The sequence below is a fragment of the Vigna umbellata genome, chromosome 4, assembly GCF_029865625.1.
Source record: "Vigna umbellata cultivar VRB3 chromosome 4, Vumbellata_1.0, whole genome shotgun sequence".
NCBI lineage: Eukaryota > Viridiplantae > Streptophyta > Magnoliopsida > Fabales > Fabaceae > Vigna > Vigna umbellata.
This window is the reverse complement of record NC_142168.1, coordinates 50,280,820-50,424,998: the sequence shown is the minus strand read 5'-3', so window position 1 is coordinate 50,424,998 and position 144,179 is coordinate 50,280,820. Positions and strand designations below refer to the sequence as shown.

At 33.9% G+C, this 144,179-nt stretch overlaps 3 protein-coding genes, 1 long non-coding RNA gene, 1 other non-coding gene and 4 pseudogenes across 8 annotated transcripts in view; 3 read left to right on the top strand and 6 right to left on the bottom strand.

Moving 5' to 3' along the window:
* The window catches only part of LOC148200497 (uncharacterized), a 3,679-nt gene extending 2,388 nt beyond the window's left edge, over window positions 1-1,291 (bottom strand). Inside the window, exons 1-3 of one of the 4 annotated variants that reach the window (XR_015785686.1) lie at window positions 970-1,291; window positions 598-704; window positions 182-525 (exon numbers count right to left, since the gene is read on the bottom strand). This is a non-coding gene — a long non-coding RNA (uncharacterized LOC148200497). The remainder of the gene's footprint in view (window positions 1-181; window positions 526-597; window positions 705-969) is intronic. The other 3 variants (XR_015785688.1, XR_015785689.1, XR_015785687.1) reach the window with 3 other exon arrangements.
* Window positions 1,292-4,532: 3,241 nt separating this feature from the next.
* On the bottom strand, window positions 4,533-6,042 carry LOC148200496 (uncharacterized; annotated as a pseudogene).
* Window positions 6,043-6,758: 716 nt separating this feature from the next.
* LOC148200495 (UDP-glycosyltransferase 83A1-like) lies at window positions 6,759-7,561 on the bottom strand (annotated as a pseudogene).
* Window positions 7,562-8,392: 831 nt separating this feature from the next.
* Window positions 8,393-16,658, top strand: LOC124831488 (uncharacterized). The gene is made up of 4 exons (XM_088112966.1): window positions 8,393-8,411; window positions 9,765-9,856; window positions 15,751-15,855; window positions 15,943-16,658. Exons 1-4 carry the CDS (start codon window positions 8,393-8,395, stop codon window positions 16,492-16,494), a joined length of 768 nt encoding a protein of 255 aa, XP_087969092.1. The 3' UTR covers window positions 16,495-16,658.
* Window positions 16,659-45,680: 29,022 nt separating this feature from the next.
* Window positions 45,681-45,787, bottom strand: LOC124828488 (small nucleolar RNA R71). The gene has a single exon (XR_007028024.1). It is a non-coding gene; the product is annotated as a small nucleolar RNA R71 (small nucleolar RNA).
* A 17,256-nt stretch (window positions 45,788-63,043) lies between these two features.
* On the top strand, window positions 63,044-63,649 carry LOC148200494 (uncharacterized). Its single transcript, XM_088112965.1, has 2 exons — window positions 63,044-63,324; window positions 63,436-63,649. The coding sequence occupies exons 1-2, from the start codon at window positions 63,044-63,046 to the stop codon at window positions 63,647-63,649; spliced, it is 495 nt and encodes a 164-aa protein (XP_087969091.1).
* A 3,183-nt stretch (window positions 63,650-66,832) lies between these two features.
* LOC124820702 (casparian strip membrane protein 2 pseudogene) lies at window positions 66,833-67,377 on the top strand (annotated as a pseudogene).
* A 5,548-nt stretch (window positions 67,378-72,925) lies between these two features.
* On the bottom strand, window positions 72,926-119,778 carry LOC148200492 (uncharacterized). The gene is made up of 5 exons (XM_088112964.1): window positions 119,736-119,778; window positions 112,396-112,594; window positions 75,439-75,508; window positions 75,066-75,350; window positions 72,926-73,488 (listed from the first exon to the last, which is right to left on the bottom strand). Exons 1-5 carry the CDS (start codon window positions 119,776-119,778, stop codon window positions 73,108-73,110), a joined length of 978 nt encoding a protein of 325 aa, XP_087969090.1. The 3' UTR covers window positions 72,926-73,107.
* Window positions 73,660-74,981, bottom strand: LOC148200493 (uncharacterized; annotated as a pseudogene).
* Window positions 119,779-144,179: the final 24,401 nt, after the last annotated feature.

The following is a 144,179-nucleotide window of genomic DNA, read 5'->3' as shown; positions in this document are numbered from 1 at the left end:
CAACAACTATCAATATCTTATGGCATAAAGGTGTTAAGAAACTTTGCAATAACTTGTAAGTTAGTATTAGTAAATTAACCTAATCATTGTGGCTGCTACGAGTTCAATGTAATGAATTAAGGATAAAATGAGTTAAAGAAATAATGACTATTTATCTATTATAGAGGGTTATCAGTGAGACCTGAAATCCCTGAAGTGGAGTGTCAGGATACAGAGGATGATCGATTCTCTCCTTGATTATTTCTCGTAGGTGTATTGCATAAGTGCTCATAAAATCAACTTTTGTTGGAATGACACTAAGCAAAGTAGAGACTTTGGCCATCCTATATTTGCATATTTTCGAGCAGCTTTATCACATATTTCCTCCACCTCTGTTGAAGTCAATCCACCTCTCTTGGTAAAAAATTTGTGTTAGGCTCTGATTATGACAGAATCATCACATCCATATTATAAGCTTCTCAGTACTAGTCTTCAAGTCTAGTGTCATAAGCAGCATTCATTTGAGTTCATGGATTGTAGAAAATCCTAATCAAGAGTTAAAACAAAAAAGCATTAACCAACTACAAATTGTTGCTGTTACAAATTTTGGTAACCTACCATGATTGAACCACCATAGGCAAATGGAGACAATATTGTGCTCATGAAACAAGCTGGTGTGGTAGCTAGTCCCATGTCAAACACCATGCAACCTGCACGAGAAAGACCTGCAAAAACTACAACACTCAGTTTTGACCCTGTAATTCTAGGGTCACGTCCAAGAGACACTCTCACATTCTCTACAAGGCAAAATGCCTAATGGTAGTCAACTTTGCCTACTTTCAAGATCTACCACTCCACAAGTTTAGGTTTGAAGAATGATAAGGTTTACCAGTTTTCATAAATTACAGCAAACACGAATTTTCAAAACCTCCTTCGAAACCCTAACCCCCAAATCACAAGAATAAAAAAAGAAAAGAACACGATTCGAACCCTATCTGGCGAAGCTCATCCCCGCGCCGCGAAGAAATCACCGCCGTGGTACCCACCGCGCGGTGAGGATGGAGGTCGCGCCTGGCCGCCGAAACTTGCGTTTCCTCTCTGCCAAAAACGAACCCAAACCTCCTCCTTTGCCATGCTCCTTGCGTGAGAACTCTACACCTTGTTTGAAGTCCAGAAAACGTGAAGAACAACGTTCGAGACGCGAACTGAAATCCAAGAAACGTAGATGAACGACGCGGGAAAGAAGTAGGGTTGAGTAAAATGAGTTCAGAGACTGATAGACGTAAAGAAGGCTCACGAAAAAGAAAGAAAGAGGATTGAGAAAATATTCATAAAAAAATTAAATTAAATAAAAAAAATAGCTGCGGTTTTCAACATCAACCGCGGGAAATTACTGGGGGTTTTCAAACCTCCGAAAAATAACCTCCCCTAAAATATATTATTTTTGTAGTGTGGTCTACATATAAGGGCAAATCATTAAAAGAAATTAATAAATACACTAATGCTCATGCATAGGTAAAAAACTAAAGTTAAAATATTTATTTTAGAAGGTAAAGTTGAAAAACATTAATGGAACTAAAAAGTAAATGATAAATGTTAATAACATATAAGTTATGTAGATCTATTTTTCAACCAAAAATGTTCCTGATAAAAAAAAAAGTTGATACCACCTTATAATATTATGCGGTTTCAAAGTTTCCTATGATAACTATAATATTACAATTTAATTTGAAATGTGGTAAGACTGAACTTAGTTAGAAAGAAGTGTAGGATTGTTATTTCAATTTAATTATTAAACAGGTTCAACTTTTTAAAATAAAATATTCTTTCTGAAAAAGGTATTATAATGTTAAACTATAAAAATTAAATATAATATATATAAATATTTTTTCTGTTTCGCATTATTCATGTATTATAATGTTAAACTATAAAAGAATTATTATATAATTAATAAAATAGAACCATCAACAAAATAAAGAAAATAAAAGTTTTCATAATAGTTATACAAAAATAATTATAAATAAAATAAGTTTGTGGCTTTATTATAAGACGGTGATAGAAAATTTCATTTTTCTACTAGCTAACTTAATTTAATTTTTGTATTGATACTATTTCTTTATTACAGCACCCTTGCATAATAGCTTAATAAATTATATATTAGAGTTTTAATTTAAAATAATTTTATTCAATTTTCTATGTGTATATGTATTCAGTTTTAAAAAATTGATATAAATACATACGTCTAACTAGACAATATCTAACTCAAATCTGCCGTTTCTGCCGTTTCTAAGTTTCCTATGATAACTATAATACTACAATTATTAAAAGAGATATTGTATATAAAAGAAGGAAATAAGAGACAACTAAAATCAACTATCAATATTATCTTAAATATAATTATAATATTAACTATATACACACAAAGTTTTATATTTCTAAAAGTGATATTACACTAGATAAAAACATAATATTTTCAGCTATACTGAATTCATATGAACATCCTTATCCCTAACTTCGTAAAAATAATAATTATAAATAAGAAAAGCAACATACAAATACACATATAAAAGAAGATTCAATCTAAAGCCAGACTCTCCTCCATAAAAAAACAAATATACCACTTTTATCATTTTTATGTAAATAAGTAAGTTTAAATATAAGCAAGTTTAATAAAATATGTTTCTTCTGTTAGAAAATTATCATATACTTCACTTTTTAATATATTTATAGATTTATAAACTTTAGGGACATTAAAAATTTTATTTAGAGTACTGTACCTAAGAATATTAATCATCTATTTGAATTATATAAGAAGACATCATTCCAACTCAGCAGCTGTTGCTTGATATGTGTATATTTGCAAAATAATTATTGACAACGCATCAGGTTATTTGGCTTTTCAATGAATATTGAGTTTTTTGAAAACTTTTTTTTCCTCTTCTATAAACCAATGAGCTGCTGGGACATAAATGACTAAATAAGGTAAATGACTAACGTATCCTTTAATCCATTATGAGAAATGTTTTTCACTATATGATGACAAATTATTATAAAAATTAATATGAGAATTAAATATAATATATATAAATACTTTTTGCTATTTCGCATTATTTATGTATTATAATGTTAAACTATAAAATAATTGTTATATAATTAATAAAATAAAACCATCAACAAAATAAAGAAAATAAAAGTTTTCATAATAGTTATACAAAAATAATTATAAATAAAATAAGTTTGTGGTTTTATTATAAGACGCTGATAAAAAATTTAATTTTTCTACTTGCTAAATTTAATTTTTCTATTGATACTATTTCTTTATTACAGCAACCTTGCATAATATATTAATTAAATTAATATATTAGAGTTTTAATTTAAAATGATTTTATTCAATTTTCTATGTGTATATGTATTCACTTTTAAACAATTGATATAAGTACATACGTCTAACCAGACAATATCTACTTCTCCAAACAAGACACCTTCACGTCTCTCACCCATGCAAAACACAACCCCCGAGACTCTCCACTATAACCAGCCCACACAATTTATGTATTATGATTTTTCAAAATGAAAAGTTTAAAACATTATAAATAATTAAATTTAATATATATAATTTAATTAAATTAATTGATTACCTAAGAAAAAAAAAGATAATTATACATAAATATTCTCTACAAATTGTTAAATATTCACTACTGAAGAAGCGCGATTTACAAACGGCAATTTACCGAAGGTTTTGAAGCCCTCGGTATTGAGATAATTACCGAAGGCTTGTAAGCCGTCGGTATCGTCCTGGCTAATTTAAGTCTGAAATTGGGTTTTTTATTTCCCCAATTTAATTTTCTTCAGCTTCGTCGCTTTCGTCCATCTCATCCCTTTCTTCACACACTTCCCTCCCTTTCTTCAAGCTCTGTCAGTTTCTCGGTTAGTCACCGGTGGTGGTCCGTCACGGTGGTGAGTGGTGCGTTGATCGGTCTTTGTTGACGGTGCGTGGTGGTTTTGGGAGTGTTGGGCTAGGGTTCGTCGTCGGTCCGCTGCTTCGTTGAGGGTTGGTAGTGTGGAGGTTGAGGGACTTTGTTGGAGGGGCAGTTGTGGGCTTCTGTCGCTGTCGTGCTCGTGAAGCGGTATCTTGGTAGCGGTAAGTTCCACAGAATTTCATTCACACTGTCATGTTCATATTGCTGAACCCTAGAGTGTTGCTGCCTTCATCTACTTTTCATTCACTTGTTAGTATATGATTGAAGGAACTTGGTTGAGGGACTTGGCTGGAGTGGCTGTTGTGGGGTTGTGTCGCTGTCGTGGTGTACAAAGGTTGCCATCGTCAAGGGCTATCTCGGTTGAGGTATGTTGTGCGTTTAAAAATTCATTATGAGTTACAATGTTCTTCAATCTGTTTGATGTTAGTGTATGATGTTGTTTGATTGAGAAAGATTGGTTTTCAATTGGAATGAGGGGCTTCTCATTGGCATGCCAGTGAGAAGGTTTAAATAACCTTAATCGTAGTTTAGGGAAAATAAAAGCAAACGAGGTGGTGAAGATTGAGTTGCGTTTGCTTCTAATGCCTGCAAGTGTGTGCTCTAAGTACGCCAAACTTCAACTATGAACCTTTCAACCTCTAACTTCCCCTTGATTTGTTTCCAATCAACGTACAGATACTTAGCTTCTCCCTTGTGATTCTGCACAAGATTTTGTGTATCAAAGTACCAATATGTCTCCCAATTGTGATGAACATGATCTCTGAGATGAGGATATCCTTGGTACAAGTATTTCAATGGATTGAAAATAGGAACTTCTCTCTCAACTTTATGCAAAAATCTGCTTCCATGTCTGTAATCTGCAGGATTGTACAGTGGAGACTATTTCTTTGACATCAAATTTGCTCGGAGACACTTGTCTATAACCTTAGCCTCCTCCTTCAACATTTCTCTCATCTCTTTAATATTTCTCCGAACTTTGTAAGATCGTGTCGACCCATTGGAATTGCCAGGGACAGGGACTTTTTTATATGTATATGGAATTCTATTGCTCTCAAAGCATAAATTTGTAGTTGTTTTTGAGTCAAAACCTTTCCTTTTTTCAGCATCAGACAGACACATATATGCCTACAACAAAAATCCAATTAGCGTTTAATTAACTTCTTTACTCAAGAACACTGTGTGTCAGAAACTCACCTCAGATATAAGTTTGAAAGCAATTTCAGCCTTTGGATGTTTGTTCTTGTCCGGATGAAGTTGCAGGGCTGAATCAAAAGCAACAGTTCTTGTTATACAAAAGAAAGAAACCATGAAAAAAATGAAGAAAACAAAGGAGTTAAGCCTACCAAGTTTACGGTATTGCTGGCGGATGGTGAGCAACCCTGCATTTTCTTCCACCTATGAGAACCCAATATGGAGAGATTAATTAGCATGATCATATAAAAGAAGAGAGAAAAGTGGTAGTATAGTATGTATGAAATACTCACTCCAAGAATGCAATACCAATCTATGAAAGGTGGCTTAGCAGGGTTTGAGAGAAGTGTATGAATACAGCCAAGTGACCTCAACAGTATGAATAGTAGGGTTAAAGTTTTAATTTTACAAAATTAGGTCAAAGGCTAAGTTTAGAAGAGACCTCAACAGCTAAAGCATAAGAACCGTGGTGAAAACTTAGAAACCCATATTAGCAATATAGCTATGATGAAAATATATATAGGTCCCTACCCTTATATGAAACTTCTGGTTGTAGGTAGATGTCTATATTGCTTTTTACTGTTTGATTAATTTGAGAAATGAGACTTACTAAATGATAAATAAAAACCCTATTGAAGAGATTTATAAATTTTTAAATTTTTAACTTAAACTAGCAACAACAAAAGTTTATAAAAGTAGCACCTTTATAAAAATTTACAAAAATTGTGGTGGACCTTACTCATATTTTTGAATTTCTTTGGAATGTGAACTCGATTACTAGGTCCTAAGATAAGATAAAAGTAAATGTTGTTCGTTGTAATTTGATCTAATATCACAGAAATAGGAGGCAATTGCCTGCTGAAGAGTAGCTATAGTAATTGTAGCTGACCATGCGTTTCACCTTCTCAATCTGAGGTTGAGGCCTCCTGTCTTAGACCCTTCCCTTTAGGTTCAGTCACTTTCGTGTGATTTTCGCCAGGGGTGTAGTGACAATGTGTAGGTGATTGGGTAGAGTTGTTGGATTAGAGGCCAGGAATATTGCCTCCCGAGAATAATGAGAGAAAAGAGAGTGGAAAGAGAGAAAAAGTATAAAAAAAATGCTACATAAAAGACTAACCAGGTGGCTTGATTTGAGGCTCATCCTCGCGTTCCTTGGGAGGTGTTTGCTCCTGTTGTTGTGCAGCAGATGCCTTCAGCTATTCCTCTGTAATTTTAAGATATTCCTCAGAGCTATATGCATTCTTAGGATCTGGCGTTCATCAAAGATATAAATGGGAAATCATGACAAACCAATGTCATCACAATAGGCACAAATAGTCACCAAAACCACTTAGCTTTCTGACTTGGCAGCTGATAATTGCAAAAAGAAAAAGAAAAGCAAGTAAAAGTAATTTGGAGAAATGACTACTATGTATATTAAGACAATGCTTTATGAAATAAGAAAAAAGTCCCCTTATATATATATATATATATATAATACATAAATGTTTACATAAAAAGTTTAACATTTTTAATAACCAGCACATATCCGTAATTGACAAAGTCAGTAAAAAGTAACATTTTGAATACTGGTATGATAACTCTTCAGCGAGGTTAATTCAAGTATTTAACACATGGGAGAAGCAATTACAATACATAATTAAAAATTCAAAGGAAGGGAATAAGTACCATGAGAATCAATAATGCCATCTTCAATAAGGTTTGGGATGCAGGCAACACAAGCCAAAGAAGTTGCAGATGATGGACAGAGAAGAGCCCCTTTGGTTCCCATTTTATTTCCTACTTCCAAACCCCAACCCATATTTATGGTAACAATTATACATGTTATCTTGTTCCCAACATCGGAGGCATCAATGTCTTGTATGAGCTTTAGAAGCAGAGCAGGCATGGTGCTTTTCATTGAAACAAAAAGTTTGGCCACATCGCTTCTGTCATCCTGAGGGTCCAAACCATCAGGAAGAGTCACCATCTTTACCAGTGCCTCCTCCTTGTTGTCACAACCAGCAGTATTGGCTCGTTTGTGGCTGAACTCTGTGTGGACAAAAGTGACCTTGCAACCATGTTTGGCCAAAAGAAGAGAAAACTACATGAGGGGGTTCACATGTCCTTGAATAGGCAATGGTAAACAAAGAAAGTGAGGGATGTCCATTTTGGTGAATCAATAGGTAGAAACAATAGAACAATTGGGAAGACTCGAATCAATTGTAGGAACGAAATGTGTGTTTGTGTTGTTTGTGTGTATGATGCTTTTGCCTTATATATATAGTTATTAAAGTCCATACAGGCAACTGATGTATCTCGTACAATTCAAAGTTGATGGGTTTGGTCAACTGAATTTCTGGAATTAGAATAATAATCTTCCTCATGGTTTCTATACAAGAGAGAGAATGACTAAAATAAATAATATGTAAGAAGAAGAGATTAAAATAATAATGTTATTGAAAATATTGTAAACAAATTAATGAGAACAATGTAACTTATGTTTTAAAAAAAGTCCAGGTTAAATTTATCATTTAAATAAATCAGTTAAATTGTTGAATTTAATTGAGAAATAGAAAATTGAAATTAAAATTTTCTTTCGTTATGAGAAAAGGAACATTTTCAGAAAAAAGGAATGAAAATCAAATATAATCATTTAAACTTTTGAATTCTTATTTTAAATATGTTTAAATGAATATTTTTCATAATCTTAACTAATATTGTTTTGTTATTTACTTTAATTTTAAAATGAATTCGTTTGTGTATACTTTTATACATGATGTTAGTAAAAGATATAATTACATAGATTAAAATGTCAACATTGTATTCAAGGACTTGATATATTCAAGGACTTATATTCAAGGACTTACATAGATATAATTACATAGATTAATATTTCATTTAACATGCCAACAGAATTATATTCAAGGAGTTATTTACATAAAAAGTTTACACAGTAACTTATCAGTCAGCTGCTCAATCTTTTATTTTCTTTGCACAATTTAGTTATATCCCTAATAGAGTCTTTGCTTCGAGTGAGAAAACGGAACAAAAATAATCATTCTCCATCTTCTCTCTGTTTCTTTTCCTTTGAACCTTCCTCTCTTATTTCTGAAACCTAACATTTATTTAGAGTTATCATTGTAATTTTCATTTCTGTTCTTCTATTTTAAGAAAACTCCAAAATATGCAGAAACAGGTTCTCTGATTTTTTTTGGCATCTGTATCAGTTCTATTTTTTGGTTATCAACTCAATAACTGATATGGTTGATAAAGATCATTGTAGTTGTAATGTGAACTTAATTGTTTGCAAGCGTAACATGGTACTTGTATGAGGAGACCAATCATACACACTATATAAGGAAAAAAAAAATTGTCCAGATTATACTTCTAAATTCAATAGCAAATAAGTTTAAAAAAACAATCTTTTTTAATTGTATAGAAATTGTAATAATAAAATAATCTTATTATCCATAAATCATGATAAGTTTATCAATGTTACTATAATTATTTGAAAGTATTATTTGATTAAAGGGGAAAACAGAGAGAAATGAATTAATTTCTCCACTTCAGTTCCCTCGTCTTCTTTCCCTTTTTTCTCCATCACTTCTTCACCTATATACTACACTCAATTTTTAATCTTTTTCTGTATTGCTGGTTCATTCATTCAATTACCTTTTTGTGTTGTTTTCTTTTCCGAAAACAAAAGTGAAAGTTTTGCTTTAAATATGAAACTTTGCACGTGGCTCCAACTTAATCTAACTTCCTCGGACGAAATAAGATTGTTTGAGAATTGAAGTTTCCTTTTTTTCTATTTATGTTGTTGGAGTATTTTTTATGTCCTTGGAAGTGCTCACCGTGCTTTGTGCCAACTGTTGTAAATAGGTTGTTTCTTGCTTGTCTTGTTCACTATCTTGGTTTTGTCTCCACTATATGTGAAAGTTGTTCTGTTGTTCATAATTGAGCTTTAATTGCTTGTCTGCATCTGATTTAGAGTTGATCTTCAGGAGTTAGTCTGTTGTGTTGCTCATTACCTTTCTCTAAGTTGTATGTCTGCAAATATATTTTTTTGCAGAATTTTTCTATCAAATGTGTGTAGCCCACCAGCCATTGGTCTCCTGATTGTGATTTTGGAGTTGCTTCTTGACCAAATTTGATTTGTTAGTAGATAATTAAATAACTATTGTTATTGTGTATATTTATTGTATACTTGACTGTTTGAACTAAGTTCACTTTGAAATGATGGGATGACACTACTTAAAATGACACTAGTTAAAACCTTAAACTATGTACTAAAAAGTACCTAATTGTGGAATTTGGCCTAATGTAGGCTAAGAATATGTGCTTTTGATATCCTATTCAAAAGTAAACAACTACCTAATACTCAAAATAGGTGTAAGTATTATGGTAGTACCTAATAACTCCTTTGAGAGTTTAAACACAATTAAAATAATCAAATCAAGTTGTTTGAACCTTTAGTCGAGTGTTTAAAACATTTGCATACGTTTTTGGGTGTCAAACCACCAAATGAAGAACTTTTTCTCGTGCATTATTCATTTTAAGCTACTGTTTGATTATAATATGTAAGATTATTATATGTTGGTATTTAAAGATTATTATATGTTGCAAATGTAGGTTTTTGGAGGAAGACCCAGTGTTCAATTATTAGAAGTTGGAGTCAAATTTTGAGGTGTTGCAAATTACGAGAAGTTAAGCATCTGAAAAAAGTATGTAGTCAATGATATTTAATTATATTTTTCAAAGTCCTGTTATTGTTGCCTGAATGTGCATTTATTGTAAACATTGTTGGATATGTGCTTATTTTAGCATTGTAGATAACCTTATTGGAATATTTTGAACTGTGGACTTCTATTTGATTTAAATTATGATTTGTATGGTAAAAGGGCAGTGAATCAGAGTCATTCCCCTGTCACAACGTGTTGCCAATTTTCCAGTGCTGGTCCATCAATGTTTTGTCATATTTACGTTAAATATTATACTACTTTAATCCCTCAAGCATTAAAATATAGATTAAAGTTATGTATTATTGTTTATCTCACATATTATATACATTATTTTCCAGTGCTGGTCCATCCAAACTGTTACTAAAAAACACCTTGCCAGTTCCCAGTTTTGATTGAATTTTGATGGTTTAGTATACTATTATGCACTTACACCATTATATCAATAATTGAACTCTGCTCCAACTTTTAAAGATCACTTTAGACTTGCTCAAACTGTGACACAACATACAAATGGTAGACTTCGAAATCTGACTTTGTTATGGCCAAAACTGTAGAATAATCACTCCCTCACACCACCAAAAGTGAGTTTATAACATTCAATTAACTAGGCAATGTTTAAAGTGACTATAGAATGTGTAAGTGCACAAGACCAACCCAGAAAACAGCAACAAGGTGGAGTTAAACAGAAATTAGATGAAATAACTAAAAATCACTACTTAAAACTGAAAAATATTGTACTAATTTTGCAAACTGCACTAAACTAGGAAAATATACTACAAATAAACTATCCCAACAAGTTAAGAATGGTAGAACGTAGCTATTTAAGCACTCACACTACATAAAATACCTAAAACTCAAAATTTGTCAACTTAGAAACCTAAAAGTAGTACCTAAAATACACTACAAGTCCAAAGACCGAAAAGTATATTAAAGTTGTCACGAAAACAGTAAAGTAACTATCTACACCACTTTTAAAAGATAAAAGAAAGATAAAATTGAAGTGTCAATTGAAAAATAAAAAGAAAAATAGAATTTGACTATCGAACACTATAAATAGACTAAAGTAGGTGAGAATTTTATTTCCTTGGACAAATTTGTTATCAAACCTGCATTTAGACCACCAGTGAATGTTCATCTATATGTTGTATGTTGATGTATATATTGTATGCTCCTGTATATTGTATGTTCATTTATTAGGCTACTCCTTGATTAAGTTAAGTAGTCATTTAAAGTCCTATGTTACTAAAAACATTCTCAATAGAATGAGAAGGGTAATAGTACCTTAAACACTTACAATATACAAAATACGTGAAAGTACTCTATAAAAGAGAACTTTAGTAATGTCAGATTATTGACTCCCCCAAATTGTATACACAACCACTTAGGATGTCAAAGGCATTTCAATACTGAGGACTTCTCTTTGGATGCCCTTATTGAATGCCTATGACAATAGTGTTGAAATTGCCTTCCATGTTTGACTTGATTAGTAATAAGTTTATTACTTATGTCACATGGAGTGTTGCTGTTTTGGCTAAATTTTTATATGTTTGGCTTGTCACAGAACATGGCCCATTTTCTCACTCAACCATCGTGGATGGGTGTACAACCGTTGTTATAGTGGAAGGAGAGGTTTGAAGGAATCTTTTGTCATTGGAGTTGAAGAGTTTGTGGAGACGGCTCGACGATATCAATATTATGTTGTTGATGGAGGGATTCGATGTCCATGCATCAAGTGCGAATGTACAAGGATTTTGAAAGATGAAGTCGTCAAACTTCACCTATACCAAAAAGGGTTCATGCCTAATTACACGGTTTGGACATTTCAAAGGGAAGAAACTCCTTCGAACTCCACTGCAGCTGAAAAACGGCTTGCATCAGGTTCGAATACTATTGTACATACATCTGAGATAGATCAATTTGCCGATATGCAAGAGATGGTCGACAATGCTCTTCGTTGCCATGCTGAACAAGAAACAAACAATAGTCATTATGAAGAGCCTCCAAATGAAACCACTCAGAGGTTTTACAATTTACTGACAAAGGCAAATCTACCTGTATTTGAAGGTTCAACTGAGTCAAAATTATCAGTGTGCATTAGACTCATGGCTGGCAAATCTAATTGGAACGTGCCCATTCAAGCAGTGGACTTTTATACAAAATTGATGTTAGATTTGACACCACCAAACAATTTTCTGCCGAAGAATTATTACCAAGCCAAAAAATGTGTCTCAAAGTTGGGATTGGAAGCCAAGAAGATTGATTGTTGTGTTAATGGATGTATGTTATTCTACGACAATGATAGTGGCAAAAATGATGCATTATTGGTTGAATGCAAGTTTTGTGGCTCACAAAGATATCATACGATGCATGCTGGCCGGAGGCAAAAAAAACCTATTCCCTTAAAGTTCATGTTCTACTTGCCTATAATTCCAAGATTACAAAGAATGTTTACTTCAATGCAAACATCAGAACACATGACATGGCATGATGGTAACAAAACTGAAGGATTTTTGCGTCATCCTTCTGATGGTGAAGCTTGGAAGCACTTCAATCGTAAACATCCTTCCTTTGCTAGTGAACCGCGTAACGTCAGACTTGGTCTATGCTCTGATGGGTTTACCCCGTACATTCAGGCCTCTGCATCACCATATTCATGTTGGCTCGTGATAGTTACCCCATACAATCTACCACCTGAGATGTGTATATGACAAAGCCTTACATGTTTTTATCGTGTATAATACCAGGTCCATCTAATCCCAAATCATTGATTGATGTTTATTTGGAGCCTTTGATTGATGATTTGAAGAAGTTATGGAATAGTGTTTGGACGTATGACGTTTCAAGGAAGCAAAATTTCCTTATGAGGGAAGCCTTGATGTGGACTATTAATGACTTCCTAGCGTACGACATGTTATCTGGTTGGAGCACGCATGGTCGATTAGCTTGTCCGCATTGCATGGAACATACAAAGTCATTCCAATTGAGTTATGGTCGAAAAAGTAGTTGGTTTGACTGTCATCGATGGTTCTTGCCCAATGATCACCCCTTTAGAAGAAACAAAAAGGCTTTTCGCAAAGGGTAAGTTGAAACGGATTTGCCCCCGCCGAAGTTGACTGGATCACACGTTTGGAGAAGAGTTAAAGACTATCCAAAAGTCACTGAATCTGGTCACAATAGGATAGAAGGGTTTGGAGAATGGCATAATTGGACTAAAAGAAGCATATTCTGGGAACTTCCCTATTGGAAAGACAACTTGCTAAGACACAACCTCGATGTCCTGCACACAGAAAAAACTTCTTTGACAATGTGTTCAACACAGTTATGAATGTTATAGGTAAGACAAAAGATAATGAGAAAGCAAGAAAAGATTTACCTTTGTATTGTGGACAAAAAGACTTAGAGTTGAAGGCGCAAGGTAACGGCCGATTATTTAAACCAAAAGCAAATTACACCATGTCAAAAGACGAGACAAGAATAGTGTGTGGATGGATCAAGGAGCTTAGAATGCCAGATGGATATGCTTCTAACTTGTCCAGATGTGCCAATGTTCAGAACGATACAATTCAAGGGTTGAAGAGTCATGATTGTCATGTATTCATAGAGACTTTCATCCCTCTTGCGTTCAGTTGTTTGCCAATGCACGTGTTAAATCCACTGATAGAAATTAGTAACTTCTTTAAAGATTTGTGTTGCACGACACTAAAGGAGAATTCACTTAAAAAGATGGATGAAAATATCCCAATTATTCTCTACAAATTGGAAAGAATATTCCCTCCTGCATTCTTTGATTCAATGGAGCATATTCCAATTCATCTTGCATATGAATCTTGGCTTGGGGGACCGGTGCAATACAGGTGGATGTATCCATTTGAGAGGTTTATGGGAGAATCCAAACGTTCAGTTAAAAATAAAGCTAGAGTAGAAGGCTCAATTTGTGCAGCCTACTTGCACAGAGAGACAACATACTTTTGTTCACATTAATTCAAAAACTTCATGTTATCCCCCACTCATGTCAGAAATGAAATGCAATGGAAAGTAGAACCACGTGAAGGTGCATTATCAGTTTTTTGACAATCAGGCCGTCACGCAAGGAAAGAATTCACACATTGGTTAACTGATACTGAATTCAACCAGAGATTAAGATATAGACCGTTTGATCCTTTCATTCTACCAACTAATGTCAAACAGGTTTATTATGTGCCATATCCACCATTCCGCAATATTGACAAGCGTGGTTGGGTCGTAGCAATACAAACCAAGCCTAGAGGTCGCATTGACTCAAATGAGGTTGAGGAAGACGTTGCCTACCAACTTGACCAAATTTCACAACCACAACAAATTATTGAAGTTGAACGTATAACCGCATTGGTCGACCCTGATGGTGATGGAGATGAATTAGAAGCACTAATACAAGGCGATGAAGAACAAGAAGAAGAGGAAGAAGAAGAAGAACAAGAAGAAGAAGAAGATGATGATGATGACGACGACGACGAAGAAGAAGATGATGATGATAATGACGATGATGAAGAAGGCGATGAAGATGAAGATAATGATGACGACGATTGAATGTTCGACATCTATTGTAGCAAATTGAACTATCATTTCAATAGAGTTATCTAAAATACTATCTAAAAAGTTGTATGGAATTATTTATACATTGACTTTCAAAACCATTGATCCTTCCTTATTCATTTATTTTTTTCCCTTCATTTGTAACCATTTCAATGCAGTAATGACAGGACAAGGATCAGAACGTCTGGATAAAGGAAAGGGGGTAGCAAGGCCTAAAAAGAGGCAACGGCAGGCACCAAAGTATGTACTTAGGGTGTCTGCTAGAGTACCTACCATTGCTACCCCCGGTACATCATCTGTGGGTCCTCCTCCTACCCCTACAATACAGCCTCTTACTCCTGCAGTAGACCCTACTCCTACCTTTACAATACACCGTGATCCTACCCCTGCAGTACACCCTTCTCCTACTCCTGCAGCACACCCTTCTACTACCCTTGCAGCAGACCCTCTTCCTCCTCCTGTGATTATAACCCTCACTCCTCCCCTGTGGTTATTACCCCCACTCCTCTCCCTGACCCTACTTTTATACCTTCCTCATCTTGTATACCACCTTCTGAGATTGTCACACCATCTGCTGATCCAGATTCAAGTGGTGATGGTGAAGGTCTTGACCCGCCCCTCCATGATCGACCATGGATTGAGCCATATGGTAAAGGGTAAGATTTTAATCTCTTCGTATAATTTCATGTTTATACCTTACTGTAATTGAAATGACTTTTATTATGCAAGTTTATTCCATCTAGGGTTGCTTCCCAGGCCATCACACGGTCAATTAAGCAACAGTTTTTAAGTCCATGGCCTACTTGGGGAGCAATACCTGATGACGACAGAAAGCCATTCTGGGAGCGCTTTCAGGTGAGCAATCCATTAAACTAATTGTCCCTCTTATTTTAGTATGTTCATTAATCAATTTTTGTTCTGTTTAATGTTACAGATGAAGGTGCAGTGGAAACCTGAACATGAAACACAGATACACAGAAATTTCCACATGAAAGCATCTCATCGGCTTCAGAGATGTTTAGGGATGCCCGCAATGCAGGAGAGCGCCCTTACTAGCTGGGCGAACAAATTTGGAACTCTTTACTGGCTCATTGGAATACATTAGAGTTTCGCAATAAGTGTGCCAAGGCGCAGAGAAACAGAGCATCTGAAAAAGGGTGGCACCCTGCATACTGGTGGGTCGATAACCATTCATGAGCATGCCATTCGTATGGTAAAATTTCATTAGATAACTTTTTCTTTCATATATAAGTTATGCATTTTCTATTTCATATGTACACTTCTAATTGTAAATTATCTTACAGGCACAAGCTCTGGGACGGGCGGTCCATGTTGATGAGGTCTTTGCACAGACTCATGTAAGGAAGGGAACTAATCAATTCATTGATGAAAGATCTCGGAAGACTCATGTAAGCAAATTCCACATTATAAGACTTACTAACTTTTCATTTATGTCATTCTATCATTCCCTAACATTGCTTTTAATGTTTCAACAGGAAGAATTTTCTACGAGACTTTCACAGGTTAGATCTGAACATGAGTCAGCTCCTACACCGGATGATGGCAGTAATGCAGAAGATGACATCCGTAGGACACAGTGCTGGGTCGACATCGTTGGTGGGAAGAAAAAGGGACGAGTGTACGGTGCAGGACAACTTGCTGCAAACTATACAACGTCGAGAGGAGGTACTCTGAAGCACCAACCTTCTTCTTCCACCACTGCTCCTGACGAGGTCATTCTCCGCCTCACGCAGGCACTAGAGCAACATGACCAGGAAATCACTGATCTGAGAGCAGAGTTTACAAACTTTAAGGCCATGGTCATGAGAGTGTTGCCTCAAACTTCAGAGGATGAATTCAATATCCCTCCGACCCAGCCACGACCCTCCTTGTCACCCGCTGCCTCTCAACAGCCCACATCAGTCCAACCCTCATCAGTCCAACCTTCATCAGTCCAACCTTCATCAGTCCAACCCACACCAGTCCAGCCATCAATAGAGGAGCAGGATGATGAAGATCATTCTGATGATAACTATGTACATTATTAGTTTCATTTTGTTATTACTTGTTATACAAACATTTCGATATTAGAACATTTGGAGTTTAGATCATTTCTATGTTAGATCAACTGGATGACTTTGGATGTTAGAACATCATTATTCCACATTGTTTTATGTTTTAACCATAAATACATGTTCAGCTAATTAATGGATGTTCTATGGATATTATTGATCAATGATTGCATCTTTGAGATGCACATCATGCAGGTCTGTATGTGCTTGAAAAATGTTATGCAGGTCTGTTGGTGTATGAAAATTGCTATGCAGGTCTATTTATGTTGTTGGTTTCATAATAAATACAAATGTGTCTTATATCTCCCTCGAACTTACCGAAGGCTTTTGCCCTTCGGTAAATAACCACGTTCGCTGATTACCGAAGGCTTCTGCTCTTCGGTAATTACTGAAGGCTTCTGCCCTTCGGTAATTACCGAAGGCTTCTGCCCTTCGGTAATTACCGAAGGGCGGAAGCTCTCGGTAAATGTTAGCGACAAGGGATTTACCGAGGGCCTTTTGGCCATCGATAAGTCATCTGTAAATGCCTTCTACCGACGATTTTGGGCTGTTTCCGAGGGCTTATGGCTTTCGGTAATGCCCTTCTTTTTTGTAGTGATTATAATATAAAACATACATTTTTTTTAATACTTTACATATATTTAGTGTAAAATAATGATTTAAAAAATTTAAAAGCATAAAATATCTCATTTTGGACATCACATGATATGTCATTAAGGAGGCACCCCATTGGAGAGGACATCGGTGCATGGCTGTATAATTATAGAAACACTCTATTGGTATATTGGACGATACATCAGTTATAACATTTCTCTGCAATGGCTGTGTAAAGATGCAAACCTCTTACCAATAATAATAAATTTATGTGTGATTCCTCAGGTCACCGATTCTTTACTCTTCACCATCAACGCGCTCCCAACTCAACACTAAACTCGGTCACTGCTTTTTCATCTAAGGTTCATATTTGTGCTGAATGGTGGTGACAATGGGTTCAGCTTGCTTCCAATGGGTTCAGTAAAGTTCATAAAATGTAAACCATGGTTGTCTTTCTCAACTCAGAATAATTCATAAAATTTGTAAGAATCTGTAGTATTTTTTCCTACATTTTGAGCATGCACACAAGAGTTATAGTTTAATAATGATAATAATAACTAGGCTTAATTACCTACTTAGTCCCCATGTTAGGAGGTAATTTTCTGTTTAGTACCCGGTTTTAAAAATGTAGGCATTTGGTACCTATGTTTTGAAATTTGTATCAATTCAATCCTATCCAGTTAACGGCGTTATAATTGATGCGAGAAATTAAGGACGTTAATGAAGATGCATTCAAACATTTGATAGCTATTCCACCCAGGCTATCATTAACGTCCTTAATTTCTCGCATCAATTATAACGCCGTTAACTGGATAGGATTGAATTGATACAAATTTCAAAACATAGGTACCAAATGCCTACATTTTTAAAACTGGGTACTAAACAGAAAATTACCTCCTAACATGAGGACTAAGTAGGTAATTAAGCCTAATAACTATAATCAAAGGTCTATTGGTCTAACCTAATTGATGTTATTCATAATGTAACCTTCTGAATAGATTTAAACAGTTGTAAATGTGATTTCTTCCAACCTGTCTTGGCACTAATGAAATTAGGTGGTGCATTGTTGAGGTGTTTGTAATGTAACATGTTACTTTGTGCATCGAAGTTTTGATTGAATGGTCCCTGGATTTTTTCTTTTGTTATTTTAGATGTTTGTATTTTTTATAAAAGTGTGATATGCTTAGACCACTCTTAAAGGAAGAAATCTCAACTAGATCTAGTGCTATTGTCCCACTTATAATATGCATCATATCAAAGATATATATATATATATATATATATATATATATATATATATATATATATGAAGATGTGGGAACAGTGGAAGAGCACAAAGGAAAAAATATATTGTTTTGTATCAGGAACTCTGTATCAAAGAACCAAGGGATATAATTTTAAGTTAGTTGCAGTTAAGAAGACTTCAAAAACATTAAAAAAGGTATGTTATTTTTCTAACTTGTGATAAGGTAATGACGATGTGAGTGAAAATGACTTGTAGCTTTTAAACTTTTGCAGAGTATTCAGAAAGCTATGGATTCATGTTAAGAATATTTTCTCATTTCTTTTATTAATTACATTTAATAGTTGACTGATTGAAAAGTTGGCAAATTCCTTTAATGTTACAAAGGATGTTACAAATTTTGGAGCTACTTATTTCTATCAGTATCATATAACTTAAAAGTTAAAATTTAGATTATTTTGCAGCTGGTCATTTAATTGAGTTTTTTCACCGGGAATCATATTGTCTTTTGTTACATTAAATTATCTACTCTACAAAAAAATGGTATTATTATTGAAGCTTAATTCTTGCTTTACACTTATAGTGGCAGCTATTCATAATATATTTATCAAGTGTTTCTTCCATGTTATTCTTGTGTGTGTAAATTTAATCAGGTTCTTTATTTTTAGGGAAGAGAAGTTGAATCAATGTTTAAAGAATTGATCAGTAAAGGAAGTGTAGATGAACATAACTCTTCACTGATTCAATTTCACAATTGCAAAATTGCAAACCAGTCGTCTTGCCTTTGCTACTCCCTTCAATTCATCATTCAAAGAGGGAATTCCTTTCTCCTACTCCAAATTGCAAACCACTCGTCTTCCATTTTGTTTGTAAGACCCGTCACAAATTGAGAAATTGGCATTCCGTCATTAGCCTGTACTGTTAGTATTTTGAGGTTGTGAAAGGAGTAGTTGATGTGGTAGAGAAAATGTAGAGATAGTTGAATGTAGAAGTAGTAGTTGGAAGATGTGTTGTAGTCGTCTTTAGTTGTAGTAGATGTTGGTTCATACAAAATGATAGATGTTGGCTACATATATCAAATGGTAGAGTTCATGGGTATTTATAGACCCATAGATTATTCTAGAACATACTAGCCACAACTTATGTGGAATGTTCTAGATTTTTACCTATGTAGAATATTCTTGATTTTTCTTCCTATCTTAGGTTTTTCTAGAATATTCTAGAACTTGTATTACATTTCAATTCTTCTATCTTAAGGAGCTTCTACATTCTTCTAGAATTTGCATTACACTTTAATACTCCTCCTTAATGCAAATTCGGTAACTCCAAACATTGTGCATAGTAGTTCAAATCTTTGTCTTGGTAACATATCTTCAGTTTGATCTTCTTCCTCCATTTCCTTGACCATACTTCTTGCTTTGATGTTTCTTCATAACAGTTAGGTTCAATCATGGCCATATTGCAAGTTTCATATATGTCTACCAAAGATCTTACTCTTCTTGGACTAGATTCAGGTGAAGAATCTTGTTGTGGAGGTGAAGAAAGCGTACCTAAATTTTCTTCCTCTTCTTGAGTTTCTTCTTGAGATTGTTGCACTGGAAGTAGAATGTTGCTTTTAACAACTTTTTCTTCTTCCCAATTCCAAGAAGCATTTTCATCAACTTCAACATCTCGACTGATGACGAGCTTTTTAGTTTGTAGGTTGTAAACTCGATAGCCTTTTGACTGTGTGCTATATCCCAAAAATATTCCTCGTATAGTTTTGTCTTCAAGCTTGTGCCTCCTTTGATCAGGAACATGTATGTAGCAGATAGATCCAAATACTCGTAGGTGTTTAGCCGATGGCTTTCTCCCACTCCAAGCTTCAATAGGAGTCTTATCTTGGACTGCTTTAGTTGGACATCTGTTTAGAATATAAACTGCAGTGTAAACTGCTTCAGCCCAAAAAGTATTAGGCATACTTTTCTCTTTCAGCATTGATCTTGCCATCTCCATAACTGTGCGATTCTTTCTCTCTGACACGCCATTTTGTTGTGGAGTATATGCGACTGTAAGTTGTCGCTCTATGCCTTCATCTTCACAGAATTTGTCAAACTCGTGAGATGTGTACTCCTTGCCACGATCACTTCTAAGTACTTTTAGCTGTTTTCCATTTTGCTTCTCAACAAGGGCCTTGAATTTCTTGAATACTCCAAAAACTTCTGACTTTGCCTTTAAGAAATAGACCCATGTCATTCTAGAGAAGTCATCAATGAAGAGGATGAAATACCTGTTGTTATGATGTGAAGGTGTTCTCATCGGTCCGCAAACATCGGTATGAATCAACTCCAATAAGTCTTTTGCTCTCCATGCTTTGTCTGTCGAGAATGGTAATCGATGTTGTTTTCCGAGGAGACATCCTTCACATGATTCATTATTCTCCTTCAAGCATGGAAGATCTCTCATCATGTTTTTCGTATATAGAAGTTTTAAGGCATGTGTGTTGAAGTGGCCAAATCTCCTATGCCAAAGCCATGAGTCATCAACTTCTACCTTCATGGCAATATTAGTTCCAGGTTTGAAGCTTATAGGAAAGCTTCTATTTCTCTTCTCCATTTTTACTTGGCCAATTTCTATCATTTTATTGTCATAAATTTTGCATGTATCTTTCTCAAAATGAAGAGAATATCCATTCTCCATCATTTGGCCAATACTTAAAAGATTTTCTTTAAGATTTGGAACTAGTAAAACGTCTTTGATGAATTTAGTACCTTTCTTTGTCTCCACCATGACAGTTCCTTTGCCTCGAGACTCCACTGTGGTGCCATTTCCTAGCCGAACTTTGACATTGACAGATTTATCAATGTCTTTGAAGATGCTTTGATCTTTCGCCATGTGATTGCTGCATCCACTATCCAAGTACCAACTTCCTTCTCTACCAGAAGATTCTTGATTGGCGTAGAATAAGAGTTTCTCTTGATTATCTTCTTCCGCAAAGTTTGCTTGATACTTATTTTTATTACGACAATACTTTTCTACGTGACCAAATTTCTTGCAATAGTGGCATTGAGGTTTTCCATGATGCCAACAATCTTTTTCCAAGTGACTTGTCTTTTTACATATGCCACATGGAGGATATTTTTCTTGACGAGTCTTCGAGAAGCTTCTAGGATTTTCTTTATTTCTAGAAATTTCTTCTCTACTTTTATTTCCTTCATATTCTTTATTCTGAGACCGTAATTTTAGTTTTGATTGAAAGGCATTTTCAACCGAGTCTTCTTCATGCCTTTTCAATCTTTGTTCATAAGCTTCAAGAGAGCCCATTAGTTGTGTGACTGACAATGTAGCCAAATCTTTTGTTTGTTCAATCGCGGTTGCGATTGCATCATACTTTTGGGGAATAGAAATTAAAATTTTCTCAACGATCTTTTTGTCAAGAATATTTTCCCCATAGGCTCTCATCTGACTAACTATTTCTTTTATTCTAGAATAGTAGTCTTTAATGGTCTCAGATTCTTTCATTCTTAATAATTCAAACTCTCGTCTTAGAGAATGAAGTTTAATATTGCGTACCTCGTCACTTCCTTGAAACTCCTCTTGTATTGTGTTCCAAGCTTGTTTTGCACTTGTGGCACCAATTATCCTTGGAAAAATTGTGTCATCAACTGCTTGTTGAAGAACAAATAAAGCCCTTGAATCCTTCTGCTTGTTTTCTTTCAACTCCTTCTTTTGAGCTGCAGTAAGAGTAGAGGTGTCTTCTGGAATAGTGAATCCCTCTTCTATGATATCCCATAAATCTTGAGAGCGGAAGAATGTCTTCATTTTGACACTCCAAAAATCATAACTTTCTCCTTTGAAAATAGGTACTGGAATTGATGATGTTTGATTAGTAGTAGCCATGTGTTGAGAATATATTTGGAAGTAGTAGAATGAGTTATAGTTTTGGTTGAGGTAGTTGAAAATTTTATCTACACCCAGTAGATGACCGAACGTAGCTCTGATACCACTGTTAGTATTTTGAGGTTGTGAAAGGAGTAGTTGATGTGGTAGAGAAAATGTAGAGATAGTTGAATGTAGAAGTAGTAGTTGGAAGATGTGTTGTAGTCGTCTTTAGTTGTAGTAGATGTTGGTTCATACAAAATGATAGATGTTGGCTACATATATCAAATGGTAGAGTTCATGGGTATTTATAGACCCATAGATTATTCTAGAACATACTAGCCACAACTTATGTGGAATGTTCTAGATTTTTACCTATGTAGAATATTCTTGATTTTTCTTCCTATCTTAGGTTTTTCTAGAATATTCTAGAACTTGTATTACATTTCAATTCTTCTATCTTAAGGAGCTTCTACATTCTTCTAGAATTTGCATTACACTTTAATATGTACTTCTCAACTAGTGGGAGAAGATTGGCCAACCTCAGTTTCAAGATGGAACCTACTTCCATCATCTCAAGTCATTACACTTGAATCAAAGATTGCAACATTGATATCTGAACAAGGTTTCATTTCAAGGAAACCAATCTTATAATCCATTTTTTGAAATATGTAGGATTATTTGTAAAAGTTGTTCATCATAAATAGTTTTATTAGGTCACTGTGTATGAATTATTTATTGTGTATATGAATTATTTATAAATTTCAAAGATTAACTGAATATATATAATAATGTTACTAGCTTTATTTTTTTTGTATGTTTTTATACAAATTTTATGATATATATATATATATATATATATATATATATATATATATATATATATATATATATATATATATATATGTAAAAAACTAAAATTAAAATATTTATTTTAGAAGGTACAGTTGAAAAAATGAATTCTTTGAATATGAAAATGTAGGATTAGAATTAAACTTTACCTCATTTCAAGTTTTATTTGAAAAGTTATAAATAAAATTTGTATAAAATGCTGATAAAGAATTTCATTTTTCTACTTGCTAACTTAATTTAATTTTTGTATTGATATTATTTCTTTATTACAGCAACCTTGCATAATAGCTTAATTAAATTAATATATTAGAGTTTTAATTTAAAATAATTTTATTCTAACTTTTTATGCGTATATGTATTCATTACAAACAATTGATATAACTATTGTCCCACTTATAATATGTGTCATATCAAAAGATATATAAATATATATATATATATATATATATATATATATATATATATATATATATATATATATATATATATATATATATATATATATATATATATATGTGTATACATACATATCTGTATACATACATATCTGTATACATATATATATGAGAACAGTGGAAGGACACATAGGAACTCAAGGCCTTTTTTTTAGGTTTAATATCTTATTTTGTTTCAAGTTTTACTTAAAAATGTCAAATTAGTCCATCGTTTAAAAAGTGTCTCAATTATATCTGCATACTTTTCTTCTATTTTAAATACTCTCTCTCCTATTTTTCTTCTACTTTTTTTGCATACTCTTTTTTACTTTTCATTGACCATTATTTTGTATCAAAATGTTGTTTGTTCCTTTCGTACACAAAAATGAATGTGACCTGTTTATTTACCTAGCTTGGATATATTTATTTCTTGTAATGTCTATTGCATTATAAAAATTGTTTTTATATATTTTGGTTTCAAACAGTAAAAAATTATTTTAATTTCCATATAAAATTATTAAAAATAATAAAATTAAATTGTTATTAGTGTGAATTTTAAATTTTAATTTAATTTTATAATACATTTTCTTACTGTAGTTTTTAATATCAAATTACGATTTATTATATTAGACTTAAATTATAAAAGAGTATAAGGCTTATTGTGATTTTTTGGAGTTTTGTTCAAAGAAATAGTTGTATAATATAGTTCTGTTGCATAAAGCCAAAAGAAGAATATGTTAAAGAATTTGAAATGGACCACAATGTGACTGAATAAGGTTTTCACAAACAAACACATAAAACAGTGAGACTTGTGAGTATACAAAATTGAGTAAATTATAGGATTTGATTGTAAAACTATTATTAATATATGTTTCATCTTTACTTTCATCATTTCACTTATTATTTTAATTTTATTTTAAGCCTAAAAACCATGTTTGTAACATTTTCTGAGAAATTGTAATTTTTTTTCCTTCTAATTAGAAGATGAAGAATTTTTTATGACTATAAAATACTAAGATCTGAATTGTAAATAATCATTCCTGCACTGTTTTTTCCTGTTTTACGAATCCATGAGACTACACAAATATATATTAAATGAAATAATATTTAGGAGACGTTTGACTTAAGTTAATTTAATGCTATTAAATGTTTTAAAAGAAAAAATAATTTTTTTAAATAAATATAAGTTGAAGTTAGAATTCATCATTTAATTTCATATTTAAAAAATTGAATTTACATTTAATGAAGACTTAAATAATTAAAATTAATTGTTACAATTAAGAATAACAACCATTAAATTTAAATACATACAAATCGTTATTGAAATATTTATTCACATATTTCATCTAAATGTTACACTTATCCCCCAAAATAATATATAGCAGCACCATTCTAAAATAATAAAAATACATGTTGTAAACACAAGAAAAACAAAAGCTTTAAAATGGATATGGATGAATGGGTATGTTACGTAGATATAAATGATTTGTAAAAGGTAAATAGATGCCATACATTATATCAAAACTATTTTCGTCACTGCTTTCTCCAATTTTCTCCAAGAAAAAAAGAGAATGAATAACTAAACGAAAATATGCATTAAGAAATTAAGGAGGTAATATCACTAGTGCAGAGAAAATACATCGGTTATTTTGATTCATAGACAATGATTCCTAAACTGAAGTATATACAGACGAGGCAAAAAGTCTATCCCTTTTTGTCTCGGTTGTGAACGGAGGTAGTATTGTGGACTCTACTGCCTTGGTTGAGATCTGAACCGAGACAGTAGAGTGTTTTTTTTTCTTTTGCACTAGCCTTTCTCCGTCGCGTCTTCCCTCTCCCGACCACTCTCACTGTAATTCACCTCCCCTTCCTCTGCCTCATACTCAAACCCCAACCCCATCACCTCATTGTCAACACCATCCATAGAAGTCCCAAAATCTCCATCCCCAAAAACGTCCTTCCAACTCCACTGCCAAGGGTACGCCACAGGATCGCGCACTCGCGAGTTTGAATTTTCGCTAGTGAATCGTCCGCGACAAAGAAGACGATGCCAGATTCACTCAAAAACACTTCCTCTCCCTTCGATTTATCTTTCGCAGACTTGATCGCAATGGAGATTATGAAAATGACACCACACTCGATCCACCTACCACGTCATTGAGAAACCCCCTCGACGAAATCAAAGCAACCCTAACTCGCCATTTTGGGGACTAACATCCTTCCTGACTCTACCGTCAATGGATTCTCATTCGCATTCTCTTTCTCTACCTCATACTCAATTTGATCCTTCTTCGTGTATCTGCAATCAATTCAAACATTGCTCCTTTTCTCCGAACGGAGAACTGCAATTGGACGAGGCTACCGTTTCCAATCACTCTAATTCGGCTTCGTCGAGATCTGATTCGGAAGGAGATTGCAATCAAAACAACACGTTGTTGGAATCACGGAGGAGGTCTTGGCCATCGTGATGAACATCGCTATGCATCCCAAGACGTGGTTGGGTTTTCCTATCGTCTGGGTACCCTGTCGCTTGAATCCTCCAACGTGCGGAAGTCGGACTCGTCCATCACCATGGCGCCAATGTTCACCACGCCATGGAAGCTCCCCGACGGTTGTCGGAGCTGAAAGGCGCTATCTGGGGTTGTTCGTGGAGAGGAAGGTGCTGTCTGGGGGTGTTCATGGAGAGGAAGGAAAGTTCGCGTGAAGAGGAAGAAGAAAATTGTTCGTATGAAAAGTCTGAGTTGCAGAGGGTTATACGCTTCGGTTCCCCTATTTTTGAAAAGTTTGTCAAATGAAAAATCTGACTTGCATAAGAGAGAGGAGATTTCTACAGGGTTATATACCTCGATTCCCCCTATAACCAAGACAATAACAATGCCACCACGTTTTGATATGCTTCGATCATATAAGACGCGTTAAAATCTTTTTTTTTTTACTAGTGTATATATATAACTTACCCTTAAAAAAGAACACATACGGCAAACAATTATCCCTTGTTCTTCTTCTCTTCCCTAACAAGATATCACTATTTCTTTCTCTCATCAAATGAACAAGTTGAGTTGGGTATTATTAAAGTACGAAACTTGTTCTCACTTATCTGCTATGGTTGAAAAAACAATGCACCGTTACCATGGCCAATACAACTGCCTGACTTACAGTATCACACAGACTATACAAGGTTTTGGCTCTGATTTTGGGTTTTTAAGAAAAAGCAAACCACCGTTCTTACTGCCAATACAAATGCTTGTCACCGTTACCCCAACTAATAAGAGTGTTTTTCTATAGCATACTTTAACAAATCTTTTGGATTTTTCTTTTCATTTTTTAAGAAAAAGTAAAGCACCCTTACTGCCAAGACACACCGTTACCACAACCAATACTATTTTTCTTTTAAAGTATTATCCCTAAAATACAAGTACTTTAACAAGAAAATAAAGGCTATTTAGAGTAACTTTCTACAACAATATGAAAGATTACAAGAAGATTTGCTTCAACTTTCTACAAGAAAATCATATATTAACATATCTCACCATTCAAATCCATGGAAAAGATTATAACATGCAGCCAAAAAGCAGCATCTGTACAGAACAAAAAAGATCAACAGTTAATATATTACATAAAATCAATGACTGAAAAATCAATGAACAAAAACAACAGCACTGGATGTATTACATAAAATCCTATTTATAATTTATTTCAAACATTTATGCAAATGCAAACACTTTCATTATATATATATATATATATATATATATATATATATATATATATATATATATATATATATATATATATATATATATATATTTGTACCAGAAATGAAAACAGTCTTGTATAAGCTGTTTTTACAGTGTCAAATTTAGCAAATTTAAATTGTAAACTATTTTCATAAGTTACACATAAAAGCTATTAGGTTAGACCAATGAAAACAGGAGCAACTACAAAATATTATAACTAGCAAAATCTAAAAAAAATATAATTTTCCTTTGTATTAAGAGTATTTTTAATTAACAAAACAAATTTACTTAACTTTTATGTCGTATTACATGTAACATTTTTATTTTTTTAATGAACAACAATATTATTAAAATTACCTCCAAAATTAAATATATTTTATCTTAGTTCTTTTTATATATGATTTTTTTCAACTCCTATATATCCATTAATTTGTTGAAAACATAATATATTACAAAATAATTAAAAACGCCTTGATTCTCATAAAAACAATGAGTTAACAGAGTAAAAGAGAAACTTAAAAATACTTAAAATTTTAATTAAAATATCCATCAAAGATTTAAAGATAAAATGTAAATAAATGTCTTAGAGAAGAAAATAACGAAAGTTATAATCCATTGAGTATTTAACTTAAAAAAAGATATATTAAAAATGATTATTAAAAAAAATTTAAATCTTTGATTAGGAAGTGTAATGATACTAGTGATGTTAAGGGAAACGGCATCGGTTATTTTAGCTCATAGACAACGGTTCCTGAACCGAGACATATACAGGCGAGACAAAAAGTCTATCCCTTTTTGCCTCGGTTGTGAACAGAGGTAGTATTGTGGAGTCTACTGCCTCGGTTTGGACCTGAACCGAGGCAATAGAGTGTTCTTTTCTTTTGCGCCAGCCTTTCCCCGCCAACCTTTCCCCGCCGCATCTTCCCTCTCCCGACCACTCCCATTCTAATTCACTTCCCCTTCCTTCGCCAGCCAATAAAGTGTTTTCAGAAGTTTTACCGCTTCAGTAGAGTCAGTAGGTGTATCAATTTTTGAAAAACTTTCCTTTACAACTGAGGAAGCTCTTCCCAAATTGTTCGCAACATCTAGTAAACTCTTTTCAAGGTTCTACATCATATTTAAACCACTCAACACTCAGTTGAAGAGGAAATTATTTGGGACAAAAGGTTTCAGACATAAACCTGTACAACAAACTTTTTTGAAACTCAACCCAAAATCATCCATAACAGTCCCAAAATCCCCATCCCCATCCCCAACTCAGCCCAACTCGGTTGCCGTTAGCCTCCGAGCTTCCCATCACCACCGTCAAAACTTGTTTGTACGCGTAGAAGAACCTCTTCATCGCCACCTCAATCGCCTACATCGCTTGTAACAGGAGAACCTTCTCGAACGCGCTCTTCGAGACGTACAACTTGGTCCAAGGAAGCGACCCTGCATCAACCTAACATAAAGCACACAGGTTTTGAGCAAAGGTGGGAACTTTGCGAAGCGGGCATTGAGGAAAAGGAAGAGGGTATAACGGGAAATGAAAAGAGTGATCGAAAACCTAAGGATGTGTTTGTTTTGTGGAGTAGAGAAGGAAGCCAAGTCCATCCCCCACTTGACAACGCGCTTAGCTTCTCGATTCAGCTCGTTCCGGCTCATCTTGGCCTCGAGATCCGCGTCAAAGGTGGATGGTAGTGGAGAGTTGGGTGTTCGAAGTTTCAAACGAGACGAAGCGAGCGTGGCAAACGAGAAGCGGTGAGAGATTGACGATTTTTAGATGTACTGGGTGAGGTGGTGGAGGAGAAAGAAGGTAGTTGTGGTGGTGGTGGAGAAGGGGAAGGGTGACACAAGTGCGATGGTGGTGGAACCATGGGCAACAAGGACGCAAGGGAGACCACTGGCAGCATAGGGGGCGGCACGACGAGCCAAGGAGTGGCAGTCGTGGACGCAAATGAAGAATGGGAGAGCACGAGGAAGAAGAAGCTACACAGAGGAATGGGAGAGCACGAGAGGAAGAAGAAGCTATTGGACGGAAATGAAACATGTGTAGGATTTTCAGAAGATGAATGGAGCTACTACCTCAGTTACTAACGAAACCCGAGGTAATACAACCATATGGCACCGGTTAAAAGTAAAACCCGAGGTATAAAGTACTACTCAACGACCTCGGTTCCTTGAAGAACCAATGCCTTAAGCCCAAAAAGCATAGCTTGCTAGGACTTTCAAGGAAAAATCTGACAGACGCAGGTGTATAGGCATCGGTTGCCTAGCAAACTGATGCAATAACGCTTTTCAAAAAGTTATCAAATAGAAAGGTCTGATTTGCAGTGCTGTGTGCAGAGGTATAGGTCTCGAGTCTTCAACTAACCGAGGCAATATCATCACTCCGTCTCGAATCAAGGTGTAACCGAGGTATATAGCTTTGTACGCTTCGGTTTTTGCGTAACCAAAGCGTATATGGTGCGTCAAAAGTCACTTTTTGTACTAGTGTGAGAAATCTCATTTGTAATAGTTGTTTTTATTTTCAAAATCTATGATATATACAAACAAAAGACAAAAAGACATAAAAGACACAAAAGACAAAAAAAGAGTAAAAAAAAATTTCAATGAAAGACAAAAAAACTCTCATAAAAGACATAAAAGACAAAAAAAACTCTCATTTTCAAATTTTAATATCTTTAATAATTTCAGAATCCTTCTACATGTGATTCCTTGTATACATAAAAGACAAAAAAAAAAAAACTTACTTAAGCCTCAATGAAAAACGATAAACCATTGAAAAAGAGTAAAAGAAACAGTTTTCAATAAAAATAAGATTCATTGAAAAACTAAATCTGCTGTGTCGGAGAAGCCAGTGATTCCACCTTAGATATTGCAGAAGGTTCGCTGATCCTTTGTTTCTTCTTCTGTATTTTGTTTCTTTTTCTTATAAATAAAATTTGTCTTCTACATAATCGAATTGAAACAGGTCTTTATTATTCTTTCGTTATAAGTTTCCAAAGATATCATAAATAGATAAATTGAAGGAAACAAAAAAATAGATACAAAATAAATTGATTATTTTACACTGATTCAGACGTCAGGGATTATGTTTCGTCATAAAGATCTGAATAACAAGATGATTAATTCACATGTACTAGTCAAAAAAATTCCATTTAAAAACATTTTCTTTTATATAGATAAAAGCACACGAATAAAATAAAATAAAAAATTCCTCCATACAACATATCTCGTATATCTTTATCTCTAGAAACACAAAAAATTTCGAAGGAAAAACTTTGATCACTACAAAAATGCATTTATTTAGGAACGAGAAAATAGTGTCGGCAAAAAATTTGAAGCAAAAAAATCTCTCTGCTTAAAACTTTCATTTTTATCTAAGAGCAAATTAGACATTGTTTTTAAAATTTAATTCCAATTCTTATTAGAAAGGAATGTATTTCTATATAGCTTATTTGGATAGTTTATTGTTTTACATTTGGAACAACTATGACATTCAAATTTGTTAAATTTTTACTAAGCCCTTTATTCCTTTAGTTTCAAAATTATTAACAACGAAGACAATAGAAACCATGACATTAGTTTCAACATTCAACATTATTCCTTTAGTTTTTTTCGCATTTGAAACTAATTTTTCTTCCTCTTTTATCAGCCTATGAACTGGATCTTATATCAGACACATCAATGAGTTTGCGAAGTAATTTTTTGTTTATTTCAACTTGGGGTAAAGAATAGTTAACATTCCCGACAGCGCATGAACCTTAGAAAATAAAAACAAATTAAAGGTTCGAGGGAAAGACATGGTTTTTTTAATATAATATATTTATTTTGGTTTTGGAATAATTCAAATTTGGTAGTTTAAGATTTTTATGGACAAATTGAATCAATAAGTAAGAGTCAACGTGTGATAATTATAAGGTTTTACTTCTTAATGATAAATAAATTCATAGAATTATGAGCTTGGTCAGACGATAGAACTTGACCACAAAGCTCTACCAATAACTAGTCAGCTCAACTATAATTTCAAAGAGCGCCGAATAAGCATCTCGCTTAGCTTAAACCGGAAGGACATTAGACTACTCGGGGTATTCTCAAACCAAAGACAAACGACCTAGGCCATGAAGCTCGGGCCACACAAGATGATCTCACCCTCAGAGTTTGGCCCACAAGGATAACCTTGATCTTGGAGCTCAGTCCATAGAGAACAACCTCGGCCTCCACAAATGTTACTCACACAAACAAAAACGCAAGAACCTATTACAATCCTAAAAGTAGCCCGCCGACGAGTTTGGTGTGACAGATTCTCCCAAAATGGAGTCTGTCCCTTAATACAACTCAGAGGCAAGCTCGAATCGCCACAAAAGTTAAAAGCATATTACAGATGGTAACCAAGACGAAAAAAGTAACATCCAAAAGACTTCGAACGAGGCAAAAAAATTAATATATTGTAACCAAGACCATAAACGTAGTATCAGCCCCTGAAGTGAGGAACCCAAAAGAACTCCAATGGAGGTACCCAAAACCCTCCAAATAAGTCATCCAAAGCCCTTCAAGTGAGGCAAACTAAGAACATAAACGTAACACTCAAAGATCCAAGTTACTAAGTTCTAACAAGAATAAAGTGTTGGAGGCATTTATGAAAGATGGGCTAAACTCTTTCTCTTGGGTCATCTTAAGTCATCATGAAGATTTAGTAGAGTAAGAATAATTTTGGGCCTCGTATTTTGGGCCAAGTAATCTAGATTTTATTTGGGCTTTGTATTATGAACCAAGTAGTCTAGATTTTATTTGGGCTTGGTATTATGGGCCTAGTAGTGTAGTATTTCAATTGGGCCTTGTATTTAGGTCAAGTAGAATAGGATTTTGACCAAACAAGTCAACAAAGGGTCAAGGCCCAAAGTTGACTATGCTTGGACCTCCAAAATGGGTGTGTTGACCAAGGGGTCAACATTTTGGCTAAGCTTGGAGAACAAGGGAGAAGAATTTCGTTTTAGACATGTGGAAGCTTCCCATTGGAGACTTTTCCTCCTAGTTAGTGGCCATGTGTCACTCTAGGAATGGAGAGTTTTTCCATAGGTAGTGGCCACATGTCACTCTCTCATTTGAGAGGATTTTTGCCACTTGTCTACCTCCTATTAGAGAGGATTTCTCCTTGCTCTCCAAGACAGCCAAGGTGGATCTTTTAGGTTAAAGTTTCAGCCCATTTTGAGACACCTTAGCCTATAAATAGAGGTGCTCTCCATCAAAATTTACAGTAAAGTTATGCTGCCATTTTTGTGTCATACTACTCTTTTAAGGTCACCCTAAGCTAGAGCAACCGAAGTGGCCTCCTCTAGCCACCTTCCTCCAAGAGTTGGCCCAACCTCTCTTAGAGAACCACCAAACACACCTTCCATCACCATTCAAACACCCAAAACCATGAGCTATCAACACCTTCCACCACCACCAAATTCCGCAATCTTCATCCATGAACTTATGGCTTGATTTTCTTCTAGATTTGGCTTGTCCTAGCTAGAGCATTGCCATCATTTGGTATCAAGAGCCTTGGTTCTTCAAAGAGCTAAGTTTCTTGGTTTTGATCCTTTGTTACTTCCTTGTTGTTTAATGCTTTCCTTACTTGTCTTGTTGTGTTTTTCTTTCCCATCTATCATTTTTTTTTGGCAATAAACTGGGACGATTTTGAAACTTAAATTGCATCTAGCCCAGTTGTCCAAAAAAATACGTAAAAATATCAAAATGAAATCACTTTGAGTCTAGTTTCCAAAAAAGAAGAATCACTTTATTTGGAGTTCTGTGCAGAAAGTTATAAGTAAAACACTCAACAAAGGTCAAAGCTGTCAGAGTGTTGTCATTAGCGTTTTTCAAGTTATGTTTTGTTAGTTTTGGCTACTGTTTTGTGCCTTTTCCTTTTTGAGTCATCCCTTACTGTTTTGTTGGGTCTTTTATTGATTTATATTTGGTGCATTTCATTGTTTGAGTCATTTTAAGTTTTTTAGTCCATCCATGTTTGTCTAGAGTCATGTGTAGTTCTTTTCTTGTCAATTTTCTCTAGTAACTTTGAAAAATCTTAAAAAATATATATATAACTTAGTTTCATATACAACCATTTGAGGGTCTTATCTTTGATGTTTTGGGTTCATACTTGCCATTAGATCATTGGCAAGCTCTTAAAAAAAATTCTCTATTGATGTTTTTAGTTTTTAACTCCATTTGGATTCTAGTAGGATTCTCTTCTATTTTGTGTTTCTTGTCTTTGTGGCTTTTAAAATCCATATATCATCTCTGTTCCAAGTGTGTGGTGGTCTTCTTTTGCACCTTAAAAGAGTGAAAACAAAATGCTAAAAGCTTTTAAGCAAAAGGCCTCAAAAGAGTACTAGAGAGCCTAGAAAAGTGCTGAAAAATATTGTGTGCTTAGACCACTACCATTGTCTTTGTGCAATCTGTTTTGGAACGTGTTTTGCTCACTATTTTGGGTTTTTATCATCACTTTCCAGTGGCTAAAAGTCTTGGCTATGATGTTAAAAGAGTGGCCTTAGTGTCTCATTTGCTCAAAGTTGCCAAAAGACAAGAACCACCCATTTTTCTTCTACTAATTTTTGTTTTTGTGAATCTATTCTAGCACCTTTCATTAGGATTTCTTTTGAGTGCTAACCTTTGTTTCTTAATCTTTAATTTCTTGCTTGTCTTCTTGGATTTCTTAGTTTTGTCATAATTAAATTCTTTTTGCAAAGCCTTTCTTGTTTTTGGACCTTTTTATTGCTTTTATCCCTTGTTTCTTCTTGCACAATTTCGGCTTTGGTTACTTTGTGTGGTGTAGGTTCTCTTTGTGAGGTGATACAATATCTTAGAGGTAGCGTTCTAGGTGGTGGAGACCCAAAGGGAGCTTGAAGTCTAGAGTGGTCGCCAAAAAGAAAGGAGAGAAACACTTTGGGAGGTAGCTTTGATTTGGTTGTAATTTTTTTTTTAGCTTTGTAATCTTTCTTTTTTTTTCTCTTGTAACTAATGGCCTTATTAGGTGTCTTGGGGGAGTCTTTGGTGCTCAATCCCATCTCCTAATAAGAACCTTTATTTCTTAGTAATTTTCGTTTTTTTAGTTGGTTGGTTGGAGGAACCAAAGTTCTTCTAACTTAATCATTAGGCCGCATAACTAGTTTATTTGCTTTCTTTAATTGTGATAACTTAGTGTGCGTCAACTTTAATTTCAACTTTAGTTCCCTTTGAGAAATTTGGTTCAAGAGTACCTAAGGTAAAATTTGGCTAGGAAAGGCTTGGTATTTAAGAAATCCATTGTGATTCACCTCCCTTTCCTGGAAGTGAACTTNAAAAAGACAAATTGAAGACAAAGAAGAGAATCTAAGTAATCTAGATATTGCTGACAACCATCCATTTAAAACGACAATAAATTTGGATGACGACCCTCTAATTGATGATATACAAACAATTCGGGAAGATCACAATGAGGGAATATACATATGACCAATCCATATGATTATGTATGAATTTCATGTTTGTGTAAATATTTATGGCTTTTGTTAAATAATATATGTTATTTTATAAGTGTTTTATTAATCTTTCATATTATTTATTGTGACAGATATATGGCTGAGTCACCTCATTCGTCAGGCGATGAAGTCCCCACCACTTCTAGATGGACGAGAGGAGCGACGAGGTTACGACAACTTATACTTAGAAGAAATTCAAGTGAGAGGACACCTGTCATTATTGACGTGGTCACTAGAGTTGCATCTGGCCCAAATGCAGATGTATTTAGGTCTTACCTTGGAGTACTAGCACGTGATCATATCTCTATACTTACTCCATCCTTTGACCATGTATCTGAGGCTGATCGAAATCTCATCTGGCAAGATCTATTGGTAAGTTAAACAATATTGCTCCAAATTCTAGATTCATTATATTGATAAATTTGTATTGATATAAGGTTATTACTTTCTTTGTTGCAGATGACATTCGATATGCCAAATGTCGAAAGCTTAAGGAATAGGTGTTTATCAGCAATTCTAGAAAGATTTCGAGGGTTGAAGACAAAAATTGACGTCCAGATATATATTTGGACCAAAAAGTAATGAAAATCCATGTTTCAAATATTCAGCAATTGACGAAGAAACATGGCGTCAGTTTGTAGAGCTTCGTTCATCCGAGACGTGGCAAGTTAGTGTAGGTAAAATCATTCAATTTATCATACACTATTCTTTTTTATGACAATTGTTTCATTTTGTCACAGGAAAACAGGTCAAAAGCACAAGGAATAAGTGCTCAGAATAAAAATCCACACCTACTGTCTCGTGGTGGATATAGGAAGCTTGAGGAAAAAATAATGAAGTATAAGTCAGATAGTAGACTTCCACTTTCTAAGGGTGGTGACCCTCCTCCTCCTTCACCACCATCTCAGCATGAGAAGTGGAAGTTAGCCCGTATAAGACCATCGGGCTCCTACACTTCCGACTCTGCCAGAGAGATATCTGAAAGAATTGTAAGATGTCATTTCTCATATTTTTACAACATTTTTGTTATATATATTACATAGATCTTTCAAATGATTATGAAGTTTTGTTATGTTACACAGAGCTCCCAAGGTCAATTCACACAAGAAGGTTGTCAGGATATTCTTGTGATGTAATGCATAATTAATTGTTGGGGATACAAGACATTGTGAACTAGTAATTAAGAGTATACTTTCTTCACCGAGACATCGGGTTTAAGGTAAATTAGAAAGTGTCATTAACATTAATGAAGAAGATGAATTCATAAATACATGAGAGTGGATAGGATAAGTCAGAAACCTCAACAACATAATCATTCCATATTTTATATCAATCACCTGTGCATTCCTCAAGTCAATTGATCAACACTTGCATTCATATTTATTTTGTGCAGTATAAACACCATGAATTTGTTTACAAGTCTAAATTAATCAAGAAACCACAAGAATGTTCAAGCCGTGAGTCTCTAGGGAAACGATACTTGGTCTTACCATTTATTATTACTTGATACGATTCGGTACAGTTGCCGAATTGTTAACAGTCACCTCATCTAACCGTTCGGTCAATAAGAAATCAGACCATTCGGCTCACAATGCTCTGTAGGCTCAGGAACTGATGAGTTGCAGTCTTTATAAGACCGTTCGGTCTTGCACTCCCAGACTGCTCGATCATTCATTCTCAGACAACAGTGGTCTGTCATTCGTTCTCTCACCATTCGGTGCAACACTGCTCAGACCATTCGGTTCTATAGTGCTCGTTCATTTGGTGCAGGCTTACAACAGGTCGTTCGGTATTGAAATTGGCAGACCGTTCGGTCACGACTTCGTCAGATCGCTCGGTCAAGACATTTGTCAGACCGCTCGGTCAAATAGTCTTTAACCATTCGGTTCTGTACAATATGTTCAGACCCTTTTTCTCAACCTTCTAACAGTGACTGTCCTGCAAATAGTAATTGAAATAATAAAGCCCAAATAATTCAAATCAATTAAAATAAGAATTAGTCTTGAAATTAAGCCCAAATAGTGAAAATGAGATAAAAATGGATAATTAAACACACTTCACTAATAAAATATGGTGCGGAAAGCTAAGTGTATAATGAATAATGGTGACTCATCAAAATAAACCACACTTAGTCTTTTGCACTCCTAGGAAAAATCAAGACGCGGAACAAGGAACCATTCTAAACACATCAAGAGTGTGACACAACATCCAGACACAGAAACAAAAAAGACACACAAGACACAAAACAAAATTACACAATCCTCAATGATTTTGGAAAAAGAAAAGGAGTAGACAACATCCTTCAAACAAATAATCAGAGAATGCTACTCATAGAAATCATCCAAGCAAGTCCAGAACATGGAAAAATGATCAATCCGCTCAAGAGGTGAATCAAAAGTAACAAAACCTAACAGATGCACTATCATTGTTTCTCTCAAGTGTCTAATGTAAGCAACGTCAACTCAATGCACTCAAGAAAGCAACCAACAAATAGACTTGGCAAGCCTCTAATATCAACACTTATAAAACATATGCATGTCCAAATCAAAAGGTCTTTTATGGATGAAATTGGGCCAAGGACAAGGGAGAATAAAATATGGATAAGTAGCTACGAACCAAAAAGAATAGAGGAGCAATAGGGAACAAGTGAAAATACAATGAAATCACACCCAAAACCTCTAATTCAATCCTCTTCTTGACTCCATTATTCAAAATTTTTTATTTTTCTCATTGTTTTTTCATTTCTCATCTTGTCTCTTTTCTTTTCTCTTTATTTAGGACACAACTGTAAGAAACAAGATACACAACATATTTACAAGAAAAAAACAAGAAGAGGAACCAACTAGTCAATTCATCAGAATCCCCCGGGAGACCACACTTGTTCCCAAAACACTTCCAAAGCTCCAAAATTCCTTAAGGTTAAGGTGATCATGGTTTTCCACTTAGGGCTAGTGTATGAGCTTCAAAACAAAGGAAAGGGGGAAAGCATAGGCTCAAAGGGGTTATCAAAGGATCAAAACGAGGTAAGCTTATTTGGCTAGAGAGGCTCAAGAACAAAATTTCCTTTATCACTTCTAAACATGCATATCCATCAAGATTTATCAAATTTGATGGGTTCTCGTGGCCCATACAAATTTGATGTGCAATAAGAATGCAGTATAATACTAGGAAGTGATTCCTAGGTCGTCTCTCAAGGACCAAATGTGGTCTGAGACTTAGGTCAAACACGCAGTGGGGGGGGGGGGTTCAAAGTGTTTTTTAATGCAATTTAACTTGAACTTAAAGCACGAAATTAAACATAAATAACAAAACTGAAAGCATGGAAATAAATGTGGAAAACAGTAAAGACTGAACGGTTCTTCACAAGGCCGAACAATTCTATTAACCAGGCTGATCAGCTCTAACAACAAGGGTGTTGAAGACCGATCGGTTCTGGTCACAGATCGAACGGTCCTGGAGAGGAGACCGATCGGTGTTAAAGCAGTAAGCGAATGGAAATGCAAATGGAAAACTAAGTGCTGCCGAACGATATTAAGTAAACAAGCTAAGAACCGATTGGTCTAAATGCACTGACCGATTGGTATCAATGCAGTTGCACTGAAAGTAAACGTGCAGAAACAAAAACGCAACTGGTACGAAGTTGTAGAAACAAAAACGCTGGAACAGTAAACGCGCTGGCAGAAATGAAATTGCAGTGAATTAAAATGCACCAATTGAACTTAAGCGTAGAACGCAAATCCAAAAATAGAAACGCAAAACGTGAATGGAAACAACGATTGAAAACGAGCATGAACAATAAACAAGAAACCAGAACGCATAACAGTAAAAACAAAGAAGATGAACAGTAAAATGCAGTGAACGTAAATGAACAAGAAACTTGAGTGCAACAAAAAATTCAACCATGGAATTGTAAAGAGAATGAGTTCAATACATGAAATGTAAAGAAAGCCAAAACCTAAACCTCCCCTAAGGGGGAGGAAGAAGAAGACGCTCCCAAGAAAAATGTGAGTGGCGACTGGAGACTTGGAAAGTGAAAGTGATTTTAGGGTATATAAACCCCAAATTAAAAAATTGCCTTTCCAATGGGCTTGTCCTACAAAATGACCTAAAATTGGGCCCAAAGTCCTAAGGTTTGACCCATTGACATTCTAAAACGAAATTAAACTCTAACACTGACGTGGCCACCCTCTTGAAGTCCCAGAATGTGCTTCCAACACTACTGCTGAGTTCTTCTGGTCATCTCATCTGACCGATCGGTCTTGAAAGGCTCACACCGTTCGGTCAGCAATGCTCCCCTGGTTTGCTCACTGGTGTGCGGTGTAGTCTCTACGAGATCGTTCGGTCATGCAACACTGTTGAGACCGTTCGGTTCTGTCATTGTGCTCAGCCATTAAGTGCAAGCTTTCATAGACTGTTCGGTGTGGGCTTTAACAGACTGTTCGATCAAGTCTTCAACAAACCGTTCGTTCAAGTCTTCAGCAGACCATTCGATCAAGGCTTCAACAGGCCGTTCAGTTCTGTATAATATGTTCAGACCCTTTTCTCAACCTTCTAACAGTGACTATCCTACAAATAGTATTTGAAATAATTAAGCCCAAATAATTCAAATTAATTAAAATAATAATTAGTCTTGAAATTAAGCCCAAATAGTGAAAATGCAACAATAAATTAGAATTAAGCACAATTCACTAACAAAGTATGATGTAGAAAGCTAAGTGTATAGTGAAAAATTGCTTTCAAAATCTTCATATAACGCTCAATATGATACATCCATCTTAAGTGTACTGATCCGCACACTAACCAAATGAACAAGTAAATGTACCATCATGTCAAAAGAAGATGGAGGGAAAAACATCTCTAGTTGACACAAGATGATAACAATCTCGCCTTGAAGTTCATCTAACTTTGTAGGATCGATGACTTTACAACAAATTGACGAGAAAAATGAACACAACTTATTTATGGTCTGCCTAACCTTTTTGGGCAAAATTCCACGAATAGCCACCGATAACAACTGTTGCATTAAGACGTGACAATCGTGAGACTTCATGCCAACAAGCTTTAAGTCTTGCATCGACACTAAACTCTTGATATTTGAAGAGTATCCTTGTGGTACCTTGGTACTCTTTAAACAAAGGCAAAAACTTATCTTCTCTTGTCTGGAAAAATTGTAACATACAGAGCGCAAATAAGTATGTTTACCAATCTTCCTGGGTGCCAACTCTTCTCGGATTTTCATGTCAACCAGATCCAAACGAGCATTCACTCCATCTTTTGTCTTTTCCTAAATGTTGAGCAGTGTACCAATCAAGCTATCACACACATTCTTCTCTACATGCATCCCATTTATGCAATGTCTAACATCTAACTTTGACTAGTATGGAAGATCAAAGAATATTGTTTGCTTCTTCCAAGGGGTCGTTAGAGATGACTTCTTGGAAATTTTCCCAAATACATGATGTATTTTATTAACTTTTTCAAGGATTTGAAGACCAATAAGTGGATTTGGTTCTTCGTCCCTCTCTTGATATCCATTGAATGCTTTTTTTAACCTTTGATATGGATGATTACATTTTAAAAATCTCCGATGACGTAGATATATCGTCTTCCTTCCGTGTTTCAATTGCTCAGTTGTAGTGTTTTCTTCACATATAGGACATGCTTTATGACCCTTGACACTGTATCTTGAAAAATTACCATAAGCTGGGAAGTCAATAATGGTGCAAAATAACATTACACGCACCACAAAAGTTTCAGAAGCGAAGGCATCAAATATTTCAACCCCATCAACCCACAACAACTTCAAGTCTTCAACTAATGGGCTTAGATAAACATCTATGTCATTTCTAGACTACTTTGGGCCAGATATCATCTTAGACAACATCATGTATTTCCTCTTCATGCACAATGCAGGAGATAAGTTGTAAATTATCAAAATAACTGACCAACAACTGTGATTGGTACTTAAATTACCAAATGGGTTCATTCCATCAATGACTAAACCAAGCCTAAGATTTCTACATTCTTGACCCAATTGGGGGAATTGTTGATCAATATTATTCCATTACTTTGAATCAGCTGGATGACGAAGCAGCCCGTCAATTTTTCTCTCATCTGCATGCCATCTATGATTTTTAGCATCTTTTGGATTCGCAAACAAACGCTTAAGCTTGGGCACAATTGGAAGGTACCAAACTACTTTTAAAGCAGATCCATTTTTCTCTATCTGACCATTATCTTCACTATTATTTTTTGAGATGTATCGTGATAACCATATTTTGGACACTTTTTCAAAAGTTCAAACTCTTTCCTATATAAAATGCAGTCATTGGGACAAATATGTATCCTTTTATACTCCATACCCATCGGACAAAGAATTTTCTTCGCATCATGATTACGATTCGGTAGTATATTTCCATCTAGCAGCATTTCATTCAACAACGTCAACAATTTTGTGAAACTCTTATCAGTCCATCTATTGGTCGCCTTCAAATTCATGAGCCTTAACTCCACTGACAACCGTGTGATCTTATCTGAACCGACATACAAATGTGTTTCTGCATCAGTCGACATTGTCTCACACACATGAGCTTTGGCAAAATTTTCTACGCCAACATCACGGATCATGTCCTCTAATTTGTCTTCATCTAGTCGATGTTCTTCCATGGTGGAATCAATAACATTCTCAGTTTAGGAGAAAGTCAGAAAATGTATTTCTTCATCGTGCCATATCCATGTTGAATAGCATCGCAGGAAACCATCACAGATAAGATGTCTCCTAATTTGGGTTGCGTTTAACTTTCTCCCATTTAAACAGTTAACACAAGGACATCTAAACTTCACTTCATCATCACTTCTTCCCTCATTACGTTGCGCAAATTGTATAAATTCCTCTACCTCTCTCTCGTACTCAGCACTAATGCGTGGTAAATTAATTCAATTTCAATCCATATACGTAAATATTCTACAAAATTACAATGATACAATCATACAATTATACAACATATTCAACATATAATCAATTCAATCATATAATTAATAAGCATTCATATGATCAATTCAAACATTCAATCATACATAATTATTATATTCAACATACAAAAAATTAAAAGTGAACAAAAGAAAGTTAATAAACACAATAATAGGAACCTAGGACTGTGAAAAACCAAACAATAACCGAGAAGATGCGACAACCTCCGTTATGAAACGGAACAATTTTCAAAGCAAAAACACAATACCTACACAAAAATACAACAAAACGTAAGTTTGATGATCCAAAACAATAAAAAATGCATCAAACCAATCCAAAACCAAAAAAACTCTAGCGACCAAAGTCGAATTTGATCGGATACAAACGTTGACGATGAAAAAAGAGGAAGGAAATCCTTTTACAGTAACGACAGAGGCAAAACAGAGGCGTATGGAAGCAAGAAGAAGGTTCGTGGCGGTGCAAGGAAGAAGAAGAAGTTGCAGAGGTGATCGCTGGAGAAGAAGGAATTGTTTGCTTTTTTGCGAAATTTTAACCCTGGCAGGGGATACTACCTCGGTTCTACAAAAAACATATGCCTAATGTCCATAGAAAAAAAAAAAATTAATTTTAAATGGCATTTTGGAAATTTTCATCAACCATTTTACTTTGATTAAGCGCCAAACCGATGCCAAAATATATATATATATATATATATATATATATATATATATATATATATATATATATATATATATATATATATATATATATATATTTTAATTATTTTACAGGGTCAGTAAATGTAACATTGTAATTGACATACTCTCTGGCCTCAACTCTGCAAACAACTAAGGCCATATACCCATCTGACAAAAGTCTGTCAGTTTAAACGTCAGAGTGTAAGGTGGGAATGTCAGTGGAGCAGAGGGTTTTTGGCCTCGGTTCTGAGAACAATCGAGGTTGAAACCCTTGCACATATTTTTGTCAGGTGAAAAGTCTTATGTTGGCAGGTTTCGCAGACTATATGGCCTCGGTTATATGGGCAACCGATGCCATACACCCCTTATGGCTTCAGTTATTTTAGAACCGAGGCATAAATGTTAGTGAAAATTTCAAAAATGCCACCGCGCCAACTTATGCTTCGATTTCTGATCAATCGAAGCATAATAGACGCGTTAGTATCCTATTTTTTCACTAGTGATTATCATTCCTTGTTCATCTTCAAAGTGTGGAACCTTATTAGATGTTTAAATTTTTCTGCATATTCAAATACAGACATCCCTCCTTGAACTAACTACATGAATTCCACCTCTTTCGCAAATTTCACACTATCAGGAAAGTATTCGACATAACACTTCTTCTTAAATATCTCACAGGTGATACTCTTCACCTTCCTCTAACAACATCTTCATACTACCCCACTAGTGGTTGGCTTCTCTAATAAGCATGAATTGACAGAAAGCTAACTTGTTGTCAACTAGACATCTCCTTGCCTAAAAACTTTATTCCATATTTGTCATCTACTAATCTACCTCATGTGGACTGGTCTTGCTATTAAACTTAGTTGGGCGATGTTTTAGAAAACTCTCTAAATTCCATTCTTGAGTTTGAGTAGTGATAAGTGTGAAAAAGAGTTTTTTTTACACTTATAAATGATCTCAATCTTATAATTATTCATATTATTACTCAGTGAAAAGTTGTAATAGGAAGTAGATTTTTATGTAACTTATTGTACAGGAAAAGGTCTATAATTTGGAGTCTGTCAGCCAATTCACACATAGCGCAAGCTAAAATTCGCACAACCAGAAAAAGGAAATTCGCATAGTGCACCAATACCTGTGCGCCGAGCGAATAACATCAGTTAAAGTGCAATAGTTAAGAAGATTCGCATAGCACACCAGTACATGTGCGCTGAGCGAATTAATGAAGTTAAGTGGCTTTAAAAGACGTGACAGAAAGACAAAAACTATCTTCTAACACACGAACAAAGCCAGAAAAATATTGGAGAACTCAGGAGACGACCAGGAGACCTTTCAAGACATCAAGACTTCACTTTCTGCAAGGAATTGTTGTAAAGAGTACGTTTGAGATGTCTACGATAGGCTAAATTTTTTGTTCATTGGAATTGGTTGTATGACGACACATTAATGTAAATTTCCTATGCAATATATGTTTATGTTCTTGTTCTTTTCTTGATTTGATTTTGATTATATGGAAGTATAATTCTCTTTAAAAGTTCTTTTGTACTGGGAAGTATTTTTAGAACCAGAAACATAAGAAAAGAAACTAAAAGTAACTACACTAGGAATAACTTATGTGCTTTTGGTCATTCTCAACATCTGAATCTAATGCAAAATTATCTGCTGAATTAATTAAGGAATTAATAATTCAATAGATAATTTTAGAACTTGTTTTAAGGAATTAAACCAAGATACTCTTATGTGAATGCTTGAACAGAGAATGTATGTTGTCTAGGATTTTACTGTAATGTTAGTCAAAGACCAATTCCAGTGATCTTTTATCGTATTTTTCAATCTTAATTTTTTACGTATTTAATTTCATGCTAATTTCCAAATTGAAATCACAAATGTTATCATCAGTAATTGATCTTGATAAATAATTTTTAATTGAATAACATAACTCAAATTCCCTTGGGAGAACGATACTCTTGACTTAATTCATTGTATTAATTGAACGATTTGGCATACTTGCCAAAATGTTATCAAGTTTTTGGCGCCGTTGCTGGGGAATTTGTTGTTATTGTTATTTCAATTATTTATTAGGTTTAATCCTTTTTGACGTCCCTATTTGTGTAAGAATGTCTCAGATAGGTCCTCGTTTTCTAAAGTGTATCAAAATGGTCCTTAATTTTGAAAATTGATATCAATTGAGTCCTTTCCGTTAAGTTGGCTGGACGGCGTTAAAAAAATTGATGAGTGGGATGCTGAGATGACGAACGAACACGCGTCCACCACCGAACGAACGCTCGTCCACCAGCGAACGAACGCTCGGCGACCACCGAACGAACGGTCGTCCAGTGTGGAACGAACGGTCGTCCAACGGTAAGAGGTCGACGAGCGTTCGTTCGCTGGTGGACGAGCGTTCGTTCGTCATCTCAGCATCTCACTCATCAATTTTTTTAACGCCGTCCAGCCAACTTAACGGAAAGGACTCAATTGATATAAATTTTCAAAATTAAGGACCATTTTGATACACTTTAGAAAACGAGGACCTATCTGAGACATTCCTACACAAATAGGGACGTCAAAAAGGATTAAACCTATTTATTATTTATCAATTTCAGTTCTGTTTCATTGTCTGTATATCCATTATTTTTAATTTTTGTATATAAATTGTGTTTTGTTTCTATTGTTATTTCTTTGGGTTGATCACTTGAGATTGTTGTTCTGCATGAGAAGCAGAACAAAATCTGAGAATTTATTGTTTGATTCTGAGATTGAGAGAACAACCCCTAGGAATAACAGTAGACGTAGGAGAGAAAATCGAAAAAAAGAAGCTAGAAAAGCTAGCTTGTCTACTACTTCCAACACTTTTTCTTCATCTGATCAAGAAGATAAGGATATGGAGGGACATAATGATAATGAACAACTAAGAGTTAGGCGTACGTTGGAAGATTATGCTTTTGTGTCTATACCTTCATCTTTCAACAATATAGCCCGACCTGTGGTGAATGCTGCTCATATGGAAATGAAGTCAGCATTGATTCACCTTGTTCAAAGTAATCAGTTTACAAGACTGTCACACGAAAATCCCTACGATCATTTGACAACTTTTAATGAGATTTTTTGTAACACTGTAAAAATTTTACATGTGCCAGATGAAGCAATTAGACTAAGTCCTATTCCCTTCTCACTGGTAGGAAATGCCAAGCTTTGGCTAAATTCTTTTCATGAGGGAAGTCTGACTGTTTGGGAGGACGTTGTGTCAAAGTTTTTGCATAAATATTTCCCCCAATCCAAGATAAATAAAGGCAAACAGGAAATATCCTCCTTTCAACAAGAGCCTGAAGAGTCGTTGAGTCAAACATGGGATAGGTTCAAGGGGTTGCTGAGAAAAACTCCAATTCATGGGTTTGACGTTCCTACTCAATTAAACCTTTTCTTAGAGGTTTAAAATCTCACACAAAGCTTATGCTAGATGCCTCAGTTGGAGGTAACATTAGGTGGAAGACACCTGATGAGGCACATGAGATAATTGAGAATATGGCATCTAGTGACAATGATGTTCAAAGTGAGCAAGTTCAAACCCAAAAGAAAGGAATGTTTGAATTGCAATCCCAAGATGCCTTGTTAGCCCAAAATAAAATCATGACCCAACAACTTGAGTCTTTGATGAAAAAGTTCTCACAACTACCAAAGGAACTCCAAACTGTATCACAGGCACAACATCATCAAACTGTGTAAGGTTGTGAACTGTGTGGTGGAGAGCACCAAAATGGACAATGTGTTATTCAGACCAATGAAAAGGAAGAGGTAAATTACATGCAAAATCAAGGTCGTCCAGGCAATTATGGTAATTATAATCAAGGATGGAGACCTCATCCTAGCTTGGGTCAGGCTAGTTCTAGTAGACCACCACAACAACAGTTTCAACAACAACCTAATCTTTATGATAGGACATCCAAACTGGAAGAAACTCTTCAAGAATTCATACAAATGTCCATATCAAATCAAAAGAGCACAGACACTTCTATGAGAAATTTGGAGACACAAATGGGTCAGCTTGCAAAGAAGCTTGAGGAGACATCTGAAAAGAAATTTGTGGCTAATAATGAAGTTCACCCTAGGGAGGAATGTAATGTCATAATAACCAGAAGTGGAAAAGAAGTGGGCTTTGATTCGAAGAAGAAGCCAACAAATAAAGAGATTCAAGCACAAGAAGAGGATGATCAAAATAAGGTAATTGAAGAAGAAGAAAGTAGAGACAAGAAGGAAGGTTGAAGATAAAAAGAGAAAGTGTTGGCGAAACAAATTATCCTAAAAATAATTCACAAAAGGATAAGGAGAGACAAATGGATCGGTTCAAGAAGATATTTAATCAACTTGAGATTACTATGCCCTTGACTGAAGCACTACAACAAATTCCTGCTTATGCAAAATATGTGAAGAAATTCCTCAGTAAAAAGAAAAAGTATTTAGATGAGGAATGACAATGGTGGACGAAACTGCAGAGGAAGAAGGGGAGAGCGCGAGGAAGAAGAAGTTGTTGGGCGACGCAAATGAACAGTCAGTAAGTTAAGTTCAGAACTTAAGAAGAGCTACTACCTCGGTTATTTAAAACCCGAGGCAATATCCCAATATGGCATCGGTTAAAGGAGAAACCGAGGTATAAAGAGCTGGACAGAAAGTATAGAACGTTCAGAAATCATAAATGTCAGGTGGTGCAAGACCAATGACCTCGGTTCCTAGGGCAACCGATGCCTAAGGTTTGACTGATCAGGCATAGCAGGTGTTTGCAGAGAGGATGAACAAGTCTTTCTGCCTCGATACGTTGAATAACTAAGGCAGTATCTCCCTTTAATGATGTTGATAGCCAAAAAGCTTCTGCTTCAAGTGGACAGGTTTACATTTTAGGTTTCAAGTGTCCTGTTAACCGAGGTCATAGCACATTTATGCCTTGGGTCAATGGGAACCGATGCGTATAAGTTCGGCTTATTTACAACATGTCACCACGTTTTGATAGGCTTCGATTTTCTATAAACTGAAGCCTATTGGTCAAGTTAAAAAGCGAATTTTTTACTAGTGTTTGTGACTTTGTTGGCACCTTGCTTTGTAAAAATATGGTTTTTAAAGAGTATGAACTATTGTTTGGTCTTTTGGGTAATTGAGTTGGTCTAAATGCTTTGAATTTATACTCAATTGAGAAAATTGTCCCAATTTAAGTTATAAACAAGTTTATGAATCAAATACAAGGTTAAGGATACCAATTTGGTCTTTTGAATTAGTTTAATTTGCATATTGGCACTAGTACAAAAACATCGTTCAATGTTGAAAATTTTAGGCTTTTAACGACGAATTCGTGATCGATGTCATATCAAGAGACGTAATTCTGATGTGGAATACTATAGGGAGATATTACTGTTTTATATACACGTCACATACTAAAGAAAGTGACGTCTAATATGTGAATAAATAGTTATATTTAAAGGAAGATTTGGCGTCATACAGAAAAGAGGTTGGACGTAAAGTTAATGTCGATACGAAGTACGTAGAACGACGGTACTTGTTGTTTATAGTCAAGTCAAGTAATAAAGAGTTTGAAGTCTATTATTTGAATAAATATTTATATTTAAAGGAAGATTTGGCGTCAAGTGTAAGGGGATTTGACGTAAAGTTGACGTCCAACAGAAAAAGGATGGACATAACGTTAATGTCAAAGTCCATAGAACGACGTTACTTGTTGTTTATTTGCACATCACGTAGTAAAGAGTTTGACGTCTAATATTTAAATAAATAACTTATATTTAAAGGAAGATTTGACGTTAAACAGAAGGAGGCTGGACATAAGGTTAACGTCGACCGTAATGATGTATGACGTTACCCTCGCCCAGCGATGCATTTTTATGGTAATCCATTGTATTATATGAACGTCGATCGGTGTACACGGTAACGTTAACATATATGAACGTCGAACAATGGGGACTAAAAACAAATTCGCTTGATAGTTTAAGGACTAAAAACATATTTAAGCATTTTTTTAATATGGTAAAATCATTAATACTTTTATTACCATATTCTAAAATAATTTAAATAAAATAGATAACTTATTGGCATAAATTAATGAAAACTATGTCATAGGTTTTTTCGCTTTTATACATGTAACACGTCATAAAAGATAATAAAATATGTTATATTCTTATGCAGTTTTTAATGGTCAAAAATATGATAAAATATTATATTATTAGAGGAATTTTTGTAATGGTTTTTAACCATCAGTGACATTATAGTCTTTTCATATAATAACTAATTTTACAGACAAAATTAATTAGTTACATGACTAATTTAAAAACTAATTTACAAATTAAAATTTATTGGTATATTAATTTAGACACTAAATCATTTTAGACAATAAGTTTTTTGATAACCAAAATATTGATAGTTAATGTTATAATACTAATTTAATATCTAATGTACAAACAAATTATAGTTTTTTATTCACAAAATAAGCTACTTTAAATACTATTAATTTTTAATTTATAAATTAGTTTCTAAATTAGTAATTATAGTAATTAATTATTCTTGATCTCTAAAATTAGTTGTTATTTATGGATGGTTTTATACTGTAAACTATTTTCGTTTCTAATAATACCAACATTTTAAATTTTGCTTTTACAAATTATTTTTATATATCTAATTCTAATGGTTATTTTAATTATCATAAATTTTATTTGTAACAATTTTTTATCGTTAAAATATATAATTTTAATCATTTTATAAGTAGTTTCTTAGTGGGTAGTGTAAGAACCAAGAAAATAGAGTATTAGAGTTGATAAGTGTTTTAAAATAATGAGACCAAGTTTTTAAAAGTTAAAATAATTCAATAAAATAAATAAAATTTCTTAAACTCGTCTCATTACTTAAAACACAAACCATCTCTCTAAAACTTTTCCCCTAGTTCTCTCTCATTTCTCTCTAAGATATTTGGCTCCTCGATCATCTGTTTGACAATCAGGAAGTTCCTAGGAGATTAGGACTAAGTAATCTCCATTTTTAAGTGATTAGTTTCTGGTATAGAACAAGTAAGTTTTGTTAGCAAAAATCAAAGATGAAGTTTTGATGATGAACAGATTTGCACAAGTCAAGATCCATAAAGACAAATTGAAGATCTCTGTATTTTATAAAGCTTTTATAATAATCAAAGTTGATGTAATAATGCTCAAATATGTATTAGGGTTGATTCTTGTAATTTATATTTGATTTATTTACTGTTGAGAATCATCCACAAGCTGCTTTAATCGATTAAACCCAGTTTTAATCGATTAGAATGAGGCTGGCACTGAAAACCCAATTGCCCCTGTAATAATCGATTAAAGCTAATAATAATCGATTAGTTAATCGATTATTCCTGAGAATAATCTATTAACACTAGCCGTTGGTGATGGTATCGGAGGGGGTATTTTTCGAAGAGTATAGCGCAGCGGAATTAAAACTCAGAGAGCGGGAAGCGTATTCGATCACAATTAAAATTAATTTTGTCCTTTTAGTAAAAATAATTTTCTTTCAGAAAATTAATCAAACAGTTGATATACGTAAAATAATATGAGTGTAGGGAATAAGAAGATCAACACATAATTTTTATCCTGGTTCGAATCAAAAGATTCTACGTCCAGTCGTTAATCACTATAAATAGTGATTAACCTTTTTCACTAAAAATGGTTTAACAGATTACAAGATAATGAACAGAAATAAAATGAAAAGAATCACTCTACCAACTTAAAGAGAACCGCTCCAGCAATCGACCAACGATTCACAAGCTTCTCCTTTCACAAGACCAGGCAGAGCACCTTGCTAACTTGAAGAGAGTCTGCTCCGACTATCAACACACGATACGCGAGCCTCTCCTTTCACAAGACCAAGCAAGGGAACAATGAACAAAAAGCTCTCTAAGAACGTTCCTCTGACACACAATGTTCTAAGCTTTCTCAGTTCAAAAAACGTTACCTTCTGATTTCTCCAAATCAAATTATATAGCCAAGTACACTGAGTGCCAAAGGTCAGCTCTCAACTGCCATGAATAATCGATTATTGTAAGTGATAATCGATTATTCAAGTCCGTTACAGGATTTCAAAAATGTGATAATCGATTATATGAAGTGATAATCGATTATTCAAGTATGACTTGTGATAATCGATTATTGCTTAACCATAATCGATTATACTAGTAAAAAATACAATGTTTAACATTTTCCTACTACATTCAAAATCTACAAGTTGCTTTTTTAAATATTTTCCTACTACATCCAAAATCTATAAGTTGCAGCATCATCAAAACACATCTTCAGGTTTTACCAATACTCCTTATTGGTAACAGTTGGGGGTTTCAGGTTTGAAAAACTAGCCGTTGTACTCATTTTAATCGATTAATACTTGTGTTAATCGATTAAAAGCGTTAGATGGCCCGTTTTCGAAGAATGGAAGGGTATTAGGCTGAGTCTATAAGATGGCTCACTCCTGATCTCAAAAACAACTCTTCCCTTGTGCTAAAGATCTCTGAACTCTTTGAGAACTCTGTGAGATTGTTGAAGCTAAGGAAACTCTTGTCTGCAAAGTCCTGAAGTGCTACTGCGGTGACAGAGGAATAGCTTGTTCATCCTTGGTGTATCCGAGGAAGTGCCTGGAAGAGAATCGTCCTTCGTGAAGCATTCGAAGGAGGTGGTCATCCTTTGTGAAGATTCAAAGGAAGTGTAAGTTCGTCTCTTGTGGTTTCAAGAGAGGTGGTATTTCTAAACTCTTACAAATTGTTTTTCTTTGTGACTAATATTTATAATTGTTTTGTGTTAGTGAAAAAGGTTTATCTTGTTTGAGATAAGCGAATGGACGTAGGATCCGAGTGATCTGAACCAGGATAAAATCACCTGTGCAATTTTTCTCTTTTCCTTACTCTGTCATTTATATTTAATTATCTGCCCAGTAAGAAAAATTAAGAGAAAAATAATAAAAGGCACAATAAAAGTATATAACCAATTCCCCCCCCCCCCTCTTGGTTTGTTCCACGCTAATAATTCCGTTGCAGCGATTCTAACAATTGGTATCAGAGCTTGCTTTGATAGTCATTCAAATGGCAGGATCACATCAAACCTTTGCAGAGGGTGCATCAATCAATAGACCCCCACTATTCATAGGTGAGAACTATGCATTCTGGAAGGTAAGAATGCAAATATTTATTGAATCTATTGATTGTGAAATTTGGGATGTTATTACGTCTGGCTCTTCTGTTCCTACTAACAATACACAGGAACCAAAGCCCCGTGGTCAATGGACCATTGAAGAAAAGAAAAGATTTCAGAATGACGTAAAAGCCCGGAATATCATTGCATCAGCGTTGACTGTTGATGAGTTCTACAGGGTCTCTGTCTACAAAACTGCTCAAGAAATGTGGGACGTACTCAGAGTGACGCATGAAGGAACAGATGATGTAAAGAGGGCAAGGAAGAACTCCTTAATCCAAGAGTATGAAATGTTCCGGATGAAGCAAGGAGAAACAATTTCAGACGTTCAAAAATGCTTCACCAACATTGTCAATCATCTCATTGGACTGGGTAAGTCATTTGATACCGATGAACTTAACATTAAAATCTTGAAGTCTTTAGACAGGTCGTGGCAACCAAAGGTGACTGCAATCTCGGAGTCACAAAACCTCAACACCATGACTATGGCGGCACTCTTTGGAAATTTGAGAGAACATGAACTAGATCTTGGAAGACTTGATGAAGAAGAAGCAAAAAAAAACAACAAGAAGAGTTTGGCATTAAAGTCGGAGGTTGAAAGAAGCAAAGGTAAATCGGAAGATGAAGACTCAGACGAAGAGGAAAATTTAAGTCTTGTGATCAAAAGATTAAACAGGTTCATGAAGTCTAAAGGTAAGGGAAGATTTAGATACGAAAAGAAAGATAATCAAGTATCTTCCTCAAATTACCGATGCTACGGCTGTGGAGAAAAGGGGCATCTAAAAGCAGACTGCCCAAATCAAAAGAAGGGTGAAGACAAAAAGGAGAAAAGATTCTTCAAGAAAAAGAAGGCCTACATTGCATGGGAAGACGACAATGAGACCATTTCAGATTCAAGCGACTCAGATGAAGAAGCAAACATCTGTTTGATGGCAGATGATGATAATGTCAGCCACATAAGTAATTCACACTATTTTGATAATGATAGTCACATTGATGAAGATGAATTGGATGAAACTTATGTTGCATTATTAATTGAATATGAAAAATTAGATATTTCTCATAAAAAGCTGAAAAAGGATTTTAAAAATTTAAAATATGAATTTGACAACCTTCTTGAAGAAAATGAAAATTTGAAGTTTACTTCTGAAAATCTCTCTAAAATAAATGATGCTTTGAAAACTGAATTTACAAATTTGTCTGAAGAAAACAGAAGTTTGAACAATAAATTTTTATATCAAGCAGAAGAAATCAGAAATTTGAAAAGTAAAGTTTTATATTATGAAAAAAAAAATATATTGCTAATAATGAATGTGAATCTTGCATAAAATTCAAATATTTTTCTGAAAATACAACTACTGGAGAATGTAGTAAAATCTCTGAAAATAAAGCTGCTAAGAAATTTGTTCCTAAAAATAAATATAGAACCCGAAGAGCATGGGTAGAAAAAGGAACGATTAATAGAAACACAAATGTTGTATCCTGTTTTTACTGCATGAGAAAAGGCCATACCTCAAACAAATGCAGAATTAAACATTTTGGTGTTTCTAGTGGAAGATATGCTTGGGTTGCTAAATAATTTGAATCTAACCCAAAAGGACCCATACAAAGAAGTTGGGTACCTAAAATAGCTTGGTTGTTCCTTTTTTTTGCAGGTATTACAGAAATCAAGAAAAGTCATGTGGTGTCTCGATAGTGGTTGCTCAAAACACATGACAGGAGACAAGACGAAGTTCACAAATTTTAAAGAAAAGGAACAAGGTTTTGTTACCTATGGTGACAACAACAAAGGAAGAATTCTTGGAAAAGGGGATATAGGAAGCAAAGACACCTTGATGATCAAAGACGTGCTATATGTAGAAGGACTAAGGCATAACTTAATTAGCATAAGTCAACTGTGCGACAAAGGATTCAAGGTAACCTTTGAGAAGAATTCTTGCACTATTTTTAAGAATGATTCTTCTGAAATTGCATTAAAAGGAGTTAAACATAATAATATTTATTTAATTGATTTAGAAAATGCATCAAATAAAAATATTTCATGTTTAGTTGTTAAAGAGGAAAACCCATGGTTATGGCATAGGCGTGCTGCTCATATACATATGCAACAATTAAACAAACTTATATCTAGAGATCTAGTAATTGGTTTACCTAAATTAAAGTTTGTAAAAGATAAATTGTGTGATGCATGTCAAAAGGGTAAACAAGTTAAAAATTCCTTTCATTCAAAAAATATTGTTTCTACTTTAAAACCTTTAGAACTTTTACATATGGATTTATTTGGTCCTTCAAGGATAAAAAGTTTTGGTGGAAACTATTATGCTTTGGTTATTGTTGATGATTTTTCAAGATATACTTGGACTTTGTTTCTCACTCTTAAAAGTGAAGCTTTTAAAGAATTTAAAAAGTTTGCTGTTTTAATTCAAAATGAAAAGGATCTAAGAATAAAAGCTATTAGAAGTGACCATGGTGGTGAATTTCAAAATGAATTATTTGAAAATTTTTGTGAAGAACATGGTATTTCTCATAACTTTTCTTCACCTAGAACTCCCCAACAAAATGGAGTTGTAGAAAGAAAGAATAGATCCTTAGAGGAACTTGCTCGTACTATGTTAAATGAAAATAATGTTCCTAAACAATTTTGGGCTGATGTTGTGAGTACTGCTTGCTATGTTTTAAACAGAATGATAATTCGACCTATTTTAAAACGTACTCCTTACGAGCTTTTCAAAAATAGAAAACCAAATGTTTCCCATTTAAAAATTTTTGGATGCAAATGCTATGTTTTAAACAATGGAAAAAAAATTTGGGAAAATTTGATTCAAAAGCTGATGAAGGAATTTTTCTTGGATATTCTTTAACAAGCAAAGCATATAGAATTTTTAATAGGAAAACGTTCATAATAGAGGAATCCATACATGTTACTTTTGATGAAATTGTGGACCTTGAGGCAAAACCTCTTGAGTCAGAAGAATCTGATGCAGGAACACGTGAAGATTCATCAAAGGAGACAAATGAAGAGAAGAATCATGACAATCCTCAAGATGAAGATTTAAATAAAATATGGCGACAACCTAGAGGATTATCTTTGGACAACATAATTGGCGATATCACACAAGGGGTAAACACAAGAAGTAATATTGTAAATTATTGTATGAATGTTGCTTTTGTGTCACAGATTGAACCAAAGAATATTCAAGAAGCCCTTCAAGATGAAAAATGGTGTATCGCAATGCAAGAAGAACTCAACCAGTTTGAAAGAAATCAAGTGTGGGAATTAATTCCCAGAAAAGACACTCATCAAGTAATTGGAACAAAGTGGGTGTTCAGAAACAAACTGGATGAAGAAGGAAACATCACCAAGAATAAAGCTAGGCTTGTGGCAAAAGGATATAGTCAAGAAGAAGGTATAGATTATGATGAGACATACGCTCCAGTTGCCAGGTTAGACGCAATACGCCTACTTCTTGCTTATGCATCTATAATGAAATTTAAATTATTTCAAATGGATGTTAAAAGTGCTTTTCTAAATGGTTACATCAAGGAAGATGTATTTGTTGAACAACCACCTGGTTTTGAGGATTTTAAAAACCCAAATCACATCTACAAATTAAAGAAAGCACTATATGGTTTAAAACAAGCACCTAGATCTTGGTATGAACGTCTTAGCAATTTTCTTGTAGAAAATGGTTTCAACAGAGGAAAAATTAATTCAACATTATTTATTAAAAGAATTGGAAAACATTTTCTAATTATTCAAGTATACGTAGATGATATTATTTTTGGTTCATCTAACGCAACTCTTTGCGAGAATTTTGCTAAGTCCATGCAGGGAGAATTTGAGATGTCAATGATGGGAGAACTTACTTTCTTCCTCGGACTTCAAATCAAACAAATGGAGGAAGGAACCTTTATATCTCAAATCAAGTATTGCAGGGAAATCCTTAAAAAGTTTGAGATGGACAATGCTAAAGAAGCATCAACTCCCATGGGAACATCCTGCTACTTAGACAAAGATGAGACAGGTAAAGAGGTAAGTCAGACCAAATACAGAGGTATGATTGGCTCTCTATTATATCTTACTGCTAGTAGACCTGACATCATGCAAAGTGTATGTGTGTGTGCTAGGTATCAGTCAAGCCCTAGAGAGTCTCATCTTACTGTAGTAAAACGCATTTTTAAATACCTTAAGGGGACAACATCCTTTGGTTTATGGTATCCTTCAGGAGCTGAGCCTAGTCTTGTAGGATTTTCTGATGCTGATTATGGAGGTTGTAAGATAGATAGGAAAAGCACTAGTGGAACCTGTCACTTTTTAGGTAGTTCCTTAGTCTCTTGGCACTCTAAGAAACAAGCCTGTGTAGCCTTGTCAACCATTGAAGCTGAATACATTGCTACGGGTAGTTGTTGTGCACAAATCTTATGGATGAAACAGCAATTAGAAGACTATGATATTCATTTAGATCATATTCTGCTTAAGTGTGATAACACAAGTGCTATAAAACTTACCAAAAATCCTATCATGCATTCTAAAACCAAGCATATAGAAATTAGGCATCACTTCATTAGAGACCATGTCCAAAAAGGCGATTGTGAAACGGAATTCATAGATTCTAAGCATCAATTAGCGGACATTTTCACCAAAGCATTGCCTAAGGATAGATTTTTTGAGCTTAGAAGAGATCTAGGCATATTAGAACTAGTAAAATAGGCATTCTTGGACTCAATATTGCATTTTTCGTTGCTTACCGTGTTTAATCTGCATGTAAATCGATTAAAAGCATTACCTATACATTTACGAATGGTTTAATCGATTAATCCAAGTATTAATCGATTATGTAATCGATTAAAATTCATTTTAATCGATTAAATGCGCTCCAGACTGTTTTTTTCGAAAAATTTGTGCAGTTTTCATTAAACTAGCCGTTGCCAACGGCTATTAACGGGCAAAAACCCAAAATCTGAACGTTGGGGAGCATTTTTGAGCCTATTTATACCCCACTTGGTCCCCACTCTCCATACTTAAACCAATCTTGAGCATATCCCTCTTGCTTTCTCTTTTCTTTCACCAAACTCTCTACTTTCCATCCATCTCAATGGCTGAATCTTCAAGAAGAAGGAGAAGAAGAACAAGTGGTGTTTCGGAAAGTAATGTTCGCAGAAGAGATGCTACCATAGAAGGGTGGCTTTCCGATGAGCAAGATCAACAGTCATTCTCCCAATTTTGGAAGGAAAGGAAGCTCATCAAACAAAAATTCATTGATCTCGTTTGGTATACATCCTACAATTTCTCCTTTCCCAATCTCATCATTGAACAAGGAGTTCAACACATAATGGAACTCCGTGGAAGGTACTATCCGGATCTTGTGCGCATCTTCTATTTTAATTTAAGATTCGTGATGGGGTTTTCCAAACAAAGGTGAAAGGTGTGGACATTGTCTTGGACAATGACATTTGGACAAATGTAGCAAAAGTCCCTGTTTTAGAAAATTCTCAAATTATTCTGAATGACTTTGCTCAATTCAACAAGATAGTGGTGTACCAGTCATTTCTTCGCAATCCTCGACAACACAATGCTCGTCTCTTCCTTACCGGTGGACTCAAGATGGAAGCACGCCTCTTGCATTACCTTATTGTGTGGCTTTTGTGCCCTAGAGGGTCAAATCATGCCCAATGCTCTGAGACTGATCTCATCATTATGTATGGAATACTTCAGAGCATTCCACTCAATTAGCCTCACCTGATTCAGACAATAATGTTCAAAGCCAAAAGGTTAGATGCTGCACCTCTTCCATATCCTCTTCTTGTTTCCCAAATTTGTGAGTACAAAGGAGTAGATGTCACAAATGAACATCATGAGACTGTCCTTCCGGGTCATAAGATTGGAGATAACTCCCTGAGGCAAATGGGTTTTATCAAACAAGGACTTTCCTACATCCACCCTGAGGATGCCATTGGTGGGCAAGAAAATGAAGACGAAGCTGCGGATATCCCCATGCCTGACCCCACACATGTTGCTGGCCCATCTCATGTGCACGAGGAATATAGTCTAGAGAGTCTCTCTAGACAAATGACTGAGATGGCTCGCCTCCAAAATGAGATGATGAACATTCAAAACACTCGCCATGAAGAAATATGTACTCATCTCAAGCATCTAGACACTAAGATTTCAGACTTAGAGCGTCACTTTAATAGTGACGCAAGTGATGAGTTCTAGATCCTCTTTGTTGGTTTTGTTGTTTATCTTTATAATTATGCACTTCTTAAAATTCAATAAAAAGTTGTTGTTCCTTTCTTTTTCTTCTATGCATAATTTCTTTTTATTAAGGGGGAGCACATGTTTTTTTTCTTATGATCAAAAAGGGGGAGAAGATAGTTTAAACTCTTTATTTCTTTATTTTTCTATTAATCTCTCCTTTCGTAAGTTGTGGTTGTTTCAGATTATTAAAAAGCTTTAAACTCAGAAGAATTTTTTATCATCATCAAAAAGGGGGAGAATGTTAGCAAAAATCAAAGATGAAGTTTTGATGATGAACAGATTTGCACAAGTCAAGATCCATAAAGACAAATTGAAGATCTCTGTATTTTATAAAGCTTTTATAATAATCAAAGTTGATGTAATAATGCTCAAATATGTATTAGGGTTGATTCTTGTAATTTATATTTGATTTATTTACTGTTGAGAATCATCCACAAGCTGTTTTAATCGATTAAACCCAGTTTTAATCGATTAAAATGAGGCTGGCACTGAAAGTCCAATTGCCCCTGTAATAATCAATTAAAGCTAATAATAATCGATTAGTTAATCGCTTATTCCTGAGAATAATCGATTAACACTAGCCGTTGGGGGTTTCAGATTTGAAAAACTAGCCGTTGTACTCATTTTAATCGATTAATACTTGTGTTAATCGATTAAAAGCGTTAGATGGCCCGTTTTCGAAGAATGGAAGGGTATTAGGCTGAGTCTATAAGATGGCTCACTCCTGATATCAAAAACAACTCTTCCCTTGTGCTAAAGATCTCTGAACTCTTTGAGAACTCTGTGAGATTGTTGAAGCTAAGGAAACTCTTGTCTGCAAAGTCCTGAAGTGCTACTGCGGTGACAGAGGAATAACTTGTTCATCCTTGGTGTATCCGAGGAAGTGCCTGGAGGAGAATCATCCTTCGTGAAGCATTCGAAGGAGGTGGTCATCCTTTGTGAAGATTCAAAGGAAGTGTAAGTTCGTCTCTTGTGGTTTCAAGAGAGGTGGTATTTCTAAACTCTTACAAATTGTTTTTCTTTGTGACTAATATTTGTAATTGTTTTGTGTTAGTGAAAAAGGTTTATCTTGTTTGAGATAAGCAACTGGACGTAGGATCCGAGTGATCTGAACCAGGATAAAATCACCTGTGCAATTTTTCTCTTTTCCTTACTCTGTCATTTATATTTAATTATCTGCCCAGTAAGAAAAATTAAGAGAAAAATAATAAAAGGCACAATAAAAGTATATAACCAAATTCCCCCCCCCCCCTCTTGATTTGTTCCACGCTAATAATTCCGTTGCAGCGATTCTAACAAGTTTCGATTCCTTTTTCCTGCAATTCTTAGTTTGAGATCATGCTTAGTGATTTCTTGACGCATGTGTTTCTTGATCTCCATTCCTAGTTCTTTGTTGGTTAGAGGATCTAAGGACTCTTTGTGATCACAATTTTGTGTCTTGTTGGTGTTTCTAGAGTTCCTTGAACTCTAACTCAGAGTTTCAATGTTAATAAAGCTTAGTAGCTTTGGCTTAATGTAAGGGAAGCTAGTGTTATATTTTGATAATTTAGTGTTTGGAATGTTGATTTTTTATTGAATTATGTTGGTATGCATTGCTAGTTAAGTTTGGAAATGATTTTGGTTTTGAATGTTGTTGTTGAGATGTTGAACGATGTCAACTCTGTTATAGTATTGAGGAGAAGTGGTTGGATTAATTTATAAGTAATTTCTAGGCATAAAATGCAGTGTTGATAGGTGAAAATTTGAAGTATAGGTTGTATGAGTAAAATTCACTTTTTGGTGTTCTTATAAGGTCATTTTAGACTGGTTGAGACCTTGAGATTGGAGAAATCTGATGTAGAACTTATTGGTAGTTGATAAGATGAGTTTTGTATGACTTTTATTCATTTTTGGGGGGTTTTGACTAGTGAAATTCTAAAGTATAGGGTCTGTGATGAAAATGAGGGTTTGAGGTCTATAATTGGGTTCATTGTGACTTGTTCACACCCTTAGGTTACAAAATTCTGAATTAGAGGTGTGAATTTGAGTTTAGGCACTTTTGTGTTAGTTTTGTGCATCTAATTTCTATCCAAATGACCAATGTAATACTCTATTTTCATCTATAAACATGTCTTCGTATTAATCTTTGTGTTACATATCCTAAATTGATCATTTGGATATGTCTACGATGCACCAAAACTAGAAAAATCAGGTTATTGTAAAAAAACTGACAAGAATAATCGATTGTCTCACTTGATAATCGATTATTCCAAAATCGATTATTCTAGCCAGAAGGTAATTATTTCTTCAAAGCTCTCAGAAATAATCAATTATCACATATGATAATCTATTATTGTAGTTCGAAAATCATTTTTACATGATTTCTCTCGGGAATAATCGATTATCAGGTGTGATAATAGATTATCTTTAAAAAACTTAAAATTTTAATTTTGTTGGGGCATTCTGTATGTAGGTTGGTTTCTTTTGTTCTATACTTTTTTTTTGTTTCTTATGGATAAAAATGAAATGATAATGTAAGCCTTGTTTAGTAATATCAATTGAATTTTGTAATGTAGGGAGCTTAGTCTTGGGGTTATCTTGACACTCTAATGATCACTTATTCTCAAGTACAGAGGGGTGAGGCATGTGGTGAAAGTAGTAGGAGGTCCTAGTCTAGGGGCTTTACCTTGGCCTAAGGCGTTGTTTAACGGACTAACCTTCTGTGGTAGCTTGGAGTAGGCCAGTTGTTTCACCATTACAAGTGCATTACCCGCCATAGCTTGGCATTCATACTTTATATAGATGGTGCAACTTTCACTAGTGCAGCGAAGGAAAATGATAACGGTTGTTTCTGACAATACACTTCGGTTTTCAAACCGAGGCCTATACTGGCGAGGTAAAAAGGTGGGGGACTTTTGGTCTCGGTTCCAACCGAGGTAATATCCCAATGGACATTGCTTCGGTTCTTCTACACCAGAAGTAGTAAGGAAGAAAAAAAAAGAGGGGAAGGGGAGGGGTTATTACCTCGGTTCAATCGAGATAATAATGTGGGCCTATGACGGCAGTTCAAGCTAGAACTGATGCCAAAGACCTTTATTTTTTTTAAAAAAATCACGTGCACCCTAGGGCACTGGTTGTGGTTGAACCGGGGTCATAGACAGGCTTTCTACCTCGGTTTTGGCCACAATCGAGGCCTATTTTTCTGGAATTTTTTTTAATAGCAAGTCTGGTTTTATGATATGCACTATCACAAAAACAGACTTGCATGTAAAACACAATATATACAATACAGAATCAACACATAATTTTTAAAGGATAATGTAAAAAATTTAATAACTATAAATCAACATGTGCTAATGTATTCTAAATCCTAATAATTATGAACTATTATATAATCTAATTAAATGTTTTGCAAGTGCCTTCCTTAGGAATGTAAGTGGCTTCTCAGGAAGTGGAGTAGGAGTCTTCAATCTCTGCACAAGACATATGATATTAATTAGTGTATATGAATTCCAAATGATGGATAAAATCAAAATTCATTAAATTTAAATATTACCGTTTTCTTGCCACTTCTAATATGGGCACGAATAGTGTGTGTCATCTGAAACATTACGTAGTATCCACACTCATATGCTCACTTTGTTTGTGACACTACATTAATATATTCACAATTGTAAAAAGTTAGTGAAAATCATTAAAACAAAACAACTATAAGAAAGTATGACTTTAGTATATGTCAAACCTTGAGAGTCAACCATGCAAGCTTTATACTGTTAGCATTTGATCTCTCAGACAAAATCATATGTGTTCCAATGGAACTATTGAAAGCAAAAGGTTTTAGCATTCATTTGTATAACAAAGAAAGTCCAAACATTGAGGTTGTTACCAATCAACTACTTGTCTGATATGTTTGGGAGGACACTTATGCAATGAGCATAACCACACAACATAGCTCTCCGGTATGGAAACAATAAGTATTTGCCAATGGGCGCGTTAGTATCCCATTTTTCTACTAGTGCTTGGTCTTTGGCATGATTATGATGTTTGATTTACTTTGTGTGAAATATGATGCATGATGAATCTTAATATTCTATGTCTGATTCTTTTCTTCATTAGCCTAGCCTTTTTTGTGTGTTTTGTGTTTGGTTGTTGTGTATGTTTGGTTCTTGTTACAATGATCATCTGGTGGGTGTGAGCAAAGGGTGAAAATGTCTCGGTTGAGCAAGCTTTGGATGGTGATGTAACAGAAGTTTAGTTTCACTAGTGTAGTCAAGGAAATGAGAACGATTATTTTTGCCTATAGGTAGCGGTTCCGCAACCGAGACATATAAAGGCGAGGCAAAAAGGGGTAGGCCTTTTGCCTCGATTGTGAACCAAGGCAAAAGGGGTAAGATTTTGGCTTGGTTCATAAATCAGAGACAAACAATTATCCGACGTCGAACTATAAAAATTAGTAAGTTTACTGCGTACAAAATAGGGAAAAGAGTTTGTTTTGGGAGCTAATGGTGTATTGAGATTCAGAGGCAGAGTCTGTGTTCCTGATGATGTTGAACTGAAGAGATTGATCCTTGAAGAAGGACATTAGAGTCATTTTAGCATGCATCCTAGCATGACTAAGATGTATCAGGATCTCAAGGAATCTTTTTGGTGGTTTGGGATGAAAAGAGATGTAGTACAATTTATTTTTGCTTGTTTGACTTGTCAAAGAGAAAAGGTGGAGCATCAACGACTGGGTGGTTTGTTACAGTAGTTGGAGATTTCTAAGTGGAAGTGGGATAGGATAGCCATGGACTTTGTTATCCATTGACCACGGACGATTAGAGGTCATTATGCTATTTGGGTTATAGATGACAGGTTAACTAAGAGTGCTCATTTCTTGGCAGTGAACCTGAGGATGTCTATGACAAAGCTTGCTCAATTATATATAAGAGAAATAGTAAGGCTGCATGGAGTACCGTCGAGCATAGTGTCTAACAGAGATCCACGATTTACATCCAGGTTTTGGCAGACTTTGCAAAGTGAGCTGGGAAGCAGATTGCAGATGAGTTCACGTATCATCCCTAGACAGATGGTCAGTTTGAGAGAATGATCCAATCACTTGAAGATTTGTTGTCGACGTGTGTTTTGGATCATTTGGAAGTCTAGGATGAGGTGTTGTCATTGGTGGAGTTCACCTACAACAACAGTTATCAGTCCAACATTGGTATGGCACCATTTGAAGCACTGTATGGTAGACGTTGTCGGACGCCTCTTTGTTGGTTTCAAGAGGGAGAGTCAGTATTAGTTGGACCGAAGTTGATTCAGCAGACCACTGAGAAATTGAAGCTTATACAGGAAAGGATGAAGGCTTCTCAGAGTAGGCAAAAATCCTATGTTGATAAAAGACGGAGACCGTTAGAGTTTGCGGTTGGGGATCACATTTTCCTTAGAGTGACTCCTATTACTGGTATAAGTAAAGACATTCGTTCTAGGAAGTTGTCTCCAAGGTTCATTGGTTTGTATCATATTCTAAGCTGAGTAGGACCAGTGGCCTATGAGATAGCTATACCTCCTCAACTTATAAATCTACATCTAGTGTTTCATGTCTCACAGCTTAGGAAATATGTGTCAGATCCTTCTTATGTGTTAGAGGTGGACGATATGCATGTCATAGATGATCTCTTAGTGGATGTTCTTCCCATAGGGATTGTGGAGAGCCAGATGAAACAACTTAGAAGAAAGACCATCAGTCTAATCAAAGTTGTCTGGGATAAAAGGACAGGTGACTCTACTTGGGAGTTAGAGGGAGTCATGAGTAAGTCTAATTTTTGAGGTCGAAAATTTTGTTGTTGAGGAGAATGTAAGAACCTAAAAATGGATATTAGAGTAAATAGGTGTTTTAAAATATTGAGACCGACTATTTTATTTTAAAATAGTAAATAAGTCAATATTATAGATAAAAACTTCATACAATTGTCTCATTACTCAAAAATACTTCATCTCTCTAGAACCCGCTCTCTAAACTCTCTCTACCTTCTCTCTACCCTTTCTTCTTTTATAATCATCTATTTGACGATCAGGAAGTTCCTATGTGATCACCGCTAAGTTGTCTTCATTATCCACCGATCAATTTCTACAATAGAGCAAGTAAGTTTCTAACCCTTTTTCTCAGTCTATCTTTGTCTTTGATAATGTGTATCAAATTTGTCCCGCATGTATAAAGTGTTTTTCTTCTTTGATTCTTGGTTAATTATGGGTCCTAAGATTTCATCCCAACTATCATTCTGTCAATTATAGGCGTTTACCTAAAATTCTTCGTGGTGGGAGCGTCGGTCGAGTAATTATTGGACTGTCTTAGCTTTTTCCAAGGTAAGGGAAGCTAATTTACTTTTCATATGTATTGTAAGATGTTTGAAATTTGTGAATTGTGTGTGTTTGGTTATATGGTAATTTATGATGTTAAATTTGGGAAAAATGTTGAATGCGAGTACACTATGTTGTGTTTTAGAATTATGAAGTTTGGTTGTTGTTATGAGTTATGATATGATGAAGTTAATGTGTTGTTGAGATAAAAGGGTATTAATAATGATGGTTGGGAAGGTGTCAAAACTATACTCTAGTTTTGTAGCTTAAATTGATGAAGTGGGTATGTCAAGTTTTGAAATAATGATTATATTTGTGGAATATGCAGTTTGTAATTGGTTTTGGAGTGATTTATGGTTTGTTATCAACATTAGATGGTTAAAGTTTAGGATGTTATGGGAGGAAGATAAAATGAGCACAAATCTTACTTATTTGGGAGGGAAAATTTAGGATTTTGGTAGGTGGATTTTTTAGTAAGCATTGGGTTGGGAAAAGAGGGATATTTAGGGGTTGTTTTGAAGTCTATTTGGACTTGTGAGGGTGATTAAACTAGTAAAATCTGGTTTATTATGCATAAAAGTGTTGATGAGGCTTGATTGAAGTGAATTTAAGTCCTTTAATAGGGTGTGGGTAGTGAATTTAAAAATGGGCAGTTCTGTTGGAGTGAGAGTTGGATTAGAGTCCATTATTGAGTCAATATAAAATTGGTTGCGCAGCAAAATCAGTAACATGTGTGGTATTAGAGGTAGATTTGAGTTGGGTAGCTTATTAGAGTGAATTTGAGTTTTCATAGGTCAATTTGGGTTTGGAGTGGTCAATTCAAGCAAGAGGTATGTTCTTAGATGTTTCTCAGCACCTAAGAGTGTTTAGGAATCATTTAAACTTGTATAGAGGGTCACCAAAGTAAAAATATGTGAATTTTAGAACCTGGTGCAGCGTTGGGCGCCCTCCAAAGGGGCCCTCGGGCGTTTTTGCGAGAATAATTCGCTTGGGCGCCCCTGTTCCAAGGGTCTGGCATCCGGGCACCCCTTTTTCGGGTGCTAGGTGCAACCCAGCAGAATTAGATCTTTTTTCAGTTTTTGGGATTTCAAATTTGGGGTTCTGGTTATCGGTTTTTGACGTTCTTTAGGTCGTTTTGGGGGTTTTGGACCCTTCTGGTGCTAATGGTGAGGGTTTCAAAGTTGTTTTCCTTACCTAAATAATAGTATCAATATGCTATGAATAAATTGTGTTATTGGGTGTTTTTTTATGACTTGTATGATTGTTTCTATTCCTTTATGTATGATCAGTAGTCTTACGTATTGGTGTACTATGTGAATGTGAAGTGATATCAATGCTTACAAAGTTGTGTAGAGAGTTCCAAGGAGGAATTTCTTATTTGGGGTTTCATGTGAAACTAGTATAAATTGTAAGAAGTCGATATGTAGGTTATCCTGACACTCTAATGATCATCCATGCTCAATTAAAGAGTGATGAGTCATGTATTGAGAAGAGCAGGAGGTCCTAGCCTGGGGCCTTTCTTCATGGTGGCAAAGGGCGTTTTTAAGGACTAACCTTATGTGACAGTTTTGAGTGAGTCAACTGTTTCTGCACACAGGTACAAAACTATTCATGGCTCGACATTTATACTAGATAGTAAAGGGTTTGGCCAAGTCTGAGTCAGTATGTGTGAAGAGAAACATTGTTATAATTATGGTGTGCAGTTTTATTACAATATAATGTAACTGATATCATTTATCCTTTTTATTGTAAAATTTTAAACAAACCATTCATCAAACAATCCCATAGTTTGACTCACTAATAATTGATCTCAAAATGCATTTTAAAAATTCTAATTAAGAAGATTTTCAGTGGCAATGATAATAACAATAACACTAATTTTAAAACATTACTAATAATATTCTATAGAAATTGCATTTTAAAAAAATTATAATACAGTTTAGCATTTGTTTTTTATAAGACGACGTTAATATGTTATTAGTATTTCTTTTAGTACCACTAATATAGAAAACAAAAAACTCAAAATCACTATATATAAAAATAATGTTTACTATTTTTATAAAATTCAATTTCTATTTTTATTTCAATGTTTTCAAACAAATGCAAACTAATTGTTTTTTCTAAATTCTTTTAAATAAATAATAGTGTTTTTCAAATAATTGCAATATATATTATATATATATAGATAGATATATGCGCTTGCGTGTATGTATTATTGTACAATCATTCTGACGAATAATTTAAAAAGAAGATTTTTTAAATTTAATTTAGATGCCAGGATCTTTTTATAAATTTCATTTTTAGTTTTGAAAGAAACAATCTGTTATATTTGTAAGGAAGCTCTGTATTTCCGTACTATTATATATTTTATGGTGTGGCCCATTAATAAAACTTTAATTCATTATTAAACTATTTGACAATATATAGTTGACATTTGAAAAGCGGGACAAACTAATCAACAAGAAACGAAAGAAGAGTAAGTATAACTTTGGCTGTTTGCTACTTGCTTCGGTACGAAAAGATGACAAAATATAAATAAGAGTTAATAAAGTTGTCCTTAGGTAGCATTTCTTGCTCTATATATGTTGTTAGCTTCAATCATAATACATTTGCATCACCGTGTCGTGTCTAAGAGCATAAACTGTATTCCGCTGTTCTCACTAAAGCCAAAAATGTCAACCACCATCGATATCCCAGAATCAAGTAAAGTTGTGGTTGCGGCACCACTAAGGCCAGGAGGATGGAAAAAAGGGTTAGCCATAATGGATTTCATTCTAAGGTTAGGTGCCATAGCAGCTGCTCTTGGTGCTGCTGCCACTATGGGAACAAGTGATCAGACACTCCCTTTCTTCACTCAGTTCTTTCAGTTTGAGACTAGTTATGATCGCTTCACTACTTTCCAGCTGCCGGTGCTGCTTCAGCTGCTGCCGTAGTTTACTTAGCACACAACGGTGATCAGGACACGAACTGGTTAGCCATATGCAACCAATTTGGAGACTTTTGTGCGCAGACCAGTGCAGCTGTGGTGTCATCGTTCGTTGCCGTTGTTGTCTTAGTATTGGTTATTGTGATGTCTGCTTTAGCAATTGGCAAGCCTTGAAAATTAACGTATTGGGGCTTTTAAGTTAAATGAACTATTGCAGTTATATATAAATATTTTGCATGTTCTATTTGTTTCCGAAGTATGATGTGCTAATTATAATTAACACCTCGGCTTGTTTTAATTTCCTCCAAGTATGATGTGCTAATTCATTACTTGTATACATCTGGTCATTCTAATATTATATGCACAGTTTCAATTTCAGCCAGTGTGTTTTACTTTGCACTAATTATTCTTTACTTAACTTTCTCTTGCGGTACTTTCCTCAATAAAAAGACCCTGTTCCATTATTTTCCTTCTTGTGATCAACATATTAGAAGAATAATGAGACAATGAAAGATTTAATTATAGGTACTATATGTTATATATCAGACAGGGAAAATTGTAATTTTCACATCATACATATAAAAAAAAATACACTACCTATAAAATTTCATTTAAATAGTATTAATATTATAAAGGAACTATCACATAACAATTATTCAAAAAGGAACCCTAGTAAAAAAATATTTTTTAACACGCAATATACGCCTTGATTTTACTGAAACGGAAGCGTATAAAAGCGCAGTGGCATTTTCATAGTTTTAGCGAAAGTATATGCCTCGGTTGTCAAGCAACCGATGCCTAAAGGGGGATAATGCCTCAGTTCTGTGAACAACCAAAACAGAATACCCTGCCTAAAGCGGATTTTCACCTGCCAGACTTTTTGAAATAGGGTTTACTGCCTCGATATCGAGGCAGAAAACCCTGCTAAATAGTACTTTTAACCTGACAACCTTTTTGATATAGGGTTACTGCCTAAGTTGGTTAGAGAACCGAGGTTGTAGAGGTTGACAAAAGGTATTTGGAACTTCTATGCACTGACAACCCATGATTCAAGACGTTCTATCGCAAGCTTTATGACTTCAGTTGCCCCCTAACCGAGGCAATATGTTGTTTATGCTTTGGTTTTAAAGTTAAACGAGGCATAGAGTTATTAACAATTTTATTTTTAAAATTTTCTAGGGGTTTACGCCTCAGTTGCAATTTTGACTAAGGTAGTAAGGGTGTTATTGCCTCGGTTTAATGGAGAACTGAGGCAATAATCCATATAAATTTCAGAAAATGCGAAACAAAAGCACTCTTTTGTTGTTCATCTTTTTCCTCGCGAAATAGAAATCCTTATCCGTCGCGACCATTGCCACTCTTTCTCCTGTGTTTCCATCGCCGGTGACTGCAATTCTTCTTCCCCAGGCACACAACAACCATCGTTCTTCTTCTTCCATTGCAGCATTGCCTCTTTCGCCATAGTCGCCATCGTCGCAAGACCATTGCCCCGAACTGGCATGCATCCGTAGTCGCCACCGATGCGCGACCACCCCCCAACTATCGTTCGCCATTTTTGCCGACCCTTGCGTCTGACACCATTGCTGCCATGCTCCTAGGTTCATTACTCTTTCCACTTTTTTGCGTTTTACTGTTTGATGATTGTGAAAAAATGTTAATGTGTATGATATGATGTGAAAGATATGTTGGATTTTAGATTTGTGAATGTCAAAGAGTGGGTTATATTGTGATTAGCATAAATTAGTTTAAGTATCTCATTGTCAATCTAATATAAATGATATTAGCATATGTTAGTTTAAGTTTTGATTAGATTAGTTTAGGTAATGACTAAATTACTTTAACATTATGATCATAATCGCTTTTGGGAATAATTTCCTACTAAAATTTATTATCATGGATCACAAAACAGAGACATTGTAAAGATAACATCAAGTATCAACATTTGAAAATTTAAGGTTAGGAATCATGTGATTAATGAATGTGTTGTTTTGTTTTTGTCGAGATATTGTTGTAGCTTCTAATAAGCGGATATTTTCCATAGTTGACCGGTTTTCATGCTTCCAGGTTCCTATTCTTAAAAATTTTGTTTTAATATCAACATATAATTAATTACTTGCTTGAATATATTATATGTTGCATATGTAATTATTTGTTTGTTTGAATATATTCTTGTTTTGAATTAGCCTTAGTTTCCTATTTTGAGATTCAATACCAAAATTATTTATTATCTCAAAATATTTTTTTTTAAGAAATGTACTTTTTACAAATGAATAGAAAGGAGATGGTAATATTAATTTACAAGTATTGAATCTTGAATTGTCCGATTGAACAATTTAAGAAGAGTAATAACTTTTCCATAATTTATTAATACATATAAATTTTAATATACATGTCTTAAATTTCATGAAAAATTTGCAGTTGTGTTTTGTATTAATCTTCGGGTGCATATTTGATTGTGATTTATAATCACTTTCATTTCGTGTAACCTGAAGACGAATGCAAAATGCTCCCATAATTTCGTGAAATTTGTTGAGATTGTTGATAGGGGGACTAAAGGTTTAGCTTAACCCATAATCTCAGTAATATCTGAGTTTTTGATGATGACTCATCACGTATTAAAATTTAAATTATTTTCTATTTATATCATATGAAAATAAAAAAAAGTTATAAAATAAATATTATTTTAATTTTAATAAATAGCATTTTTTAAATAACATTAATACTAATTTAATAAAAAAAATCAAATTAAATATTAAAAGAAAATCAATTAAATACAAAAAATTATAAAGTAATAGTATTATTATGAATATTATTCAAATAATCTATTTATTTTATCAAAACGATATCATATATACTACAAGAAATAAACTTTCATGTATGTGTCTATGTTTATATTATGATAAAAAAAATAAAAACTTAAAATTAAAGTAAATTATAAAAATATTTCATAAGTAAATAATTTTTATGATTTATTGTCATAGTTAACTAAATTTCAAAAGACAATTATAAAATCTAAACGATAAAATGATAAAATTTGTCTAAAAAAAGCAATTAAGAAGATGACTCCCTTAATTAATTTGCTGGTAAAACACACTTGTTTTCATATATTAATATTTTTATTACATTAAAATAATATAATTTTTAAAATACTTATAACTTTATGAATTTATACTTGTATTATTTTTATGAATAATTAATTGAAAATAGTACTAAATAATATATTTAATTTTGTAAAAGTAATATTAAAAGTTTATGCAAAAAATTTTTAAAAGGAAAATTTATTTAATCATTTTAAAATAAAGAAAGATTATTCATTTTTTTATTAAGTGAAATATTTTTTATTAGTTAAAAAGTAAACCTGTCTAATTAAAATATAATATCAAAGAAAATTTTCTCCTTATTTAGTAATGCATATTAATGATATCAATTTTACATAATAATAAATAAAATAAAAAGTATTATTAATTTTATAAAAATATGATCATAAATAATTATTTTTATCATTTTACTGTGGATAGTTTTTACTTTATGGTGAATAGTTTATCAAGTTTTAAAAATAGTTCCAAAACCTAGAAGTTGAAACTAAAGATTTGTCTACACAAAAAAATAGCTAAAAGAAAATAATCTTTATGAATGGTAGACATTAACAACCCCATTTAGATGACAATAAAATAGCAGCCTGTAAGTTTCATTTTAATTGTATCTTACTTTCTATCATTGTTAGCAGGGAAAATGAGCATTGTAATAGTACAGAGGGGATAAAGAAGTTATCTCATGATTTATTTGTTGTGGAGAAATATAGTACAAATTGAAATAAATTATTTATAAAAGGTGATCATTTTAAAATGGTAAAGTTTAAAAATATGAAATGTTATAATTACGTGTTTTCTATTATTTGTGTTAGGTGCTCCATTTTGGACCGTTTCCTAGTTTCAAAACATCAAATTCATCAACTTTAAGGACCTGAAACACAATCTATCAGTTTGAATATGTTTTTGACCATTTTGATGACTCAAACAAGTCAGAACTGACCTACCTAAATTATCCCATCAAACCAATTGGGCCCTTGACATCTAATTCTCATTTCCACTACCTCACTTCCTCTAAAATGACTCTAAACAAACACAATTCACTTCACTTTCTATCTAATCACTACTAAACAGATTACTCACGTTTAATATGTTCAATTACAGCTGCACACACCATCCAATTCAGTTCACAATCATCATTTCACAATGTCATGATTTGGCATTTAAAGAACACATAATTTAATCTACTCAAAACCTAAGATTCAACTCAAACAGCACCATAACACAGAATTTATCACACACATGTCATACTACTAATTAAAACAAAAATCTAGCTTCCCTTACCTTGACTTAACAGTTCACGCCCTCTAAACACTCCGTGGATTACTTGCAGTACAAGGAACTCTTAGAAAACCTACAATTCACCGATTAATAGTTGGAACCCAACCTTAAAATCACTAGAAATTTAGGAATTCAAGAAGATGAACACCCAGTTCATGCAAGAGCAGAATCATCTACAAAAGTTAAGAACCCTAAAGGCCAAGAAAGAGGGTTTTTCACTTACTTGACCAAATCCAGAATTTGATCGATGAAAGAGGTAGCTCTTGATGCCAGGATTGTCTAGGCACATCCTGATCGTCAAACCGACACCCCAAATGAGAGAAGATCTAGAGAGAAGGTAGAGAACTCTAGGTGAATAAGGTTCTAGAGAGAGAAGTGTTTTAGATAATGAACCGAGTTTTAGAAAATTCTATTTATATTATAAGATTATTTTAAAATAACTTGATCGTCTCATTATTTTAATACACATATCTACTCTAATACTCTATTTTCTAGGTTCTTACAGAATCGACGTTGACTTCCTCTTCTTCAAGCACTGCATTGTCATGCTATAGCTTTTTGTATTAAACCACTAACTTACATAACCCACTACAAAACTCTATTGTTTATGTTGTTGCTTGAACGACCACATTTTACTTGGACTAAGAGTTTTCAAAGAAAAGATAATTATTTTGGCATCTCTTGCTCAAACTCTAAGTTATAGATTGAGCAATGAGTGTTTTCTCTCAAGCCATATGTTTTTGGTGTTTTATTGACCTTGTTTTGTACATTCATTGTTATCATTACATAACTGGTGCTCAAATAATCAATTTCATACTAAACCTATATATGGAAAAAAAAAAGCAAACAATACATTTCTTATTTGACATACAAATCAAATTCAATTAATTTTAATTTATTTGCCATGTTAACCAACACATTAAACTTATTTTTCACTTCAACTAATTAATATTCTAACTCAAACTAATTTTGACCACCGAACACTTAAATTAAGTAAAAATGTAGTTGTAACATAAGTAAACAATACTATAAACAATTTTGTTTTTCATATTTATAGAAATACTAATCCAACTTTAAAATGATCGAAATGTATTAGTGAATTTAAAACCTACCAACCCACTTATATGAGATAAAAAGCAACTCTCGCACCTTTTAAAATAGAATAAGGCTTAATTACATTTTTTATTGTTCTAATTAGTTCGAAATTTTAATTTCCCACTAATTCTTATATTTGTGGTTGGAAAATAATATAGGAGGAAGATAAGCTAGATAGTAGGACTCTGGATCTTGTTGAAATGAATTCTTCATATTGTAATTGAAAAGATACACCAATATATATACTTTAGAGAAATAATTACACCAATAACCCATGAAATTCACTACATTTATCCATTTAATCTTGACGTCACATTTGTCATTATCACTGTTTTACTATTTTATGAAGGACGACATTCACTCAATATTATTATTTTCTTGATAATGAGATTTTAAGTTTTCTTTCTAGAACATCAGCTTCCTGCAAATTCAAAAGGAAAAAACTTAAATAAGAAGAACTTATTAGAGCACCACATATTTTCATAAGCCTCTAAAATTTTTGCTAAAGTAGGAAATTAGCATTAATTAGGTCTTGATTAAACAGTGCAGAATATATCTTCAAAGGAAACAATATAATATCTTCGGACCTCCTTCTTTCTGCGTTTTTCTAACAATTTGATTAGGTTAATCAATGCCAACACCTCTAGTTGAGGAAGTATTTCATGAATTTTATGATCAAGATTGTCATCTTCAAAATCAAATACCTCTGTCAATAATTCACATCTGTCCAAAGTTAATTTTCTCAAATTATTGAATCTCGTGATCATGCTTGAGGAGATAGCACTTAACAATTTGTTGTTGTTGGTCAAACTTAGATTTTCAAGTTCACAAAATGATTTAGACGGATAATTCCAGTGCCAAAGCTTCTCTACATTCATATTGATCACATAAAGTATCTTCAATTTTTCCACCAACAACTGTAAGAAACAAGTAGTATTTTAACCTTGCAGATGAATTAGAAACTAAGTAGAAGGAAGTAGATTATGTTGATAGTTTTTCATAATACGATGGCATACACTTATATTACTGAATTCTATATTTGCATTCCATCATCAATACAATAAGTAATTAAAATAAATACTAGTTATCTATATCAAATGACAAGAAGAGGAAAACATGCGATGTCCATGCAGAATACACTTTATAAATAGTTTGTGATTGAAACTTACTGAACTTGGGAATAAGTAATTTGTTGTAGACAATTCGTCAAGAGTTCTGGAATCGTCAATGAAAGATATCACAGTAGAACAATTTGCTATTTTTAATGTTTGTAAGGAAGGAAATTCTGATATGGAAGGAAAGATGATAGAAAGACTCGGTAGATTTTCAAGAGAAACATCTTTCAAGTCATGAAAGCTGAGTTTCTCTTTTATTCCGTCCTCTTCTTCTTCTTTAGAGATAACAATGGTATCCAATGCCTCACAATCACAAATTTCCAGATTTGTTAGTTTTAGAGGAACTTGTAGCATATTAAGAGACTTACTATGCAAGTTAACTGTGGAAGATGAATCAAAGCTAATTCACACAGTTGTTCTAAAAGGTGTGTGGAAAAAGATATTTCTTGACGAATATTAAATACTATTTTCAATCTCTTACAGTGACTCACAACAAGTTTTTTTAAGTTCCTCAACTCTTCTAGTGTCTCAGAATAAATGACACAAACCAAGTTGTCATAACTCTCAAACACAATCTCATCCAATTCAAAGAAAGAATTTCCATCAGTTGTAAGGGTTCCACGTGGATCTGCAAATCCAGAGTTGAATTTTTCCAGGTTTGGACATTTTGATATCATCAAATATTTTAGACTTGGGAATTCTAAATGACAACGGTAGATTTGTCTCAAGTTTGGAAGAGACTTCAACTCCAATTTGCTCAATGATGGAAAGCTAGTTCTTGGACTACCTCCCATAAAATAATAACCACAAACATACTGTAAGGATCTACATTTTTCTATAATTAATTCCTTTAGTTGGTGAAGCTTCCAGGCTGGATAACGATAAAATATTTGACAGAGAGAGGAAACATCTATGATGTGTAAAATTTGTAGGTTTCCAAGGTCAATAACTGTTGGACTATCATCGAGCCAAATATGCTGTAAGTCGAGTTTTATTAATTTTAGTTCCTTTAGCTGTATGAAAATTTTGTCATCTTCAACCCTCGCATTTTGAGTAGAATAATAAGAACAAAAATAATATAGTGAACACTCTTCAATGTTGATAACTTGGAGTTTGTGTGACCTTCTTGATAACATAGTAAGAAAAATCTCCAAAGCTTGTCCACCACAGTTATTTACCCGAAGAATTTGAAGGTTGGTGAAATGGGAATTTTGAAGATTATCGAGTATCTCATCTAACTCTTCATTATTACATAGAGTGTACTTAGTAATGAGTGAGAATTTGTCATCCTGCATTAATTAATTTTTGAGAATTCATCATCAGACTAAAAATATGTTCTATGTCTTATTGTGAAATATAACGGTTGAGAGAGAACTAACCAATAATTGAAAAAGATATGCAAGCTTGGTGTGAGGGTCAATTTGCACTTCGTTTTCTGTTATTAGTATTGATTTTAACTGTGATTCTTTTATCACTCCCAAACCAAGCTTCTGGACTTGGGGACAGTTGTTCAATACCACATTCTCTAAGGATGACCATTTAAGATTGTATCCTGAGAAAAAGCTTCTTAGATTGGGTAAATCTTCAAGATGCACTTTCTTCATTTCGCATAATTCGACTGTAATTGCAGCTCTTCTTTCCTCATGAAGATTATCAGATTCACTCTGTCCATAAATATTAAAACTTTAAATGAAGTTAGAGTTGTTAATACAAAATGTGTGAGCTTGCTTAGCTATAATGACAAATTCTCACATCTATATAAAATGCGTCCCAAGTGTGAAAGCCCATTTTCTCCAATGCACCAAATCTAGCTTCACTCGAGCTTCAAATCAAAGAATAAAAATTTAATTAGTAATTTAACTTTTATTATCTTTGTAAATATTGAAAGGAAAATTAAACCTTTAGAATTCGAACAAACTTAATGAATATTCAACAATAATTAAGAGAAAAAATAAAAATTTATATAGGAAAAATAAATTATTTTAAAGAAACGAAACCTAATATACGGATAAATGAAAGGAAGTCTTCATCCTCTCTTCAAATCAAATAATAAAAATTTAATTTTTATATTTAAGATTTTATTTATTTTAGTTTTTATATTTTTTTAATTAAATTATTTTTTATTTTCTTTAAGAAATTATTTATGTTCGAAGTGACATTAATACTAAGAAGACTCATCATGTATTAAAATTTAAATTGTTTTCTATCTTAAAAGTTATATCATATCAAAATAAAAAAAAATTATAAAATAAAAATTATTTTAATTTTAATACATAACATTTTTCAAATAACATTAACATTTAATAAAAAAAATCAAATTAAATATTAAAAAACAACTCAATTAAATAAAAAAAATTATAAAAGTAATAGTATTATTATGAATATTATTCAAATAATCTATTTATTTTATCAAAAAGATATCAGATATACTAGAAGAAATATACTTTCATGTATGTGTCTATGTTTATATTATGATAAAAGAAATAAAAACTGAATTATTAAAGTAAATTATAAAAATATTTCATAAGTAAATAATTTATATGATTTATTGTCATAGTTAACTAAATTTCAAAAGACAATTATAAAATCTAAATGATAAAATTTGTCTAAGAAAAGTAATTAAGAAGATAACTCCCTTAATTAATTTGCTGGTAAAATACACTTGTTTTCATATATTAATATTTTTATTACATGAATATAATATAATTTTTAAAATCCTTATAACTTTATGAATTTTATACTTTTATTATTTTTATGAATAATTAATTGAAAATAGTACTAAATAATATATTTAATTTTGTAAAAGTAATATTAAAAATTTATGCAAAACTTTTCTAAAAGGGAAAATGTTTTTAATTATTTTAAAATAAAGAAAGATTATTCATTTTTTTATTAAGTGAAATATTTTTTATTTGTTAAAAAGTAAACCTTATTTAGAAATGCATATTAATAATATCAAGTTTATATAATAATAATTAAAATAAAAAGTATTATTAAAGTTATAAAAATATGACCATAAATAATTATTTTTATGATACTGTGGATAGTTTTTCCTTTATGGTGAATAGTTAATTAAGTTTTAAAAATAGTTCCAAAACCAAGAAGTTGAAAGTAAAGATTTGTCTACACAAAAAATAGCTAAAAGAAAATAATCTTTATGAATGGTAGACATTAACAACCCCATTTAGATGACCATAAAATAGCAGCCTGTAAGCTTCATTCTATTCATTCATGTCCTTGAATTAGAAAAGTCATACACATTTTTTTCCTATTTAAAATAAGTATGAAATTTGTGTTTTATTCCTATTTATCTATTCTAAATTAAGTATGAAAGTTTTAATTATGTTTTACTTTCTATCATTGTTAGCAGCGAAAATGAGCATTGTAAGGAGGATAGAGGGGATAAAGAAGTTATCTCATGATTTATTTGTTGTGGAGAAATATAATACAAATTGAAATAAATTATTTATAAAAGATGATAATTTTAAAATGGTAAAGTTTAAAAATATGAAATGTTATAATTACCTGTTTCGTGCGATTAAGTGTTAGGCGCTCCATTTTGTTTGCTTTTGAAATGCGGAAGAAGGATAAATAGACAGATGTAGAAGAAAACTGAACATGTATTTATATCTCCATATAAGAACAAAAGGTTGTATTCTTTTCTTTATCCCTTCATACTTTCAATGTTCGTAATTCCTAACTTAAATCCAACGCCAGACTGAATGTCACAACTGTAACTTGTAGACAACCCTAATGTGAGTATATATTCCTCACAAGAAACGTAAGGCATTTTTTCTTAATGAGACTCACTTTTTTGTTAAATAATTATCTAATGCAGTATAAAAACATATTTGAGTGAAAGACACCTACTACTGAGCATGAGTTAATCTTTGCCTTATGCATCCACAAAAACTAATATTTTTTATTTTTTTTTAACTTTAAGATATTAAGTTTTTACCATCTTTAACAATTCTTTATTTATGCATCTAAAAATGAATCGATGTTAGAGAAATAGTATAGAGTAGTAAAAAAAGCAAAGAATAAAAGAAACACAAGCTCATCTCATCTTTTTCTTGCTCTCTCCCGTGTCTTCTGAAGCCATCTCATTTCCTCTCTTCTCTTACATTCATCTTCAATCTTCATCTATTCTAGAATTTTATTGCATCGTAGTAGAAAAACTAAAGAGGGTTATCTAGGTTATATTTATAAATAGAGTAAGTTTCTATTTACACTATAATTTCTTTTTGTCTTTGGTTTAGTCATCAATTTTAATGAATTCACTTGAAAGAAATTGATCTTCAAAAAAAAAGTGATTCTCTCAACTTATACTAACTGAATTTCTATTTTATTTGAAAAATTTAGATTTCTAGCGTTAAAAAGGAGTATAACTAATATATAAACTAAAAGACGGAGAGGGGTGAATTAGATTTTAAGAAAAATTTATATCTTTTTAAAAGAATATGTATGAATCACTTAAGAAGATTGGTGTGAGATGCATTATTTAAGTCAAAATCAATCACAAAGAAAAAATTAGATCAATGAAAAAACAAGACAAAGAATTTTTATATTGGTTTGATTCTATTAAATCTACATCTAGTTTTTTTAACAATTATGAGTTCAATGAATGAAAAAAGAAAAAGCATTAAAAATAAAAGGCAAAATGAAAACAAAAAGAAAGAAAAAGAAGAAAAAAAATTACAAAAAGGAGTTCAATGAATGAAAGTTGGGAATTGATTTATTCAATTGTGAAACAAACGAGAGACTTATGTTATATCATGTTGTGATTTGGTTACGCTCAAGGTGCTTTGTTATCCGGAAAAACCAAATCTTCTTCTTATCCCAACCACAATACAAGTCAGTTTAAGAAGAGTAATAATTTGATTGTGAAGCAATATAAAACTGAGTTCAATAAATGAAAGTTGGGGATTGGTTTATTCAATTGTGAAGCAAAAGAGAGACTTATGCTATATCATGTTATGATTTGATTGCTCTCTTAGCTCAAGGTGCTTTGTTATCTAGAAAAACCAAATATATATCTTCGCCCAACCACAATACAAGCCATGAAAGACCTTGTAATGCTAACTTGTTTGTGAATGTATTTATTTTGATTGAAATGAAGAGAAAAATTGATTTGCTTGACATTATAATAGTAAAGAGAGTGACACAAATTTTTATATACTAGTGTGTTTGAGTGAAACATTTCTTTGGGAGCAGTTCCATGTGATTAAGGAAAACAGTTTGTCATGACAGTTGATCCCTCATATTTTGCATCTATCTTATAATCTTTGTTTTTGTAAAGATAGTAGGTGAGCTTGGCTTCCTAAATCCACCTAATCTCATAAGTCTTCTTTATAGGAAGAGCAATCATAATTGATTTTTGTTATTTGTGCTTAAATTGTTTGCTTGAGTTGTTAGTCCATTACAATTGAATTGAATTGTTTTCATAGATCAAATTACCTTTTTTCTTGAGAAAAAGCAAAGTTCTAAGTTAGGGAGTTAAAATAAAATTATCAAAAAAAAGGAAAAAAATACATTTACATAAAAGAAAATTATTTGTTTGGGAAGAAATATCACTATTGTAAAACCTATGAAAAATATTCACCTTAATAAATAGTAACAATTTTATTACTAGTAGTAATAAATTTTTCTTTATGAATAGAAAATATAATTAATAAGTTTATGTAAAAATAAAATGTGGAAAGTTAAATAAGAAATTCTGGTAGCTTAAATGATAGAAAATAGTGGTGATTTCAAAGACATTGGTTCAAACTCTTTTCTACCTTTTTGTTTAAAAAAACATAAAGAAAAAGAAAATAAATGGACAAAGAAACTTTTGGTGATTGAAATAGCAAAACACCAAAATACCTTTCGGTGATTGAAATGATAAAAAAAATAAAATAATAATAATAATAATAATAAAATGCCAAATTTTGGCCTATAAATAGCAAGAGGAGGGAAAGGAAATTTGCACAAGGAAAAGAAAGAAATTAAGTAAGAAATTTTAACGAAAAGAAAGAGTTAAGAGGAAATTCTAGTTGAAAAGAGAGTAGAGATTCTAGAAGGTTTCCGAGAACAATCTCTGATCAAGAAACTAAGCCTGGAATAGAGGTAGGGGAGCTAACCTTTCTAAGCTTTTATATTATGATTTAGTATTGTTGTATTACTATTCATGTCTTGAAATTTTGTGTGAATATTGTTAATAGAAAACATATATGCTTGTTGTAGATCTATCTATATTGAATTTCTGTGTTAATATTATATGTTGTTGTTTTGAATCTGTAAATAAGAAATTTGTTAAGAACTAGTTGAGGAACACTTTGGCTAAAGAAAGACTTGGTACTTAAGTTGTCCATTGTGACACACCTCTCTTTCTTGGAAGTCTACTCGATAGGTTTTTAACTTAAATCCTATTGAACAGATTAAGTATTGTTAAACTATTATGCAATATACTCAATTGATATAAAATATGTGAGAGATTCATCTTTCTGGAAGGATACGAAGATGTCTAACTGGCTATGCCAGATTCAACTTCTTAATTCCCCAAAACGTTTATATTAAGGTTATATTTGTGATGGTAGCATAGAGGAATCTTAAAAACTGGAGTTGGTACATCCCTAATCACAGAGCAGCCCTCGTAAAATCCAGTAAGTTGTGACTAGTCATATGTACTGGCGTTTATGGTGAGTTTGATTCGTCAAACATTTGATCCTTCTCTAGTGACCATTTATAATGATATTTTATTATTGTTAATTTATTTTGTGATATATTCATTTTGTATTATTTCTGTGATGATTGCATTTTATTATATTGAATTTGAATTTATGCATCTGAACATGATATGAGTATTATGAAGAGATTTTGTAATGGTATAATACGAGTTGAGGAATATGAACATGATATAAGTCTTGTGGAGAGATTCTGTAATGACATGGTATTAGTGTATATGTTGATGTTGAGGGTCCTGTTGTTGGAGGTTATCCTGATACTCTAATAATCATCCAGTCTCAAGTAGAGAAGGATGAATTATGTGGTGAGAGGGGCAGGAGGTCCTGGTCTATGTGCCGGTTTTTGGACATAGTGTTGAAGACTAACCTTGTGGATGATATAGAGTATTTTGGAAGTGTATTTGTAAGGAGAAGTAGAGGTAATCACAAGTGCATAACCTCCCGTGACCACTCATCAATGTATCATCCGGATGAGTGTCTATTGGGGATTGTGGTATGATGGGATGAGTGTCTATGGTGTGATTATTATATGATGGGATGAGTGTCTATGGTGCGATTGTTGTATGATGGTATGAGGGTGTCTGACATAATTATTATATGATGTTTGTTGAGTGTATCAAAGTAATTATGCATGTTTTATAAATGATTTGTTGCATGTTAGCTCACCCTACTTGTTTGTGTTTGTGTTTGTGTTTGTGCGATGATCGTATAACTCGTTATACGGGAGCAGATGAAGGAATATCATTCAATTCAATACCAATGAAGAAAGAGATAGAAGAATTAATTAGAAGAGTTCGAGTTATATTTAAGAATGTGAAGTTGAAATCTGAGTTTAAAAAAATGTATTAGGGTGAAATTTGTATATTATCGAGTGGCTGAATGTAGAAATGTTACAATATTTATAATATCTATTAAATGTTGAGTGAGAGAATTTGGGATGTTATGTAAGGGCCTGAAAAATATAGGGTTATTGGGTCTTATGTTGAGGCAGTCAAGCCCGTGAAACTAAAGGCACCATGACCTTAGAATGGACTTTCTTTTTTTCAACTCTGAGTTCATTAGCCAACCTTTCTTTCTCTCTCTAAACTCTATCTTCTTCTTCTTGCTCTGCCTTCTCACTACCCATTCACATATTTCAACCGTTGCATTATCAAATAGGTGGTATCATTTCGCTCACGGAGTTGAGAGCTTTCCATCCATCCGATTAGTTTCTGTTTTGGACAGGTAAGTCAGTTTCTCCACTTCTCTTGAACCTAGGGCATGCAACTTTACTGGTTGCATGCAGCTCGTAGTGTTCCCTTTTTATTCTCTGCCTATTGTAGCTCTAAGAGTTGTTTTGTCTCCACTTTAGTGGATTGTAGGGTCTTACTGTGTGCTGGCTATGTAAGGCATTATTGAGGCCTTGTTACTATTGTGAGTTGTACTGTGCTTATAACAACCAAGGTAAGGGGAGCTAGTTGTTTGTTTTAAATCTATTTTATAAATGTGTATGCATGTGAATACTGAACTGGTATGCTGTTTGGAGTTGTGTGTTTCATTTTTGAGTATGTTGTATTATATGTATTAATGTGTGAAAACTATGGACTGTGTTGTGATGTTGTGAACTGAGTGGATGAGTTTAATTTACTGTAATGGATCAGGTTGGGAGTGATTCGGGGGGCTGAAGTCGGTTACAACATTGTTTAGAAAGAAGACATGGTGAATTGGTAAATGGTTTAAGTTATTTTGGAGGAAGTGGGATAGTGAATTTGAGGGTTAAGGGTTTAGGGCTCTTGTAGTCTGTTGGGACAATATAGGGAGGTTATTTGTGACTTATTAGAGTCATTAAACTGGTCAAAACACGTGCAAAAGGGTTGAATTGAAATTGGGTTCGTAAGTTGTAGGAATCGATGTTTTAAAAGATAAAACTTGATCTTAATCACTTTAGATTAGTAATGGGGAGGGTTATGATCATCTAGGCAGGGAATTGGAGGTCTTAGAAGTTGGCCAAGAGGCCTAGAAATGGTAAGGGCTGGTGTGAATTGCATGAAATTGCAGAATTCACGTTCTGCAGATTATGCAGACTCGTTATGCGAGTTGTCTCGCATAGTGAAACCTTGTAGAGGGTGCTCACTGTCTGAGTCATTCGCTGTGCGAGCTGGTGCGCTATGCGAATGACCAGAGATGTTGCTCTCTGTATGTGGATTCGCTTGGCGGATCCTGTCGCTATGCGACTGATGGTGGTCTGCAACCACTGCCCATTTAATTCGAAAGGCGAGTGGGGCGCATAGCGAGAGTTTTAGGGGGGTTGGTCTCTGTCTGGACTCTCGCATAGCGACCTGGGTGCGCTATGCGAGAGACCCAAAGTCTGATACTTATTTAGACTTAATTCGCAAGGTGAGATGGGTGGGTGCGCTATGCGAATAGCGTCAGTCTCGCCCTACAAGGGTGGTGCGCTGTGCGACGAGTGTTGGGTCTGGTTCTCTAAATTTTCCCTTGTGTTGCATTTGATTAGTGTACTCTTTGGTATATTGGTGAAGCATTCTTTAGCATCTTTATTATTGTATTGTGATGTTCAAACAAATATGTGGATTGTAGAAACAAGTGTATGGTTATAAAGTGGTGGAAAGATGATCCAAGTTGTAAACCAAGTTTCATCTGTGTAGAATCTCTTGGTGAGATTCTTAGTGTTTAGAATGAGAGTAGGAGCTCAGTCTTGGGGGTCATCCTGAAACTCCAATGGTCTTTCTTCTCACGTAGAGAGAATTGAACCATGTGGTAAGGAGTAGCAGGAAGTCTTAGTCGTGGGGGCTTCCAGTATGCCTCAAGGCCCGGAACAGGCTAACCTCGTGAGTGTGGTAGGGTGGGGGGAACCCAATTTTCATAAGCCACCACGAGTGCAAGACCCGCCATAGCTCGACTATCATTCTGAAGTCCGGATGAGTCAAGTCTAGTACTTAACATGATAGGATGCGTATTTATCTAATTTGATTGAAGTTAACTCTTGCATGCTTTTTATATAATTAACTCACCCTTGCTTGTTTGTGCTCGTGTTATGTTGGTGTGTTTCTTCTTGCGATGATCATCCACTTGGATGGGAGCAGATGGCGAGGAGGTGCCCCTAGAGCAAGCATTGGAGGAAGATGATGTTGAATCCTAGTATCATTAGGATCTCCTTACTTCTACTTATGCATTTTGAAAAACTATAATATGTAGAACCCATGGTATGCGGGAAGACTTTAGTACTTCACGCCTTGATTTCTTAGCACTTTAAGGATGACTGTAATCCTAATTACTCTTGACTGTTTTCCTATATTATGCATTATGACATCTTTATTATATATGTTTTCTATATAATTGGGATGTCACATGTTACAACTATTATTTACAAGGAATTAAATAAAGCAACCATAAAAATCATCCAATAAAATAAACATGAATTCTCATTTTGTGGGTTGCTTTGAACGAGAGACCTATGACTTAGTGAAATGGGAAGGAAGGGTCTTGTATAGTTATTTTCACCAACAGTGTAATCAAAGGCATGGTGTTGCTAGAAGTAGAAGTTGCCACTATGGCCTAGAGAAGAAGAGGTGTCAATTGTAAGGGAGAACTGGTGATAACCTTAGGGTTATGTGGTGGCCATGGTAGTTAGAGCTCGAGAGCACGAGAAAGCTCTTGCAACGACGGTGGCAACTCCGACTTCAACCAATGAGGGTTATGTGTTTTAGTTTTGGAATTTAAAATTTATGGCTAATTTCATAAAATTTTTGGTATAATTAAAGATTTAAACTTTTTAACAATAATTTTAATATGAAATTTATTTTTTAAATTAGATATCAATGGTTTATAACTTTTACTATTTTCTTCTCTAAAACATATTGTAACATCCCAAAATCTCACACTTGATAATTCATAATTGATATATATACATACAATATATGTGTATATATATATATATATATATATATATATATGTGTGTGTGTGTGTGTGTGTGTGTGTGTTTTAAACTCAGATTTCAACAACAAACTCATAAATATAACTCGAATTCTTCTACTTTATTCTTTTATCTCTCTCTTCATTGATACTGAATCAGACGACATTCCTTCATCTGCTCCCGTATAACGAATCATACGATCATCGCACATACATAAACACAAACAAGTAGGGTGAGCTAACATGCAACAAATCATTTATAAAACATGCATAATTACTTTGATACACTCAACAAACATCATATAATAATTATGTCAGACACCCTCATATCATCATACCACAATCGCACTATAGATACTCATCCCATCATATCACAATTCCTAATAGACACTCGTCCCACAATACCCAATAAAGACTCATCCCACAATACTTAATAGACACTCGTTCCACAATACTTAATAGACACTCATTCCACAATACCCAATAGACACTTATTCCGATGATACGTTGATGAGCGGTCACGGGAGGTTATGCACTTGTGATGACTTCTACTTCTTCTTATAAATACACTTCCAAAATACTTCATACCATCCACAAGGTTAGTCCTCAACACTATGTCCAAAACCGGCACATACACCAGGACCTCCTGCCCCTCTCACCACATAATTCATCCTTCTCTACTTGAGACTGGATGATTATTAGAGTATCAGGATAACCTCCAACAACAGGACCCTCAACATCAACATATACACTAATACCATGTCATTACAGAATCTCTCCACGAGACTTATAACATGTTCACATTCGCCAACTCATATTATACCATTACAAAATCTCCCCATAATACTCATATCATGTTCAGATGCATAAATTCAAATCCAATATAATAAAATACAATCATCACGAAAATCATACAAAATGAATATATAACAAAATAAATTAACAATACTAAAATATCACCATAAATGGTCACCGGAGAAGAATCAAATGTTTGACGAATCAAACTCACCGTAAACGCTAGTACATATGACTAGTCACTACTTATTGGATTTGACCAGGGCTACTCTATGATCAGGGATGTACCAACTCTAGTTTTTAAGATTCCTCTATCCTACCATCACAATTATAATTCATAATTCCATATCTACCACAATAACATGAATTCATCAGAAATTTTCATTCCAATAAGATATATTGCACAATAATTTAACAGTACATAATTTGTTCAACAAGATTTAAGTTAAAAACTCGTCGAGTAAACTTTTAGGAAAGAGACGTGCGTCACAATGCACAACTTAAGTACCAAGTCTTTCCTTAGCCAAAGTCTTCCTCAACTAGTTTTAACAAATTTCTTATTTACAGATTCAAAACAACAACATATAATATTAACACAGAAATTCAATATAGATAGATATACAATAAGCACCTATGTTTTTCATTAACAGTATTCACACAGAATTTCAAGACATGAATAGTAATAAAACAATACTAAATCATAATATAAAAGCTTAGAAATGTTAGTTCCCCTACCTCTATTCTAGACTTAATCTTGCTCAGAATTTGTTTCCTCGAAAACCCTCCAGAACCTCTACTCTTCTTGCAACTAAAAATTTCTTCCTAGCTCTTTCTTCTCTATTTCTCAAGAATTCACACTTGATTCTTCCTCTCTTTGTGCAGAATAGCATCCCCTCTCATGGCTATTTAGAGTCCAAAAATTTTACTATTCAACATTCTTTTTATATTATTTATTATTTTAATATTATTTCAATATTATTTTATTATATTAATATTTAATCATGACTTGACATATTGGATCCCTCAATAACGCCTTCAAACCTGGAGTGCTTTATCCAATATCCATGTTTTGGAAATCACCACAATTTTCTATCATTTAAGCTACCAAAATTTCTTATTTAGTTTTTCACATTTTATTTTTACATAAACTTATTAATTATATTTTCCTTTCACAAAGAAATTTACTACTAGTAATAAAATTGTTACTATTAAGGTAAATATTTTCATGGGTCGTACACATGTTCATTTATATTTTATCTTTAATTGCTAGATGAATATTTTAATTAAAATTTTAAGTATTTTTAAATTTCTCTTTTACTGTATTAACTTATTGTTTTTTTGAAAATAAAGGTGGTTTTAGTGCTTTTGTAATATATTATCTTTTCAACAAATTAATGGAGATAGGAGTTGAAAAAATCATATATAAAAAGAACTAAGAAAAAATACATTTAATTCTAAAGGTAATTATAATAATAATATTCTATATTAAGAAAAATAAAAAATCTTACATATAATAAGACATAAAAGTTAAGTAAATTTGTTATGTTAATTAAAAATATTCCTAATACAAAAGAAAATTATATATTTCTTCTTTTAGATTTTGCTAGTTATAATATTTTACAGTTGGTCTTGCATGAATGATATATCATTTATATTATGTAGTTATTAATTGTGTCGGTAAGTGTGAGCATGATATTTTTGGTATTATTTTAGAATGATTTTACTATATATTATGTTGGGGATAAGTAACATTTGGATGAAATATCTGAATATATATTTCCATATAATCGATTTGCATACAATTTGAATTTAAAAGATATGCTAATGGTATTTATTTTCTCTCATTATTTAATTTAAATTTAAAAGATATGCTATTACTCAAATAATGTGTATATACACTCAAATAAATTGTAATATTTAAAATATTTAAAAAATAACATCTTAAAATAAAATATAGATTATATTTTAATTATATCAGAATCTATCTAATACTTGAATTAAATTATCAGAGATATATATTTAAATTAAATCAATTGATGATAACTATATTCATAAACTTTCTCTGCAACTTATAAAATATTATAATATTAAAAACTAAAACAACTAAAACATACATTTTTTTATAATTTAGGCGTAGTAAAATAATTATTTAGAAAAGAATAAAAATAAAAAATATGAGATAAAAAAATACTGTTAATTTTGAAACCCAGAATAAACTAAAATATATAAAAATATATTAAATACAATAAAACAATCCCATGAATAGGTTGTCATAGACAGACACTCTATTGGATGTGGTAACGGTGTCAGAGGCTTGGCAGTAACAACGGTGCTTCTATTTTTCTGAGAAAAATTAAAAGAAAAATCCAAAAGATTTCTTGAAGTATGTGATTGACAGACACTCTTATATTGGTTGTGGTAACGGTGACAGACATTTGTATTTGCAGTAACAACGGTGGTTTGTGTTTTCTTAGAAAACCAGATAGAACTGGAATGAGAGTAGGTTTCTTACTGTAAAGATACCCAACTCATTCTGAGGGAAAGAATAAATTATATCTAATATAAATATTTAAAACGATTTAAAAATAAATCTTAAAATATTATAATTATAAAAAATAAAAAACGGTTAATTTTAAAATCCAATGATAAGAAAAACTATAAAAAAAGTAAAATAAAATAAAAGAGTCACGTGAATCGGTCTGTGATACTGTAAGTAAGACAGTTGTATTGGCCGTGGTAAAGGTGCATTGTTTTTTCTTGAAAAGCAAAGATCAGAGAGAAGAGAAATGAGAACAGGTTTCATACTTTAAATATACTCATTTTATGAGAGAAAGAAAAAGCAATATCTAACCTAAAGAGAGAAACGAAACCTGTTTGTTCCAGAGGAGAATAAGAACGAGAGAGAATTATTTGGCTTATGTGTTCTTCTTTAAAGGTACGTTATATATACTCTTACCTTCTTAATTTCTTAATGCATAAATATGTTTTTTCATTTCGTTATTCTTTATCTTTTTTCTTCAACAAAGTTGAAGAAAGCAGTGGCAAAAATAATTTGATATTTTTCTCTGTATTTTTATTATTTAGATGACATATGTGAATAAATATTTCCACAATCGATTTGTATGTAATTTAAATTTAATAGTTATGTTATTCTTAAATAACGTTTTCTTGTCTAAAGTTTAAATGGTTCTGATGCTATGAGTATCGAATATGAGTTTTTGGTCAATAATGTTAAGACATTTTTGAAGTTAAAAATTTGTTTGTTTTTCTAATAAGGTTGAAATAAGAGGTTCAGAAGGATATTTTATAAAGGTGATATGGAGAAACTTGTCATCTTTATATATAATCTTCTGTATTGTATGCCAACAAATTTAGTTTTAAGCCTGTTGCAGAAATATTTACAGTTAAGAGATTGTTGATTTATGAATAAATAATGTCAATTACCATCAAATAAAACTAGTAAAAAATAAGTATGGTATTTTTTTATCTATCTCATTTTCAAAATATGTTGTTTAATTAGGCAAAGTTATGGCAAGTTAATGATAATAAAAAAGAATGTGTTTTATTTCAATTTAAATAACATAGACCATCAACCATAATATCATTTAAAAAAAACTTCTCATAAATTAAAATTAAACACGTTTTCTATTTATCATCATCAATTTACCATGAATTTTCACAATTAAACATAAGATTTTAGAAATGAGATAGACTCCAAAATTACATATTTTCTTTCACATTAAGTTCTTTTGATGGTAAAACAACAATGTCACTGATATTATTTAATTTTAAAATTTCTGAAATTTTCTTAACTGTGAGTATTTCTGCAACAGACTTAAAATTAAATTTATTGGCATAATGATATATCAGCAGGTTTTTCACTTTTTAGTAATATCATTCTTAAACTATATAAATACTTAGCAACATCACTCTTAAACTATAAAAATACACACTTAATAAATTTAGTATTAACCCTACCATGGTTAGTCAAATAGTAGGAAAAAAAAATTATAAAACTAGTAATATATTCTCTCTTGAAAACGGACTTAATATTGAATGTTTAAATGACTAATTTACCTCTAAACTATTTACTGAAAAATGCTTTTCTTCCAAAAATGAAAAGTGAATTTAAAGAGTAAATAGTTTTTATCATGTACTTCATCAAATTTTCTTCTTATCTTTGTAAGAAGAGCATGTACTTAAAAAATTGTCTATTCCTAAACATAGTCATTTTAAACACACAGTTTCTTTACCTAATCTGGGTAGGTGACTTTGAACACTGTATTAAGTGTCTTCTTGTATTTCTATAGTTAAAAAGTGATGTTCCATATATTGTTAAGGTAACCAATCAATAATGTTGTTGATTATGTCTCATTATTTCTATTTTTTTTATACTTAATTTAGAGATACTAGAAAAGAAAATACTATAATTAATTTATTTAAAACTATACTGAATTTCAACTACATTTAAATTTTTGTTATGTGTTATCATTAGGATGGCAAAAAATCCGCGCCCGCGGATATCCGCGGATAAAATCCGCGACGGATAGTTGATACCCGCGGATATTTACAACCCGCAACCGGCGGGTAGCGGATTTTAATACCCGCTTATAATCGGGTCGGGTGCGGATATTATACTATCCGTACCCGCGGATACCCGCTACCCGCAAAAAAATAAAAATAAAAATTTAATTTATATTTTATTAAGTTAAATTTAATTAAAATTAACATTAATTTATATTTTACAATATTAAATTTAATTAAAATTTATATTTAATTTAATTTATATTATATTTTATATATTTTTTATAATTTTATTTAAATTTTATTTTATTAATTTATTAAAATATATATTTTTTTAATATTTGCGGTATCCGTGGATATCGCGGGTTTTAAAATACCCGCGGATATTTTTTAAGCGGATATCCGTGCGGGTAGCGGGTCGGGTAGTGGGTGGATTTTTTTTTGTCGGGTCGGGTTGCGGGTAGGCACTATCCGTGCCCGACCCGACCCGTTGCCATCCCTAGTTATCATGGACTTTTTTAGGTATTATAGAGTATATATTTTATTTTTGAATAAAATTCTATGGTTAATTCCATGTTTGATTAGTTGGAGAAATAAAATAAAAAATAATGAAATTTATTTTATATAAAAAACATTTATCTTCTTTTGTTTGTATATATCATACACTTTATTTTGGTATAATAAAGTATTTGTTTTATTTGTTGAATTTAAAAATTATGGTTAAATTCATAACTTTTTTGGTATAATTAAAGTTTTAAAGTTTTTTAACAATAATTTTAATATGAAATATCTTTTTTAAATGAGATACTCAGTGAATTATAACTTTTACTATTTTCTTCTCTAAAACATATTCATTTACATTTTATCTTTACTGCTATGACGGATATTTTAATTAAAATTTTAAGTATTTTTAAATTACTCTTTTACTCTATTAACTAATTGTTTTCATGAAAATCAAGGATTTTTAAAAATTTTGTAATATATTATGTTTTCAACAAATTAATGGATATAGGAGTTGAAAATTAATATATAAAAAGAACTATGATAAAATATATTTAATTATGAAGGTAATTTTAATAATGTTATTTTATATTAAGAAAAATAAAAATGTTACATTACTAAGACAGAAAAGTTGAGTAAATTTGTTTTGTTAATTACAAATACTCTTAATACAAAAGAAAATTATATATATATATATATATATATATATATATATATATTATTTTGCTAGTTATAATATTGTTCAGTTGCTCGTTTTGCATTGTTTTGCATGGATGATATATCTTGTATATTATATAGTTAATAAGGGGAATATATAGTCCATTGTGTCGGTAAATGTAAGCATGATATTTTTTGTATTTTTATTATTTTAGAATGGTCTTACAATATATTATCTTGGATAAGTAATATTTGGATGAAATATCTGAAGAAATATTTCCATATAATCTATTTGCATATAATTTGAATTTAAAAGATATGCTATAATGGTATTTATTTTCTCTCCTTATATAATTTAAATTTAAAAGATATTCTAATGGTATTTATTTTCTATTATTGTAAACCATATTTTTGTTCCTCTTTTCTCAACATATGAACTGGATCAGACCATACCCTACAATGAGTTTGGAAGAAGTAATTTGCTGTCAGAGTTTAGATAAACTCAGTCAAGTTCATAAGATCATGGTTGTCTTTCTCAACTTAGAATAGTTCATAAAATTTTGGAATGAGTAACATTTGGATGAAATATTTGAATAAATATTTCCATAACCGATTTCTATTAATTTAAATTTAAAAGTTATGTTATTCTTAATTTAAATTGGTTTTGAGGTCAAATATGAATTTTTGGTCAATAATAAGGCATTTTTAAAGTTAATAATTTGTTTGTCCAACTTTTCTACTGCCATCTAAATGAGTTTTTTTATTGTCATGAGATGAAATATGAGGTTAAGAAAAATATTTTATAAAGGTGGTACGGAGAAACTTGTAATCTTTTTATATTTGTCAATAAACATGATGGTAAACTTTTTATATTCTATAGTATCTGTAGTAAGTTTTTTTGTTGTTTTTTTATTTGGGTTCTAAATTGATATTATATCCTTGAGTTCATTATGAGAATGGTTTATGTTTGTAGAAGAAAAAAAAATAACAATCTACTAATCTCCTATATTGTTATGCCAACAAATTTAGTTTTAAGCCTATTGCAGAAATGTTTATAGTTAAGAAGTTTTTGCAAGAGTTTTATGAATAAATAATATCAATTACCATCAAATAAAGCTAGTAAAAATAGTATGGTGTTTTTCTATCTATCCCATGTTCAAAATATATTGTTTAATTATACAAAGTTATCATAAATTAATGATGATAAAAAAAATGTGTTTTATTTCAATTTAAAGAACATAGACCATCAACCATAAGATCATTTTATAGAAAACTTCTCATAAATTGAAATCAAATACATTTCCTGTTTATCATCATTTATTTATCATGAATTTTCAAAATTAGACATGAAATTTCAAAAATGTGTTTGACCCAAAAATTACATACTTTTTTTCACACTAATTTCATTTGATGGTAAAATAATAATGTCTTTGATATTATTTAATTTTTAAACTTTTGAAGTTTTCTTAACTCCAAGCTTTTCTGCAACAGACTTAAAATCAAATTTATTGGCATAATGATATATGATATACCAGTAGGTTTTTTCACCTTGTTTTTTCTCCATAAACATAACTTATTTTTTAAAATTAACTCATGATATAATATACCAGCTCAAACACAAATAGAAACACTGACTAAAACTACAGCCAAAATCACGTTGACCAACTATACTTCTTAGCCTCAATGCATTAAAAAAGTCAAATGAATAGATTTTAAAAATCATCTTATAATAAAACAACACATTCACCGTTCTAACTTTTCAACTTTCAAAAAATGTTAACCTTTTTGTCTAAAATTTCTTAAAATTTGATAACCAATTTTCTCTTTAATATTAGATAAAACAAATATCAATCATATTAAAAAAAAAAAACTTGCTTGACTATTTATGAGTTCAAATAACACACACAATCTTATGGGAATATTTATCTAAATGTTTCTCGAAAACAATATTTTGTAATATCACTCTTAAACTATATAAATATTTAGTAACATGACTCTTAAACTATAAAAGCACACACTTAAGTGAGTAAAAAAATTACAAAAACTAGTAATATATTTTATTTTTTGAAAACTATGGACGGATTTAATATTGAATGTTTAAAGTGACTAATTTAGCTCTAAAATATTTATTTAAAATATGCTTTTCTTCCAAAGATGAGAAGTGAATTTAAAGCATACACTAAGATTTGAAGAGTTAATAGTTTCTATGATGCACTTCCTCAAAATTTCTTCTTATCTTTGTCCATTCCTAGACATAGTCATTTTAAATACACCGTATCTCTATCTCATCTAGGTAGGTAACTTTGAACATTAAATGTATTAAGTGTCTTCTTCTATTTCTACACTTAAAAAATGATGTTAACATATATTGTTACTGATTTAGTATCATTAGTACTATTTATTTTTATACTTAATTTAGAGATACTAGAAAAGAAAACACTATAATTAATCTATTTAAAACTATTTTGAATTTCAACTACATTTAAATTTTTGTGTTAGTATCTCATGGACATTTTTAGGTATTATAGAGTATTTATTTTATTTTTGAAACAAACTCTATGGTCAATTTTATGTTTAATTATTTGGAGAAATTAAAAAAAAAGAATGAAATTTATTTTATATAAAGAACATTTATCTTCTTTTGGTATATATCATAAACTTTATTTTGGTATAGTAAAGTATGTGTTTTATTTTTGGAATTTAAAATTTATGGTTAAATTCATAAAATTTTTCGTATAATTAAAGATTTAAAATTTTTTGAACAATAATTTTAATATGAAATATCTTTTTTAAATTAGATACTCAATGAATTATAACTTTTACTGTTTTCTTCTCTAAAACATATTCATTTACATTTTATCTTTACTTCTATGATGGATATTTTAATTAAAATTTTAATAAATTTCTCTTTTACTCTATTAACTCATTGTTTTGTTGAAAATTAAGGTGCTTTTAAAACTTTTGTAATATATTATGTTTTTAACAAATTAATGGATATAGGAGTTGAAAAAATTATATATAAAAAGAACTAAGATAAAATATATTTAATTCTGAAGGTAATTTTATTAAATTATTGTATATTAAGAAAAATAAAAGTGTTACATATAATAAGACATAAAAGTTAAGTATATTTGTTTTGTTATTTAAAAATACTCTTAATAGAAAATGAAATTATATATTTTATTTTTATTTTGCTAGTTATAATCTTTTGCAGTTGTTCTTGTTTTGCATGATGATATATCTTGTATATTATAGAGTTAAAAAGGGGAATATAGTCCATTGTGTCGCTAAGTGTGAGCATGATATTTAAAATTAAAAACAATTATTACAAATGAGAGTTTCTGATTAAACTTCCTAATTAAAGATTTAAGCTTTTTGTAACAATAATTTTAATATGAAATATAATTTTTTAAATTAGATACTCAATCGGTTATAACTGTTATTATTTTCTTCTCTAAAACATATTTATTTACATTTTATCGTTACTGCTTTGATGAATATTTTAATTAAAATTTTATGTATATTTAAATTTCTCGTTTACTGTTTTTTTTAAATCAAGGTGTTTTTAATAGTTTTGTATATATTATGTTTTTCATCAAATTAATGGATATAGGAGTTGAAAAAGTCATATATAAAATATTTTGCTAACCTGACTCTAATACTACAAATGTAAGGTCCTAACTTTGAGAATTACTTAAACATATCAAAGTAGAAATTTTCATAAATATTACGTTGAAAATTTAAATATAAAATTAATTTATTCACATTATAAAACGTAAATATCCCCAACTCAAGTTTAAATGACCTGTACATTTGAAAAAAATTATTTCTCAATTAAATATTTAATAATTTTTAATGCTCCTGAATGCTAGCTCCTCCTATATGTTCTCATACAATATATATATCTTACGACATCGTAGTATACACATAAAAATATGGATGAGATATATGAAAATAACACAAAGCATACGTAACCTCAAAGTATAATAATCAAAGTATCACAACCATAAACATCCACTCAAAATATAAATATGGGTGAATTATATGAAAAGAACACATCCAATTCATTTATAGATCAATATAAACCATATCGATTGATTATAACATTCACCATCCAAGGATCATCATTTAATCAACAATATAGATGCACACAACCATTAAAACAAAATCTAAAAAATCCCTATCTCGTTTAGAAAGACAACCTCATTGAGTCATCGCTCAACGACGCCACTCATCACTCAACGCTCACATCAAACACCATTTTATGAAATTATATACCTTTTTTATTTCCAGAATATCTCAGTTCAAACATAACCTTTAGAAAACTCTAAGCATCTATATGAACATTAGCACTCATGAAACTCATAAGTATCTTGAAATAATCATCACAATGCTAAACAAAGAGAACTCATTCCATATCATAGAATTAATGTTCACACCTTTCACTCTTATGCATATACCAACAACTTAAACATTCAGTAATTCTTTCCCATGATCCAAACATTCCAACCCTCACTTTTCAACATATAAACACACAACTCTAACCACTGTTAAGATAAAATCGTTTATACATCTAAACACTCTTATGTTTTCAAGTTTAATTGAATAACATTAAACGAGATAAGAATCTGAAAACACCTAAACCTGAACAATAAGTAAGGTAGAAACACAAATGCTAGAAACAAGATTCCCAAGTGATCCATCAACATAGAAAGAACTTAGGAAAAAACAAGGTTAAAAGCTTCCAAATGCAATGTTAAACGACTAACAAGTCAAAGCATTGAAAGAGAGCTATGCTAAACGCGTAAGTTATACTATACCTAATGGTATTCAGTTGAACTCTCAATAAGAAAAATGGTGTTGAGACAATGTATCTAACAAAACTCTCTAAAAGCTTTAAATAAAGATTGGAAATTATAAAATAAGAAACATGTTAAACGCTCAAGCTCTAAAAGGCATTATCCCAAAAGATGTTTACATCAACCTAAACGATACCATGAACTAAAACCTTTACTTTGTTCCGTGATGAAGTTCTTACTCAACACTATCTTAGAAAAAAAACTTAATTGATAAACGCTACTTCAATGTAAAAATTGTATAAAGAACTTTGTTATTTTGAATAAGTTTTAAATGTCACTTAATCCCTAACGTACAATAACAATAAGAGATAATGTAAGACGTAAATAAAATAAAAATATCTTTTATTTTATTTTTATATTTTTAGTATTACATATTTAATTATGGTATGGTATTGATGATAAAGTTGTTTAGGAGTGGTATGAAAATTAATTAATACTTATTTTTATTTTAATTTTTTGAAATGAATTAAAGTAAGGTTTATATTTTAATTTTTTTTATTAACTTACCAGCGAGCTATCGCTGGTCTAGGGTTGTGTGCAAGTGTGTGATTTGTGTTGCGCTGGAAGCACCCGTGTTTGAATCCATCTGCAGCCTTAAAATAAAAGGCTTTTGTTTTTTTTTTTGCACGCATGGGAGAGTCAGTGAGTCAATGTTTAGGAATTTGGTTTCGTTGCAAGCTTTTATGAAGAATGAGAATTTATATTTCTTTTAAGAATTCATGTAGCGTACGTAGTGAAGGAGAGAGAAATATTTCTCTTCTCTTTATTCCAGGGGAGCTTCATAGCCTCTGTTTTCCTTCTTGTTGTATTTTTTTTGTCATAGTTTTAGAATGGGGACCACTTCATGTTCTGTTTAAAACGCAGAGTTAATTCCTTAAATGACAACCTATATTTAGGACGTTAGATAGTTAAACAAGATAGGAAATAATAAGTGGATTTTAACATAAAAGATTGTAGTATAACGGGAGATATTCGAATGCTTCTCCCTCCACTACACACCCTTCTCCCTCCACCTTTCCAATTTTCGTAATTCCAAAAATAACCTTAGGTTTACTTTTACATTACTTTTTCATTTTTTTTTCAAATCCTAATATCTTTCTCTTTTCACTCCAGCACCCCACTCCATTCCCATATTTCCTTTTTTAAATTCTGTCTTTCCATCTTCTCTCCATTCTTTCTCAATACCACTCCAACCCCTTCTTCACTCTTTCAAAATATAAAAAATGCACCATCGTCTAGGCACAACACCATTTTTGTACTTTATCTTTGCATCCCTTCAACACAACCCATAATTCATCTCCATTCCCACAATTTTTCACATAAATAAAATCACAGCAGATTCAAACCTCACTATTAAAACCGAAGCGCTATATACGCTTCAGTTTCGTAAAAACGAAGCGTATCAAAAGGCGGTGACATTTTCATAATTATTGTAAAGTTATATATCTCGGTTCAAGGGGATTCAAAGCATAAGGGGTATATTGTCTCGATTAAATAAGCAACCGAGGCATATAACCCTACTGAGATCACATACTACCTCAGTTTCGTAATCAACCAAGGCATAAAAGCCTATCCTACCGAAAAGCATAAGGGGTATATTGCCTTACTTGACTATTTATGAGTTCAAATAACACACATAATCTTACGGGAATATTTATCCAAATGTTTCTTGAAAACAATATTTTGTAATATCACTCTTAAACTATATAAATATTTAGTAACATGACTCTTAAACTATAAAAACACACACTTAATAGTGAGTAAAAAAATTACAAAAACTAATAATATATTTTATTTTTTGAAAACTATGGATGAATTTAATATTGAATGTTTCAAGTGAGTAATTTAGCTCTAAAATATTTATTTAAAATATGCTTTTCTTCCAAAGATGAGAAGTGAATTTAAAGCATACACTAAGATTAAAGAGTTAATAGTTTCTATCATGCACTTCCTCAAAATTTCTTCTTACCTTTGTCCATTCCTAGACGTAGTCATTTTAAACACACCGATATCTCTATCTAATCTAGGTAGGTAACTTTAAACATTAAATGTATTAAGTGTCTTATTCTATTTCTACACTTAAAAACTAATGTTAACATATATTGTTACTGATTTAGTATCATTATTACTATTTATTTTTATACTTAATTTAGAGATACTAGAAAAGAAAACACTATAATTAATTTATTTAAAACTATTTTGAATTTCAACTACATTTAAATTTTTTATATGTTAGTATCTCATGGACATTTTTAGGTATTATAAAGTATTTATTTTATTTTTGAAACAAATTCTATGGTTAATTTTATGTTTAATCATTTGGAGAAATTAAAAAAAAAAGAATGAAATTTATTTTATATAAAGAACATTTATCTTCTTTTGTTTGTATATATCATAAACTTTATTTTGGTATAGTAAAGTATGTGTTTTATTTTTGGAATTTAAAATTTATTTTGGTATAGTAAAGTATGTGTTTTATTTTGGAATTTAAAATTTATGGTTAAATTCATAAAAATTTTCTTATAATTAAAGATTTAAACTTTTTTTAACAGTAATTTTAATATGAAAATCTTTTTTAAATTAGATACTCAATGAATTATAACTTTTACTATTTTCTTCTCTAAAACATATTCATTTACATTTTATCTTTACTTCTATGATGGATATTTTAATAAATTTCTCTTTTACTCTATTAACTCATTGTTTTTATGAAAATCAAGGTGCTTTTAAAACTGTTGTAATATATTATGTTTTCAACAAATTAATGGAGGTAGGAGTTGAAAAAATCATATATAAAGAGAACTAAGATAAAATATATTTAATTATGAAGGTAATTTTAGTAATATTATTGTATATTGAGAAAAATAAAAATGTTACATATAATAAGTGTGAGACCTGATAAATAGAGTTAAAAATTGGAGCAAAAGGGTGCCTTAAGTTAATAGGACCAGACTTTAAAAGGTCATTTCAAACATCCTGGCCCATCAGCTTAAACACTCTATCTCTCTCTAAAACTCGGTTCAGACTTTCTCTGCCTTCTCTCTACCACATCTCTGTCTTCTCTCTTCCATTTCTCCCCTTTGAACCAATAGATTTCTGTTTAGGTGGCACTCAAACGTTTGCAACATAGAGAGCTTCGCAACGGACCGATTCGTTTCTGGTCCTAGGCTGGTAAGTCCTTGCATGCAACTTCCTTTCTGTTCTTGAATTGGGACATGTATTCTTGCTGGTTGCATGTGTCTTGTGCTTTTCCTTTTCCTTTTTCCACTCCATTTTAGATCTAAGAGTTGTTTTCTACCATCAATGTGGTGGTTTGTAGGGTTTGGTCGGGTCCTTGTTGGGTGAGGTACTGTTAGGGCATTCCAGTAAGCTGTGCGGTTTAACTCTGAGGTAAGGGGAGCTAGGATATGTTTTTTTAATTCGTTGCATGAACTGTATGTTGAGTTTTCTACTGTTGTACTGTTGATATTGTGTTTTGATTTGAAAAGACTTAGTTGCATGTGTTGGGTTGAATGACTGTGAAATTAGATTGTAATGTATGTAAACTGTTTTGGGATGTATTTAATTTTTGTAATGTCTATGTTGATGTGTTTGGGCTGAGAGATATGTTGTAACAATGAATGGATGGAAAAATTGGTATTCTGTAAGGGTTTTGGGTCACTTGAGAGGAAGTAAGATAGTGAATTTGAGAGTTAGGAGTCTAGGGCTCTGGTAGTCTAATGGGACAGTACAGGGAGGTTATTTGTGACTTGTTAGGGTCATCAAACTGGTCAAAAACAGGTGCAAAGTAGTAGAATCGAAATTGAGTCTTTAAGTTGTGGAAATTGATGTTTCAAAAGATAAAACTTGATCTTAATCACTTTAGATTAGTAATAGGGAGAGTTAGAATCATCTAGGCAAGTTTAATTAAGTTTAATACACGAATTGGGGTGTTAGAAGTTGATAAAAGGGCCTAGAATTGGTAGAGGGTGTGTGAGTTGCATAATTCTGCAGAATTTGCGTTCTGCAGATTATGAAGACTCGCTATGCGAGATGTCTTGCATAGCGAGACCTTGTAGAGAGTGCTTACTGTCTGAGTCATTCGCTATGCGAGCTAGTGCACTGTGCGAATGACCAGAGGGTGTTGCTCTTTGTTTGTGGATTCGCCTAGCGAATCCTGTCGCTATGCCACTGGTGGTGGTCTAGAACCTATGCCCTTTTAATTCGAAGAGCGATATAGGTGCAAAGCGAGAGGGTTTGAGGGTGTGGTCTCTGTCTAGGCTCTCACATAGCGACCAGAGTGAGCTATGCGAGAGGTTGGAAGTCTGATGCATGCTGCGAGTTAATTCGCATGGCGAATTAGGGGGGTGCGCTGTGCGAGACCATCCTGTCTCGTCTTGCGAATAAGGTGCGCTGTGCGAATACTTTGAGTCCAGTCTTCTCTTTTGCTCTCTTTTTGGTTGAATTAAGTGTGTGAAATGTTTAGAATGCATAGTATGATGGTGGTAATGTGATTATATTGGCAATATGCGAGTGTATGAAACATGTTTGGTGATTGAAAGTATGTGGTTTTAAAAGTATGGTTCATGGACGTAATTCCATGGATCTCAAAGGAGGTTACATGGTGGTGCCATGTATTATTGGACGTAATTTCATGATCTTCAAGGAGAAGATTCATGGTGGTGTCCTTAGTGTTTAGAATGATTTGAATGGTAGCTCAGTCTTGGGGGTTATCCTGAAACTACAATGGTCAATCATTCTCAGGTAGAGAGGATTGAATCATGTCGTGAGTAGTAGCAGGAGGTCCTAGTCTTGGGTGCTTTCAGTATGGCCCAAGGTGAGTGATAACGGACTAACCTCGTGAGTGTGGTAGGGTGAAACCCATTGACAATGGCTTTGCAAAGCAGTAGAGGCCACCACGAGTGCATGACCCACCATAGCTCGGCAATCATTCTAAGTCCGAACGAGTCAAGTTTAAGTGCAACAAGTCATGTTTGTGTAGTGTACTGTATTTGTCCTTACTTGCATGTTACTTGTGACTGTTATAACATGATCATTGTATATCTAGCTCACCCTTGCTTCTGTGTTTGTATTTTCCTTGGATGTGAGCAGAGGTGGATGAGGTGCCTCTAGAGCAGGCTTTGGAGGAAGATGATGTTGTTGCTTAGTCTTTTTAGGAATTCCTTAATTAAGTTCTATTGTTTTGAAATACTCTACTGTGTTAAAGTTTCAAATTATGGCACCTTTTGGGATGACTGTAACTTTAATACTTTAATTACAGTCTACTTCTAACTGTTCTCTTATATTAAAATGTGGACTTGCTATATTATATGCTTCTATATAATCTAGGATGTTACATTTATGGTATCAGAGCAATTTCTGTCCTTAGAAAATCCTGTAGAGTATGTGTGTTTCTTGCTTATGCTTGTGTACTCTTAGTCATGTTTAAGTTGGTTGTCCTTGTTTATTTGACTTGGACTGATGGTCTTTCGTCTCTATGTGAACAAAAGATGGCACCTAGGCTTCCTCCTCCTCCCCTTCAGGCCGAGCCGTCTGAATCTAACCAAATGTTAGAGACTGTGCTTCAAGCATTGCAATAGCAGAATGCTGCATTGGTTCAGCAAAACACCATATCCTTGCAGAATCTGGAAGCTGCAAGAGCGTCGACGGAGAACGCCAGAGCGTCAGCTGATACCACTCAGAGACAATTCATGGATATGATGGCTGGTGGTAGGACCGTGATAACAGTTGAAAAACTGTTATTTTCATGCTTAAAATTCATACTAAAAGCAACCTTTACACTTAAAAACTAGCTTGAAATCATGCCTTTTTGATAGTTTCATAAATAAGAGAGCTGGACAGGTTTATGCTTGATTTCAGTGTTTTTGTGCAGGTTTTAAGGTGAATTTGGTGAAAGAAGTGAAGAAGGAGAGAGATGAAATCAGAAAAGACAACAAAAAGTGCAAAAGGAGAAGCCGAAGTCACCGCTCAGCGGCAGTTTACCGCTGAGCGGCACTCAGGATCACGGGAGGTCCGCTGAGGGGCAAAATGGCCGCTGAGGGGAGAAACAAGTCACGCACTCACCGCTGAGCGGTATTTTACCGCTGAGCGGCACTTTAATGGGCTTGGACTTGACTTTTTGTAATTTACGAATGATATATAAGCTTTAGGGTTTCCTAGGGTTAGGCATCTTTGGCTGGAACGAAGCAAACACTCTCTCTTCCACCCCTTTGAAGGAGGATCTTGGATGCTGAGGCTTCCTCTTCACCTTTTTAGGGTTTATTCTTTCATTCTTTCATTGTAATTCATCTAGGTTCACCATGAATATGGTGAACTAAACTCTGTATGTTTGTTGGGGAATCAATGTAATCTTGTGAAACTCTCATATATGGAATCTGTTTTTACATCTTTTAATTAAGACTTATGCTTTCTTTCATCATTAGTTAGGGTTTTTCCTCTTTGCTTAATGCTTGCATTGTTTAACTCATTCGATGCATGATTATTGGTTTTGTCGATACGGGCACGTACGGGGAAGTCTAGATCCGGGGAATTTCTCCCAATTTATATTGGTTGTCGTTAAGCTCCTGCACTTATGAACTGATCATTAGGAATGCTAGGAATTGTATGAACTCGTGATTAGGGAGAAGCCTTCTGAAAGGTACTTAGAGAGTGGCATTAACAATGATGATTTGAATGTTGAATTCCTAAAATATATGAGAGTGGATAAGATGAAATTGACCCCCAACAACATATTCATACTATATTTCATTGAAAGTGTTTATCTTTTGCTTTTTGCCATTGATCAAAATTCATGCATACATGTTTATTTTCTGTCTTGCATATTAAACCCAAATATTTCGTTTGTAAGTCTTAGTAATCAAGAAACCACATAACTAAACTAGGCCGTGAGTCCTTTGGGAAGAACGATACTTGGTCTTACCAAGTTTATTACTTGAACGATTCGGTCATACTTGCCGATTGAAAACAAGTTTGTGACATCATAATTTGGTGTTCATAAATTTGTCCATCAAGTTTTTGGCGCCGTTGCCGGGGACTCGTGGTTTAACTGGTTAATTTGTGTGATTATTGATTATCTTTGACTTATTTTTTTTATTTTTAATTTAAATTTCGAATTTTTTTATTTTATTTTATTTTCTGTTTTATTTTTTAGTTTGTATTTTATTGATTTTATTTTATTTATTTTATTTTTCTGTTTTTCTGTTTTTCTGTTTTCTGTTTTTATTTTCTGAATCTTATATCTTCTCTTATATCTTTTTGTGCTAACCAAATCTTTTCTAGGGTTTTGTGTTCTTGTGTATGCAGGAGGCAATTCGAACTAGGAGCAAGAAAACAACAGAACCTCTGCTTGAAGGATTAGAAGACAGTAGACGGAGGAGAAGAATCAGAACATCTAGAGAACTTTTCCCTCCTCCGGAAACTCTGTTGCAACCATCACCACAAGGTTCTGACAATAGCACAGAAAATATGGAGAAATAATATCAGAAGAACTCTTGCTGATTACACCAATATAGCTGGACCTCAGCACTTTAACAGCATAGCTAGACCTAGAGTCAATGCAGCCATATGGAGGTCAAACCAGCACTGATCCAACTGGTGAAGAGCAATCAATTTAATGGGTTATCTCATGAAAGCCCATATGAGCACCTTACTACATTTAATGAAATTTGCAACACAGTGAAAATCAATGGGGTGCCAGACGAAGCATCAAACTTAGTTTGTTTCCTTTCTCATTGGGAGGCAATGCTAAGCTTTGGTTGAATTCTTTTCCAGAAGGAAGTTTCACAGAGTGGGAAGCAGTGGTAACAAAGTTTTTGAACAAGTACTTTCCACAATCAAAGGTGACAAAAGGCAAGCAAGAGATATCTTCATTTAAGCAGGGCATGGAAGAATCACTGGGTCATGCATGGGATAGATACAAAAGTCTTGCTAAGAAAAACACCCACGCATGGATTCGAGAACAGTGAAGTAGTCTTAACTTCCTTGGAGGTCTTGGTTCACAAACCAAGATGATGCTTGATGCCTCAGCAGGAGGCAACTATTAAATGGAAAACTCCAGAGGAAGCTAATAGAAATTATTGAAAACATGGCTACTAGTGATAATGAGCTCAACAGTGAAAGAGGAGCTCCTATGCAACAAAAAGGGAGTTCTCCAATTACAGACACATGATGCCTTGCTAGCTCAAAATAAATTCTAACTCAACAGCTGGAGACTCTGACTAAAACACTTGCACAATTACCTAAAGAGTTGAAAACTGCTGCACAGGTACAAATCCCAGTTGTGCGAATTATGTGGAGGTGATCATATCAATGGTCAATGTGCCTTTTCCAGTGGAAGCCGTGGAGGATGTTAATTTACATGCTATCAATTCCATACCGTCAAGGGAACTTACAATCAAGGGTGGAAACCACATCCAAGCATTGGTCAAGGACAAACTGGGCAAGCAAATCAATATAATAAGCAGCAGCAGCAACCAACCTTTTGGCAACAGTTATCTATGCTTAATGAAAGATCAACAAGGTTGGAAGAAACTCTTCAGCAATTCATACAGAAAACCGAATCTTCTCAAAAGAGCACTGAAGCTGCTATAAAGAATTTGGAGATTCAAATGGGTCAGATTACCAAGCAATTGGAAGAAAGGCCAAATAGAAATTTTGGGGCTAATACTGAGGTTAACCCTAGAGAAGAGTGCAAAGTGGTAAAGAGTGTGAATGAAGAGATAATTGAGTTAGAAGAAGGAGAAACAGAAGAAAGAAGAGAAATAGAGAGCAAAAACAATTTTCCTTTTCCAATAAATCAAGAGAAACAAATGGACTTCACAGAATTATTCAGAATGGTGGATAATGAAGCACCTTGGGAACAGATTCTACAGAAAATTGCAGTTTACACAAATCTGATGAAGAAATCTCTACAAAGAAGAGACGTAGAGATGATGAGGTAAAAGAGTGTATAACTGTTAAAAAAGAGTCATTCCCTCCTAAAGCATCAGATCCAGGCAGTTTTTCTATCCCTTGTACTATAGGGAAGAAAAAGGTAAAGAAAGCTCTTCTTGATTTAGGTTCAAGTGTTAACTTGATACCTTATTCTTTACTGGAGCAAATCGGCAATGTTAATATGAAACCTGCAAAGGTTAAAATTAGTAATGGCCGATGGATCTTCAAAGGAGCCATGTGGGATTGTAGAGGACATTATAGTTTGTGTTGGCAAACTTCAGTTCTTGGCAGACTTTGTGGTGATGAAGATGGAGACCGAGAAGATACCTATCATACTTGGAAGACCATTTATGAAAACGGCCAGGGCTATCATAGATGTAAATGAAGGTATAGTGGTGCTCCAGGATAGAGAGGAGAGAGTGGTGGTAGATGTCTTCAAAGATGAGACGCAAGCAAAGGAGGAAGAAGCTAGTTATAAAGCTGTATTTCGAGATGCACCCATGACTAGCCGTAAAGATGAAAATCTTGAGGTTTCAGGTAACCATTGTTTGTTGTTTCAGGTACCCCAGGAAGAAGAGATTGGAAGAGGAGAAGAAATTCCTAGAGACTGGAAGAAAAGAAGACTCCAACTTGGCACACCTGTTAGAATCAAGAACAAGTTGTGGGTTGTGAAGGGCTTTAAAGAGAAGGAGATGATAGAGATAGAGTCTCCATATTCTAGAAGAACCAAAACAGTTCAAAGGAAACAGCTGAGGAGTTGGTGGAATGGCAACATCAACTATAAGAAGATGGAACTTGAACTTTATTGGGTCAAGCTAATGACATTAAAAGAGCGCTTGCTGGGAGGCAACCCAGTGAATTTAAAAACTTTTGATTTGGTTTTGTAATTTTTAATTTGTGAACATTATTTTGTATTTATTTTGTTGGATATACATCTACTGAAGGATGCTAGGTGGTTAAGTATCTACTGAAGGATACAATGGCTGTAACACCTACTGATGGGTGTTGGTAAGAAAATTTTGCACCTACTGAAGGGTGTTGGTGGATTTTGGGTCAGGCTCGTGACGTTAAACAAGCGCTACCTGGGAGGCAACCCAATTGATTGAATATTTTTGTTGATTTGTTTTAGTTAGGGTTTGCATAAGCATTTTTGAACATTGAATTGCAGGGAGCCAGTGAGGGGCATGTCTAGGAGGCACGTAGGTTAAGAAAGAAGGAGAAGAACACATCACGAAAGTGCCGTTGAGCGGTACTTTACCGCTGAGCGGTACTCTCGCAGATTGGGTTTTAGTTCCCCTTAGCGGGACCCGAGCCCATTAGGGTATTTTTAAACCCTAAGCTGCGTATTCTTTCACACTTTCAGATTTTTCTCTGCACAAACACTCCCACATACCTTTTCCAAGGTTTTCCACATCTTTTCACTCTTCCCTCTTAAGAAAATTTCTCTTCCACTCACTTTTTCACTAGTGTGCCATCAAAGTTTGGGGTTGGAAGAGAGCATTCTAGCTTGGAAGCATTCTCATTGCATCTAGTATCTCCACCCAAGTAAGTAAAATGCATTTTGTTCATTCTAGGGTTTTGATTTTGAATATGATGGTCAAGCATGAAGATTTAGGGGTTTTGATTTCTTGGCATGATTTGATGATATATTTGATGTTTGAACCGATTAAACTGCATGATTATGAACTGGAAAACTGAAAATTGCATTTGGGTGGAGTTAGGAAAGCTTTAAAATAGGTTTTTCAAAAATCTGCAAAGTTACCGCTGAGGGGTAAACTGCCGCTGAGCGGCACTCTGCCAGATTTGATTTTTCTGGTTTTGTGTGATCTGGAATGTGGTACTGGTGGCGCTGAGGGGGAATTCTGGCCCTCAGCGGTGGGTTTAGCTTCGAAAGGAGTTGTGTTCTGTGTTTTACTAATGATTAACATCATGTTCTGTGGTTTTGTTTGTGTTTTGAATGTAGGAATGGCATCCTCATCAGGAAAAAGATTGAAAACCATGGCAACCAAGAGAAAGGAAAAGGAACCAGAGCAACCCCAATCTAGCAGGTTCCTCTCTAGAAACATGAGAAGCACTTTAGGGTGGTTCAGGACAGGAGACTTCTGATGGAGAGAAAGGTTGGAATGATACCTAACTTTGCTCCTCAGTTTGGAGAGCAAGTGTTAGGGAATGATTGGGGAAAGCTAGCCACTTATCCTGCACCTGCCAACATAGCTGTGGTAAAGGAATTTTACACCAATGCAAAGAAGATTGGTGATTATCCAGCTGAGAATTATTTGGGCTATGTCAGAGGCCATGCTATCAGGTATGATCCTGATTCTATCAATAACTTCCTGGATACTGAGTGGGCTGGTGAGCAGTGCCAGTTTGCTCTTTGCATGGAGGAAGGTGCTGATTATGAGGATGTGAGAGAGTATTGTGTATACCTGGAGGACACTTCCAAGGAATAGATCTGGCTCAGTGGTTAACATTAGGAGGACGGATTTGACTCCTCTTGCAAAGTATTGGATGGCGTTTTCTCATGCCAACATTCAGCCATGTTCACATGTGTCAGATATTACTCTCAGTAGGGCACTATTCATCTACTATGCTATCAGAAGCTTAAATGTCAATATTGGGCAGGTGATAGCTGATGAAATAAGTATGTGCGCCAACACCTCAAACAACAAAGCACCATTAGGACATCCTTCTTGATTACTCACCTTTGCAAGCTAGCTGGGGTGGATATATCAGTTCCACCATTTGAGAGGCCAAGAAAGCTATTGATGAGGCCTATTATAGACAGTACTGTGGAGGTGAGGAGGCAGCTCAGCCAGTCCCACCACGCCGTGCTCGTAGAGAGAGAGGGCCAGCACAGAGCCAGACATCTACTGAGACACATGAAGCAGAGCCATTCCAGATGAGGGACATGTATATGTCTCTTATAGGGGCTCAGTTGCAATCCATTCACAGAGGGCAGGTGGCCACTGCTGAGATGATTGTGGGGATGTATGATACACCTCCAGCCCACAGGTGGACTATGGATGAATTCCATAATGTGGTAGCATGGCCAGAGGAACCAGTGCATGGAGGAGGAGCTGAAGCAGCTGAAGCTTCAGCTAGAGATATGGAAGAAGATGAAGCTGATGAGGATGATGCATTTGAAGATGATGAAGATGAGGAGGAAGAGGAAGATACAGAGGACAACTCAGATTGATGAGGAGCTGAGATAGCATTTACTGATGAATGCTATCATGTGCTTATGATTTGTGGTTTAAGTTTTCTGAACTTATTTGTTTTTGTTTTTAGATTAGGGTTTGATGTACTCTATTGAACACCTGGTTTGTTATGATGGTTTGCTATTAACTGTGATTTTGTGATAAGTAATTCTGAATGATGCTTATGATTGATTGATGTTGAGATGATGTGCACATTAAAATGCTTATACAGGTGATTCACAAGCTTTGTGAACAAATGCATGATATCATGATTGTGATTGTGAAATTAAGCAGGATGTGTATGTCAAATGTGAATGAGCTTATATGTGAGATTTTGAGCTCCAGAGTTGTTATTGTTGAATGCTATTACTTTGAAAGCATGAATGATTTTGCCCAGGTTTTCTATGATTGAATCAATTGCTTGTTTTGCATCATATGATCAAGGCCGTTTGTTGGAAACCTTTTTATTGGCCAAATTTAAAATTAGCCCACTAAAAGAGAACACTTTGTGTTCATCCTTTGAACCCTTAGCCTTGAATATACACTGAAACCCTTGATTGAAAATCTTTACCTTGAGTTAAGTAGAAGATCTTGTGTGGTATTGTTAAATGTTCAAGTTTGGGGTTGTTGGGAAAACATGAAAAGCATTGAGCTAAGAGCTAAAAAGTAATATGCAAAGAAAAAGAAAAGAAAAGAAAAAGAAGCAAAGCTCAATGCAAAGGCAAAAGAAAGTTGGGTGAATAAGATGATTGTGTTGTTATGATTCTCTTAACTCAAGGATTTTGTGATCCAGAAAAACTAATTTTCTTGTTAGCCCAGCCACATTATAAGCCATTGAAAAGTCCTTGTGATGATGCATGCTTGTCAATGTTTTTGATTGTGGTAAAATGAAAGGCAAAGTTAATTCATGTGACATTGTAATAGTAGAGTGAATGAGTGATTACCTCTTATACACTTGTGTGTGAGTGAAACACTTTACCTAGTGAGGAGATATTCCATTAACACATGAACATCCATGCTTAATTGATTGATCATTCATGAAGAATAGCATTTGTTGGAATTTAAATGACTTTGTGAACACTAAAGCATGTGCACATCTTGATTGAAATATTGTCATAAGTTTAATTGAAGTTTTTACTTATCTTGAAAGAAGATTTTTGAATGAGGTGAACTATCATATGAATTGGTTGAAGATGGAGTTACATCTTGTTTGCTTGAGGACAAGCAAAGTTCTAAGTTTGGGGTTGTGATAACAGTTGAAAAACTGTTATTTTCATGCTTAAAATTGCATACTAAAAGCAACCTTTACACTTAAAAACTAGCTTGAAATCATGCCTTTTATTGATAGTTTTCAGAAATAAGAGAGCTGGACAGGTTTATGCTTGATTTCAGTGTTTTTGTGCAGGTTTTAAGGTGAATTTGGTGAAAGAAGTGAAGAAGGAGAGAGTTGAAATCAGAAAAGACAACAAAAAGTGCAAAAAGGAGAAGCCGAAGTCACCGCTCAGCGGCAGTTTACCGCTGAGCGGCACTCAGGAAGTCACGGGAGGTCCGCTGAGGGGCAAAATGGCCGCTGAGGGGAGCAAACAAGTCACGCACTCACCGCTGAGCGGTATTTTACCGCTGAGCGGCACTTTAATGGGCTTGGACTTGACTTTTTGTAATTTACGAATGATATATAAGCTTTAGGGTTCCTAGGGTTAGGCATCTTTGGCAGAAACGAAGCAAACACTCTCTCTTTCACCCCTTTGAAGGAGGATCTTGGATGCTCAGGCTTCCTCTTCACCTTTTTAGGGTTTATTCTTTCATTCTTTCATTGTAATTCATCTAGGTTCACCATGAATATGCTGAACTAAACTCTGTATGTTTGTTGGGGAATCAATGTAATCTTGTTTAACTCTCATATATGGAATCTGTTTTTACATCTTTTAATTAAGACTTATGCTTTCTTTTCATCATTAGCTAGGGTTTTTCCTCTTTGCTTAATGCTTGTATTGTTTAACTCATTCGATGCATGATTATTGGTTTTGTCGATACGGGCACGTACGGGGAAGTCTAGATCCGGGGAATTTCTCCCAATTTTATATTGGTTGTCATTAAGCTCCTGCACTTATGAACTGATCATTAGGAATGCTAGGAATTGTATGAACTCGTGATTAGGGAGAAGCCTTCTGGAAAGGTACATTAGAGAGTGGCATTAACAATGATGATTTGACTGTTGAATTCCTAAAATATATGAGAGTGGATAAGATGAAATTGACCCCAACAACATATTCATATCTATATTTCATTGAAAGTGTTTATCTTTTGCTTTTTGCCATTGATCAAAATTCATGCATACATGTTTATTTTCTGTCTTGCATATTAAACCCAAATATTTCGTTTGTAAGTCTTAGTAATCAAGAAACCACATAACTAAACTAGGCCGTGAGTCCTTTGGGAAGAACGATACTTGGTCTAACCAAGTTTATTACTTGAACGATTCGGTCATACTTGCCGATTGAAAACAAGTTTGTGACATCATAATTTGGTGTTCATAAATTTGTCCATCAGACCGCTACAGCGCCGCTTCATCTGCGAGTCCGGTCCTAGAATAGAGCTTGGAAAGCTTTCTGCAACACCATCCAACCAGGTTTAATGGGAAGTGTAGCCCGAATGAAGTTGATCATTAGTTTTGAGACATGGAGAGAATCTACCATGCCAAGAGGTGTCCAGATGAGAACAAACTAGCATATACTGAGTACCTGTTGACTGGGGAAGCGGGCCATTGGTGGAGCAGCATGAAATGATCTTGGATGGAAGTGGAGCTCCTATTACTTTGGGAGTTGTTCAAGAGAAGTTCTACACTAAGTATTCCCTGATAGTGTGAGGTATGATAAGGAGATTGAATTTCTCCAGCTAGTGCAAGGAAATATGTCCGTGGCAGAGTATGCAGACAGGTTCAAGCACTTGCTCCGATTCTACACCATGACTATGGATGAAGAGTGGCACTACAGGAAATTTGAGAATGGTCTAAGGGGAGACATCAAGCTTTTGGTGAAAGGGCTGCGTATCAAGGAGTTCCTACCTTGGTGGAGATGGGCCGTGTGATGGAGAGACCAAGAAGGAAGCTGAAGGACACAGAGTCAGCCTGTTAGAAGTGGAGGACCTCTGGGTCCCGTGGTGGATTTAGTTCCAAGAGGCTCCTTACCCTAGACCATCACCATCTTCTGGTCTAAGGGTTCATCCTTCCAACCCCCGGTGCATTTAGTGCAGTCTAGCCACTCAAGAGGGTGCGGTGCTATAATTGTGGAGGACCACATCTATAATCTATTTGCCCTCAGATGAGCGGTTACCGGAGGTGTAACATCTGTCGTGGTGAAGACCATTTTGCTAGAGATTGTCCTACAGTCAGGAGGACTGGACCACAAACACACCGTGCTGGGAGATCTGTTTAGAGGGTGATGCCAGACCACAGACAACTGGACGAGTATATGCTTTGACTGGGCAGAGATAGTTAACTCAGGTAACTCATCGTCAGTTGTTGTTTGTTGTTGTTTGATTCGGGGGCAACTCATTCCTTCATATCGGAGGCGTGTGTTGGAAAGTTGGGTTGTCAGTAGAAGAGTTGAACCTTGATCTGGTGGTGTCTATACCAGCATCGGAATTAGTCAGGACGTCATCCGTTTGTACCCGTTGTCTTATTGTTGTAGAGGGACGTCGGTTTAAGGTAAACCTCATTTGTTTACCTTTGCAAGGGCTAGAAGTGATCTTAGGAATGTTACATATAAAAGTTAAGTATATTTGTTTTGTTATTTAAAAATACTCTTAATAGAAAATAAAATTATATATTTTATTTTTATTTTGCTAGTTATAATCTTTTGTATTGTTTTGCATGATGATATATCTTGTATATTATAGAGTTAAAAAGGGAATATAGTCCATTGTGTCGCTAAGTGTGAGCATGATATTTTAAAAATAAAAACAATTATTACAAATGAGAGTTTCTGATTAAACTTCCGAATGAAGATTTAAACTTTTTGTAACAATAATTTTAATATGAAATATAATTATTTAAATTAGATACTCAATGGGTTATAACTTTTATTATTTTCTTCTCTAAAACATATTTATTTACATTTTATCTTTACTGCTTTGATGAATATTTTAATTAAATTTTAAGTATTTTGAATTTCTCTTTTACTCTATTAACTCATTGTTTTTTTTAGATTCAAGGTGTTTTTAATAGTTTTGTAATATATTATGTTTTTCATCAAATTAATGGATATAGTAATTTTTGTCAAGTACTTGGCATTCTCAAGAAATTTGAAATCTCTCAAGAGATTTGAAACCTTCCTGATAAACATGTTTTTTCTCCTAGTAGAGAAATTGTGTAGTTTAAATCTCCAGACAGTATTCTGTGGCTTCACAACATGCTCATATCATTAGTTAAATGCTTAGACATTTAACTAAATAAATAGTTAAATTTGCTCTATTAGGTTCTCCTTCAGAGATAACCACTTACCTTTCGCCACAGTGTTAACCATCTTCTCTAAATCATTACACATTGTTGCACAATACATCAAGACATGAGGTTTGAGTTCTAGAATCTATGATTTAGGGTTACATACCTTTTCGCGCACCACCATCGCCCAAGAATAGCAAGTGTCAAACCCAAATGACATAGCAACTTTGTTCCCACTATCAAAACCCAATCGCGAACAAATGCATTGCTCCTCATCACCAAAATGCATATCTGAACCAATGAAATCACGCGAAAACCACGATGAGCCATCATCAGACCACCACACCCTCCATCACGAACCACACCTGCATCAGAACACAAATAAACAATGCACAACCCCTCAATCGCATCTCCCTAATCCTTCAACACCCAAACGCAAATCAAAAGCCTAAACTCTGCAACGTTTTTCAACCACCATGAACTCCACCATGAATGAGAGCTTAGTGACACAACAACAAGGGTTCCATGGTCGCAAAATTAGAACTCTAAGAAATTAAGAAATGGCAAGAGTGAAGAAGAAGAGCATCGTTTGAGGAAGGATAAAGAATTAAAGAAAAATAACAGGAGAAAATGAGAGATGTCGAAAATAAAATAATAAATAAAACCTTATTGGCGGTTACTTAATAAACCGGCTGAAATTTTCGGAGATTTTAGGCAAGAAATAAACACCGGTTATATTACATTATTTTTGTAGTAAATATTATTAAAATTATCTTCAGAATTAAATATATTTTATCCTAGTTCTTTATATATATATATATATATATATATATATATATATATATATATATATATATATATATATATATATATATATATATATATATATATGGGGTTTGCTAACGCGCGTACGCCTGTTTTTCAGTTGGTACATTTTAGCAATGTGTACCGGATTTTAGTAGACAAGAATACCCTTATATACCATGTATTCTAAGTTTTAAGGTTAAGGGTATTTTAATAATTTTCATTCTCAAAACTAAAAAAAAAAAGAAACCCCCAAACCCTTACTCACCTCTCTCATTCCTGTAAACCCTTTCTCTTTCATCTTTCTCACTCCAATCTTTTCTCTGTCATCCCTACTGTAGCCCCAATTGAAAAAATCAGAAACACCCTACTGTAGCCCCAATTGAAAAAATCAGAAACACTTGCCGTTAAACAATCTTACAAAAAAATGATTTTATAATGAGTTTTGATCTTATAATTTTTGTCTTATCTAATTTTATCCAATTTTCACAAGCATAAAGGAATTGGTAACTGACCTGGAAAAATCAGAAATACTTGTTGCTAAACAATTTCTTACAAAAAATGATTTTATAATGAGTTTTTATTTTATAATTTTTGTCTTATCTAATTTTATCTAATTTTCACAAGCATAATGACATCCGAAAGAATTGGTAATTGGCCTGGAGGGTTTTTTTAGAGATGATGATTCAACATATGCAGATGATGAAATTAGAGAAATTAGTGAAGATGGTGAAATTGAAGAGATCTTGAATGAACCTTCGCCTCAAGGTGAATATGTCAATGACTCAACTCTTTAGAAAGACAAATTGTTTAAAGGCAAGTGTTTCTGATTTTTTCAATTGGGGCTACAGTAGGGATGACAGAGAAAAGGTTGGAATGAGAAAGAGAAAGGATTGAGAGAAATGAGAAAGGTGAGTAAGGGTTTGAGGGGTTTTCTTTTTTTTTTTTTAAGTTTTGAGAATGAAAATTATTAAAATACCCTTAACCTTAAAACTTAGAATCCATGATATATAAGGGTATTTTTGTCTACTAAAATCCGGTACACATTGCTAAAATGTACCAACTGAAAAACAGGCGTACGCGCGTTAGCAAACCCCTCTAAATAGAAGTTGAACAAGGAGTATCATGAAACGTGAACTGAGTGGACTTTGGGAGTGCAGACCAGAACCTTCACTGATACAGTTGTAGAACTTCAACAGAGTCTAGCTTAAGCAATCAGAGGCAGAAACACTTCATGTGGGAGTGTTGAACTAAAGGGAGTCTTTCACCTTAATTTGCTTCTGTTTTGGTTGAACTATTTCTGTTATAGCTTGTTATTGCTTAGCATTATTTGAAGGTTGATCTGGTATGATAGTTTTTGTAGACTAGGATTAGTCATTCTGTATTGGAATTGTTTCTGCATTGCATTGGATTGGTCAAGTTTGATTAGTCTGGTTGGTTGTTTAATCAGTTTGGTTTCAACCTTGAATTACACCCATTTGCATCTGGTTTAATATCCATGTTTGTGTATTTTGCTGGAATTGGTGTAATTTCTGTGTGCATATTTGAAATTAGTGCAGGGAGAAAGTGTAGAATAGGTGTGTTGTTGTGTGCAGAGTTGATAAATATTTGGAGTCAAGAATTTTAAGCAGTAGCAGAATCTCAGTAGAGTTTAGAGCAAGCTAAACCAACCATTTAATTAGGGGAGTTGCTTAACTTTCTTACCTCTGGATTGCTTAACTGTTTCTATCTTAGCTGGAAAGTGATAGCATTGATGGTTGCTCTGCTGAATTGAGTGTGAATATTTGATTGCAGTTTGTCATTTGATAGCAAAAGAAATTTATATAGTTGCACCAAGTGCAAGAGATTAGGAGAAAAGGGAAGAATCTTTTATATTGTGTGAAGTTAATCCTCTTGATATCCGTGTGTAGATAAGGTACATTGATTCCAATTGTGATTTGTGATTGTAGGATTATACTGGCTAGGAGATTTAAAAGCATTAATTCCAGAAGCTGTCAAGAAGCAACATCAGTGTATGTGTTTTTTTAGCACAAGGATTTGGCATCAAAAGTGGACTGTAGCTGAACCAGGAACAGACCGTGGCAGCTGTTTGAATCTTTTGTAATTGTTTTCTTCATTTTTTTTTATGTGTAATAGGCTTGTGTTAGCCTACTGTTAGCTTTAGCTTTTGTTTTGTAAAAGGGCCTTTTATAAAGTCCAAGTTCTTTGGAAGAGTCCTTGGTGCTCTTTCAAACTCTTGGCAACTTTACTTGCTTTAATTTAGCATAGCTAGACAGGTGAGTGTGTCTTGTTAGCCAAAGCAACAAGCCTCACCATAGGAGTAGTCTTTAATATTGAGTTGCTTTGTGTTTTACGTTTAGGGGTGATTTAGGCTAAAAGGGATTAAACTCTAAGCCTTATCACATTAGAGTCTGAGAGTCTAGTCTTTTAATTGTGTTTAATTGTTTGTTTTTGAGTGGTGTCCTTTGATTTTAAAGGTGATTTTAGTTTAAGGGGTAATTAGTTAGTAGCCTAAGACATTTCTGGCAAGGCAAGACTTGGTACTTAAGCAGCTCTTTAGCTCACTTCTCTTACCTGGGACTTGTCTAGGTGAAAGTTTTTAACCCTCTAAATTAAGAAAACTCTTAAAAACAAAGATGTCTTCTTATAGTTCATATAGGTCTTCTAGGATAGATAAAGTTGATGAAATGTTTAAACAAGCTAGGAATCTACCATCATTTGGTAAAGATATAGGTGCATTAACATACCTAGCTTGGGAAAAAGAAATTGATAAAATAAATCCTTGGTTTTATGAAGAGAGTGAATATTATGTTCTTAGTATATATCTCTCTAAGTTAGAAGAGCATGCAAGTGAGTGGTGGGATGAAAGACAATATCATGTTAGGAAAGGTAGAAAGTCCTCCATACGTGATTGGCATGATTTAAAAGTTTGCATGAGAAGAAAGTTTGTGCCTTCAAGCATTAAAAGAAACCTAGAACTAATTAGGGATTGCATTGATAATGGAAAATTATTTCTTGAGAGTTTAAATGATCATGGGTTTCTTCGTAGAGAATTAGAATTTGGGGCAAGACTTAAAGAGATCAAGGATAAGAAAAGAGAAAGAGAGATTGAGAGAAAAGAAGAGGAAGAAAGGAAAGAAGAAGAGAAGAGAGAGAGAGAAGAAATAGAGAAAAGAGAAGAGAGAAGAAGAGAGGAATTAAGAAGAGAAGAAGAGAAAAGAAAAGAAGAAGAAAGAAAAGAAATAGAGAGAAAAGAAGAAAAGAGAGAAAGGCAAGAAAGAGAGAAGAAAGAAAGGGAGAAATTGTTGCTGATGACAAATTCTATTCTTTCCAAGACTATGGAACCTAAAAGGGAAGGTTTTCAAATCTTTACTTCTTTTCCAATCATGGTTTATTCTTTAAATATGGACTTTTCTTTCAAACCAATTGTCATTATATATTTTATGAAAACCTTTTCAAAATATGACAATTCATATCTTGAGTTATTCTTATCTTTAAGGAAAGAAATAACTCAAGACAAAAGTGAATTTGGACTTCTAAAATTTACAAAGACTACTAAACAAAATATTAGAAGTCCTTATTTCCTTGTTTTTATAGAAATTTTTTTCTTGGATTGGTATTAATTGAAAATATATTTGATGTTTATTGCAGATTTGTGTTTGATCCAGGAGGAAGAAAAAGTGAATATAAAAGAATAAGGCCACTCCAAGATGGCCATGCTCCCAAAGATTGTGTGGAGCTTCTTCATAAGGCGATTGCCAGATTTGAGGACAAATCTTTTTTTAAGAGGGAGGGTATGATGGAATCGTGCTTGACGTAGTTCTCTTTTTGTATTTTTACCTTTCATAGTTTAGCTCTTAAGGAGCATGGGTTACTATAAATACCCAGCTCCTCTTTTGTATTGGGACTTTTGAGATTAATGAGAATTGAGTTTTCTAAATCAGAAACTATTCTCTCTTGAAAGTCATAGGCTAGAGAGTCCAAAGACTCCCTCTAGCCACCTTCCAGCACACTACCTTCATTTTCATTCTTCCATTTTTTTTATCCACGGTGCTTCTATCTCCTCCATGACGTCACGTTCAACCATTCTCCAGCTTCCTTGCATCAGCGCTCCTTAGCCACGTGTTCAGCCTTGAGCACGCGTCACCCTCCTTCCCATATCATTTGGTTACTCCATCTCGCGCATCAGAAACTTCATTCTTCATTCCATTACGCCTCAACCACAGCTTCATTCGCGTCTTCAACCTCAGATTTCACCTTGCATCTTTCTCGAGTCCGTCCACTCGAGAGCTCTTCCGTCACCATTCCACATTCAACTTCTATTCTACATTGTTTCTGTCATTGCAACCCTAGATCCATACTTTTCCACCGATTGTTTTCCCTTTTCTACCGTTTAATCCACTTTCCACTGAGCAATCTAGCTTTCCCACCGTTCAATCTTGAGTTTGAACCGATTAATCGATTCATTTTGAGCTTTCCCCCTTTTCTAGGGTTTCCTTCGTGTCTCTAGGGTTATCTATCGATTAAACCTTAGATCTTAGGGTTTTCTTGAGTCTGTTCATAGTTTAGTAGTTTTCCTTCGAGTCAATCTTCGATTTCGTGTTCTCGTCATCATTTTCATTATTCCGCTGCGTTCATCTCTGGAGGAAGCTTCGAAGGAGCTCGCGACATGCGACATTCGTCATCTCCTTGGAGGCTCGTCCATCACAGTAGATCTCCCAGATAACATCATATGTGTTGCAAGGGAACTATTAAAAAAAAATTCCTTTACCATACATTTATATAACAAAAAAGTCAAAACATTGAGATTCTTACCAATCTACTATATGTCTAAGAGGGTTGGGAGGAGACTTCTGCAATGAACAAAACCAGACAGCAGTGTTCTCTGGTATGGAGATCACAAGTAGTTGCCAATGACACCTGAAATTGGTAATAACTTATGAATCATATACCAAAATTAATAAATGAATGTGTTGAAGTTAACAAACTTCAGTTACCCATGTATATAAGGGAGAAAATATATCTCCTTCCCCATTCCAAAGCAGGTGGTGATGTATGTTTGGATATCATCAAATTTATTTCTTTCATGAGTCATAGAAGGGTCAATGAACCCATATACATCGTTGAACCCCTTCTTGTTACTAACATCAAACATATACCTAAAATGAAGAAATAATCTTATATAAGTAAGTTGATAAAATATAATTATATAAAAAAGTTTTCATAAACTTACATCATCCAGAGCTGAATGAGTCTAATATTAATTTCTTCTCTACCCGACACAAGCTCCCTAACATCTTGATGATGCAAGTACAATGGGATCTGAGCTTCTCTTCCAAATGTAGTAGAATCCCAGTGTACATTCATCGGCACATCTGAAATGATTTTAGCAAAAGCTCGTCTAACGCACCAAGAGGGTCATCCTCAGATAAATGAGTCTTCTTCGGTGTAGGACTTCCCTCTTGACCTATCTCCTGTTAAATGCAAAAATGGTTATGTTATAACGTTAATTAGAAGTAAATATTAAAATTGAGAAGTATATAATACGAGTGTTTACCGGGGAATTAGATACATCACCAACCAAATGTCTAGGCCAGGCGACAAAGGACTTAAATGCTTCTTTCACAGTGAAGAACTCATCTGTAGGCACAGGAAGAACGACATCCGCTATGACAACTTCATCCACCGTGACCTTGAACTCATCTTCTGAAAGTTGTACACCATGCACTACAGTAGCTGTCTCATAAACTGTACCTCGAGTCACTAGCATGGTCCCAGTATCAGAAAGAATATATAACTGACATGGACGAGTTTCATCCATGTCGTCCCCTAGGGCACCGGCAGCTGAACAACTTCCTTTACCGCTTATACCTGTCAAATTAAATGTTAGGTTATGCAAAAAGTAAATTAGTAACCAAAAATAAATAAGTTTACCTGTAGGGGGCACAACATGTTCCGCTACAGGAGATGGCGGAGGACGATTGCCATAATCCTCATAATGCTGCTGGAACTGGCGCGCAACCATTTCAGCAACTTCATCATACAACTTTATGCGAACCTTCTTTGTGATCTCCAGTGTCATCTCTTTTCTTATGTCCTCCTTCATCTTTTCGTATGAATATGAACGCGAGGAAGACCCAAAAAATTGTCATATGCCTATGCCAGTCCCAGCACCACGCATCCGTCCTGGGTGCTCAGGTCGTCCAATAGCTGTGGCAAGAATATCTTGACGACCTTCTTGTGTGAATTGACCTTGGGAGCTCTGCTCAACCAAGGAGTCCTGTCTCATAACAAAAGTTCAATATCATTTGAAAGATCTATGTAATATATATAACAAAATTAATGTAAAAATATAAGAAATGACATCTTACAATTCTTTCAGATATTTCTCTGGCAGACTCGGAAGTGTAGGAGCCCGATGGTCTTTTACGGGCTAAGTTCCACTTGTCGTGCCGAGATGGTGGTGAAGGAGGAGGAGGAGGGTCACCACCCTCAAAAAGTGGAAGCCTATTATCTGACTTCTGCTTCATTATTTTTTCTTCAAGCTTCCTATATCCACCACGAGACAATAGGTGTGGATTTTTATTCTGAGCGCTTATTCCCTATGCTTTTGACCTTTTTTCCTGTGACAAAATGAAACAATTGTCATGGTAGAGAATTATGAATGATGAATGATGAATTGAATGATTTTACTGCACTTACCTGCCATGCCTCGGATGAACAAAGCTCTACAAACTGACGCCATGTTTCTTCGTCAATTGCTGAATATTTGGAACATGGATTTTCATTAGTTTTTGGTCCAAACATATATCTAGACGTCAATTTTGTCTTAAACCCTCGAAATCTTTCTGCAATTGCAGATAAACACTTATTCCTTAAGCTCTCGACGTTTGACATATCAAATGTTATCTGCAACAAAGAAAATAATAACCTTATATCAATACAGATTTATCAATATAATGAATATAGAATTTGGGGCAATATTGCTTAACTTACCAATAGATCTTGCCAGATGAGATTTCGATCAGCCTCAGAAACATGGTCAAAGGATGGAGTAAGTATAGAGATGCGATCACGTGCTAGTACTCCAAGGTAAGACCTAAATACATCTGCATTTGGGCCAGATGCAACTCCAGTGACCACGTCAATAATGACAGGTGTCCTCTCACCTGCATTTCTTCTAAGTATAAGCTGTCGTAACCTCGTTGCTCCTCTCGTCCGTCTAGAAGTGGTGGGGACTTCATCGCCTGACAAATGAGGTGACTCAGTCATATATCTGTCACAATAAATAAGATGAAATATAAATAAAGCACTTATTAAATAACATATATTATTTAACAAAAGCCATAAATATTTACACAAACATGAAATTCATACATAATCATATGGATTGGTCATATATATATATTCCATCATTATGATCTTCTCGTATTGCTTGTATATCATCAATTAGAGGGTCGTTATCCAAATTTATTGTCGTTTTAAATGGATTACTGTCAGCGATATGAAGATTACTTAGATTCTCTTCTTTATCTTCAATTTGCCTTTTTCCTTGGAGAGCAACATACCAATGGTCAGACGCAGGATCTTTGACATTAAAAACCTGACTTGCTTGATATGCCATGATGAACGGTTCGTCTCTATAACCAACCTTTCGAAAATCAACAAGTGTCATACCAGATTCATCTATTTTGACACCACTCTTATTGTCTACCCACTTACATTTGAAGAGTGCAACGGAAAACTTAGTGTAATCAACTTCAAATATCTCTTCAATTCTACCATAGTATCTCATGGATGTGGAAAACTGTAGTGACTCAGCTTCTAGACTGACGTCACTATTTTGTATTGTGCTTTTATCATCCAAAGTCTTTGTATAGAATGTGAAATTATTAAATTTGTAGCCTGTATAACATACAACATCAAACTTCAAGCCATTTGCTAACCACAACAAAGTCTCAGAGGACCGTGATTCTTTCGAAACTTCAGATTTGAACCAGGACAAGAATGTTCTGTTATGCTCCATCAACTGCCATTTCTCTGATTGTCGTGGATAGTTGTCCCTTACAACGACTTTGTGTGCTTCCAAAAATGGGATCACTTCATCTGTGTTGTTTAATATGTACAGATGTGCTTGCATCAATTCTTCACGACTTTTCGTCACCACATTCACACCTCGGATGCTTTTACTTTTAGAATATCTACTCAACCATGATGTCCGAGGGACTCCTATCGGATTTGCTTTAGTCATATACTCAGAGCAAAACTCAATACTTTCTTCAGAAATATATCTTTCAATCATCGAACCTTCTGGACGATATTGATTTTTGACGTACCCTTTCAAAATCTTCATATAACGCTCAATAGGGTACATCCATCTTAAGTATACTGGTCCACACAACTTTATTTCTCTGACCAAATGAACAAGTAAATGCACTATGATGTCAAAAAAGGATGGAGGGAAAAACATTTCTAGTTGACACAAGATGATGATAATTTCGCTTTGAAGTTCAAGAGTATCCTTGTGGTACCTTGATACTCTTTAAACAAAGACAAAAACTTATCTTCTCTTGTTTGGACATTGTGTAACATGCAGGGGGCAAATAAGTACGTTTACCTATCTCTCTTGGTGCCAACTCTTCTCGGATCTTCATGTCAACCAAATCCAAACGCGCATTCACTCCATCTTTTGTTTTTCCCTGGATGTTTAGTAGTGTACCAATCAAGCTATCACAGACATTTTTCTCAACATGCATGACATCTATGCAATGTCTAACATCTACCTTTGACCAATATGGAAGATCGAAGAATATTGATTTCTTCTTCCAAGGGGTCGTTACAGAAGACTTCTTCGACGTTTTCCCAAATATATGATGTACTCTATTAACTTTCTCAGCAACTTCAAGTCTAGTAAGTGGACTGGGTGCATTGTCTTTCTCTTGTTCTCCATTGAATGCTTTCTTTAACCTTCGATATGGATCATTAGATTGTAAAAATCGCCGATGACACATATACACTGTCTTCCTTCCGTGTTTTAATTGTTGAGCTGCAGTGTTTTCTTCACATATAGGACATGCTTTATGACGCTTCACACTGTACCCCGACAAATTACCGTAAGCTGGGAAGTCATTAATGGTGCAAAATAACATGGCATGCATCATGAAAGTTTCTGAAGCAAAGGCATCAAATATTTCAACCCCATCAACCCACAACAACTTCAAGTCTTCAACTAGTGGCCTTAGATAAACATCGATCTCATTTCCAGGCTGCTTTGGACCAGATATCAACATTGACAACATCATGTACTTTCTTTCCATGCACAATCCAGGAGATAAGTTGTAAATTATCAGTATAACGGGCCAACAACTGTGATTGGTACTTAAATTACCAAATGGATTCATTCCATCAGTAGCTAAGCCAAACCTAAGATTTCTACATTCTTCACCAAATTGGGGGAATTCTTGATCAATAATTTTCCATTGCTTTGAATCAGCTGGATGACGAAGCAGCCCATCAGTTGTTCTCTCATCTGCATGCCATCTTAGGTTTTTAGCGTCTTTGGGATTCGTGAACAAACGCTTAAGTCTGACAACTAGTGGAAGGTACCAAACTACTTTCAAAGTAGAACCATTCTTTTCTGTGTGACCACCATCTTCACCGTTGTTTTTTGACTTGTATCGTGATAACCCAAATTTTGGACACTTTATCAAAACTTCATTCTCATTCCTATATAATATGCAATCATTCGAACATGCATGTATCCGTTTATATTCCATACCCATCAGACAAAGAATTTTTTTTGCATCATAATTACGATTGGGTAACATATTTCCATCTGGCAGCATTTCATTCAACAACGACAACAATTCTGTAAAACTCTTATCACTCCATCCATTGCTCGCCTTTAAATTCATGAGCCTTAACACCGTTGACAACCGTGTGAACTTAGTTGAACCCGCATACAAAGGAGTCTTCACATCAGTGGACATCGTTTCATACACATGCGCTTGGCCAAAAGCTTCTGCACCAACATCGCGGATCATGTCCTCTAAGTTGTCTTCTTCTGCTTTATCTTCCATATCCATTGTGGAATCATAAACATTTTCAGTTGGAGAGACAGTTGGAAAGTCTGTTAATTCGCCATGCCATATCCATGTTGTATAACTTCGTATGAAACCATCACATATAAGATGTTCCCTAATATCACTTGCGTTCAACTTCCTCCCATTCAAACAGTTCACACAGGGACATCTGAACTTCACTTCATCATCACCACTTGTACTCGCATTACGTTGCGCAAACTCTATAAATTCTTCTACCCCTCTCTCGTATTCAGTACTGATGCGTGGTAAATTAATCCACCCTCTATTCGTACGCATGTTTGCTGAAATTGTTTACACAATTTCAATAATCTTGAATGATCACTTTGATCGTGTTTGTATTCAAGGTGTGACCCTATCCCATTCAAGAAGATTCACTTTTTTTAGTTTATTAAACATATCAATTTTAAACAACATATCTCATATTTCATGAAATTTTGCCAGCATTTTGCATTGGTCTTCAGGTTACACGAAATGAAAGTGATTATAAATCACAATCAAATATGCACCTGAAGATCAATACAAAAGACAACGACAAATATTCGTGAAATTTAAGACATGTATATTAAAATTGATATGTTATAATAAACTATGAAAAAGTTATTACTCTTCTTAAACTGTCCAACTAGACAGTTCAAGATTCAAAACTTGTAAATTATTATTACCATCTCCTCTATTTTCATTTGTAAAAAGTATGTTTGTTCAAAAAATCTGGAGATAGTATATAATTTTTGTATTGAATCTCAAACGGGAAACTAAGGCTAATTCACAACAAAAATATATATTCAAGCAAACAAATAATTAAGTATGCAACATGTAATATATTCAACCAACAAACAGTCAATACACTGCCAACAACAAACAACCAATACATTACCAACAACAAACAGCTAATACACCGCGTACCAAAATTAAAAAAATCAAAACAACCAATTCATACAATTGGTTTCTCTTTCAGCCTCCACCAATTATTATCAGCAAAAACACAATGAACCAACCTCAATGCAGACAGCAAGATTGAAACAGCGTTGGAAGCAGTACCGGCGGAGACAGTAGTGGCGGTGGAAGCATCGACAGGCCAACGGTGGCGTGACGGTGAAGGGAGGAGGCGCGACCAACAACGAGGACGAGCAGGACTGAATGTGCGAGCACTGGCAGCAGCAGTGGCGGAGGTAGCATCGGCGAGGCACCAATGGCGTGACGACGAAGGGGAGAGGCGTGCCCAAAAACGACGACGAGTAGTGACACTACCAAGACGGAGGCCGGCAAGAAAACTGGTAGCAAAGCGGTGGCACGGCGAGTCAAGGAGAGGCACTGGTGGACGAAAATGAAGAAAAAACAGTATACGAGGAAGAAGAAGAAGCTGTCGACGAAAATGGAGGTTCTGCGCGATTTGAAAATATGAGGTTGAGCTACTACCTCGGTTACTCACACACCCGAGGTAATATCACCATACAACATCGGTTAAAAGCATCAACGGTGTAGAACGTGTGGAGAATCGACCTCGGTTCATTGCTTAACCGATGCCCTAGGTCGTAGCAGCAGTTGGACAGGCGTAGCAGCAGTTGGGGGGCAGGTGGTTTAGGCATCGGTTCGCCTACAGACCGAGGCAATAGGCTATGGTTTAGGCACCGATTTCCTATCTAATCGAGGCAATAGGCTATGGTTCAGACTTTTCGGGTCTTTTCAAGTGAGCAGCAAAGGTTTATAGGCTTCGGTCTCGTCCTAACTGAGGTAATAGGATGGCGTTAAGGCCTCGGTTTCTGGGTGAACCGAGGCAGTAGCTTGTTGTCAGACTTCTCAGTGCCTTTTCAGACTTTGCAGACTGAGCAGCAGGGGTGTATAGGCCTCGGTTTCTGGGCGAACCGACGCAGTAGCCTTTTGTCAGACTTCTCAGTGCCTTTTCAGACTTCTCAGACTGAGCAGCAGGGTTGTATAGGCCTCGGTTTTGTCTGAGCTGAGGCAATAGGGGTGTTCCACTACGGGTTGAATGTGGACCGAGGTATATAACCGTGTACGCTTCGGTTTTTGTATAACCGAAGCGTATATGGAGCGTCAAAATCTACATTTTTTACTAGTGAGACTGAATCACGTGATAAAAAAATATTTTGAAAAAGATAATAAATAAAACTAAATATAACGTGATATTTGATTAAGCAGGTAATCGAATTGGCCATAAGATCGGTGCATGGTTGTACAATTATGGAGCACTCTATTGGACCGGACATCGGTGCATGACTGAATAATTATGGAGGCACTCTATTGGACGGAACATCGGTGGGTTGGTGTATAATTATGAAAACTTGTTACCAAGAACAATAAAATTTTGTATGATAACAATCCTTCAAAAGAAAGAGCAAGGAAAGCTGAAGCTATTAACAAAGCAACATCTCTGCAACTCAATGTTGAACTCGGTTACTTTGAATGGTTTGCTTTGAATATGTGAATTCTTCTTTGAGGCTGATCTAGATTTTGGTCCTCTTCGTTGTCATCCTGTTCCTCTAATTCATCCTTGTGTTTTAACTTGTTGACTAGTTTTACAAACAAAATGGAAAAGTGACACCATACCAAATGGTTTGTGGTTGTTGCTTGCATAGCTTTCTTCTTGGAAACCATAACACCTACTGCTGCTTGCATAACTTTCTTCTTCTTCACTAACCATTTGGTATGATATCGTTCTTTCATTTTGTTTGTAAGACCAGTCACAAGTTAAGAAATTGACATTCCATTAGCAACCTGAGTCTCTAAAAGAAAGTTGATATCGTTTGTAAAGAAAGATTTTTATGATAGTTATAATACTACATTTATTAAAAGATATATTGTATATAAAAGAAGGAAAGAAGAGACAACTCAAATCAACTATCAATATTATCTTAAATATAATTATAATATTAACTATATATACACACAAAGTTTTATATTTCTAATAGTTTATACTAGTTGAAAACATAATACTAATTTTAAGCTATATTGAATTGATCATCTTATTTCCTAACATCATAAAATTGATTATTACAAATAAGAAAAACAACAAAAAATACATGTATGAAAGAAAAATTCAATCTAAAGTCAGTCTCTCCTCCATAAAAAAATATACCAGTTTTATCATTTTTATTTAAATAAGTAAGTTTAAATATAAGAAAATTTAATAAAATATGTTTCTTCTGTTAGAAATTTATCATGTACTTTGTAAGGGACTGTAAATAAAAAGGGGCTATTGGGCCCTAGTGGGAGGCAGCCAGGCTCAGACTAAGGGAACCTAACCTTAGCATGGGTGCTTCCCCAAAAGCCAGATTATTCATTTATGCTCTTCCCCTTTCTCTCTCTAAACCCAGTCCCATTTCTCTATTCTTGCTCTAACTTCTCTCTACTTTTCCACCACTTCCCACCTTTGCATTTTTGATTAGGTGGTGTTCTTTCGCTCACAGAGTTGAGGGCTTCCTATCCATCCGATTAATTTTTGATTTGGACGGGTAAGTTAGTTTCTCCACTTTTCTTGAATGTAGGGAATGCAACTAGTGGTGCTCCTTTTTATTTTCTGTCTATTCTAGCTCTAAGAGCTGTTTTTGTCACCACTTTGGTGGTTGTAGGGCACCGTTTGAGTTCTCCCTGTGAAGGCATGATTAGGGCACTCTAGTTGGCTATACTACTCAACTTCAAGGTAAGGGGAGCTAGTTATGTTTTGTTTGAACTGTACTGTGGGTATGCTTGCAATTTATTACTGTTGAATTGTATTTTGTGGTAAGCATGTTGATTTGTATCTGCTGGATGTGTGGAAGTTGTGTATCCATGGTGTACTCAACCTTGTTTCACTTGGATGAGTGTGTGTGTTGGCTGTACTAGACTTCTGGAATGGAGTAAGGACTCTATAAAAATAGTTACAATGGGTAGTGAGTGGGTACAGGTACTGTCTTAGGCTATTGTGAGGGAAGTGGAGTATGGAAATTGGACAATGGGGGTCTAGAGTACCGTAGGACAGTTTGGGTAACTTAGATAAATTAACTGTAAATTGTGAGAACACTTTGTTGGTAGGATAGAAGAATCTTAAAATCCTGAGTTGGCACATCCCTGATCATAGAGCAGCCCTCGCCTGGTCCAGTCAGTTGTGACTAGTCATATATGTTGGCGTCGAAGGTGAGACTGATGCGTTCAGACATCTGATTCTTCTCCGATGACCAATTGGGTTAGTAAGGTGGGGACGAGGTGAAAATCATGTGTTAGTATTGTTAGAGGAGTAAAAGGTTGAGAGAGTATTGTTTTTGGTCCTTTGAGAGGAACTGAGGTAGGGAGTTTGAGCATAGGTGGTCTTGAGTGCAATGGGACAGTGTGACTAGCTTGTATGAGTCAATTAGAATAGGTTAGGATCATAAAAATGAGTAAAGTCATGTTCAAAATGGTAGAATTGGAATTGAGTCCTTGGGTTAGTGAGGATTGGAGGTTTAAGTTAAAATGTGGTAGTGATCACTTTAGAATCATGCTAAGAATGTTTATAATCCTCTAGACAAGTTAATTAGGTGTGATACAAGAATTAGGAGGGTTAGAAGTTGGGGAAAATAACTGAAAATGGTAAGGATTAGTGTGAGTGTGTGATTCTGCATAATTCACGTTCTGCAGATTATGCAGTGTCGCTATGCGAGTTGTCTCGCATGACGAGACCCTGTAGAGGGTGCTCACTATCTTGGTAATTCGCTGTGCGAGTTGGTGCGCTGTGCGAATTTCCAGAGGGTGATGCTCACTGTTTTTGGACTCGCCATGGTGAATCCTGTCGCTATGCGACTGGTGGTTGTCTGGGATCACTGCCCATTTAATTCGAAGGGCAAGTGGGGCGCATAGCAAGAGCTTTGGGGAGGTTGGTCTCTGTCTGAGTTCTCGCATAGCGACTTGGGTGCGCTATGCGAGAGGTTTGAAGTCTGATGTATGCTGCGACTTAATTCGCTATGCGAACTAAGGTGCGCTGTGCGAGATCCTTCTGTCTCGCCTTGCGAGTGGGGTGCACTGTGCAAATTCTTTTGGGTTAAGCCTCTTCTTTTGCTCTATATCTTGATTTATTCTAGTGTGTGAAGTGTTTGGCATGCCTAAAATGATATGATCATGTGATTTATGTGGGATATGTATGGATTCACTGTGATAATATGATGGTATCTGAATATTCATGTATGGGTTAAGTTTCAAAGTGTCAGTACGATTCATGAACGTAATTCCATGGTCCTCAAGGAGAGGATACATGGTGGTTCCTGGTGGTGTGTAGAATGATTGCATGGTAGCTCAGTCTTGGGGGTTTTCCTGACACTCCAATGGTCTTTCATTCTCAAGTAGAGAGGATTGATCCATGTGGTGAGGAGTAGCAGGAGGTCCTAGTCTTGGAGGCTTCCAGTATGCTCCAGGGTGCGGAACGGACTAACGTTGTGAGTGTGGTAGGGTGGAACCCATTGGCAACGGCTTTACAAAGCAGTAGAGGCCACCACGAGTGCATAACCCGCCATAGCTCAGTAATCATTCTGGTCCAGACGAGTCGGTCTATAAAGCAATGAGTCTTGTGATGTCAATGTATTCTGTTTGAGTGACTTTTGCATGTCGTGTGTGATTGAATAACATGATTTTTATATCTAGCTCACCCTTGCTTGTTTGTATTGCTTGTGTATGTTCTTCTTGCGATGATCATCCATTTGGATGGGAGCAGATAGCGAGGAGGTTCCTTTGGAGACAACTTTGGAAGTTGAGGACAATGCTGCTGCCTAGTCTCCTAGGATGTTATTAGTTGATCTTGTATTCTGAAATACCATTTCCCTTTCAACTTACATTTTAGATATCTTTGGAGTTTAAGCTTATATTCTGAAGTTACTTTGAGGATGACTGTAATCCTATTTACTCTCAACTGCTTTCCTTTATTATGCATGTGGACGTCTTTATTATATATACTTTATATATAATTGGGATGTCACATACTTCACCTTTTTAATATATTTATAAGTTTATAAACTTTAGGGACATTAAAAAATTTATTTAGATTTCTGTACCTAATAATAATTTGTATTTTATCTAGGTCATTTTTTTAACCAATATTTGAAATATATTTAAATTTATCAGTAAATTATTTTTTTATTGTAGAAACCAATGTGTTTTCTATTATGTCATAAGATAATTTAAGAAAAAGAATTAATGGATAGAAAGTTTTAGAAATGTTCATATGTATTTATGTTACTTTTAGTACATCTTTGGAGAGTTATGGGGAAATAATATTAATCATTTATTTGAATTCTATAAGAAGACAAATTTTATTTAAGAAGAAGTGGACCAGCGAACCTCTATGCAATATTATCTAAGGTGAAAGCACGGTGTCTTAAATTATCTTTTCAATAAATCTTGTTTTAGTTGAAAACTGTTTTCTTGTTGCATCTTCAATAAACTAATGAGCTAAATTGGGTCTGTATGCTATGAAACAAAATACAACTTTAGTATATAGAAGAAGAAAGGTAGGAGACGAAACCTCTATGCAATTTTTAGGTTTTTTTAGGTATAATACCTATTTTGGTTGCAATGTTCGAATTTTAAAGAGACAATATCTACTTCTCCAAACAAGACACCTTCACTTCTCTCTACCCATGCAAAACACAACCCCCGACACTCTCCACTGTAACCAGCCCACACAATTTATCTATTATGATTTTTCAAAATGAAAAGTTTAAAACATTAAATAATTAAATTTAATATATATAATTTAATTAAATTAATTGATTATCTAAGAAAATAAAAAAAGGATAATTATATTAAATATTATAATATAAAGCATACATTTTTTTTAATACTTTACAGATATTCAGAGTAAAATAATGATTTAAAAAATTTAATAACATAAAATATCTAATTATGGACATCACGTGATATGTCATTAAGGAGGCATCCTATTGGAAAGGACATCGGTGCATGACTGTATAATTATGGAAGCACTCTATTGGTATATTGGACGACACATCGGTTATAACATTTATCTGCAATAGCTGTATAAAGATGGAAACCTCTTACCAATAATAATAAATTTCTGTGTGATAACAAGGAAAAAGCTATTAACAAAGCAACATCTCTGCAATGTCCAATGAAGCTACTGTCTCCTCGATTCTTTACTTTTCACCATCAACTCGCTCCCAGCTCAGCACTGAACTCGGTCACTGCTTTTTCATCTAGGGTTCGTATTTGTGCTGAATTGAAGTGGCAATGGGTTCAGCTTGCTTCCAATGGTATTTGTTTTCTCTCTTTCTAAATCATATTTTTGTTCTCTTTTCTCAAAGTATGAACTGGATCAGACCATGAGTTTGGAAGAAGTAATTTACAGTTCATAAGATGTAAACCATGGTTGTCTTTCTCAACTCAGAATACTTCATAAAATTTGTAAGAATCTGTAGTATTTTCTCCTACATTTTGAGCATGCACACAAGAGTTGTAGTTTAATAATCATAACTATAATCAAAGGTATGTTGGTCTAACCTAATTGTTGTTATTCATAATGTAACCTTCTGAATAAACAGTTGTAAATGTGATTTCTTCCAACCTGTCTTGGCACAAATGAAATTAGGTGGTGCATTGTTGAGGTGTTTGTAACATGTTACTTTGTGCATTGAAGTTTTGATTGAATGGTCCCTGGATTTTTTCTTTTGTTATTTTAGATGTTTGTATTTTTTATAAAAATGTGATATGCTTAGACCACTCTTAAAGGAAGAAATCTCAACTAGATCTAGTGCTATTGTCCCACTTATAATATGCATCATATCAAAGATATATATATGAAGATGTGGGAACAGTGGAAGAGCATAGAGGAACTCAAGACCTTCTTTTTTATCATGTTTATGGTAAAGCCTTTTTTAATTTGTCAGAATATACAAAGAAATCACAAAAATATGTTGTTTTGTATCAGGAACTCTGTATCAAAGAGCCAAGGGATATAATTTTAAGTCAGTTGCAGTTAAGAAGACTTCAAAAACATTAAAAAAGGTATGTTATTTTTCTAACTTGTGATAAGGAAATGACGATGTGAGTGAAAATGACTTGTAGCTTTTCAACTTTTGCAGAGTAAAAAGAAAGCTATGGATTTATGTTAAGAATATTTCCTCATTTCTTTTATTAATTACATTAATAGTCGACTGATTGAAAAGTTGGCAAATTTCTTTAATGTTACAAAGGATGTTACAAATTTTGGAGCTACTTATTTCTATCAGTATCATGCAACTTAGAAATCAAAATATAGATTATTTTGCAGCTGGTCATTTAATTGAGTTTTTTCACCACGAATGATGTTGCCTTTTGTTACATTAGATTCAAAGAAAGTGTAGATGAACATAACTCCTCACTGATTCAATTTCACATTAGATTCAATTTCACCCTTCTTGTCTTTGCTACTCCCTTCAACCCAGCATTCAAAGAGGGAATTCCTTTCTCCTACTCCAAATGGACGTGAGATTATCTTTTGCTCATATTAGGAGAACTGGAAAATCTTGTCCTCAAGTATTTTATTAATTTTATTTTTCATTTTTTTACTTTTGTGATGTCCCATTTTTCATTTTGCATGTTGGAGTGTGGTGATATATTAAAAATGGAAGAACAACACCATACCATATTCTATTGATTAGCTTTTTATTGTTGCTTGGATAGCTTTCCTCTTGGAAACAACAACACCTATTGCTGCTCCGTGGCAAAACTTTCTTTTTCTTCACTAACCATTTGGTATGGTGCCACTCTTCCATTTTGTTTGTAAGAGCAGTCACAAATTGAGAAATTGACATTCCATCAGCAACCTGTGCTTCTGAATTAGTGGAAGAAGATTGATCAGCCTCATTTTCAAAGATAGAACCCACTTCCATCATCTGAAGTCATTACACCTGAATCAAAGATTGCAACATCGATGTCTGAAGAATGTTTCATTCCAAGGAAACCAATCTTATAATCCATTTTTAGAAATATGTAGGATTATTTGTAGAAGTTGTTCATAAATAGGCCTTATTTATTGTGTATGAATTATATCATAAATAGTTTTATTAGGTCACTGTGTATGCCTTATTTATTGTGTATGAATTATATATAAATTTCAAAGATTAATTGAATATCTATAATAATGTTACTTCTTTTATAAAGTAATATTGATTCTCCTAAATGTAAAAGTGGAAGAATATTAATAATTTATTATCCTCTCTCGTCAATGAAAGAAAAAGAAAAGGATGAGCAAGTAAGGTTAATGACTAATGTATCCTTTAATCTATTATGCCGAAAATAAGAAATATTTTTCACCAAAATTCTATGGTGACAAATTATTATAAAATTAATATGAAAATTAAATATAATTCAATTCATGTATTATACTATTAAACTATAGAAGAATTCTTATATAATTAATAAAATAGAATCATCGACAAAACAAAGAAAATAAAAGTTTTCATTATAATTATACAAAAATAATTATAAATAAAATAAGTTTGTGATTTTATTATAAAACGCTGATAGAAAAATTCATTTTTCTACTTGCTATCTATCACTTGATTTTTTTTTAAAAAAAAGTCTAAAAAGGAATTAAATTCAATTTAACAACCATATATATATATATATATATATATATATATATATATATATATATATATATATATATATATATATATATATATATATATATATATAAACTAAATTAATTGATTACATAGAAAAATAAAGATGATTATTCATAAAATTTCTCTTATAATGTAAAAAACTAAAACGAAATAAAACATAATTTTTTATAATTTAAAAGGTATATAGGAGTAGTAAATTAATGATTAAGAAAAAAAATAAAAATAAAATAATGATGTAACATTCCAAAAATATAGTCCAAAACTATATAATAGAATAATCACATTAATTAATAATTCAGATCAGTCTTTACACTAAAAGTCGAACGTACTCTTACGGCCGAATGACCTTACAAAAAGAATTACCATAAACTATATAGGATAAGCAAATCTGGCCGAAAGGTTTACAAAATAAAATACCGAACGACCATACATAACAAAAAGGGAAAATGATCGAACGACCACCTTACAATAACTAGACTACTGACCGAACGTCCTACTCTTCGGTCTTCACTTCTACCTCGACCAGGTTCTCTTCTTCTAGCACATCTTTCAACAGTTCGTCTCCTTCTGCTCACATCCACACGGATGATCATTGCAATGACAAGACGAACGTACAAAACACGACAAGACAGGAACACAGGGTAAGCTTATGTAATTTAATTCAGATATAATCATACAATTCATACCACCAACACACAAGATAAATTTCGTCATACGTTTCATACAAAGCCTAATACTAGACTGACTGTCCGGACTGTATGAAATCTGTGTAGCTACGACGTTCGTGCACCCGGGTGATGTAGTAACTGGGATACCCTCAACAGCTGCCACCCGAGGTTAGTCCTATCTGTCTAAAGTAACCCTAAGGACTAGGACCTCCTACCATTCCCACACATGACCTACCCCCTCTACGTCAGGACGAGTACTCACGAAACATCAGGATGAACCGCCAGCTTAGCATAACCACATTCATACTTTACAAATTCCAATATTCATTCAGGAGTCGTTCCTCCCCGGAACGCTCGTTCAAAATCCATACATTTCATTCATATCATATTCTCTTCATCTTTCATTCTCCATCATCTTAATGTCCTCTTTGTCCAAAGATTGTTAAAGATACTTAATACCGAACGTTCAATCCTCACTCAGAATTAGGACGAATGCAGGGAATGAGATAGTGAAGTCTCGAGTTCTAGAATAGGATAAGACCATTACAAAAAATAAGGATATTACCGAAGGCCAAAAGCCCTCGGAAAATGCCAGAAGCCGTCAGAAAAGGGTATTTACAGACGGCTTATCGACGGCCAACAAGCCCTCGGTAAATCCCTTGTCGCTAACATTTACCGAGGGCTTATGCCCTTCGGTAATTACCGAGGGCCAAAAGCCTTCGGTAATTACCGAGGGCCTGAGGCCTTCGGTAATTACCGAAGGGCATAAGCCTTCGGTAATGACCTAACGTTGGTATTTACCGAGGGCCAAAAGCCTTCGGTAATTACCTAAGGTTGGTAATTACCGAGGGGCAAAAGCCTTCGGTAAAATGGAGGGAAATGTAAGGAAAAATTGTATTTGTTATAAACCAACCAGCAGACCTGCATAACAGTTTTCAAGTACAATAGGATTTTAAATGACTACTTAACTTAAAAATCAAGTTGTAGCCTAATAAATGAACATACCATATATAGGAACATAGAATATATACATCAACATACAATATATACAATATTTGGGAAAAATATTTTTTATATTTTAGTAAAAGATACAGATTAATGCAGGCAACAACAAGCACAAAACTCTGAAGTTGTTGGTAGTCTAAAAATAGAATGAATTTTAGTTTTCTTTTTTAACAAATACTAATACTATATGTGTATTTTTTTGGACCACACTACAACTTTAAGTTATTAGACCCTACCTACACAATTATTTTTAAAATTGTTTTAATTAAAATTATAAATTTATCTTCACAATCTGTATAACAAAGGTCAATGTTTATATTGAGGTAAAGATTTCTTTGTAATCAAAGGATGATAATAAAAACAATTGAGGTTTTCTGTTCTATTATCTGCTTAAAAAGTATAATACTCAATTTTTTTTTCTTTTTAATTATATTTCTAATTCCTAAATGTATTACATAATTATTATAAATAAGAAAAATAAAAATAATGAATGTTATTTACAAAGGTAAAACTAGTTTCAATACAAAATCTTGTTTCTTTTGAAGTAGACAAACAAAAGGGAAAAAGAAAATGCTCTGCCATTGATTGTGAGACCTGTCATTTGACATGAGATATCAATCTGTTACTCCTAAGTTTGAATGTCTGGTCTGAGAAAGTTTACATCCTACTGTCACATGTTTATTATTAGTCATCAGTTTAAAATACTGTTCCATTTTCTACAGTTTTATCTGAATATTTGAATAGAAACAGACAAACAAAATAAGAGAATGAAAAAATAATAATCTTTTAACTGTTTCTTCTTTCAAAATATGTTAAATTTTATATGAAAAGTTGATTGTTGATTACAGTGCATTTGTCTAGATGATAGTTTTTAAAAGGTTTAATAGGTTCGGAGGTCCCTATATTTGCGGGTTCGTTTCACTTGGGTCCTCCCATTTTAGAAGTGATCAATTAGGTCCCTAATTTAACAAAATTGAGTCAATAATACCCTTTCCGTTAAATGCAAGGGAATCTGAATACAAATTAAACAGGTGGCATGCTGAGGCATCATTTTATTAGCAGGTGGCAGAGTTTGAGCTTAATACGTGGCAATTTCTGCAATTTTTAATTTGCATTCAGATTCCCTTGCATTTAACGGAAAGGGTATTATTGACTCAATTTTGTTAAATTAGGGACCTAATTGATCACTTTTAAAATTGGAGGACCCAAGTGAAACGAACCCGCAAATATAGGGACCTCCGAACCTATTAAACCTTTTTAAAACAAAAAAAGTAAGAATGTATGCTTTAACTATTCCTTTTATTTTAGTAACTAAAGATAATAATGAAATAAAAGAAAATCTGATATACTTGAATCAGAGGGATGATAAAGACTAAGACTAAAGAGAATTAAAATCTTATTTGAATTACATTAAAGTTCTTTCTTTAACTCTCTCTCATAAAGCTCTTTATCTAATAAAAGATCGTGTGTGGATGGATCCTAAGCTCTCAGGATCAGATGAGCCTCCGAAGGAAGACTTTCAAGTTAATTATTGCTACTTTTTCATGTTTGGTAGAATGCCACATTTGCTTTTTCTAGTATTCATACTGCAACCATTATGTCAATAACATCATAAGTCCACCCAAAACCCAAAAGTGTTCCTGTAGAAGAATTCCAATAATACTTCATGTGATTAGGAACAAAGGCTAGTCTTAGTCTTGTTTGGTGAACAAAATCTTTTAAACTCAGTTTTGGTGGTGTAATGGAGTGATTTTATCACATTTTTTGCCATAACAAAGTCATATTTCGAATGGTAGAAGTTTCTATGTTGTGTGACAGTTTGAACAAGTCTAAAATGATGTTTAAAAGTTGCTAGCAGAGTTCAATTAGTGATATAATGGGCTGAGTGCATAATAGTATACTAAACCATCAATTTTGAGTCAAAATTGGGAAGTGACAAGGTGTTTTTGAGTAACAGTTTGGATTTGAGCCAATTCAAAGTTATAACAACTTTAAAATCACTAAATGAAGTTGTTGGAGTGATTAGTTTTGACCTACAGTCACTGCTATGACATTTCCTGTCTTAAACCACCAAATTTTGACTCATTTTTTTGGAAAAAATGAACCAGACAACACTTGTGTAGATAGTGGTAGCATCTTCAGGGGTGGAAACTTAAATAGCTCTTCATCTAAGTGCCTATACAGCAACGAAAATTAGCTTACTAAAACATCATTCTGCAGTGAGAAAAACAGTGAAAATTTGGCAACTCCACTACCCAAATTTTGAGACACAAGCAAAATAGTTGAGGGATTGTAAGATTGAGTGTCTATCCTCTAAAAGAAACTTGGTAGAGCACCCTAAGAAAGTTCAGAAGTGAGATTTGAATAACCTTGGTCGAGAGGAACAACCAATCACTACATGACTCATCTAAATTGTAGTTTTCAAATAAAAATGTGAGAGATTTTGATGTTACAAAAAGAGAGAGATTTTGTTTTCTTCCACAGATATGGGATGAACAAGTGGTTGAAAAATGTGAGACCCTAGGTGCATGTTGGAGGGACATGGTCTTGGCCTATCATTTTTGGGTGGAAGTTAAATGAGAAAGGAAGGAGCATGGTGGGGGGGGGCATGGTCCTGGCAGGAGCAGAATGAAGAAAGAAATAAAAGGCAAAGATGAGAAGAAGTGTACAATACACATTCTTATTGTTGTTGGCAACCTTAAAGCATGTACTTTATCTCCTTTTTCATTAGGTTTGTTATCAATTGTTATAGTTTTTGAAATTAGAGAACACAAAAGTGTCTTCAATGAATAGGCTTTTACACAGATCCATCAACAACAAACTAAAATAAAGCATCTACATAAGTTTCCATGCTCAATTTGCAGAATTTAATTCTCATGAACGCTATAATAAGCAAAACAGACATTCATACATGCTCAAATTGCTCAAACTGTGAAATTTATAAAACAAATTCAATACTCACCTCTTTAGTAGACTTTTCTAGGAGGGATATAGGTTTGATAACTTTGTATCTGCAAGGAAATAAAATTGCAAGATATTCAGCCATGGTCTAAATTCCAAACAGAAGAAATGTCAAAATTACACAACAACAACTCTAGATCAAAACTAACTACTTTAGCAACTTTGTTTGATGAATTGAAACATGTTAAAACTCAAATTTAACTCAAAACCAAATTACTACTGAAAATCACCTTTCTACTTCCCAAAATTGACTCATAATTGGTGGTTTTGGAAGTGATTTTGTGCCTAAGCTATTCTTACACTTTGGTAATCATTTCAACAAATTTAATTCATCAAAATACACTCGTTTGAACTCTAATTACGCACAAAATAGATCAACAACTCAGATTCAATTTCCAAGTTCCAAAAATGCCTTAAATATGATGGTTTGACATATTCAATTGCATACAGGTGATTCTAACTTTATATGAATGGTTCTAACAGCTTTAATACATCAATTTGGACTTGTTTAAACTTCCAAACACCACAGAATCACAGCAGAACGAAAAATGATAAGTAATCACCCTTTTAGTACACTTTTTTAGGTTCTAGTTACTCAAACTTTGAGTTTTATAGTTGTTTGCTTTTTAGTAGTTTCCTAGCTTCATTTGACTATTTTAGACTTGTTAGAATAGTAACATTAGTTATTGTTAGTCTACTTTAGGTCAGTTGCCACTTTCTCAGCCTTTTACATGACTTTTTAAGGTTTCAAGTACCCAAACTGTGAGATTTAGCTACTTCATATAATTTGACATGTTTCTTAACTTCATTTAACAACTTTAAACTTGTTAGGATTAGTAGAACACACAGTCTTATGCTAATTTAGGTGAGTTCCCAATTTCTCACCTATTTAGTACACTTTTGTAGGTTTTAAGTAGTCCAATTTTGAGTTTTAGGTACACTACCAATTTCACTTCTTTCCTACCTTCATTTAACTAGTTTAAACTTGTTACAATATGAAAATTACACATTCTAAGGTTACTTTAGGTGAATTTCGAATTTATGACCTATTTAGTACACTTTTTATGTTTTAAGTGCCAAATTTAGAGATGTGAGTTATGATTTTTAGAAGTTGTCTTAGGAATCAAAACTTCACTCAATTCTTTGTCATTTCTAGTCACTTAGAACTGGTGTAGATAGTTATAGGTCTGTAAAACAGAATGCACATTTGCATCCTAATCTATTTCACCCTATTTTACTATAACTTTAGGTGCTCAATTGTCAAATTTGATTTTCATCTTATTTTCGATTTGTGACTTCATTTTTATCTATTTTTTATGTTTTACAAGTTTTCTAGATAGTTATTTGACAATAAACAGACCCAAAGAAATAATGAATGATCAAACTATATATGACTATGACAAGGCCTTTCCAGTCAGAATAGACCTTGCCATCCACCTAAAATGCTCTTCATTTCTTTTAGCCTATGTTTGGTACATTCTAGTTTTAAATTAAAACAGATTAATTAAGATTAATAGTAGTGCTCAATTACATTAAACACAACACAGATATACCTGGTAGCTTTCCAGGTTTGCATAAGGGAAAAAACTTGGCAACAATGCCTAACGCAATTGAGGAACCAAAAATGAATCCCCTGACTTCAAGTTGAAGCAAAACAAAGTTACTCTCACTCAGAAGAATAATTACAATCATACCATAATTTATCCAATATCAATCACACAACATAATTTCCAGAATTCAGCAACATCAACTCAACCATCGAAAACAAACTCAAAAGCTAAAAGTAGCACTAGTGCAGCGAGGGGCTTTTACCGCGGTTGATTTTCACTATACGTCGCGGTTCTTGAACCGCGGCATATTCAGCCGCGGTAGTAAGTCAGACACTTTATGCCGCGGTCATAACCGCGGTATATAGTCTGCGCAATATGCCGCGGTTGTCTAGGGAACCGCTGCCTAAATTCATTTTTTTTAAAAAAAAATTCAAAAAAAATAATTAAAAAATGCACTATATGCCGCGGTTCGCGGTTGAACCGCGGCATATAGGCCGACAAATATGCCGCGGTTAGTGTCAAAACCGCGGCCATATGTCTCGTTTTTAAAAAAAAAACGAAGAACTATATGCCGCGGTTGTGGTTAGAACCGCGGCATATAGGGGGAATATGCCGCGGTTGTGGTTAGAACCGCGGCATATTCCCCTGCAGTTTTTTAAAATTGCAGGTCTGTTTTTGTGATATCCACTACCACAAAAACAGACCTGCATATAAAAACATTTACAGAAATGCAATTTCAACATAACAAACACATGTTCAAATGTATTTCAACATCAAATAAAGTAGAGAGTCTAAGAAATCAAAAGCTAATCAAACAGTTCATCTTAGAAAACCATCACATATAAGATGTTCTCTAATTTGAGTTGCGTTCAACTTTCTCCCATTCAAACAGTTCACACAAGGACATCTAAATTTCACTTCATTATCAGTTCTCCCCTCATTACGTTGCGCAAATTGTATAAATTCCTCTACCCCTCTCTCGTACTCAACACTAATGCGTGGTAAATTAATCCAATTTCGATCCATACGTAAATATTCTACAAAATTACAATCATACAATTATACAATATATTCAACATACAATCAATTCAATCATACAATCAAACAATTAATAAACTATAACAATTTCATGCACTATCAAAATTAAAGCAAAAATTATACCATAATACATTACCAAAACTATAGAAACTTCATACATTACCAAAACTATAGCATTATGCAAAAATTAATGAAAAAATCACGTTAAAAATGCAAATGGACATAAATACCTGGAAGAGGAACGGCGGCGGAGAGGGTGAAAAACGCAACACAACGGCGGCGGCGGCGGAGAGGGTGAAAAACGCAAGGAAATCACGATTTTGATCGGCTAAAACTCGTTTTTATCGTCAAAAACGAATAATGACCGAACAATTTTGAGTTTAAACGGTTAAAAATGCAAAATCTGAGATGAAGGGTGGTTCGGAGGAAGAAGAAACGCGAAAACAGAGAGAACCCGCGAGGAAGACGATGCACTGTTCCAAGTTTTGTTTTTTAACTCTGAACAGGGGAATCTACCGCGGTTCACTACTTAACCGCGGTATAAAAGGGTTATATGCCGCGGTTTAACCCCCAACCGCGGCATATACTAATTTAAAAAATTATCAGAAATGGCATTTTTGAAATTATTTTCAAACTATATGCCGCGGTTCAGCGGGCAACCGCGGCATATACCTCGAAATATTTCAAATAAATATTAAATTAATTTCATATAGGCGAATATGCCGCGGTTCCCCAGGGAACCGCGGCATATACCCCTGAAACGTGTTCAGCACAACTGTCTCCCCAACTGCCTTTCAGAGAATTTCAGAAGTTACAGGGGGTATATGCCGCGGTTCTCTGGGGAACCGCGGCATATACCCCCTGTAACTTCTGAAATTCTCTGACTAGCAGAGAAGTTAAGACGTTACAGGGGGTATATGCCGCGGTTCCCCAGGGAACCGCGGCATATACCCCCTGTAACTTTTCAAATTCACTGACCCAGTCAGCACCTGCAATAAATTGGCAGGGTATATGCCGCGGTTGTGCAGAGAACCGCGGCATATACTCTGTTATTTAATTTTTTATTCATACGTGGCGTCAAAGGCAAAGTTTGACTGGGGTATATGCCGCGGTTCTACTGGGAACCGCGGCATATATGTTCGTTTTATTTACAAAACTGCCACCGCGCACCATTATGCTGCGGTTTTCGTTGAACCGTGGCATAATGTGCGCTGTAAAAACCCGATTTTTTACTAGTGTAGTTTTTATACAAGTACCCTTTTAATCACACCAGATTTAGAATCCCATTCTATTCTACTACGTAGGCATGCATTCATTAACAACTACTCAACAGAACCACAATTGAAACCCCAATTAGAATATAATAGATCAAAGAAAATTGCAAAACTGCTAGCATTCAATAGAACTAACTGAGATATTATAGCCATCACATTCAGTACAATAAATCAATCATACCAGATCCCAATTTTCTCTTTTCAATTCAGCAGGTATCTAAGTAAAACTACACTTAACTTCCATGTAAACTTTACTAGGTTCTGGACAGATTATAAGCAAACTAATTCCACCGAATACCGAAACATCAAACACAGACTTAAAACCACATAATTAAATTATATACACTTTAGAAGCAATAATCACAGCCACCAGGAAACACTAATACGATCAGACTATATGAAGTTGTTTTATGCATAAATTTTTTTTTCTTTTCAACACAAAGCATATGCATCAATCCCTCCTATTAATAACACTATATAATAGTTCTAGATTGTCCAAACAAACCAGTCAAAACTATTAAGAGTTCACTGAAAGACAATAATAATCATTTCCAATTATATCAGTAACCAATGTGCACAATTAGAACCTCAATTAGGATATGACATTTTATCGCGCAACAAAATGCCCCCTTCATGCTTAAAACACCGAAACAGATAGTCCATTGTCCAATTAATGACCTTAGTTAATCAAACCACAGTCAATGACATCCACTAATTTGATACAACTACAATAAAGCACATCCAAGAGTAATTGAGAATGAATTTTAAACGCACAACTTACCTCAACTAAGATAGCCCTTGACGATGGCAGCCTTTGTAGAGCACGACAGCGACAGAAGCCCACAACCACCCCTCCAACGAAGTCCCTCAACCAAGTTCCTTCAACACAAAATAAACTTCAGACCACCAGCCCTCAACGCAGCAACCAACCCACGACAAACCCTAGCCCAAGACTCCCCAAACTAGGACGCACCGTGAAGGAACCGCGATCAACGAACCAGTGACCTATCCACCGCCAATGCTCCAATCTTCTAACCGAGAAAGGGAGGGAAGAAAGCGCGCCAATTTTGTGCGTGAAGAAAGGGAGGGAAGTGTGTGAAGAAAGGGACGAAGAATGACGAAAGCGACTAAGTGTGAATAAAATGAAATTGGGAAACGAAATCCCCAATTTGAAACTTAAATCACCGAGAATGTTACCGAGGGCTCAAAAGCCTTCGGTAATCATCTCAATACTGACGACTTAAAAGCCTTCGGTAATATGCCGTCGATAAATTGTGCTTTTCCTGTAGTGGACCGAGAGGTCACTATTGGTTTGAGAAAGAAACCGAGCATAATCATATATCACTGGAACGACTAGAACGAAAGTTACTTACAAAGTGAGCCAATTAAATGAACTGACTCTTGAGAGTTCTAACCGAACACCGAAAGAATCATGCCAAATACTAAGGTTCTAAGCCGGAACCAAATGATTGTATACACTTTAAGACCTTCAGAGGAAAATAGTTAGAAGGATTCACATTTAGAAACCGAATGTCAGTCAATGACCAAACACGGTAGAGAAAATTCTATTGAAGTTGGACGAACGCTATTTTCATCAAGATAGATCATACAAGAAACAAATACGAGCGCTTGGTATAGACCGAGCACTACTCATTACGAGCGCTTGGTGTGAGACCGAGCACTACTAAACTTATAAATAGAAAGCTTAGTAAATATAATAAATTACTATTGGAATAATGTTTAAGAATAACTAAAATATACAAATACGTATATTTACAAATTTAAGTTTATCACAGACTACTCAGATACAACTACGCTTGGCCGAACGCTCAAGCATAGTATTACCACACGAAGACGCTCGTTCTCAACTAGGATTCTTTCCAAATGAAAGAATCCAATTTTAACCAAGGTTACTAGTATTACCGAACGGTCAAGGACCGTTCAATGACAAACGTACACCATCATAGGGAAATTTCATATCCAGAATTCATTCATATTCAACTCATTTCTTAACACATAGTTTCATAACTTTATACAATTCACATCATAATCAATTTTTCATATATTTCATATATCAGAAAATAGCACAATCACATGTCATTTCCAATCATCCATCACGAACGTTCATGCATTACAGTACACATACCAAATTAAATCAAATAAGCTTCTCTTACCTCTGAGCGTGAACGAACGTCCTAAAGGCAGAATTAAGGCTCGCCTGACTACAATTTCTTCTACCCCCACGTTCAAAAATTCTTCAAACTAAACCAAGCAACAGAAAACCAACAATGGCTCAGACAAGACGACATCATGCAACCAGAACTTGGTTTGCATGTACCAGAGAACGAACGACTAAGGACAAGAAGAACTTACCAGTTCAGAACTTACCAGTTCAGAACTTACCAGTTCAGAACTCGAAACCATTCGGTTCAAACTAAAGCTCTTGAAATCAGAAGCGTTTCTACGGTGCCTGAACGGTGATTGGAGAAGGGAAAAGGTAAGATTTCGTAGAGAGAAGGGAAAGCTTTTAGTGAGAAGGAGGAGAAATGAGAAATATCAGAGTTTTGGAGAAGAAGATGCATGCAGAGAGTGTGACGCAATTTTCCAAAAACTCAGTTTTGCTTAAAACGAACGTCCGCTCATCTGCTGACACCTGCATTCCACTATCTGATTTCCGGATCACCTCCGCTTGACACCTGGCGTCCGTTCAGAGGGTTTTTGAGTGCGTTTTTAATGGTTCGAACAAATGAGATAAAAAAAGTAACCTAAAATATATAAAAACATATTAAATAAAATAAAACAGTGACATTCAGTTTCTTAAAGTCTGTAATCCATCGTATTCAGTTTCTTTAAAGACACTCACTTATGTTGTGAGCGAGAGAAAAAGAGATATCTCATCTAAAGAGAAAGAAAACCTTGTTAGGAAGAAGAATGAGAGACCATTGTTTGCCATATGTGTT

Excerpts from the sequence above, each read along its gene's own strand:
- LOC124831488 (XM_088112966.1), top strand. Across the intron at positions 9,857-15,750 it reads AAGTTAAGCATCTGAAAAAA|GCACAAGCTCTGGGACGGGC; the intron begins GTATGTAGTCAA and ends ATTATCTTACAG. Across the intron at positions 15,856-15,942 it reads AAAGATCTCGGAAGACTCAT|GAAGAATTTTCTACGAGACT; the intron begins GTAAGCAAATTC and ends ATGTTTCAACAG.
- LOC148200494 (XM_088112965.1), top strand. The coding sequence starts at position 63,044 with ATGGCACCATTTGAAGCACTGTATGGTAGACGTTGTCGGACGCCTCTT. Across the intron at positions 63,325-63,435 it reads TCTAGGAAGTTGTCTCCAAG|GAAATATGTGTCAGATCCTT; the intron begins GTTCATTGGTTT and ends CTCACAGCTTAG.
- LOC148200492 (XM_088112964.1), bottom strand. The coding sequence starts at position 119,778 with ATGGCGTCAGTTTGTAGAGCTTTGTTCATCCGAGGCATGGCAG. Across the intron at positions 112,595-119,735 it reads GTTCATCCGAGGCATGGCAG|GTGTGGTTCGTGATGGAGGG; the intron begins GTAAGTGCAGTA and ends GTTCTGATGCAG. Across the intron at positions 75,509-112,395 it reads CGATGGTGGTGCGCGAAAAG|CTCGAGTGAAGCTAGATTTG; the intron begins GTATGTAACCCT and ends TTTGATTTGAAG.